Source organism: Ranitomeya imitator, chromosome 2 (assembly GCF_032444005.1).
Source record: "Ranitomeya imitator isolate aRanImi1 chromosome 2, aRanImi1.pri, whole genome shotgun sequence".
Lineage (NCBI taxonomy): Eukaryota > Metazoa > Chordata > Amphibia > Anura > Dendrobatidae > Ranitomeya > Ranitomeya imitator.
The window spans coordinates 54966331-55110509 of NC_091283.1; the positions used below are offsets into that span (position 1 = coordinate 54966331).

Here is a 144179-nt window from a genome sequence, read left to right on the forward strand (position 1 = left end):
ATACCCAATAATTACCGGCAATGTTACAAGAAAATAGGGCCCCTAGGGCTGAGACTTGTACTTTTAGTGTACTTGTGGATAGATTTAGCTCTAGCCCCCTCTGCAGGAATTCTAGAATCTGGTTGATTGGTATACCCTCTTCAATATTAAAATTTGAAGAAGCCAGAAACTTCCTCCAAGTTCTAGAGTAGATCTTAGTTGTTATGAGTTTCCTACTCTTCATAAGGGTATCAATGAGGTTTGGAGAAAATCCTGTTTTTTAACAGTGACCTCTCAAAGACCATGCCGTCAAATGGAGACCCTTCACTTGTGGATGGTTGATCGGACCTTGATGGAGTAAGTCCGGAATGTCCGGCAGTACCCAGGGGTCTTCCACAGACATGGTCCTGAGCCAGGAGAACCAAGCCCTCCGGGGCCAGAACGGAGCGATCAGTATGATTCTCGCTTAATCCTCCCTTATCTTTCTGACCACCAGAGGTATCAGGCTTAGCGGGGGGAATGCATAAGCCAACCGGAAATCCCATCTGATCAGGAAGGCATCCACTGCCAGCGGATATTCCCTGGGATTCAAGGAACAGAATTTTCTTGTTTTTCTGTTGTCCTTGTTGGCAAATAAGTCCACCTCTGGATGACCCCACCTGCGGACAATCTGGTTGAAGATTTTTGTGTTCAGAGACCATTCTCCTTGTCTTAAGGTGTTTCGACTTAGAAAGTCTGCTCTTATATTTTCCTTCCCTTTTATATGTACTGCGGATAAAGATAGAAAATGGTTTTCCGCTATCTGGAGCAGGCGGTCCGCTATTTCCATCAAGGACTCGGAGCGTGTTCCACCTTGGTGATTCACGTAGGCCACTGCCACCTGATTGTCGGAGAGGATTTTGACATGGTGACCCTGTAGATACACGAGGAGTTTCTTAATTGAGAATTCAATTGCCATCAACTCCTTCTGATTGGAAGAGGCTGACGTTTGGGGGTCCCATAGACCCTGAACTACAACGTCACCCATATGTGCCCCCCACCCCGTGGGGCTGGCGTCCGTTGTGATTACCCGAGTCACCTGTGTCACCCAGGGAACTCCTGCTGACAGATTGTTTTCCTCTAGCCACCATCTAAGAGATGCAAGAACCACTGGACTCAATGTCATCTGACCCTGCAAGGAACCCTGTAAGGCTCTATCATAATGCAGTACGTCAAACTGTAAAGGCCTGGAGTGGAACTGGGCCCAATGGACGGCGGGAATACAGGAAGTTAGGGAACCTAACAAAGACATAGCCTGTCTAAGGGTCATGGATGGTTTATTAATTGCTTTTAACACCTGTTGTTGGATATGAAGTAATTTATCAGGTGGAAGACAGCATTGTTGGGACTCGGAATTTAACAGCAGCCCTAGGAATCTCTGGGTTTTTAGGGGTTGTAATCGGGATTTATCATAATTTATGATCCAGCCCAGATTCTCTAGCTTAGATATAGCTGTTTTAACCTGAGCAAGGCAATGGTCTACTGAGTTCCCAACTATTAGGAAATCATCCAGATAAGGGACAATGAGGATATCGGATTCACGTAAGTGCGCCATGACCTCCGCAACTATTTTAGTAAATACCCGGGGAGATGCTGAGAGGCCGAAGGGAAGGGCTCTAAATTGAAAATGGCGAACAATACCTCCCATAGACACCGCCACACGTAGAAACCTCTGGAAGTTTCCGTGGATAGGAACATGATAGTATGCATCCTTTAAGTCCACAACTACCATGAAGCAGTGTTTAAACAACATCTTTATTGCAGAACTGATTGACTCCATCTTAAAGGTAGTATTAACCAGGTATTCATTAAGGGATTTAAGATTAATAATAGTCCTGAATGATTTGTCTGGTTTTTGAATCAGAAAAAGAGGCGAGTAGAACCCTCTCCCTCTCTCTGACTCCGGAACCTCAATCAGTACATTTTTAAGGCATAAAGTCATGACCTCTGACTCTAAGGCCGTCTGCTCAGTAGTGGAGGAACGTAAGGGGGTTAGCATAAACTTATCCCGAGGCCAGTGAATAAATTCCAACTTTAGACCTTCCGATATAATACCTCGGACCCAGACACTATTTGTGATGTTAGTCCATGCGGAAGAGAAGGCTGACAATCTCCCTCCCACAGGGATCGCTAGTCATTGGTCTGGTTTCTTACGTTCTTTTGAGGAACGGCGAAACATGTAACCCGTACCTCTCCTGCGTCTATCCTCCCATCTAAAATTCTCTCTAGAGGGTGAGGATGCGCGCTTTCTTCCACGACCAAATCTCCTCCTGATGAATGGACGCCGGTAAGAAGCTGATGACAAATTAGGGAATTTCTTCTTATCATCCCCAGCCTTTTCGAGCAGCTCATCCAAGGTTGGCCCAAAGAGATATTCCCCTTTACATGGGATAGCGCATAACTTGGATCTTGACTGAATATCCCCCGACCAACACTTCAACCATAAGGCTCTACGAGCCGCGTTGGAGAGTCCTGCTGCTCTGGCCGCCATTCTGACCGAGTCCACCGACGCGTCTGACAGGAAAGCCGCAGCATCCTGAATCACTGGAAGCGCACTTAGAATAGAACTTCTGGAAGCGCCTTCTTTAAGCTGGGATTCCAATTGTTCCAGCCAGACCATTAGGGATCTGGCTGTACAAGTCGCAGCCACTGCTGGCCTCAAGGATCCGGCTGCCATCTCCCACGTACCTTTAAGGAAGATCTCCGCCTTCCTGTCAAGAGGGTCTTTAAGGGACCCCATGTCCTCAAAAGGTAATGCTGCTTTCTTAGATGCCTTTGCCACTGCAGCATCTAATTTAGGGGCCTTGTCCCAGGTGTCCACAGCCGCATCCTCAAAGGGATACCTGCGTTTTAAAGCTGGTGGCAAGGAACCTTTCTTCTCCGTTTTTTTCCATTCCCGGAGGATCAGGTCGTGAATTTTATCATTCACCGGGAAGGATCTGCGTTTCTTGTGTTCCAAGCCGCTGAACATTAGCCCCTGACGGGAAAGCTGAGTCTTAGGCTCTTCCAGGCCCATCGGATTTCTGACCGACTTAACTAGTTTATCCACCCGGTCCAGAGGCAGACAGAATCGGCCAGATTCCTCTTCCGATGACGAGGAAGAGAGAATTGAGCCATAAGAACCTTCGTCCTTATCTTCCTCCGAAGAATCTGAGATCACCGAAGCTCTCTGTTTTGAACTTCCCGCCTGGGACAAAGACCGCAGGGATTCCTTAACTTCCATACGGATCATCTCCTTTAGACTAGCCGTAGAAGCAGATTCTTCCGCTACCTAGGGGAGGACAATAAGGGAGATCCATCTATCTAGCCTGATGTCACTCAACCCCTTCCACTCCTGTAGACCTCACCGTCTGTTGTATACAGGAGGCGCACAATTTTTTAGGGTAAGAATCTGGTAAAGGGACTTCACACAGGGCACACTCCTTATGTTTCGACTTTGCACTTCTCTTCCCCTAGAATGACAAAGTATAAGGGGCCCGCGTCACTGAGTGAACATTCACGTAGATCACTTACCAGTGTACGCCAAAGAAAAAGGTACCGGAACACGAGGGGGCTCCTTGCCAGTCGAAGCTCTAGATCCTTGCCTGGACGAGCTTTTACGGCTGGACTGGTCACTTCTGATCTCCTTCCCCACGGCTTCCTGCCGCACTTTATCCAGAAGCTGAGGCTGCTGCTCACCATCATCTGCCATGATGAAGCTGTGGCCAAAAGCAGGGTTCTATCGCCAACACCTGCTTATATCCCCCTGTATTCCGGTCAGCAGGCCCTCTGGCGTGCTCCCCATTGGCCCCTGATGATCAGGCTGCAGCTGGGAGGTCAGCGGTGGTAATACAGGAAAACCGGCGTCCGGACCATGGGCGCCGCCATTTTGGAATGACCGCGCATGCGCAGTCAACCTGTGAACCGGAAGCACCTGCCGGCTCCACCCCCGGCGCCCCAGCGTTCCGGAAACACTCAGTGAGCGATGCAGGACGCCGGGAATGCCCAGCAGTGCTCCGGACGGCGCTCCACTTCCGACGCCGCAACCACACCACCGCACCCCGCCGCCGCCACCTGACCCGGGGGGGGGGGGGGGAAGAACTCTTACCAACGCCGGCTTCTGGAGACAAGGAATCCTCCGGACCCTGCTCCCTGCTGCCAACGCCACTGACGTGCAGTCCAGCCTGGACCACCGTGGCGTCTCCAGGACTCTCCGCACCGGTCGAGGTAGAAGACCCCCCCGCTACCAGATTCGACCGGCCGGCCTGGGCTCCTTACGAGATGAAATCTGTAGGATCCTGTCCCTCCAGGAACAGGAAACCCAACTGATGCATGGGGAGAGGTACCGCCCTTTTGTATCTGTAGGTTTCCTGTTCCTGAAGGGCGGATCCCCTCTCTCGTAGTGCTGTCATGGGAATCCGAATAAACATTGATCATTTCACACAAAACTCCAAAAATGGGCCAGACAAAAGTATTGGCACCCTCAGCCTAATACTTGGTTGCACAACCTTTAGCCAAAATAACTGCGACCAACCGCTTCCGGTAACCATCAATGAGTTTCTTACAATGCTCTGCTGGAATTTTAGACCATTCTTCTTTGGCAAACTGCTCCAGGTCCCTGATATTTGAAGGGCGCCTTCTCCAAACTGCCATTTTTAGATCTCTTCACAGGTGTTCTATGGGATTCAGGTCTGGACTCATTGCTGGCCACCTTAGAAGTTTCCAGTGCTTTCTCTCAAACCATTTTCTAGTGCTTTTTTAAGTATGTTTTGGGTCATTGTCCTGCTGGAAGACCCATGACCTGAGGGAGACCCAGCTTTCTCACACTGGGCCCTACATTATGCTGCAAAATTTGTTGGTAGTCTTCAGACTTCATAATGCCGTGCACACGGTCAAGCAGTCCAGTGCCAAAGGCAGCAAAGCAACCCCAAAACATCAGGGAACCTCCGCCATGTTTGACTGTAGGGACCGTGTTCTTTTCTTTGAATGCCTCTTTTTTTCTTCGGTAAACTCTATGTTGATGCCTTTGCCCCAAAAGCTCTACTTTTGTCTCATCTGACCAGAGAACATTCTTCCAAAACGCTTTAGGCTTTTTCAGTTAAGTTTTGGCAAAATCCAGCCTGGCTTTTTTATGTCTCGGGGTAAGAAGTGGGGTCTTCCTGGGTCTCCTACCATACAGTCCCTTTTCATTCAGACGCCGACGGATAGTATGGGTTGACACTGTTGTACCCTCGGACTGCAGGGCAGCTTGAACTTGTTTGGATGTTAGTCGAGGTTCTTTATCCAACATCCGCACAATCTTGCGTTGAAATCTCTTGTCAATTTTTCTTTTCCGTCCACATCTAGGGAGGTTAGCCACAGTGCCATGGGCTTTAAACTTCTTGATGACACTGCGCACAGTAGACACAGGAACATTCAGGTCTTTGGAAACGGACTTGTAGCCTTGAGATTGCTCATGCTTCCTCACAATTTGGTTTCTCAAGTCCTCAGACAGTTCTGTGGTCTTCTTTCTTTTCTCCATGCTCAATGTGGTACACACAAGGACACAGGACAGAGGTTGAGTCAACTTTAATCCATGTCAACTGGCTGCAAGTGTGATTTAGTTATTGCCAACACCTGTTAGGTGCCACAGGTAAGTTACAGGTGCTGTTAATTACACAAATTAGAGAGGCATCACATGATTTTTCGAACCGTGCCAATACTTTTGTCCACCCCCTTTTTATGTTTGGTGTGGAATTATATCCAATTTGGCTTTAGGACAATTCTTTTTGCGTTTTTTTCATTTAAGACAAATTAAATGAAGATAATAACAACAAAGAATGTGCTTGCAATCATTTTCAGGAAGAAACTGAGTATTATCTTTTTTCTGACAGAATTGCAGGGGTGTCAATACTTTTAGCCACCACTGTACCTTTCATTAGTCGCCTACTTCCTTCTTATGCTGTACAGATCATAAATCTGCAAGGATCTGCGGACCACGACAGTTGCAGGGACCACTGCTGCCCCCGACAGGATGGCCGCCGTCCAGCAGATTACATGCTCACTTGCACAGTGGCATATGGTATACATAAAATCCCTTCTATCTCGTTAAAGGATGTACCTGTATAACCGGGAGCTGTTTACAGCCCACATATCCTGCCCTAGTGGCCTATTTTTATGTAAGTCTTCCCTTGATAACGTTACAACATCTGCGCACAGCGTTGCACTCGTACGACTTCTAGAATTTTTTTCTTACTGTTAGATCAAATTGTGTTGATAAAAAAAAATCCTTTAGTCAAGACCCTGGCTGGAGAGGCAATAGCAAGACACAGGTATTAGCTTTTAGTTTTACTGTGCGACTGAAGACCCCCATACACATTAGATAAAAGTGGGCCGAGGTCACGGAATTCAATAATCTAATATATAGGGGGCTGGCGGACTTCATCTGTTGAGGGAGATAGAGGATTGAATTTAATCACCTGCTCCTCGAGTCTGGCAACTGCTTTCACCGTGAGCCCCAGAGAGCACATGGACGCTCGAGCCGAGTGTTCATATGTATAGGGGACACAGAGAGATGTTAGCTGATAGTTATCCAGGCTGTTTTGCCACTTTATTAGTAGTAGAAAAAGTGGGAGCACAATCGACTAGTCTCCTAATCAGATTGATTGACAGGTCTCTGCATATAGGATGGGACTTTATTAGTCAAGGTAGCCAGTGATGTAGCCACCCAGTCGTCTTTCTGTGAATTTTTTTCCCCCGAAATGTTGTAGCGTTTCAAAGAAGAAAAAAAAAAGTATTTTTAGTTTGCAAGAAAAAGGCATCAGAATTATTACCTTAACATTAATGCATAATAATAGACAAGAGCATGGTACTCCAATAGGTCTGGGTGAGGGTGAGCGAGTGGAGCAGGATCCCAGTTTTCCTTACAACATCCCAATGTAAACCAGCTCGTCAGAATATGCAAAACACTCCAGGAGGGGAAGGCCGAGATGAGCGGAGATTACACAGGGATCACTTTAACAAGATGCAGAGGATTTACCTTAGGTGATCAGCATATAGGCAGGGTTTCCCTTATTCGGTTCTGAATATTTCATGGGATAAAAAAAAAACCCCAAAAAAACAAAACCCTGACCCAGATGTAAAATGGCAACAAGCAACACATGCACATGTTGTAATAAAATATTTAATTACAAAAAGACAAAATCACCGCAGCCATTACCTCCAAGTAATAAATGGTGGCAGTGAAAGTATACGGCTGTCCTTCAATGCAGCGTAAAACAAGTCCATATATCCAATAAGAATAAACCCCTGAAACGTTTAGCTACGAGATAACAGAACTGTGTATTCCAAATGACAATAGGGTCTCGGACCACCAAACAGGCGTAAAAACGCAACCAAGGGTATTTCATACGGATTTCCTCCCCAGCCGCTTAAAGACACTGATGCTCCCAGTGTTGTCCATCTGAGCGCTGCTGTTGTCGCTGGAGCTGGTTACACCTGCGGTTTTCCCTACAGTCCTCTTGATGGTAAACGGCAGCTTAAATGCCACTTTTGGGGTTTTGCTGCTGCTGACTTTGCTGTCCTGAGCAATGACTTGCTGTTTCCCCAGACGCTGGGCCAAGGCAGCAGATGGCTTCTTTTGCTTCCTTTCCTGCTCTACGCTCACCCGTTGGATGGTTCCCAATCTCTGCGCCAGGGTGATCTTTGATGTGGCTAGTTTAGCGGGCGCACTCGCAGAGATTTTGGGAGCGAGTCTCTTTATGGTGGTGATAGGCGGCTTCTGCTCTGAACTGGTGGCTTTCGCCTTAATGGTTATCCCTGGGATTATTTTCTCTCTGGAGACCGGAGCACTCACTTTTTTGAGAACACCTGCATACTGTAGAACGCTGGTGTCTTCATCACTGTCCGCAGACTTTTCTTCCTCGCAGGGATCTCCTAATCGACTAAACACTCCTGTGGGCTGTAAGGGATGGAAATTATCAAAAAACGCCCGCAAATCAGAAAGGCACTCCAAAGCCAAAATGCCCCTCACTCACCTTTGCCCCTGTTGTTGTGTCGGCTTTACTTTCCGCCCCCAGTCTGTCAAACACGGATGTTCTGCTCGTACCTAGGCGAATTAAAAAGTAAGGGTCATACGGTAATTCTTATATGAACCCCATTATAGTATTGCGCACTACTTGTTCAGTGGGATGCAATACTTCACCCACCTTTTGCAGCTTGTTCCTCCAGGATCTTCTTCGTCCGTTCAGTGGTTCCTTTGGGCATATTAATGATATACTTCCCTTCCATCTCGGCAGTCACCCTGCGTCGTTTCACAGGAACCTCAGGACTAGTGTCCTCCTCTGCTGGGGAAGACAAGGCTGGAACAAGAGGGAGGCCATGAGCATCATGATATACTGCTCCAAAGGGGTTTCAAGCAAAAACTCCCTCGACTGCGACATATTTGCAAAACGCAAGGAGTGCAAACACCAGGCACACAAGACAAATCTTAAATGGCAAAAATCAACAGGGTTTGCACGTTTTTTTTTTTTTTTAAAGGGAAAATACAAGGTGTGCACACATTTTACCCATCTAAACTAGTGATGAGTGAATGTGCTCGGATAAGGCATTAGCTGAAAATGCTCGGGCGTTATCTAAGAATCTTGGCTGTGCTTGAATATTATGTTCGAGTCCCCGCAGTTGCATGATTCGTGGTTGTTAGACAGCCGCAACACGTGTGGAGATCGCCTGTTTGTTAGGGAATCTCCGAATGTGTTACAGCTGTCTAATAGTAGCAAAATATGCAGCTGTGGGGACTCAAACATATTATTCGAGTACACCCAAAATACTCTGATAACATACAACCATGCTCGGCTAACATGTTACCCAAGCATGTTCGCTCATCAGTAACCTAAAACTTTAATTGCAACACCATTCCTATTTCTTCTGGAATGTGTCACATGGATGACAAATACATAAACACGGAAGAGCCGAGGATGGCAGCTAACGTGGTTGACGGACTGGGTCACATTGCCTTCTTCAGCTCCAAAAAAAAAGCCAAAACACAAAAATTCAGATAACAGCAGTAAAAAAGAAAAAACGAAAAAGCACTCAGGACAAAACAAAGAAAAACTAAAAAAAAAAAAAAAACCCCACCACTTCAGGTTTTCAAAACACCAGCAAAAAGGAGCGATTCTGGAAGCGTCTTCACCTTGAAAAACGGTAATGTTTGACTGCCAGAAAAAGACGCAGTGTGAACACACATTAGTTGTGAAGCTCGGCTCCAGTCCTATAAGGGCTCCCCCTTGTCAGGTCCATGGGGGGGGGGTCTCTGTGGTCAGATGCCCATAAATAAGCACATTATTTCCTATTCTATGGATAGGGAATAATTTACAATCTTGGAAAAAGATGTTTAAGTAGATTCTTGCAGTCAAAAGAAGCAGGAAACAGCAAAATATCAGGGGAAAACGAAGGGTAGGAAGCAGACAATACACACGTATAAGGACTACCTGCTAGAGATTTCTTCAGGGCCACTTTATTGGACACGGTCACAGAGATATTGGATGTACTTGTCTCCGGCCTGCGGACAGGTGTGGATGGGGGAGAATCCCGTCTGAGGCTATTGGCAATCATCCTTGTGGCAGCTAAAAAGGAAAAAAAAAAAAATGATAACAGGATTTTTGGTTGCTTACCGTAAAATCTGAAGCCTCCATTCTTGAAGCCTCCATTGGGGGACACAGGAACCATGGGTGTATGCTGCTGCCACTAGGAGGCTGCCACTATGCAAATAAAAAAGTTAGCTCCTCCTCTGCAGTGTACACCCCACCGACTGGCATTATACTCTTCAGTTAGTGAGAAAGCAGTAGGAGAAAAAACAAGGTTGAAAAACCATAATCACAAACTTGAGAACTGTAAATGTGAGAACAGTCATAAAACAGATAACAGAAACATTGGGAGGGAGCTGTGTCCCCCAATGGAGGCTTCAAGAAACAGATTTTACGGTAAGCAACCAAAAATCCTGTTTTCTTTGTCGCCTCTCATTGGGGGACACAGGAACCATGGGACGTCCCAAAGCAGTCCCACGGGTGGGAAAACCAGACTTCCATCAAGTCAGAGGACTCACCACTGCCGCCTGCAAGATCCTTCTGCCTAGGCTGGCGTCCGCCGAAGCGTAGGTATGGACCTTGTAAAATTTGGCGAACGTGTGGATGGAAGACCAAGTTGCCGCTTTGCAAAGCTGTAGGGCGGAAGCCCTGTGGTGCACCGCCCAGAAGGCGCCGACTGCCCGGGTAGAGTGAGCCTTAATCCCAGGAGGGGGCACTCTGTTCTTGACCCGGTAAGCCTCCAAAATTGCCATTCTGATCCAGCGAGCAATAGTCGCTTTAGAAGCCGGTTGGCCTCTGCGCATGCCATCAGGGATGACGAAAAAGGAATCCATCTTCCGGAAAGTGGACGTTCTGTCCAGATAGATCCTCACTGCCCTGACAAGGTCCAGCTTGTTCAACGATCGCTCCAGAGGATGAGTCGGAGCTGGACAAAAGGAAGGTAGAACGATGTCCTTGTTGAGGTGGAAGGTGGAAACCACCTTAGGAAGAAAAGAAGAAGGTGGGGGCCGGAAGACCACCTTGTCCTGGTGCATGACCAAAAACGGAGGACGGCAAGACAGGGCCGCCAGCTCGGAAACGCGGCGAATGGACGTGATGGCCACAAGAAAGGCCACCTTCCAAGATAAAACTGATAGAGGAATCTCCCTAAGAGGTTCAAAGGGAGAAACCCTGAGAACGTCCAGTACCAGGTTTAAGTCCCATGCCTCCACAGGGGCTCTGTACGGCAGGACAGCATAGGCTACCCCTTGAAAGAAGGTCTTAACCTGTGGCCGAGAGGCCAAGGTCTTCTGAAAGAGGATGGAAAGCGCAGAGACTTGACCCTTCAAGGAGCTAAGAGCCAGGCCCGAATCCAGTCCTGCCTGAAGGAAGGCCAAAAGAGAAGGCAGGGAAAAAACCATAGGCGGAACGCGGTTGGACTCGCACCAACGGAAGTAAGCCTTCCAGGTGCGGTAGTAGATCCTGGAAGACGAAGGCTTCCGAGCCTGAATCATGGTGTGAATCACCCGGTCCGAAAGGCCGGACGCTCTTAGAACCGCGGTCTCAACAGCCACGCCGTTAAACTGAGCGACCGAGAATTCGGGTGGCAGATCGGACCCTGGGACAGCAGATCGGGCCTGTCTGGAAGGCGCCAGGGAGCGTTCGCGATAAGGTTGACGAGCTCCGCAAACCAAGCTCTCCTGGGCCAATCCGGGGCGATCAGGATGACCGGCACCCCTTCCGCTTTGATCGGCAAGGGCCAAGGAGCTCCGGGTCCCCCCCTGATGGTTGACATATGCCACAGCCGTGGCGTTGTCCATCTGGATCCGGACTGGAAGGCCCCTGAGGATCCCTTCCCAGTGGCGGAGGGACAGAAAGATGGCCCGAATCTCGAGGACATTGATTGGCAGAGTTGACTCCTGCGACGACCAACGGCCCTGAACCGTCAGGTGGCGAAAAACCGCACCCCAGCCGATCAGGCTGGCGTCCGTTGTCACCACCTGCCAGTGAACTGGAAGGAAGGACCTGCCCTGGGAGATGAGAGGTGACGTCAGCCACCAGTTGAGGGGCCGCTTGACCCGAGAAGAGAGTCTGATCGGCCAATCCAGGGAGAAGACAGACCTGTCCCACTGAGACAGAATGGCTTGCTGAAGGGGTCGCGAATGAAATTGGGCGAAGGGAATCGCTTCCAATGTAGCTACCATCCTCCCCAGAACCTTCATGGCCTAACGGAGGGAGGGAGGCCGAGGACCCTGGAGCAAGCGTATGTCCTGACAAAGAGTGGATCTCTTGTCTTTGGGAAGGAAGACTCTGGTCTGACGAGTGTCGAAAAGCATGCCCAGAAAGATGATGCGCTGAGAAGGAATAAGGCAGGACTTCTTCCGGTTGACCAGCCACCCGAAACGGGCTAAGGTGTCGAGAACAATGGACAGGCTTTCGTGGGCCTGAGCAAAGGACGGAGCCTTGATGAGGATGTCGTCGAGGTATGGAAAAAGGACCAGGCCTCTGACTCTCAAGATGGCCATCAGCGCCGCCATGATCTTCGTGAACACCCTTGGCGCGGTTGCGAGACCGAACGGCAGGGCGACGAACTGAAAATGATCTCGTTGCACTGCGAAGCGCAGGAAATGGTGATGTCCGGGAAATATCGGGACATGTAGGTAGGCGTCCTGGATATCTATAGAGCATAGAAATTCCTGAGCCTCCATGGAAGCAATTACTGAACGAAGGGATTCCATCCTGAAGTGTCTCAGGCGAACTCTCCTGTTCAGCAATTTGAGGTCCAGAATGGGACGAACCTTGCCGTCTTTTTTCGGTACCACAAAAAGGTTCGAGTAAAAACCCGTGTACCGTTCCTTTTCTGGGACGGGAACGATTACCCCGGATTTGAGCAGAGAAGCGATGGCTGCGAAGAAGCCCGGAACTAGAGCGGGATCTCTTGGAGGACGGGATTGGAAGAAACGATCCCGGGGTCTGGAAGCGAACTCTATCTTGTATCCAGAGGATACAACTTCCCTGACCCAAGCGTCCTGTACTGCGGAAAACCAGACGTCCCTGAAAAGGAGAAGACGGCCGCCCAATCTGGGAGTTGGGCTGGAGTCTTGCCAAGAGTCATGCGGAGGTGGATCTTCCAGTCCCGGGCCTGGAGGATCTACCCTGGGAGTAGCGAGGACGCCAGGACGGAGTGGGCCTAAAGGACACCGCCTTCTTCTCCTGACGTGCCTGTGGCCTCTGTTGCTGCTGGGAAAAGGAGTTTGATGCAGCGAAGCGCCGAAAAGGCAGAAAAGAGCGAAACTGTCGTCTAGGAGGAGGGCGACGAGGCTTAGCCTGGGGGAGAAGAGAACTTGTACCCCCGGTGGCGTCCTTAATGATTTGGTCCAACTGGGAACCAAAGAGACGAGAGCCCTGGAAGGGCAGACTAGTGAGGGACTTTTTGGAGGACAAGTCCGCCTGCCAGGCCTTGAGCCAAACGGTCCGGCGGATGGCAACGGCATTGCTGGAAGCCTGAGCCGCACAAGACGCGACATCCAGGGAGGCGGAAACCAGGTATTCACTAGCGTGGGAAATCTGGTTGGCAAGTTCCGCTAATTGCGCGGGAGGCGCCCCGTCCAGGACACCTCGCCGTAGATCCTTGGCCCATTTTGAGATGGATTTTGAAGCCCAAGTGGAAGCAAAAGCTGGACATAGAGCCGCTGAAGCCGCTTCAAAGGCAGATTTCGCGAAGGATTCTATAACTCTATCGTTAGAATCCTTCAGAGATGCTCCGCCGGACAGTGGAAGCACCGTGTTAGTGGACAGCCTGGAAACAGGGGGATCCACTGAGGGGGAGACCGTCCAATTGGCGGTAAGTTCTGGTGAAAAAGGATATAACACCCCCAGGCGTTTTCCCCTCTGAAAACGTCTGGTCGGATTCTCTCTCTCTCTGGACAAGATTTCCTCGAATTCAGGATGAGGAGCGAAAAATTTAGAAGGTGGTTTGGCCCGTCTAAACGAAACCGCCTGATCTGCGGGTTCCGTAGAGGGATCCTTGATGCCACAGGTTTGGTTTATTGCCCCAACGAGGTTCTGGACCGTCTCACTCTTGGTGGCAATTTGGTTAGGATCCAGCTCCAAAAAATCCTCCGAGGGCGCATCAGATAATGCCTCGCCTGACTCAGGGGAGGAGGATCGGTGGGACACCAACCGCGGGGGAGGGTCGTGCGGCGAGATGGAACAAGAAGAGGACTCAGACCGACGTTCCTGTCTGGACCTTTTGTGGCTAATCAAGGAGGGCTCAGGCGGCGTTCCTGCGACCCGCTGGCCACTGCAGAGGTCTGCAGGGGTAACCGATCCAGCGCGGACACCAGGGTTTGAGATACCCGTGTTAAATCGGCCACCGACTGTGACAGAGAGGCGGCCCAGCCTGGGATGGGGGGGATCACTCTCGGGCGGAACAGCCGGGGGATCCTGGGCGGTGGGAACAATCGGGTTGCTGCAGGAGTGACACAGCGGGGAGGACTGACCTGAAGGAAGTTTGCTGTTACAGGACGAACATGCAAAGTACGTGACTAAGGCAGTAGATGAAGAAGAAGTAGGGGGGCGAGAGCGGCCCCCTTTAGAGGTAGACATTTTTGAGGGACCCTGAAGATGCCAGTGGGTTAGGGGACAGTGGGCAGAGGGGGGTGTCAGTCTGCAGTGCAGCTACTCACGGACCCGGTCCTGGAAGATGTCCCACTTGTCCTCGGTGGAGAAATCCCCTGAGGTGCTGTATTCTGCAACGCTGAGCCCACAGAAGATGCGGGCGAAGGAGCGTGGCGCGCTGCGTGAGGCACTGCGAGGGCTGCTGCTGCTGCTGTGGGTGTGAAGCGATGCGCACACCAGACGAGTGTCCCACGAGGAAGGGGGCGGAGCTAGACGCAGAGGCGCCGGTGGGCAGGACATAGTATGTCGGGCGGGAAAAAGCTCGCCCGCAGGAGTGGAAGTGAGGGATCCGAGAACCGGAAGTAGGCCCCGGCCGAAGCCGGGGCCTAAATTAGGAACCGGCGGCTGGGAAAAAAGGGGCCGCGGCGCCGGTACAGAGCGCCGGAGCAATGCGCCGCGACGGGAGGCTGACGGCGCAGGCGCCGCAGCCTGCTAGGCTGCGCCGCTGAAGGGCGCCGCAGATAACCACCTCCTGCGGTGCCAGAGCAATGCGCCGCAGCGAGAAGCGGCGCGATAGTCTGCAGGGCTGCCACGCTGAGGATGTGCCCAGGGAAAAACCGCAGCGCTGGTAGTGTGCCGCGGAAAAGAGTGTACGGCGGCCATAGAACTGTCTTGTAAGAAGGTGCTGGCCACAGGGGATAAGAGCGCGGCGGCCAGAAAGGGGCCCCGCGCTGGAGAGAAGAAGGCCCTTGCAGAAAGGGGAAAATGTGGACTACCAGGACACCGATAAAATACCGGCCGCGCCGCAGGATACAGGCGATGACCGGGTAAGAGAGGGTCACCGTCTGGGCGCCCCTAACAAGAACCCCCCCCCCCAACAAAGATCTGGGATGGGATGGGGGAAATACTCACCTAAAACATCCCACGCCGGTACTAACCTTAAAAGGGGGTGAGAAGTCCAGGGAGCTGATGGACGTCCTCGTCTCCTCCAACCGACAGGCTCTGGTGGGCGAGTGGGTGGGGGACGGAGCCAGGACCGGACTTCTGAGCACGCTTGTGTGCTAGGATCTTGGTCCTGGTGAGGGATCTATGAGGATACGGGGTGGCAGTACATGCCGTACTCATAGTCCGTATTGTGGGAGTACAGCTGTGACTGTTCACCCTGTATCCCTCCGGAAACCTGAAAAAAAACTACGCACATTGAGGTAGATAAGGGTCTAATGAAAGACCCGTGTCCACCTCCTACTGACACTAAGCTAAACTGGAGAGTATAATGCCAGTCGGTGGGGTGTACACTGCAGAGGAGGAGCTAACTTTTTATTTGCATAGTGTCAGCCTCCTAGTGGCAGCAGCATACACCCATGGTACCTGTGTCTCCGAATGAGAGGCGATAAAGAAATATAAATTTTCATATATTTTAATTTTCAGAGGGAGGGCATGTGCATTAAGATTAAAACTGCCTGGGTCAGTGAAGGATTAATAAAGACAAAACCTGAATTATCCAAAACCCATAGATATTGTGAGAGCAGACCCGTGGCACGTAGGTAATTGCACCAACCTCCTAATAGGAGAAGGTGAGAAAAACTGAGCAGACTGAAAATAAATAATAATGTTTTATTACATCAATAATTACCGTTCAATTAAAGTTGGGAAGAAATATGGCTAGGAACATATAAAGGGAAGATGGAATTACCCTTAGATAAGAGCTCCCCCCCCACAATTTATGCTTCAGCACACAATAGTGGCAGGAGATGACCAAAGTCCAGTATATTGGGTCTGATGCTGAACAATTACATGTACAATTATATTCATCATTCACTGCAGTAAATGTTGTATTGTGTGATGTGTCTGATATATTAGTGTAACTTTTGTGCAGCAGTTCCATTGGTTATTTTATCGCCTGTGTTTCACAGGCTTCCACTTTTGTTTTTCTCCATATTAAATACCGCTTTTATACCTCTATGCATAGGTCTAGATCAGTATATGGGCCTTGATGCTGTTTATCTCTATTCTGCATCACACAATAGAGAATTTACAGCAGTGAATGATAAATATAAATAATATAAATGTACATGTAATTGTTCAGCATCAGACCCAATATACTGGTCTTTGGTCATCTACTGCCACTATTAACCCCTTCATGACCTTGGGATTTTTCGTTTTTCCGTGTTCGTTTTTCACTCCCCTCCTTCCCAGAGCCATAACTTTTTTATTTTTCCGTCAATTTGGCCATGTGAGGGCTTATTTTTTTGCGGGACGAGTTGTACTTTTGAACGACATCATTGGTTTTAGCATGTCGTGTACTAGAAAACGGGAAAAAAATTCCAAGTGCGGTGAAATTGCAAAAAAAGTGCAATCCCACACTTGTTTTTTGTTTGGCTTTTTTGCTAGGTTCATTAAATGCTAAAACTGACCTGCCATTATGATTCTCCATGTCAGTACGAGTTCATAGACACCTAACATGACTAGGTTATTTTTTACCTAAGTGGTGAAAAAAAATTCCAAACTTTGCTAAAAAAAAAAAAAATTGCGCCATTTTCCGATACTTGTAGCGTCTCCATTTTTCATGATCTGGGGTTGGTTGAGGGCTTATTTTTTGCGTGCCGAGATGACGTTTTTAATGATAGCATTTTGGTGCAGATACGTTCTTTTGATCGCCCGTTATTGCATTTTAATGCAATGTCGCGGCGACCAAAAAAACGTAATTCTGGCATTTCGCATTTTTTTCTCGCTACGCCGTTTAGTGATCAGGTTAATGCTTTTTTTAATTGATAGATCGGGCGATTCTGAGCGCGGCAATACCAAATATGTGTAGATTTTTTTTTTTTTAATTCATTTATTTTGATTGGGGCGAAAGGGGGGTGATTTAAACTTATATTTTTTTTCACATTTTTTTTACTTTTTTTTTTTACTTTTGCCATGCTTCAATAGCCTCCATGGGAGGCTAGAAGCATCGCCGACCCCCGATCATGTGACGGGGGTCGGCGATGACGTCATTTCCGGCCGCCCGGCCGGAAGCGGTAGTTAAATGCCGCTGTCTGCGTTTGACAGCGGCATTTAACTAGTTAATAGGTGCGGGCAGATCGCGATTCTGCCCGCGCCTATTACGGGCACATGTCAGCTGTTCAAAACAGCTGACATGTCCCGGCTTTGATGCGGGCTCACCGCGGAGCCCTGCATCAAAGCAGGGGATCTGACCTCGGACATACTATCCCGTCCGAGGTCAGAAGGGGGTTAATCTGTTCTGGAGCATAAATTGTGTTTTTTTTTTTTTTTTTGCCCTTTATCTAAGGGTATTTCCATCTTCCTTTTTATGTTCTTAGCCGTATTTCTTCCTCACTTTATTTGTACGGTTATTATTCTTGTAATAAAACTTTATTATTTATTTTCAGTCTTATGCTCAGTTTTTCCTCACTTTTCCCTATTGAGGTTTGAGGCAATTAATTCTCTCATATATCCTCTGAGGTGGTTTTGGAGGAAACGCTTTGGTTTTCATCTGTGGCACATAGTGTCCACGTGAATGACAGTAAACAAAAGTCAAGTATAAGGCCAGGTGGCCTGTGGGAAAATTACAAGAATATTATTATTATTATTTTTTTTATTATGTGAAAAAGTAAATAAATTATATATTTAAAAATAAAAATCTGATATAAAGATCTGTCTTTTTCTGATGACATTCCTTTTCGAATCCACAGCTATACAGATGGCAAGGCTGTACTTACGGCTGTTGGCGGTCCTCCTGAGCTCGCTCTGCATGATCGCTCCGCTTGACAAGTCCGTCAAAGCTTTACATATATCCTGATGGAGACAGAAGCATGGAAAAGTAATCAATTCAGACCACGTCGTTTCACAGGCATAGGTCTACCGTAATTAGACGCTTCTGCGGTGAGAGAAATAAGGGACGACAGCAAAGACTTTCTGCCTGGTACAGCAGACTTTGGATATAGTACGGGCTGGCAGTGCCCTAGTCCACGGATTAATGGTGGCTACGGTGGCAACAGTCTACAGACTCAAATTCAGATAGACCTTTATGTGCGATATACGTTTCTCTCTTATTCCTCCTGGAAATGCAATAAATAGTTACTATTCCCCTACGGTATGTCCTTAGACATGGTCACTGGACCATGGTAGACTCTACAGGGGCAACGCCAACATCTGGTAACACAAGAGGTTGGAAGATTTATATATTTTTTCCTATAGTATAACCTTTGTGACGTTTTATATCCTAAAAAGTGCATATAGGAGTCTTCTTACCTGTCTGTGGACAACTTTGGCATGCTTCAGGATGGCGATGACATCCCCCACTGCTATTATGCCCAGTTCATTAATGATGTCTTTATTCAGATCCATCAGCATGGACTTCTGGATCCTGGAATAAAAAAACAACAACATAAAATTCTGCCTGTCAAAATAATGTCGCTACATTAAAGTTCCTACTGTATTTTTCTTTATACAGAAATGGTGTAAAAAAAAAAAATGGACTTATCGAGCCCCACCTGTCCTCCTCTAACAATCCAAGGTCCCTTATGGTCCCCCCCATACTTCCTTTTCTAGCAGAGGCAGGCATATGACCACCATAGCGGCCAACGCAAAAGTCACTGGCGGGACGAGGGTCGTGGGCAAAAATTAATAGATTTATACATATTTCTTTTAAGTTTCTAGTTTTTGGAAAGGCAAAAACTGAAAGTCTGAGGTTGCCATAATCGTACTGATAATCAGGTTTCAGATCATTTTTCCTGCACATTGAACGCCGAAAACATGAAATCCCAAAAATAATGTAGGATTTTTTTTTCCCACCACAGTTGGATTTTTGCTGTTTTTTTTGGTCTGTTTTATAGCAAAGAGAAATGTCATCTTTTGAAAGAAAGGAAAAAAAGGCACAAAAACATCTTTACGGCATTAATACACCAAGGAAAAGGGCGATTATGTGATCACCGATGCCGGGGATCAAACACAAGAACTCGACACGCGGCTGTGAGTGGACGGGACAAGTAACAGGACTCCGCGTTTGTGGCCGAGGATGACTTCTGTCTTGGCGAGTCACGCTTCAAATAAAATGAATAAATGTCACGTAGCGGTGACCTTGCAGCGAAATGGAATCGTAAATGTCGTACGAGATCACCGTCACTTTGTTCGACATGCAATGTGCAGCTTTACGCGTTTCTAAGCCACTATGGATGACGCACATCAGTCAGTGCGTAGGCGAGCCTCGGTGCACACATGTGCATTGCAAATCCAGATTCATAAGGGTTAATACAACATATGCAGAGATCGTTTCCCAGCTGGACCAATGCTTGTGCATATATCTTTCAGGTTGTAATTGTTAACAAAAAAAATGGCGCTACTTAACCCCTTCAATTTTCGTTTGTACACTTTTCATGTTTTCCTATTTTTCTTCCAACAGCCATTACGTTGACGACAAAAAAAAAAAAAAAGTTGACAGACGAGGGACTAGTTTGATGCTGGACGGGTTGTAGTTTTTAATGACCCTTTTCAATTTATCACACAATGTGCGGGGTGGGGAAAAAAAACCCAAGTGTGATGAAATAGTGAAAAATAAAAAACGCAATTTCATCTTTGTTTGGAGTTTTCTTTTTTTTACACTGTTCATTGGGCAGCACAACTCTCCAGGTCAGCACGATTCCAGGGACAACAATTATGGTAGTTTTTTTTCCTCATCACTTAAAATTGGTTTGTGTCACTTTTTTTCCGAGATCAATAACCTTTTTATTTTATTTTTTTAAGTATTTGTTTCTTGCTAGGCAGTTTTTTTTTTTATCAATACCATTTTGTGGTACAAATAATATGCTGAACACTTTTTATTGCATTTTTTTTTCTTTCTTTAGTAAGGAACAGCAATTAAATAACAGCAACTCTAGAGTTTTATCTTCGTTTTTCCTTTTTATGGTATTTAACTTAAGAGCTAATTGATTTATTTTATTTTGATAGCTTGAACTTTTACAGACATAACGATATAGTAATTTATTTCTTTATAATTACGCTGGGAAAAAAATGGGGTTAGGAGTGAATCAAATGTTGTTTAGATTTTATTTTTAAATCTCTATTTCTAGTCTCTGTAGTGGACTTGATCCTACGAACCTTCAACTGCTTGTTCAGCGTATAATATATATATATTAAAAATTACACTCTTCTATGAAACCCCATTAAAGGTCAGGACCACCGAGATGGCAGTGCTGATATATTCAGTATGTCCCTGGATGCCATGGCACACCAGAATTGTGATGGGAGTCAATGCACACCGGCAGCCAGTGAGATTGATAGTGGAAGGTTAAATAGCAGTGATCGGAGCTAGCTCTGGTCGCTGCTGGTGAATAAAGGCTGTATAAAACAGTCAGCACCTGCCCTCTATGGAAATCGGCTCAGCACCTAGCCCGCTCGACACATCTGCCCCCATCCCCCCAAAGGATAGACTATTACGTCCTATGTTGGGACAGGGTTAAAGAGCATAGTCTAGGGTCTGCTTGCTCTTTCCTCCCTGCGGGCAGCTCCCATCCGCTCACCTGTTGTCCACAAACATCACAGCGTAGTTGACAGCCGGCCCGGCAGGGATCCCGGCTTCTTTGAAGAAGTTGATCCATTCAGATGTGGCTTTAAAAAAAAAGAAAAAGAAGAAGTGGCTTGATTTAAAGGTAACCAAATCTATGCAACAATCAGCTGATCGCACCGGACAGCGTGAGTATAAATGTAAATGTCTTACCCATTGTGACGGACACCATGATGGGAGCCTCAAAGATGATTGACAGCTGCAAAGAAAGCGCATGAGATTATTCTCTGCCTGGGACGGAACATTGTTTCTAGTTTGCCGGCGTCAAATTTGATAAGTTCCAATGTGAAATGCCGGATGATCTGCTAGATCAGGATGGAGAGGACACAGCGGGAGGGATGAGCTGGTCGGCCCTACCCGAGCGTTCCCTGCGAGGCAGCTGGGAGCCAGAAATAGCTGCTGACTACACACCAGGCCGCGGTCTATTTATGGCCAGGACAGACGGCCCCCCGTATAAGACGCAGGTGGGCGCCGTACAATCCGTTGCTGATAACACGTCCATTCGTCTGAAAGTGCGCAGAGATCCCGTACTTTACACTCAGGCTCGTCTGGCATCAGTGATCCTAGAAGTCAACCCATCCCAGCAAAATGCAGCGGTGGCCACGGGGGCTCCCCCACTTTACACCAGTCTCTTTCTCCACTTATGCACTAGTTTTGACAAATCTTCACCACTTGTGTTCTTGAAAAAAAATCAGACATCCTAGCCACAAACATCCATCACCCAGCAAGTAAAGTTGCAACACCCTCCCCCCCAAAATGCTACAAGATTGGGCAAAAATGGGAGCGAGCTCACCACTTAATACATCTAAGGATAATGTGAACAGAATCCTTGGTTTCAAGCCCCAGAGGAAGCAGCCATTTGTAGGGCGAAACCCTGGGTGGTGCTATGCATTCAGCACCTGCATGATGTGAACTGCTCCATGCATTTATTTTTAATGAATTTTGTGACTACAATAAATACTTTTTCCACACTGTATTCCATTTTATCGGTTTACGCACCTTCTCACCTGGATTTATGCACTTTACTTCATGTGAATCGTGACGTTTACAGGGATACCTGCTGTTTCATTACAGATGTTGTACTTGGAAACCAAGGACTCTGTTCACACTATCCTTTATCTATATTAGATGGTGAGCTCTCTCCATATCGGCTCAATGTTGTAAAGTAGTTGGGATTTTTTTCTTCCAATTTTATTCGTTGGGATTGACGGACTCATCAACAAAATAGCATCAGCTCCATTGGGATTGATGCGTCATTCATCACCTATCCATTGGATCAGTGGGGGACCGACTGACTGTATAAATTCATGAAGTTGTGGTCAAATCTGCACCGTCAAAACAAACACGTCTACTAAATGTGCAAAAGAAAAAAAGAAGCTGTGTGCAACAGATAAGGGATATTTCTGGCAGGAATACTACTTTTAAAGGGGTGGTGCAGCGTCTCTAACGTCTGCATTGGTTGGGTGAGACATTAAGGCACATTTAATTACAAGGACGGGTGCACAATTCGTGCCCATCATGCACAAGGCAAAGTCTAATGCAATGCACGGCACGAGATCAGAGCATTGCACTGAACAACGGCCGATCCCGGCATCCACCCCAGCGACATTCCTCATGCAATTTGCCTTCAGCCTTTGTACTACCGACATGCAAGCCGGGCCGTAATGGTATGTTCACACAAGGAGGACACGCTGCCGGGCCGTAATGGTATGTTCACACAAGGAGGACACGCTGCAGATCTCTTTTTGGAACTGGAGATAGGGTATTACAGTAGCAGTAATTAACATTTGGGGCAGATTTTAGATTCGCGGACAGATGTCCCATGTGGTTTGCACACTATGCAATGTATAGGATGAATTCTTTCGCAAATCCACAACAAAATCTGCATAAAAATCCTCAAATATCAAATATCCCGCCTCACGTGGATTATACCCCCAGGATATGTTCAAGTCGGTTTTTTTTAAGTTGATATTTCAGGCTAAAAAAAAAAAATCTGCATAAATATGAACCACTTAAAAAAAAAAAGTGGTTTTTTTTTACACTTTTGTTTTACTCAGTTTTTGTGCATTTAGAGGTTTTATTTCTTTGTTTCAAATGATTCAGCAGCCATATTTGGAGCGGTCGTTCAAGCAGAGACACCCCAAGGATTGACACGTTACCCTTGTGAAGATGTTCGTGTAACGCAGTCCAAGCACGGACAGGCAGAGGGTCTCCAAACCGAAGCATGACAGCCTCATGGAAATATAGACGGCTGTCCCACTCCGAGTGTATGACCCCCGGCCAGTCCGTGTCGAACGCCTGTCTGCATGAGCCCCTAGTGTTTAATCCCATTGAAATCAAAAGGAAGGTTATTCCTAAGAGGAAGTGGATTTTGGGAATAGAATCTGCCCCCCAGAAAACTGTGTGTGAACATATTCTCATTGTAATGAACAGAAGAACCCAGGCTGCACAGAATACAACTGGAAAAGTAGTAAAAATCTACCACAAATGTGGAGAATTTAGGAAGAGTCCGTGGATCCCTAAGGGAAATGCTAGTGCCAAACGCTAACCCAGGCCAAAGACTAGGATCTGGTCATTACACGGGTACAGAACCAGGCATGACAGAGACCAAGTAAAAAGCAAAACACAAGTAACACCTCGTTATTTGCATCAGCACCCGGCAACAGGAACGAAGGACACATCTTTCCTGCCCATACACAATCATATCAGGATCGGCAGCAAATCCTATCAACAGACATAACAGTCTGCTGGTCAAGCTTGTGGCGCTGTGATTATGTAACAAGACTTTATTTTTAATGTGTTTATTGCTAGAATTGATGACAAAATATGCACATCGCCCACGGAAACCTATGACCGTGTCAAGTGCAACCAAAAGCGGTAGTTACATTAAGGCTGTGTGCACACGTTGCGGATTAGCCTTAGGAATTTCTGGTGCGGATTCTGCCTCTCCTGGCAGAAAAGCAGCTGCGGATTTGTTGCGTTTTTTTGCGGCGTTTTTTTTACCCCTGCGGTTTTCTATAATAGAATGGGTACAAAAACGCTGCAGATTCGCAAAAAAGAAGTGACATGCTACTTCTTTTACACCGCAGCGTTTCCGCAAACTGTGAACAGCTTTTTTTTTTTTCTCATTGATTTACATTGTACTGTAAATCAATTGCGGATCTGCAGCATTTCTGCACCGCAAACAACGCTGCGGATCCGCAGAGAATCCGCAACGTGTGCACATACCCTAAGGCGTCCTATCACTTGTCATAAATGCATCATTATTATACCCGGGGTCAATGCCGCGGTTCTCCTGAATCCGGCGTCGTTTCCCTATTGTTCCCAAGATATGGCTCCTTTCATGTGAATCTTGTCATCTAAGGGGCAGTGCTTGTCATATCTTACAGACCACACCCACTTGGCTAAACAAATAATTTTTATATAGGGAAGAACCAAGTCTCAGGCATGGAGAGGCGCAGAAACAAAAGAAAAACGTCACTGAATTCAGGAGAACAGCAGTATTTATATTAGGTAACAAAATAACATTTACGGTAAGTGACAGGCCCGCTTTAAAAGGATCAGCTCAGGTTTCCCATTCCAACACTATCAGGTTACAAAGGACAACTCTTTATAAACGTTCCTATCTCCAGAACGTGGGCGACTTCCAACACCAAGATGACGACGACAGTGAGGCAGACCTCAATTACGCCAGGGTTAGGGTGTGATTACAGGATTGGAGGACGGGCTAGTTTCGGGGGCAAAGAGACATCTTTGAAAATGAAAATGCTAGGTGAAATCCCAAGAAACAATGAAAACCCTATATTAAGGGTCACCAATCTAACCCAAGAAGAGGTGCGAAACCGGCTAAATAAGATTAAAATAGATAAATCTCCGGGTCCGGATGGCATACACCCACGAGTACTAAGAGAACTAAGTAATGTAATAGATAAACCATTATTTCTTATTTTTAGTGACTCTATAGCGACAGGGTCTGTTCCGCAGGACTGGCGCATAGCAAATGTGGTGCCAATATACAAAAAGGGCTCTAAAAGTGAACCTGGAAATTATAGGCCAGTAAGTCTAACCTCTATTGTTGGTAAAATATTTGAAGGGTTTCTGAGGGATGTTATTCTGGATTATCTCAATGAGAATAACTGTTTAACTCCATATCAGCATGGGTTTATGAGAAATCGCTCCTGTCAAACCAATCTAATCAGTTTTTATGAAGAGGTAAGCTATAGACTGGACCACGGTGAGTCATTGGACGTGGTATATCTCGATTTTTCCAAAGCGTTTGATACCGTGCCGCACAAGAGGTTGGTACACAAAATGAGAATGCTTGGTCTGGGGGAAAATGTGTGTAAATGGGTTAGTAACTGGCTTAGTGATAGAAAGCAGAGGGTGGTTATAAATGGTATAGTCTCTAACTGGGTCGCTGTGACCAGTGGGGTACCGCAGGGGTCAGTATTGGGACCTGTTCTCTTCAACATATTCATTAATGATCTGGTAGAAGGTTTACACAGTAAAATATCGATATTTGCAGATGATACAAAACTATGTAAAGCAGTTAATACAAGAGAAGATAGTATTCTGCTACAGATGGATCTGGATAAGTTGGAAACTTGGGCTGAAAGGTGGCAGATGAGGTTTAACAATGATAAATGTAAGGTTATACACATGGGAAGAGGGAATCAATATCACCATTACACACTGAACGGGAAACCACTGGGTAAATCTGACAGGGAGAAGGACTTGGGGATCCTAGTTAATGATAAACTTACCTGGAGCAGCCAGTGCCAGGCAGCAGCTGCCAAGGCAAACAGGATCATGGGGTGCATTAAAAGAGGTCTGGATACACATGATGAGAGCATTATACTGCCTCTGTACAAATCCCTAGTTAGACCGCACATGGAGTACTGTGTCCAGTTTTGGGCACCGGTGCTCAGGAAGGATATAATGGAACTAGAGAGAGTACAAAGGAGGGCAACAAAATTAATAAAGGGGATGGGAGAACTACAATACCCAGATAGATTAGCGAAATTAGGATTATTTAGTCTAGAAAAAAGACGACTGAGGGGCGATCTAATAACCATGTATAAGTATATAAGGGGACAATACAAATATCTCGCTGAGGATCTGTTTATACCAAGGAAGGTGACGGGCACAAGGGGGCATTCTTTGCGTCTGGAGGAGAGAAGGTTTTTCCACCAACATAGAAGAGGATTCTTTACTGTTAGGGCAGTGAGAATCTGGAATTGCTTGCCTGAGGAGGTGGTGATGGCGAACTCAGTCGAGGGGTTCAAGAGAGGCCTGGATGTCTTCCTGGAGCAGAACAATATTGTATCATACAATTATTAGGTTCTGTAGAAGGACGTAGATCTGGGGATTTATTATGATGGAATATAGGCTGAACTGGATGGACAAATGTCTTTTTTCGGCCTTACTAACTATGTTACTATGTTACTATGTTACATCCCACGGGACTAGTCTTGGTTAATTAGCATGTGAAGAGTGACTCCATAAAAGTTGTTTTTGTGGGACATCAAAAACTATGTAAGAATGCAGGAAATGGCCTGTGTGACCTAGTGATGGTGGGATGTGGACCCCCAGTTCTTCCATAAAGGGGCTATTCCAATCTTCACAGATGGATGTTGTTGGATAGATATTGTAAATTGCACTTTTGCAATTTACGGCTTATTAAAATTTTCAGTCGCTTGTGAGATATTAACACTTTTCTTTACTGCTCGTTGCCTAGGAGACCGACCACCGCTGTTATCTACGTCTGTAAGCACCGCTCTGAGGCTGACCAGGATTTAGAGCTTCCTGCGCCCTCCAGCGATCCTCGTCAGCTTCAAAATGGTGCTTACAAGTGCAAAAGAAAAGCGCTTGTAAGCACACGGCACGTTCTACTCTCTAGCAGAGGTGGTCGGTCTCCAAGGCAACGAGCTGAAGGAAAAAGAGGTGGTAATATCTCAAGAACGGCTTAACATTTTAATATGCAGTAAATGGCAAAATTGTTCGTACGTACAAGCACTATCCGACTGCGAAGGAGGGAGCAACCATTTAAAGGGATTGTCCAACTCTCTGCAAATGCAGCTCTGGAGTCTGAGTGCTGCTATCAAATCCAATGCAAGTGGGATCAATGAAATCAGAGTCTAACTAAGTCGGAAATAAGAAGACCCTCTTATAGAGGGCAGCTCACACACAAACAGCAGTACAGACGTCTGGATTAAAAATACTTAATAACGTGTTATGTGACATAACAACATGGACGGCAGCCCATGACAACGAGCCATTTCCACCTCAACAATCCTAACATTACAGGGTGCAGACATAACGAGCACAAACCTCACCCCCGTCCTCTCCACCGAAGCCTCCCGCCTCCGCTGTCCACGGGACCCTCTTCCGTTCTGCCCGCACCCGGATCTACGTCATTCACGCTCAGCCAATCAGCAAGCACCCTGCTAGCATGATCCACGCTGATTGGTGGAGACAGACTCGTGACCGCCAATTGCAACCCGAGGCCTCTTGGGAATTGTAGTTTTGTGTGAGGCGCTGTTTGCGTGCTGACGTCATCCACAGCGTGGTGCGGGATTCCTGGTAAATAAACGCGGGACCAAAACAATTCCTGTGGACTGGAGTGGTGGGATTGTGGGAATTTATCTGCAGGCAAATCCCCTGCAGTATTCACATTGTTCCTAGCTGGCGGCGTGCATGTTAATAACGGAGTCATATACATGATGGGAGTTGAAGATGTCATAGTTTTATTCTCTTAAAGCAGTGGTCCCCAACTCCAGGCCTCGAGGGCCGCCAACAGTGCAGGTTTTCAGGATTTCCTTAGTATTGCATAGGGGTTGGAATCATCACCTGTGCAAATGATCACATTACCACCGATGCAATACTAAAGAAATCCTGAAAACCTGCACTGTTGGCGGCCCTCGAGGCCTGGAGTTGGGGACCCCTGTCTTAAAGGGATTGCCCTTAAAGGGATTGTCCACCACTGGATGTCTCCAAATTTGCGTAATGAAAAAAAGAGAAGGGCTTTAAGAACAGAGACAATATAATTTTTTTTTCTTCTAAGATAACCAACCATAATTTTCTGTCCCCACGTCCGTATGAGGCGTGTATTGTGTGATGAGTGGGTGCAATGGTGAAAAAAATGCAGTAACGACACTTTTTTTTTGGGGGGGGGGGGGGGGGTTAGTTCTCACCTTCTTCATTATGCGGTGTGACCTGACCATCCGATTCTCCAGGACAGTATGATTGCAGCGATTCCACATTTTTGTTGTTTTTTTGTTTGTTTCTTTTTTTTACACCACCGATGTAATTATAAGAAATAAAAAATAACTAATTTGGCGTTTTCATATTTTCTAGAATGAGAAGGTGAGCTGTGACATCACCTTGAATGGTGGATCCTGTGTTATCTACTGTATATAGAGGTGTTATCAGTCATTGTACAGGAGGAGGAGGTGAGCTGTGACATCCTCTATTGTGAATGGTGGATCCTGTGTTATCTACTGTATATAGAGGTGTTATCAGTCATTGTACAGGAGGAGGAGGTGAGCTGTGACATCACCTATTGTGTATGGTGGATCCTGTGTTATCTACTGTATATAGAGGTGTTATCAGTCATTGTACAGGAGGAGGAGGTGAGCTGTGACATCACCTATTGTGTATGGTGGATCCTGTGTTATCTACTGTATATAGAGGTGTTATCGGTCATTGTACAGGAGGAGGAGGTGAGCTGTGATATCTCCTATTGTAAATGGTGAATCCTGTGCTATCTACTGTATATAGAGGTGTTATCAGTCATTGTACAGGAGGAGGAGGTGAGCTGTGACATCACCTATTGTGAATGGTGGATCCTGTGTTATCTACTGTATATAGAGGTGTTATCGGTCATTGTACAGGAGGAGGAGGTGAGCTGTGATATCTCCTATTGTAAATGGTGAATCCTGTGCTATCTACTGTATATAGAGGTGTTATCGGTCATTGTACAGGAGGAGGAGGTGAGCTGTGACATCACCTTGAATGGTGGATCCTGTGTTATCTACTCTATATGGAGGTGTTATAAGTCATTGTACAGGAGGAGGTGATCTGTGACATCACCGATTGTGAATGGTGGATCCTGTGTTATCTACTGTATATAGAGTTATTATCAGTCATTGTTCAGGAGGAGGTGAGCTGTGATATCACCTGTTGTGAATGGTGGATCCTGCGTTATCAGCTATATATAGAGGCTTTATCAGTCATTGTACAGGAGGAGGAAGTGAGCTGTGAAATCACCTGTTGTGTATGGTGGATCCTGCGTTATCAGCTATATATAGAGGCGTTATCAGTCATTGTACAGGAGGAGGAGGAGGTGAGCTGTGACATCAGCTATTGTGAATTGTGGATCCTGCATTATCAGCTGTATATAGAGGTGTTATCTATCATTGTACAGGAAGAGGAGGTGAGCTGTGACATCACCTATTGTGTATTTTGGATCCTGTGTTATCCACTATATACACGTGTTATCAGTCATTGTACATGAGGAGGAGGTGAGCTGTGATATCACCTTGAATGGTGGATCCTGTGTTATCTACTGTATATAGAGGTGTTATTAGTCATTGTACAGGAAGAGCGGGGTGAGCTGTGACATATCTTATTGTTAAAAAAGGTTATAGTTCTTAAAAGGTGCTTATGAAAAAAATTAAAACTTGGGGAAGTTTAAGACATTTACAAATGAAAAGGAAAATCATCATCTGCACCCCTGAATCCATGCACCTCTCTCCCTCTGTTCTACCTGACCTCCTACTCTCCTCCACACATTCATTCCTCGCACAACGGCCTCCAAGACTTCTCCCGAATATCCCCCATCCTCTGGAATTGCACGCCTCAACACGTCCGATTATCCACCATCCTCGGATTCTTCAGACGGAATCTGAAAACCCATCTCTTCAGGAAAGCCTACAGCCTGCAATAACCATTCTGCTGCCTCACCACCACCACCCGAGCTGCCGCCTCACCACCACCCGAGCTGCCGACTCACCACCACCCGAGCTGCCGCCTCACCACCACCCGAGCTGCCGCCTCACCACCACCCGAGCTGTCGCCTCACCACCACCAGAGCAGCCGCCTCACCACCACCCGAGCTGCCGCCTCACCACCACCCGAGCTGCCGCCTCACCACCACCAGAGCTGCCGCCTCACCACCACCAGAACTGCCGCCTCACCACCACCAGAACTGCCGCCTCACCACCACCAGAACTGCCGCCTCTCCACCACCCGAGCTGTCGCCTCACCACCACCAGAGCAGCCGCCTCACCACCACCCGAGCTGCCGCCTCACCACCACCCGAGCTGCCGCCTCACCACCACCAGAGCTGCCGCCTCACCACCACCAGAACTGCCGCCTCACCACCACCAGAACTGCCGCCTCACCACCACCCGAGCTGTCGCCTCACCACCACCAGAGCAGCCGCCTCACCAACCGCCGGAGCTGCCGCCTCACCACCACCCGAGCTGCCGCCTCACCACCACCAGAGCTGCCGCCTCACCACCACCAGAGCTGCTGCTTCACCACCGCCGCACCCCCTGTCCTTCTGTCTCTTCCCCATTATCCCGTAGAATGTAAGTCCGCAAGGACAGGGTCCTCTCCCCTTTGTACCAGTCTGTCATCTTAAATTAGTTTACTGTTAACGATATCTATAACTCTGTATGTAACCCCTTTTCTCATGTACAGCACCTTGGAATTAATGGGGTTTTATAAATAAATAATGATAATAATGAACCCAAGTGACTTCTCTGCTCTCTTCTTTGCAGCCGCAGCCCTGGAATAATAACCACTCCTACATCAGGAAGCCACAGCTGCGAGGCCCCTCCTGGCCGCGTCCTGCCCGGCCCCCAGTACGGCCCACCAGGCCTGTTTGGGCAGCTGCTGCCTTGTATTGCACAGATGACCGTGGAGGAGGACGCTGCCTGCTGAGCTCTCGGTAGGTTTTGTCTCAGTTGTATGGATACAAGGAGGGATCCCTATTGTCTCGCACCCTCCTCTGTGTGACATGCTGCCACTAGTCTCCTATTGCCCTGTTTCACCTCTTTCTGAGCCTCAGTCCTTGTATCCGGACCCTGCGTTCTCTGTGTTCTGTGTGAGATGTAAACCACAGCGATATTATTATTATATCTAACGATGTCCGTCATACAGTGCAGTAACTGCACCGCGACAATCGGTCGCGCAGAGCTCACATGTGCCGTATGGAAAAGTGACACTCGTCAAAAGTTGCTCACTGCGTTATTGCGGCACATTAAGTCGTGGTGAATGTATATTGTAGTATTTATATACAATGAGGTCGAGTTTCTGCTTTCATTGCACTTTTTTTTTCTTTCTTTTAATTAAACTTAATGATTGTTTTTTTTTTTGCTTATTTATGAAAAAAAAGTTGGATTTTCCATAAGGTTAAAAGGTTATTACCACCATCCACCTCTCGTGTCTCCCCTTTTCCTCATAGTCTGTAAGCTTGCGAGCAGGGCCCTCATTCCTCCTGGTATCTGTTTTGAACTGTATTTCTGTTATGCTGTAATGTCTATTGTCTGTACAAGTCCCCTCTATAATTTGTAAAGCGCTGCGGAATATGTTGGCGCTATATAAATAAAAATTATTATTATTATATTATTATTATTACAAAATTTCTTGCAAAGTTCTTGTTAAAACAATGAACTTTGCAGTTCATTCAATATTAAAAATCCTCTCCAATCTTAAAAAACAAAGGTATTTTTAATTGTTTACTGACCCAGGTTACCAGCCACCACTGCAGTCTATCAGCAGCGGCCGGTCTCCTAGGCAACGAGCGCAGCTCTTACAAGCTATTTTCAACAGTTTGCGAGTGCTCCTCTGAAGCTACACTGACCCGGCCAGTTCCAGCGCCTCTTTTCTCCTCCGATGCCGCATGGGAGAGCGCATAGATCAACCGCTCAAACCAGCGGTGTGATCGAGCTACTGATCCAATCATTCAGAAAGCCGAGATGTAGAACAATGCTGCACTTCTGAAAATCAATCATGGAACATTCCTTTAAGGCCTTGGTTCATCCGTTTTTTTGTCTTTTGTTTTTTTCAGCATTTTGTATTTTCCCATGATTATGGTTTCTACAGTATTATTTTTATCAATTTTTTTTTTTAAATTTTATTTAATTTTTTTAATCTTCCTACTGCTTGTCATTTTTGTGTTTGCTCACCCCATACGCAAAAGCACTTGTTCGGACAAACGCTCCTGTGTCCTCTTTCGAAAAGCCGCTGGCGGATCATCTTCAGAGAGAACAAATCGATCAGCGGTCTGAATTCGGACATCTCCAATCGACCTCTTCCTCAATGATCAGTCGGCCGACATCCTTATGAGACAGATGAGAGCGTCTGCTGCACCCGTTAATATCAGCCGTAGTTATTCTAATGTGTATGGGGTCATTTACATGCAACATTTTAAAGCTTTGATATGGTTAAAAAGCCACCGATAGAGTAAAAGAAAAGAAAAAAAAATCATTTAGGCCAAATTATTCCAACATAGCGCTCTATTTTGTCAGTGCAGAAAACCAACCCTGCCCAGTAGTCGCTGCATCGTCTTCAGTTACTTCTCTCCTGTTCTCACCAACCCCCCTGATAATGACAAAGAATGGGAGTTATTAGAAGCCGGGAGGTTTCACAATACAATCTGCGCCCGTCTATGAGCTGGAGGGATTATGACGTGTCAGCGCGTCTTCTACTTCCTTGGTAAACAATGTGAAGTCTACCTTGTTATCTACTTCTGTATGGCCCTTGGGGGGGGGGAGGTGACATGTCCTCGCAACATGCAGGAAAAATAGGGAACAGCTCCCCATAATATCCGATGAGAATAAGAAGACCATGCAGCCATAATAAGAGTACCGTGTTCTGTTAGGACAGCTGCGGTCAGGCTTTCCTTCACCCACCATAAAGGGTTAAATACGTTGCCCTCCCATATATCCAAGTACCCCAGCCCAGGATAATCGTCACGTCTCAGTTGTTCCCTCTGCTGTTAGACTGTATTCAGAAATATGACCTAATTTTCTGAAGTCATAAGTTGGTCCGGTCCGCAGTCCGTACTTGGGCCTTGAATGTTGGAAGTGTGAAATAAGCCTAAAGTATATTTAATATTTCCACAAGTCGTTTTTCCTACCCATTATCCAGTACCGGCGCATGAAGATGGGTGAGTTGCTCTCGGCAGAGTTCAAGGGGTTGGCCGGTTAAAAAAAAAAAAAAAACGGTTAGGTGTTGCCTTACTGATTGGTGGAGATCCAAGCCCTGGAACCTGCCCCAATCAAATAAAAAATAATAGAATTCCCCATGTCAGAGCTCAGTCCGTGATTTATTTAGGGCAGTCCTGCCCATGGCGCTGTATTATCCTTGGCCTACCTGAAACCTGTCGAACACCTCACCCGAATGAATCACAGCTCTGCAATGTAGGTCAGTATCCTGCTGCTCAGCCTCGCATCACGGGAACTACGGACATAGCATGTGATGGGAAATTGGCTGCAATTCCTATCTTGTGACCCGAGTAGATCTGTAGCCTCCAAAGTGATCAAATGCATCAAGTCCTGAGCATTATCTGTACTGGAAGCTATTCACCGGGGTAGTCCATGCCATAACCAAAATATGCAGCCTGCAAATGCATAAATCAAATACTCCTACATCCCCAGTCGTCACCAGTAATATCAGCTTTTAATGTAAATGGTGGGGTGGGACTTTTCCCTGATATTTGGTGAGATGGATTTCAATATGCACTATCCTTTTTTTCTTGGAGAAGATGCCATCAGAGGTGTTTGGTAGCAGGTTATGTCCTTTTCTCTGGACAGAACACATGGTATCTGTTGGTTTGGTGAGCAGATCTGTCCTGTGTGGTCCTCCTACAGGTGCCTATACACTTTCGATAGCTGATGGGTTGTGCCCACGTCTTCTGAACCACCTTCTACTATTTGCATTCCCGCTTGGTCTGGTGGATCCTGTATGTGTTCTCATTGCTGAGAGGGAATGAAGAAGCTGGTGGACATCTCTGGAGCTTGTCTTCAGGGAGGATCACATCACACGTCCATCATTTATATGGTCACCGGTCTCCTAACCTGATCTCCTCGGACTCTTATATACCTCTCCGCCTTGACCAAAGTATTTTGATAATAGTTTAGGGTAGCTGACTGAGTCTTTACCCTTTTGTGATATATATTGTTTTTATATAAATCTTCTTAAATTGAATGCAGCCGGTGTTCTGTGGCACGTGACTGCTGTCATCGTCAAAAAAGTTGCCGAACATTAGAATCCCGATCTAGCTGAATGTTCCTGAATAGTTGGAAGATCAGCAAAAAAAACCCAAACCTTGTGAATCACGGTGGCTAGTCACATGCCGGTCTCTTCTGTCTAAAACTCGATTACACATCCTGACCTTCAGAAACTTCTGCAATCTGCGGGGTTGTACCTAAAGCCCTATGAACACAAGGAGCACATCAACAATGGGAGGAACAATAGTGGTCAGGAGCTGCGGAAGTGAGTGACCACACGTTTGGCTGATATTACGGTAAATATTAGATGACCTATTACTAAGCCAAATTCACATCACTCCGCACGTTCTTGACCGGATCTTTAGCTGGACTGAATGTTTGAATAATGTGAAATTCTGAACACTTCCTGACCAAATAGTAATTTTTGCCTCCTTTTTTCTTGATCAGAACTTTTGTGACTTAACAGAACTGGGTCAACAATGAAACCAAAAGTTGTCTACAAACCAGTGAGTACTTAGTGTAACACACATTTTATTTTCATCAATTGTTACTGACTTCGGCTTCTGAAAAACGTACATGTTTTTTGTTTGTTTTTTTTTGGTTTCCCGTGAGCAAAAGAGAAAATTCAGGAGAACCTCTCCTCTTACTTTGCCGCCACTTTTTAAATGTGGCCTATTATGGGGACAGGTTCAACACAGATGGCAGAGAAAATATGGGAACGTGTGGCTGAAAAAAGCCTTCCATGAAATGAGGTCAACTATCTGCTGACGTGTCGGTCAATGGGAACTGGATGTGGGGAAGCCACCAGCATTGGTCATCAGAGACACATTGTCTTCGGCGGGTTTTTCCTGTGTGTTTTATCTGAATCTTCAACATTACGACATAAGAACTTCACGTCTGCAATGAAGAAGCTCGTGGTTTGGGCATCATGAATCGGATGACAAGTTCCCTTTATAATCTGAACCACGGGGCAGTTTACAGTCACATATCCTTCTGCAGTGGTCGGATGTGATTTAGTAAAACTGTGTAACGTGCTACAGATTTTCCGCGCCCAAATCCAGACAGAAATCTTCCATTATGTGAATGTAGGCTTCATTAGGGAAATGTTCCATCCTTTTACTTCTGCTCAGTTTTCTGACTTACAACATTTATCTATCAAAACAAATGATTAATTGAGACTTTTTTGGATTGCTCTATCTAGATCTAAGGACTATCCCTGTACTCATGTGTGGAGTGTGTGTGTGTGTTTTTTCCCCAGATTTCCTCCCCGGAGGAGGCAGAAGAACATCTGGTATATATGGGCCACTTACAGAACAGTGCCCGCAGGGTATGTCTATCTTCAAATCTCAAACTGTTATAGCAGGGGATTTGGTAATGTAGAAAGCTGTGTGCAAAGAATTGTGTACAGAAGATGTTACATCATTATATGCTTTTTTTTATTAGTAAGTGCTTGTTATAAGTATGGTGTTTGCAGTATACGTTACTGTATGCATCAAGAAAGCTATAGATGCATGTGTTAAAATGGATCCATACACCTTAGGTAGCAATTTTTTTGTTATTTTTCTTTGTGTAGACTTCTTCTTTTTACCGCTTTCTGACACATTACAGTAATATTTGGAATTTCTCTACCGTACTGCATTTTTTGGGGGATTTTCTAGGCATTCTATGTTTGAGTGTGAGTGGTAGAATAACATGTATATTCTTTTCCTTGCAGTACTATCAGTGTGCTTTGGTCATTGCCATTGTAGTCACTGTGCTGTTCTGTCTCATGGCCGCACAGCTTCTGCTATTCCCATTGCTCTGTTCAAGCTCGACTGAGAAGATGGAGATCTTGGTGAAGCAAGACAACAGCTGCAGCGATCCGTGCAAGTGAGCCAACTAATGACAGGGTTTTTCCATTATTTTTTTTTTAAATGTTTTTGTTCTTTTAGCGCTGGTATCAGGTTTATGGGAGTGGGGGGGGGGGATATATAATCACAACTAACTATATATATATATATATATATATATATATATATATATATATATATATATAATTTTTTTTTTCAATTCTTCGTACACTATTTATTTCAATTGAATCTGTACTGCAGCCTCTAGGTGTGCACCAGCTTGCTGTGCACTTCTCAGGGTGGAGGTCTATTGCAAGATTGGTGAGGGTATTAGAACTCAGATCCTCACCAATTTGCAGATATAAAGGTATCAGGACTCAGATTCCCACCAATTTTCAGATATGAAGGTATCAGGACTCAGATCCCCACCAATTTGCAGATATGAGGGTATTAGGACTCAGATCTCCACCAATTTGCAGATATGAAGATATCAGGACTCAGATCCTCACCAATTTGCCAATATGAAGGTATCAGGACTCAGATCCTCACCAATTTGCCGATATGAAGGTATCAGGACTCAGATCCTCACCAATTTGCAGATATGAAGGTATTTGGTGGGGATCTGAGTCCCGATACCTTCATATCTGCAAATTGGTGGGGATCTGAGTCCTGATACCCTCATACCTGCAGATTGGTGGGGATCTGAGTCCTGATACCCTCATACCTGCAGATTGGTGGGGATCTGAGTCCTATCTGCAGGTATGAGGGTATCAGGACTCAGATCCCCACCAATTTGCAGATATGAGGGTATTTGGTGGGGATCTGAGTCCTGATATCTTCATACCTGCAGATAGGACTCAGATCCCCACCAATCTGCAGGTATGAGGGTATCAGGACTCAGATCCCCACCAATCTGCAGGTATGAGGGTATCAGGACTCAGATCCCCACCAATCTGCAGGTATGAGGGTATCAGAACTCAGATCCCCACCAATCTGCAGGTATGAAGGCATCAGGACTCACATCCCCACCAATCTGCAGGTATGAAGGCATCAGGACTCACATCCCCACCAATCTGCAGGTATGAAGGCATCAGGACTCACATCCCCACCAATCTGTAGGTATGAGGGGATCAGATCGGAGGATGTAGACATGTTGTTACTTGCTGCAGAGTTGCTGTGGTTGCATGTACATGACAACTTTTTATATCTTAGTATCGTTCTAGTGGAAAGCATCCCTGAAGGGCTGGAATATTCTCCCAACTCCACCATCAGTCCTTCAGTATTTCAGAGCTGGATGACCCTCCTAAGCCAAGCTAAGTGCAGTGTGGACATCGCATCTTTCTACTGGACCCTGACCAATAATGACACCCACACCAAGCATCCGTCCGCTCAAGAGGTAAAATATGTCTGCTGCTTCTGTAAAGCGCTTATGTCATCCTGTAACTGATTGCTTATATTTGTGGTCTGTCTTATCAGCTATATTGTGGCCACACAGGTTTTCTATCTAATGTTAGAATATTATTATTATTTGTTATAGCGCCATTTATTCCATGGCGCTTTAAATGTGAGGAGGGGTATACATAATAAAAACAAGTACAATAATCTTAAACAATACAAGCCATAACTGGTACAGGAGGAGAGAGGACCCTGCCTGCGAAGGCTCACAATCTAGAATATCAGGGTTTTCAAGTTTTATGAAAAAGCTTTAAGAATTCTGCAATGACAAGTTTGTCTCATTCACTGACAACAAACAGATCTCGATGGAGGAAACAGAATAGAAAATAGTTGAAAATTTTCCCAAACTTTTTTTTTTCTATTGGAGACTGAAATACTCTAGGCAGAGCAGGCACGTCAGAAACATGTATACAGGGATTTTTGTGTACTCACCGTAAAATCCTTTTTCTCCGAGCCACTTTATTTTTTTGGGATGGGGGTTAGGCAGCTCAAGTCAATATAATTGGAAGGGATCTACAAACACTGAGATTTTGTAGCCATGTTTTTGGGCTGTATACATGGGGCAGAAACCTTTTGCACATCAAGTGTAGAAAATGTGCAGCATCAAATCCAAAACAATATCTGCTCAATTTTGCACTGATTTTTTTAATATTTTTTTTTTTTGCAGCAGCTCAGTCCTTGCATGCAAACCCCAACCCCTAGGTAGACTTTTAGTAGGAAACGCCTTATGTTATTCCGAGAATATAGGCGCATAGTAAAAATGCACGCAACGTAGCATTTTTTTCTATTATAAATTATGTGCACTTGATAATTAAAACATGTAACGAAGCAAATCATTTTTGCTTACAGGGGGAACAAATTCTACAAGAAATGATTAAATTAAAGCAGCGAGGTATCAGCCTAAGAGTTGCAGTCAACCCGTCAGGATCTCCAACCAAAGACGCAGATATTAATGCGCTGAGAGCCAGCGGTAAGGGTCTAGCCTTAGTTTGGTAATATAGAGGGGACCTTTTGCGGCTTTACAAGATTGCAATGGAGAAAACTTGTATTCAGCCTCCCAACACCAGAAAACCAAGGGATGTATTTTCTTACTGACTAACAAAAGTGTGCACTACGTTAAAGGGATGTTACTATCTGAGATATTTCTGGCACGTTCATATGATATGACATAAGTGTCCAGTAAGATGATGTTTGCAGCCTTACTCACTGTCAGTAATGGAGTGATCAGCGAATGTGCATGGATAGGGTGTTATCTGAGCATGCTCGGGTGCTAACCGAGTGTCTTCGGCGTGCTCGAAAAATATGTTCTAGGCCCCGCGGCTGTTCAACAGGTGCAACACATGCAGGGATTAACAAACAGGCAATCCCTGCATATGTTGCTGCTGTTGAACAGCCAATAGACATGCAGCCGCAGGGACTTGAACATATTATTCGAGCACGCCGAAGACACTCGGTCAGCACCCGTGCATGCTCAGATAACACCTTATCCGAGCACGTTTGCTCATCACTAATGCTCTGCCCTTTCTCTTTTATGGGATCTCAGAAAATTGCCCCCACACAGAAATGTGTCAGATGTAACCACCCCTTTAATAGCCACATTGCAGCAGATTACACTACTAAGTTTATAACTGTCTAGCTCCAATCTCTCATTGTTGTCTGGACCTAGGAGCTGATGTTCGGGTCGTAGACCTGCCACAATTGACTAATGGCGTGCTGCACACGAAGTTCTGGGTGGTGGATGGCAAACATATATATATTGGCAGTGCCAACATGGACTGGAGATCATTAACGCAGGTAAGTTACTGTTATCAGCTAAATTCGGTTTTGGTTGTTCTCACTGGCAATAAACCAAGGATCAGATCACAGGGTAAAAGAAAGTTCTACTTCCGCACTGCCCTGATAATCTGACCCCAATGTGCACAACAGCAAAAACCACATGCAAAGGGCGTATATGGCTGATAATTTCCTTTTCATTACCAATGGGGTGCTGCATCCAACAAAAACATACAGAGTTCATAAAGGAAAAACGAGGAAAAAGATTGGAGCGCACTTACCCAGGTAAAATAGTCACCACTTTATTAGGACTTTGTACAAAAAAGCAGGGAAGGGAGTGGATAAAGATCGGACGACGGCCGTTTCGTGCAGAGTGGCACTTCAACGGGACCCGTTGAAGTGCCACTCTGCACGAAACGGCCGTCGTCCGATCTTTATCCACTCCCTTCCCTGCTTTTTGTACAAAGTCCTAATAAAGTGGTGACTATTTTACCTGGGTAAGTGCGCTCCAATGATCAGATCACGCCTGATCTTCTCCTTATGACATGCACATAAGATTATCAGCCGATTCTGGGTCAGCCAACTTTTATTCATTGCGCGTGGAGAGATTTTGGCTGACTTTTAATTAATTATACCTTATTAATAACTTTCACTGACAGGTTAAAGAATTGGGGAGCACCGTCTACAACTGCACTTGTCTTGCTCAAGATTTAGAAAAAATCTTTGAGGCTTATTGGGTACTTGGCGAAGCAAACGCTACTATTCCTTCTCCATGGCCAGACACGTTTTCCACTATTTACAACAAGGAGACTCCCATGGAAGTGTCCCTAAACAGCACCGAGTCCCACGTGTACCTGTCTGTAAGTGCAGCATTACTTGTCACTTGCAGTCCACACGACCAAGCGTCCGATAATGGCAGGACGAACTGCGACATTCACTTTTTCTTAACTGTTCACTAGAGCTCACCCCCGCCGCTGTCTGCGAAGGGGAGAACGGACGATATAGACTCCATCCTGAGCATAATAGATGACGCCAAGAAGTTTGTGTATATCTCAGTCATGGATTATACACCCACTGAAGAGTTTTCTAAACCACGGAGGTAATAGAAAAGGATGCATGGAATAAAAGACCTGAAAGAGATGTAAAATTGCCCTGGCTGTGATGTTACTGATCATGGCTACCAATCTGTAGTGTTATATTGAACATTTGTAGGTAGAGCATAGCGCAGTATGCCCAGCTGCCATTCCTAGAGTCTTTGGGAAGTGATCGCATGAAAATCTTATGTATCTGCGGCACAGCCCAGAGACTGAAGAAATGAGGCTGCTGCGGTCACACATGCGTTCACCAATTCTGTTTGTTTGTTCCATTCTAGAAATGGATGGAATAAATGTTTGAAAACGGATCAATTTCATAACTAATGTACGCGTAATCAAGTGGAGAATGGGGCACACCATTGACTATTAGGGGGTCTATCGGGGTTCTGGTATGTGTCCTTTTTTGGAATGGAAGAAAAAGTGCATCATGCAGAACAGTGTTTTCTGCTCATAAAAGCTGACACGTGACAAAACCCAGACGGACCCCCTAATAATCAATGCGTGGTTCTACTTCTGTTGGCATAAGTTATGCTATGGATCCATTTTAGACATAACTTCTTTTGTTTGGTTCCAAAGTGTAAAAGTCAAAAAGAACCCAACCTTGGTCACAGACTCCGATAGGAGAACCGTGGCCAATAAGGGCTAGAGATGATGAAAATAGATGCACACTACCCAGGACCCCCGTTCTTTTCAGTACTCCCAGTGTGAATTGCCTTGGCTGCACTTGAATGTCTGCATCCTGGACAATTTACTAGGGGCCTGAGATGTTATGACGCGAGGCCAGGTCTCAAATGATGCCATGTCATGGCAGGGTACTAACCATTGCAAGAGGCGCTGAGGAGGTCCACACTGCCCTGGTCTGGCTGCCACCGAGTCCCTAAGTGAACGTTGGACCTGGGTCATGTGATTTTTTTTTTTTTTTTTTGCTTTCAAAGTAGGGGGTACAATGGCTTTCCATATAGCTTTGTCAGTATGGGGAAAACTTTTTTATTTCTCTCAATTTCCAACACTATTTGTAAAAAATAAAATAATATATTAAATATAATACTGTATGTGTGTGTGTATAAAAACACTATTATATTCAATATATTATTATTTTTTTTTTTTTTACAAACTGTTGAAACTCAGAGAGAAGTAAAAAAAAAGATATATAGATATTTGTGTAAAAATAACATTTTATATATAATATATATTATTTTTATTACCGTATTTTCCGGCGTATAAGACGACTGGGCGTATAAGACGACCCCCAACTTTTCCAGTTAAAATATAAAATCTTCTCAAAAGTCAGGGGTTGTCTTATATGCCGGGTGTCGTCTTATAGGGTGGGTGCGGAGCAATCTGCGGTCGAAGTATATAGTGGGGGGGAGTGGTCCCGATGACGAGGTGAGGGAGCGCCTCACCAGGAAGGTGTAAGTGAAGCAAACTGTCAGCATCCGCGATGCCAGGGGTATGCAAAAAAGAGAGAGAGCGATGCTGTGCCTAGAAAAACACTCCTCCTTCACTCATCTGGCTCGCCCTTGTATCCTATTATCTCCTTCTCTGCCTCTGCTTCACTTACACCTTCCAGGTGAGGCGCCCCCTCACCTCGTCATTGGGGTCGCTCCCCCCACAATATGCGGCGACCGCAGATTACTCCGCACCTGCCCTATAAGACGACACCTGGCGTATAAGACGATACCCGACTTTTGAGAAGATTTTCAAGAGTTAAAAAGTAGTCTTATATGCCAGAAAATACAGTAGATATCTATTTATGCCTCTGATTTGGGAGGCTGACCACCACAAAGCTGTGGTCTCAGTTTGCAGAAGCGAGACAAGTTTTCTTCATGTATTTCTTGTCAGTGTAAGAAGTGTATTCTTTCTGCTTAGTCCCTTTCACTCTCATGACCTCTTTTCCGTTTGCGTTACTTCGTCTCTTCCTTCCTGATTCTTTAAGGTACTGGCCCGTCATTGATAATCATCTGAGAAAAGCCGTTTACGAGAGACACGTGACCGTCCGTCTGTTAATCAGCTGCTGGGCAAATTCTAAACCAAATATGTTCCCCTTCCTGAACTCGCTTGACGCTCTGCAGAATAACAAGTCCCACTATAACATAGAAGTGGTATGTCTGCTGATCGCCTTCTATTCATGTTTTTTGTTTAAATATTATCCTGCAAAGGGTCCCAGGGTAAGCGGACTTGTCGGCCCGGCAATATGCACACGTAGAATAGTCCTCTGCGGATTTCTTTATCGCCTCTCATTATTATTATTATTATTATTATTATTATTTATTTATATAGCACCATTGATTCCATGGTGCTGTACATGAGAATGGGTTACATACAAGTTACAAATATCACATACAGTAAACAAACTAACAATGACAGACTGATACAGAGGGGCGAGGACCCTGCCCTTGCGGGCTTACATTCTACAGGATTATGGGGAAGGAGACAGTAGGTTGAGGGTTGCAGGAGCTCCGGTGTTGGTGAGGCGGTAGCTCCGGTGTTGGTGAGGCGGTAGCTCCGGTGTTGGTGAGGCGGTAGCTCCGGTGTTGGTGAGGCGGTAGCTCCGGTGTTGGTGAGGCGGTAGCTCCGGTGTTGGTGAGGCGGTAGCTCCGGTGTTGGTGAGGCAGCAGCGGTGTCAGTGCAGGCTGTAGGCTTTCCTGAAGAGATGGGATTTCAGGTTCCGTCTGAAGGATCCGACTGTGGTTGATAGTCGGACGTGTTGGGGCAGAGAGTTCCAGAGGATGGGGGATATTCGGGAGAAGTCTTGGAGGCGATTGGATGAGGAGCGAATAAGTGTGGAGGAGAGAAGGAGGTCTTGGGAGGACCGGAGATTACGTGAGGGAAGATATAGGGAGATTAGTTCAGAGATATATGGAGGAGACAGGTTATGGATGGCTTTGTAGGTCAGTATTAGCAATTTGAACTGGATACGCTGAGGGAATGGGAGCCAGTGAAGAGATTTGCAGAGGGGGGAAGCGGAGGAGTAGCGAGGAGAGAGATGGATTAGTCGGGCAGCAGAGTTAAGGATGGACTGGAGAGGTGCAAGGGTGTTAGCAGGGAGGCCACAGAAAAGGATGATGCAGTAGTCAAGGCGGGAAATGATGAGGGCGTGCACAAGCATTTTAGTAGATTGGGGGTTGAGGAAAGGACGGATCCTGGAGATATTTTTGAGCTGGAGGCGACAGGAGGTGGAAAGAGCTTGGATGTGTGGTTTGAAGGACAGGGCAGAGTCGAAGGTTACTCCGAGGCAGCGGACTTCGGGTACAGGGGAAAGCATGATGTCATTGACTGCGATAGATAGGTCAAGTAAGGAAGATTTCTCTATCGCCTTTCATTGGGGGACACAGGAACCATGGGTGTATGCTGCTGCCACTAGGAGGCTGACACTATGCAAATAAAAAAGTTAGCTCCTCCTCTGCAGTGTACACCCTACCGACAGGAAGTAGGATATTCAGTTTAGCTTAGTGTCAGTAGGAGGTGGACACGGGTCTTTCATTAGACCCTTATCTACCTCAATGTACGTCATTTTCTTTTCAGGTTTTCCGGAGGGATACAGGGTGAACAGTCACACCTGTAGTCCCACAATACGGACTATGAGTACGGCGTGTACTGCCACCCCGTATCCTCATAGATCCCTCTCCAGGACCAAGATCCTAGCACACAAGCGTGCTCAGAAGTCCGGTCCTGGCTCCGTCCCCCACCCACTCGCCCACCAGAGCCTGTCGGTTGCGGAGACGAGGACGTCCATCAGCTCCTGGACGTCTCATTCCTCTTCAGGTTAGTACCGGCGTGGGAGGTTTGAGGTGAGTATTTTCCCCATACCATCCCAGATCATTCAAGGGTAAGTATACAGATGAAGAAAGGTGAGTATTTTCTCCCCTGTCTAGCAATCTAAGAGTGGGGCTCAGGGGTTGTTTTATGGGGAAGTCACTGTGTCCCACAGTTTGGGGTCCAGGGCTCTTAGCTCACCCTGGATCTCTCTTCAGCTTCCCTTGTGCGGCACATGGGTCCACCAGAGAAGGGGTTCATTGCGGCGGTAGCGCCGGGGCCTTGTAAGGTTTCCACGGCGTCTCTCCCCCACAGCGGTCACCAGGCTCTAATCCAGGCCCGGCTTCGGTCGGGGCCTGGACCTTTTCCGCCGGCCACCGGGGGCTAATTTAGGCCCCGGCTTCTGTCGGGGCCTAGTGCGGCGTTTCGGCCCCGCCCCCATCCTCTTTCCGGCGGGTCTTTCTCCCGCGTTTTCCCCCTTCTCTCCGGCGCTTTGCCCCAGCCACTCCCTGGCCTAGGCACAGACCGCGCCGCAGTGACTCTAGCCCCCGCTCTCTCCGTCGGGTGCACTAGCCTTGCGGGGCCTCCACGCCGCGGCTTCCATTCCCGACGGCCACCGGGAGCTAATTTAGGCCCCGGCTTCGGTCGGGGCCTAGTGCGGCGTTATGGCTCCGCCCCCGTCCTCTTTCCGGCGGGCTTTTCTCCCGCGTCTTCCCCTCTCTCCTCTCCGGCGCTTAGCCCCGCCCACTCCTCTTGGCCTCAGCACAGACTGCGGCCGGCGCCATCTTTGTACTCTCAATCATGCAGCTTCAGCGCCGGCTGCTTTCGGCGCTTCTTGGCTCATGCTGCGGACTTCAGAGTGCGGGGCCTTACACCACTCCCGGCGTGTGGACCCAGCGGTGATTTCTTACAGGACCTGCCTTCCCTGCCGACCTCCTCCTACAGCCGAAGCTATCCACAGGACATCTTCCGTGAGTAGCTCTGCACTGCAGACCAATACCCTTCCTCTGCTTTAGTCAGGCTTCTTTTGTGCTCTCCTGTAAGGGCAGGTTCCCCTTAGGTCAGTCCTCTCCCACCTGTCAGGACTGCAGCGATCCCACATCGTTCTGGGCTCCCCCCCCCCCCCTCTGCCCCGAGAGAGTGAGGTCCCTATCCCAGTGTGGGCTTCCGCTCTGTCTCAATCTGTGGCGGATCTCACCAGGGTATCCCAGACCCCGGTGTCCGTTCTGGATAGATTGTCCTGGCAGACCTCCGCAGTAGCCAGCGGGTCACGGTAGCCCCGTCTGAGCCTACCAGGATAGGCCTTAAAGAGGTCCAGACCGGAGCGCCATTGTGACTCCTCTTCCCGTTCCATCTCGCCTCACGGCCCATTTCAGCGGTCAGCTTCTTCCCGATCCTCTCCCGAGTCAGGCGAGGCGTTTTCGGACGCACCTTCAGAGGGACGTTTTGGAGCTGCATTCTGACCAAATCGCTAACATGAGGGATATGGTTCAGAGCCTCACTGGAGCAATCAACCAGACCCGTGGCATCAAAGATCCCTCTACGGAACGCGCGGATCAGGCGGTTTCGTTTAGACGGTCGAAGCCACCTTCCAAGGTCTTCGCTTCTCACCCTGAATTCGAGAAGGCCCTGACGAGAGAAAAAGAGAATCCGACCAGCCGCTTTCAGAGAGGAAAGCGCCTTGGCGTTTTTTATATCCCTTTTCTCTGGAGCTCACCGCTTATTGGACTCTGTCCTCCAACACGGTCCTCCCGCTATCTGGCGGAGCATCTCTGAAAGATTCTAACTATAGAGTCATAGAATCCTTTGCGAGCTCAGCTTTCGAATCGGCTGCGTCTATTTTTGCCCGGCCATTGCTTATACTTGGGCTTCATTATCCATATCCAAAGGTCACACAACTCCGTCGGAGCATTCTGGACGGGGCCCTCCTGGACAGCTGGCGGAGCTTGCCAACCAGTTTTCTCATGCGGGTGAATACTTGGTCTCCGCTTCCCTGGATGCCGCGTCTTTTGCGGCTCAGGTGTCCAGCAATGCCGTTGCCATCCGTCAGTCCTTTTGGCTCAAGGCCTGACAGGCGGATTTGTCTTCAAAAAGTCCCTTACCAGCCTGCCTTTTTCAGTGTTCACGTCGCTTTGGTTCTAAGTTGGGCCAAATCATTAGGACGCTACCGGGGGGCACAAGTCTACACCTCGTCGCCCCCTTCCTAGATGGCAATTTCGGTCCTTTCGGCCTTTACGTCGCTTCGTGGCGTCAAACTCCTTTTCCCCGCAGCAACAGAGGCCACAGGCACGTCAAGAGTAGAAGACTGTTTCCTTTAGACCACACGCCTTCCTGGCGCTCCCGCTGCTCCCAGGGTAGATCCTCCAGGGCTAGGACTGGAGGATCCACCTCGGCATGACTCACAGCAAGACGCCAGCCCACTTCCCAGGATGGGCTGTTTTCCCTTCTTCAGGGATGTCTGGATCCCCTCAGCAGAGGACGCATGGGTCAGGGAAGTTGTATCCTCGGGATACAAAATAGAGTTCGTTTCACAACTCAGGGATCGTTTCTTCGGATCCCGACCCCAAGAGTCCCCGTTCTAGTTCCGGGTCTTCTTCGCAGCCACCGCTTCTCTCCTCAAAGCCGGAGTAATAGTTCCCGTCCCAGAAAAAGAACGGTTCACTGGTTGCTATTCCAATCTTTTGTGGTACTGAAAGAAGAAAAGAATAAGAAGAAAAAAAAAAAAAAAAAAAAAAAAAAAGGGCAAGTTTCGTCCCATTCTGGATCTCAAATTGCTGAACTGGAGAGTTTGTCTGAGACTCTTAAGGATGGATTCCCATCGTTCAGTAATTGCTTCCATGGAGGTTCGAGAACTTTTGTGTTCCATAGAAATTCAGGACGCCTACCTTCATGTCTCGATTTTCCCGGGACATCACAGATTCCTGTGCTTTGTGGTGCTCCAGGACCATTTTCAGTTCTTCACCCTGCCGTTCGTTCTCGCAACCGCTTCCAGGGTTTGCACGAAGACCATGGCGGCGCTGATAGCCATCTTGATGGTCAGAGGCTTATTATTTTTTTCTGTACCTCGGCGACATCCTCTTCTAGGCTCCGTCCCCCTTTTTCTCAGGCTCACCAGAGCCTGTCCATCGTCCTCTACACCCTAGTCCGCTTCGGGTGGCTTGTCAACATGAAGAAATCCTGTCTTGTTGCTTCCCAGCGCCTCGTTTTTCGGGGCATGCTCTTCGACACTCGTCAGACCAAAGTCTTCCTTCCCGAGGACAAGAGATCCATCCTTCATCGGGATGTACCCTTGCTTTAGGGTCCTCGGCTTCCCTTCTTCTGATCGCCCATGAAGTTTCTGGGCAGGATGGTAGTGACGTTCGAAGCAATCCCCTTTGCCCAATTTCACTCTCAACCTCTTTAGCAGGCCATTCTGTCACAGTGGGACAGTGCTGTCTTGTCCCTGGATCGTCCTATCCGACTCTCTTCCCGAGTCAAGGGTCCCTCAGCTGGTGGCTGACGTCACCTCTCATCTCCCAGGGCATGTCCTTCCTTCCAGTTCTTTGGCAAGTGGTGACGACGGACGCCAGCCTGCTTGGCTGGGGCGCTGTGTTTCGCCATCTGACTGCTTGGGGTCGTTGGTCGGCGCAGGAGTCTCTTCCGCAGATCAACATCCTCGAGCTTCGGGCCATCTTTCTCTTCCCTCGTCACTAGGGAAGGATTCTCAGGGGTCTACAATGCCATGGAGGTGGCATATGTCAGTCATAAAGGGGGGACTCGGAGCTCCTTGGCCGAGGTATCCAAGATCCTCCTCTGGGCAGAGGCAATGGTTCTGGTGATATCCACAGTGCATATCCCCGGCACGGACAATTGGGCCGCCGACTTCTGCAGCTGCGAGGGTCTCGCGGCAGGGTTATGGTCCTTGCATCAGGAGGTCTTCCATCAGATTTGTCTTCGATGGGGGACTCCGGACGTGGACCTCTCTGCGTCCCGAAGGAACAGGAAGGTTCCTTTGGTTCGTCTCCAGATCTCGCGACCCTCCCGCGTGGGCGTCTACGCTTTGGCCTCCAGGGTCTGATCTGCCACCCGAATTATCGGTCGCTCAGTTTACGGCATGGCTGTGGACTCCACAGTTATAAGAGCGTCTGGCCTTTCGTCCCGGTCGAGTCACACTACAATCCAGGCTAGGAAGCCTTCGTTGTCTTCCAGGTTCTACTATCGTACCCGGAAGACTTTCGTTCATGCAAGCCCAACCGCTTTTCACCTATGTCCTTTTCCCTGCCTTCCATTTGGTTTTCCTTCAGGCAGGACTGGATTCGGGCTTCACTCTCAATTCCCTAAAGGGCCAGGTTCCTGCGCTCTTCTTCCCTTTAAGAAGACATTATCTTCTCAGCCACAGGTTAAGACCTTCCTTCAAGGAGTAGCCCACGCTGTCCCTCCGTACAGGGCCTCTGTGGATTCATGGGATTTAAAGGTTGTGTTGGTTGTTCTTAGGGGTTTCCCCTTTGAGCCTCTCAGGGAGTTTTTCCCTGTCAGTTCTATCTCGGAAGGTGGCTTTTCTCAGGTCCATCGCTTCGATCCGCCGCGTTTTTGAGTTGGCGGCCATTTCTTGCCGACCTCCTTTCTTGATTTTCCACAAGGACAAGGTGGTCCCAGGCCTCCGCCTTCCTTCATTTCACGAGGTGGTTTTCATCTTTCCACCTCAACGAGGACATCGTTCTACCTTCCTTTGTCCAGCTCCGAATCATCCTCTGGAGCGATAGTGGAACAGGCTGACAGGCTGGACCTCGTCAGGGCAGTGAGTTTCTCCCTGGCTAGCACGGCCGCTTTCCGAAAGATGGATTCTCTGTTCGCCATCCTTGATGGCGTGCGTAGAGGCCTGCCGGCTTCCAAGGCGACTATTGCTCGCTCGATTAGAACGGCAATTTTGGGAGCTTACCGGGTCAAGAACAGAGTGCCCCCTCCTGAGATAAAGGCTCACTCTACCCGGGCAGTCGGCGCTTCCAGTGCGTTACGTCACAGGGCTTTCGCCGACAGCTTTGCAAAGCGGCAACCTGGTCTTCCATCCACATGTTTTCGCTGAACTACGGCAGACTCCAGCCTGGGCAGAAGGATCCTGCAGGCGGCAGTGGTGAGTCCTTGGACCTGATGGAAGTATGTTTTTCCCACCCCAGGGACTGCTTTGGGACGTCCCATGGTTCCTGTGTCCCCCAATGAAAGGCGATAGAGAAAACAGGATTTTTGGTTGCTTACCGTAAAATCTGTTTCTCGGAGCCTTCATTGGGGGACACAGCACCCTCCCAAGTTGAACAGCTCTGTTTACTGTATACTTTTGAGTTGTTTGAACACTCTTTGAGTGTTTGAAACTGTTAATCTATGGAGCGCCGTGGAATTTGTTGGCGCTATGTAGATAAAGTTTATTATTATTATATTATTATTATTCTTTCTCTTTTACACGTTACTTCTCCTACTGCTTTCTCACTAACTGAATATCCTACTTCCTGTCAGTAGGGTGTACACTGCAGAGGAGGAGCTAACTTTTTTATTTGCATAGTGTCAGCCTCCTAGTGGCAGCAGCATACAGCCATGGTTCCTGTGTCCCCCAATGAAGGCTCCGAGAAACAGATTTTACGGTAAGCAACCAAAAATCCTGTTTTGTGGGATGGAGGAAAGATGATGAGATCAGATTTGTCCACATTGAGTTTGAGGAAGCATTGGGGGACACAGGAACCATGGGTGTATGCTGCTGCCACTAGGAGGCTGACACTATGCAAATAAAAAAGTTAGCTCCTCCTCTGCAGTGTACACCCCACCGACTGGCATTATACTCTTCAGTTTTAGCTTAGTGTCAGTAGGAGGTGGACACGGGTCTTTCAAGACCCTTATCTACCTCAATGTGCGTCGTTTCCTTTACAGGTTTCCTCGGAGGGATACAGGGTGAGTAGTCACACCTGTAGTCCCACAAAGCGGACTATGAGTACGGCGTGTACTGCCACCCCGTATCCTCATAGATCCTTCTCCAGGACCAAGATCCTAGCACAGAAGCGTGCTCAGAAGTCCGGTCCTGGTTCCGTCCCCCACCCACTCGCCCACCAGAGCCTGTCGGTCGGCGGAGACGAGGACGTCCATTAGCCCCTGGACGTCTCACCCCCTTTTAAGGTTAGTACCGGCGTGGGATGTTTTTAGGTGAGTATTCTCTCCCTTCCCATCCCAGATCTTTGATAGGGGGGTTCTTGTTAGGGGCTCCCTGTCGACTTTCTTACCCGGTCATCGCCTGTATTTTCCAGTGGCACGGCCGGTATTCCTTCTGTCTCAGCGCGGGGCCCCTTTTAGGCCACCGCGCTCTTATCCCCTGTGGCCAGTATTCTCATCCTCTGGAGCGATCGTTGAACAAGCTAGACCTCGTCAGGGCAGTGAGGATTTATCTGGATAGAACATCCTCTTTCCGGAAGACGGATTCTTTTTTCGTCATTCCTGATGGCACGCGCAGAGGCCAGCCGGCTTCTAAAGCGACTATTGCTCGATGGATCAGAATGGCAATTTTGGAGGCTTACCGGGTCAAGAACAGAGTGCCCCCTCCTGGGATTAAGGCTCACTCTACCCGGGCAGTCGGCGCCTTCTGGGCGGTGCACCACAGGGCTCCCGCCCTACAGCTTTGCAAAGCGGCAACTTGGTCTTCCATCCACACGTTCGCCAAATTTTACAAGGTCCATACCTACGCTTCGGCGGACGCCAGCCTAGGCAGAAGGATCCTGCAGGCGGCAGTGGTGAGTCCTCTGACCTGATGGAAGTCTGTTTTTCCCGCCCTTGGGACTGCTTTGGGACGTCCCATGGTTCCTGTGTCCCCCAATGAGAGGCGATAAAGAAAACAGGATTTTTGGTTGCTTACCGTAAAATCTGTTTCTTGAAGCCTCCATTGGGGGACACAGCTCCCTCCCAATGTTTTCTGTTGTTATCTGTTCTATGACTGTTCTCACGTTACAGTTCTCAAGTTTGTGGTTATGGTTTTTCAACCTTGTTTCATTATCTCCTACTGCTTTCTCACTAACTGAAGAGTATAATGCCAGTCGGTGGGGTGTACACTGCAGAGGAGGAGCTAACTTTTTTGTTTGCATAGTGTCAGCCTCCTAGTAGCAGCAGCATACACCCATGGTTCCTGTGTCCCCCAATGGAGGCTTCAAGAAACAGATTTTACGGTAAGCAACCAAAAATCCTGTTTTTTCCGCAGCGGATTTGATAAATCTGCAGGGCAAAAACGCTGCATTTTTGCTGCAGATTTATTGCGGATTTACCGTGGTTTTTGTGCGGATTTCACTGCAGTTTTACACCTGCTGTTTTCTATTGGAGTAGCTGTGGAATCCGCAGAAAGAAGTGACTTGCTGCGGAATGTAAACCGCTGCGTTTCCGCACGTTTTTTTCCGCAGCTGGGCACAGCATTTTCGGTTTCCCATAGGTTTACATTGTAATGTAAACTCATGGGAAACTGCTGCGGAAATGCTGCGGATGCGCAGCAAAATCCGCATCGTGTGCACATAGCCTTAAACTCCTGAATATTTGTGTCTGAAGAGCATTCACAAGTTTTCAGTAGGGACTGCAGGCTCTCGCCTCTGGCAGCAGCTTATCTCCCAGAGAACTAAAGGGTCCTTTTATTTTGAGCTGCATCTATTGGGGTGAACAGTTGGAAGACCCTCATAAGCATTTGATGTTGGCAGATTAATTTTACTTCCCGTAACCTTCACTACATATGTATGTTATAACTAGAAGTGAGTGATTTACTTATCCTGTGGTTTTTCTTTTTACCATTTTCTGTTCAGAAAATCTTCATCGTTCCAGTATCTCCAGAGCAGAAGTCGATCCCCTTTGCTCGTGTAAACCACAACAAGTATATGGTGACAGACCGAGTGGCCTACATCGGTAAGTCCATGGCCGTGGTGTTTCCACAAGAGAACGGGGATGCTGCAACTTGTAAATCTTCACCACGCTTTTCCTTTGCTGCAGTTTCTACCTATAAATCTGCAGAAACAGGAACACATGGGCTACTTGCACAGTGAACAAGTCTGTATGATCATGTTCACACACCACCAAGAAACCTGAAGACACAAAAGAGAATAGTAAAACCAAAAACACTCAGTTTGAAAAAATGTTGCAGTAATCCGCAAGTGCTAGTAAAAGATGTAAAAAACAGGGTATTTGGTTGATACGTTTTTTGCAAAAAATGTATACTAAGCTGCTCTACCAATCTTCACGGTATACCCTTATCAGAGCAGTCCTAACTAATGTATGCAATCCCTATCTAATGTATTTAAAAACCTGATCATCTGTATATAACCTGTGTGAACAGGGTTCAGAGAGGAAAAATCCATGTGTGCATACAGGGTAGAACAGCTTTTCTTGGTTTCAGGTTTCAGGTTTCTTGGTGGTGTGTGAACATGATCATACAGACTTGTTCACTGTGCAAGTAGCCCATGTGTTCCTGTTTCCATAATTGTTCTCTTGTGTCTACAAGACTGGGGAGTTCCACCACTCCTCTTGGGCTATCTGCACAAAAGCTGTTCTACCCTGTATGCACACATGGATTTTTCCTCTCTGAACCCTGTTCACACAGGTTATATACAGATGATCAGGTTTTTAAATACATCAGATAGGGATTGCATACATTAGTTAGGACTGCTCTGATAAGGGTATACCGTGAAGATTGGTAGAGCAGCTTAGTATACATTTTTTGCAAAAAACGTATCAACCAAATACCCTGTTTTTTACATCTTTTACTAGCACTTGCGGATTACTGCAACATTTTTTCAAACTGAGTGTTTTTGGTTTTACTATTCTCTTTTGTGTCTTCTATAAATCTGCAGGTAGAATGTGCAACAAATCTGCCATGTTTTAATGTGTACTTCTCCAAAGTAAAGCACAGCACACCACTTTCCTATGGAGTCAAAGAAAAAGTGTATGCTGATACTACCGATCCACCATATGCCAAAAGGACATGTTTGACTTCAGTATGTCCAATCCTTTCTTCCTATAGGACAAAAGTTGCTGCCACGTGTGTCTTGCAGCAGCTTTCTACCCTCATTAAAGAAGTGGTCCACTACTCTGAAAACCCCTTCTGAATCCATTTGTTTCCCCTCAGAATATTAACACTTATATTCAAAGTTGTTGTTGGTGTCGGTATGGTCCGCAGGAAGTGAGAGAATGAAGCCAGTGCTGATTAGCCGTAGGGATTGTGTGACATAATAACCATGTCACGCAAGCCCCGGGAGAGCCAGCGCTGGCACCGAGGCGAGTATAAGTGTTATAATTTTACTAATGGGAAACGGATTCAGAAGGAGTTTGGAGTAGTGGACAACCCCTTTAAATTGAGATATACATGCATGCTCACTGATACACACGTGCATGGTTATTGTAATGTTGGCCAAACATCTACCAAATATTTCATGTGTGTTATTGGCTTTAAAAGAGGTTTCCAGTATGGGGCCACTTTCACATTACATTTGCAGAGTCTCCTGTAAGTCCAGCAGACTATCTGTATACTTTTTTTTTTTTTTCTTTTTTTTTCTGCTGTAATAAAATAGCAGAGAGGCCATACGTGCAGCTCATCCTGTATTAAAGGGAATCTGTTATCAGAAAGTGAACTGTTCTATAAATCAGGTTTTTATCTTGAATGTATTTTGTGAAAAAAAAAAAAAAATATTAATTTCCTTTCATTTTGGCTATCTGTCTTTATGGGAAAAAAAAAACACTAAAGAAAATATCTTGCAATTTTCATACTGGCCACAAATAATAGACTCCTACTTCCTGTTCTGTAATGGTGAATTTTCTACAGTCTCATTATCATCAGAGACAGAATTACAATGAAAGCGAACACATCTATATATGTATTAGATAACACAGGATCCAACATTTACAGTAGGCGACGTCCTAGCTCCCCCTCCTCCTGCTCCCTTCACAGTGGCCTTTGTCCAGATTAGAGCATGCCCAGTTTATACTAATAATTATATACAAACAAAAGAAGGATTTTTGGTATTCACCTTAAAATCTTTCTTGGAGCCTACATTGGGGGACACAGGTAACCATGGGGTGTATGCTGCTGTCACTACGCTAGGAGGCTGACACTGTGTGCACGTGTGCGGGACATTTGGCGGGCCATGTGTCCGGGTAAAAACGGACATATCTGTGTTTTGCACACGGACACATGGTCCGTCAAAATACACTGACGTGCATAGACCCATTCATTTTGTGTGTCCGTGTCTCCGGTACGTGAGAAAACTGTCACTACATGTACAGGAGTCACTGACGTGTGAAACAGGCCTAATTCAGATCTGATCTTTTTTTTAATCACTGCAGGAATAGATTACTTTTAGTGATCCATAAGACGTGGATCAGTAATGTTCAGATGTCTTGACCTGTCTGCTTACCCCATTACTGATGGAGGCTTTGTATCTCCCCAGGTACCTCCAACTGGGCTGGAGATTATTTCATCCGCACGGCAGGATCCGCACTCGTAGTAAATCAGACCTGTACTGTGAACGCCACAAACACCATGCAGAAACAGCTGGAAGCCGTGTTCTTGAGAGACTGGGACTCCAATTACAGCCATGTCATTCACTCCCTGACATCCTACAAAGAAAAGTGCATCTTCTGAGGACTGCACCACTGCAGGGACCACTGACCTTGTGGTGAAGAAAAAAAAAAAAGCGATTGGTAGTAAAGCGCTTCCAAACTTTTAGGTCAAAGTGAGAACTCCAGTATTCTGCCCACAGATGAACAAAGATTACGCCTGTCTTCCGTTATCATCCTTGGCATAGAAACTTTGACCACTGAAGCACTTTTCTGAGGAATTTTCCGTGATCTTTTACTGTTACCACTGCAAGCTCAGCACCTTCTTGTGCAAAAAGGGCTATCAAAGTTAAAGGGGGTTATCCACCTTTTAAGTAGGAAATTTTTTTTTTTTTCTTAAATCATATAACTAGGGCTAAAAATCATTTTTGCAATTGACTTTCAATATAAAATTTGCCCTGTTTGCCATCTATAACCTCTGTTGCACTGTCTATTGCTAACTGAGAATCCATCGGTGAGTTCGTTCTGATGGTCTAACTCCTTTAACTCTCTTGTTCTGAGCTCCTCTCAACTGATTTTGTAGCCACCAACCCCAAGAAAGTTGAATATGCAGGGAAACGAAGACCCTGTAAAAGCAAAACAGTATAACATTTTTCATGGAAAATTTTTAATTATTTTTAGCCCCAAATACATGAATTAAATAAAAAATAAAATAGTCTCCAAAAGTGGACATCCCCTTTAAGCAGAAAGCCGTGTGCCGCTAAAGCCAGTATATGTAAGCAGTGCACTGGTGGGAATCGGCACTAGAATGGAATTTGAGTAAATCTTTTTTGTTATTTTAGCATTATTTCTCCAGTTGACCTCTTTCGGCTTGGCTTGGACCATCCCTTTTAAGTGTGACAGTATTATGATGTGCTGCAGCTGCTCTACAAGAACAAATATACCTCCATCCTACTGGAGACATCTGAACTTTATATGGAAATACGGCTTTTTTATGGTGAAGAAAAATAATCAATTTGATGGTATGGGAACAAAGTTAATGTGTGTTATGACCGAGCTGGGTTGTTTGAGTGTCAAATTTACATCAATACAAAAATAAAGTACAGATGACTTTGTAAGATCTTTTATTATTTGTAATATTTGGCCATCTTTAATCATGACGCCCTTAGATGAGTTGGCCTAAAAGTGTATATGGATGTCCGAGAGGAGGGTTACTGCAAACTATGGATGGCTTAGCTCAACTATTCCTATAACTACAGTCCACATGATAGCCAGCACTCACATCTTCTTAAAATAATCACTTTATTGATCCAGTAGTATAAAAACGCATAAAAAAAATGTTTGGGGCAAAAAGAAAAAAAGGCAGAAAAGAAATATCTGCGGCGCTCCCAGGCAACATGTTTCAGACCTACACAAGGCTTGACAAAAGGAGCATGCAGGTCTGAAACATGTTTCCTGGGAGCGCAGCAGATATTTCTTTTCTGCCTTTTTATTTTTTGTGCTGTTGTGTACAACAGTTTTCATACCTTTCTATACTACTGGATGAATAAAGTGATTATTTTCAGAAGATGTGAGTGCCGGCGATTGTTGACTGTTGCTATTAGTGGACTATTTTGCTGTGCACCCGGACATGTGAGCCGATTGCCCCTCTTTCATATATTCATAGAACTGTGTGCCATGTAATAATGCCACCTTCCCCCGTCAGCAGCTGCAGATGATGCCAAAAAAGAGCAACTCATCTCCTTGGAGGTTTCAGCTGCCGACTCTATGGATGGGATATATCCACGGCTGTACGTATCCTGCATACTATGTCCATTCAAACTGCCGAACTGGACGTCTCTCTCTCTCTCTATTTGGAGAAAACTGTAAGTTCCCTCGAAGGCTGTGATATGGGAATAGTGTTTTGTATTTTGGTTTTTTTTTTACATATGTTAGGGCAATTTTATTACCTAAAAGGTAAACACTGAGCTTCTGTCCGCAATCGTCATTCATTTTCACACCTCCTAAAAAAATTCAATTGTTCCCTCCTTCAAGAAATATAAAAGAAGCATATCTGGTATCTTTTGTGTCCAAAAATGCCTGATATACAGTATTAAGATAAAAATTATTTATATCGTATGTTTTAACCACAAAAAAGAAAAATGCCTAAATGGCCATTTTTGGACACATTACATCTCTAAAACAATGCAATAAAAAGCAAAATGGCTTAAGTATCCTAAAATGGCATCCATAAAATCATCAGCTCTATGAGCAAAAAGCAAGCAGTCAAACAGATCTATGGGTGGAAAAATAACATTACAGACTTTTTTTTTTTTCTTTTTTTAAATGCAAGATTCTGAAAGAAAAAAAAATTATATATATATATTATATACGGTATATACGGTAAGTGTGTGTGTATGTATATATGTATATATGTATATATATATATATATATATATATATATATATATATATATATATATATATATATATATATATATATATATATATATACACCCACTACAATAGAAAAGGCCCTTTTTGATGTGCAGCCAGAGAAGACTGACAACCAATATGTCTGCTGTCGGAGAGCACCCTAGAGTTGTCACCCAGCTCATGTACCTTATTCAGTAGCTATAAAAAAAAAAAAACAAGGAGTAAATCACTGCGTAACTCTGTAAGTTGAAATAATAAGGATTTATTTATCTGCAGAGCTCCGGGCTGGGCCCCTGTATAGTCATCTGGTTTGCTCAGTGGCAGATATCTGTAGCACAGGCCCTTCGTGACCTGTAGTGCCATACGCTCTCTTTCCTAGAGAAGTCTCCATACTTTTCTTCGCCAGTCTTCCACTTGCCCTTGTTATCCCATTCTCTGGTAATGAGAGTTGCTGTGCCGTGTTGTTTAGTTTCTCTCTATAAATTAATAGCAAGATCAGGTAAGTATAATTTTGGGAACCATTCATAGCTTTGGTCATACTCCATCCCCTAAAGGCGCCATATAATTCATATAATGAGAAGAAAAATGATGCAGCACTCACCCTTGCGCTTCTTCCAAGTGTGCTCTTTATTCAGCAAAACATACTATGCATAGTATGAACCGGCATACGCAGTGATCTGTGAGGGAGCGGGAGTGAGGAGAGACCGGACGACAGCTGTTTCGCGCTACGGCGCTTCTACAGGTCCATGGACCTGTAGAAGCGCCGTAGCGCGAAACAGCTGTCGTCCGGTCTCTCCTCACTCCCGCTCCCTCACAGATCACTGCGTATGCCGGTTCATACTATGCATAGTATGTTTTGCTGAATAAAGAGCACACTTGGAAGAAGCGCAAGGGTGAGTGCTGCATCATTTTTCTTCTCATTATATGGTCTTGTACAAAACTCTGACAATTGCATAGCACCACCCGCAGCTCACAGCAAGGGAGACCTCATCTGTCCTTCTGAAACAGATCGTTTAAGCGAATCTCCAATTGCGCTATAGTGAAGCTATGTGCCGATCATCTTTCTGTTTCTTGCCATATAATTCAGACCGAGATTGGAGCGCAATGCTCGGACTGGCTGGCGGCTCTCCTCACCCGAGTGTGGCCGCTTCATATATTTCAATGCAGCTGTCTCATTCGGTTCCGATTTTATACGACCGTCTATCTCTGCGCCCAAACACTGATATTCGATGATCACATTTACAGCTTCCACCCTGGAAAATAATGCTAAGCTCTGCATGGATCACTTATCAGCACAAAACGACTGATCAAGCACAGCAGCCTGCTACTCCCTTGGCGTGCCCGAGCAGTTCAGTGCACCTTCCCACCTACTTGTTTTTCATCTGTCTCTGCCCCGCTCTTCCTTGATTGACAGTTGTGGCTTTTTAGCAGCCAGACTAAGGGCAAAGGTGCCCTGAAATCCACGAAAACACCAAGGATGCACCGAGCACCTGTGATTGGTTTGAACTGTCATTTTGTGCTGACACTCGTTGTAATGTCGACCCTTCCTGCTGGTCACGTTCGGCAAACAATCAAAAAAATTGGCAAAAGAATCGATTCGCAGCTATCTAAATCAAAAACCAGATTCTCCTCCTTTGGGAAAATTGTTATTTATTTTTTATTCAAATGCATGTAGTTGGGCTAAAAATCATTTTTACAGTTTTATTGAAAACTTTGAACCATTAGCCTTCTATAGCCATGCTATTGATGGCTGCAGAATGAGTTCACTGAAAATCCAGCAGTGAGCTTGCCATGATGGTCTGATAAGGAGCACTCTTTCTAAGCTTCTCTCAGCTGACTTCTGGCAATAGACCACATAAAACTTGAATGTGAAGACAACCAAAGATCCTGTAAAGGCCAAACTGTGTAAAAATATAATGGAACGTAATGGTAATAATGAGTATCCGCCCCAACTACATGCCCTTAAGACCAATCCCTTTCCCATCATAAAACAGGATTTTTCAAAAAGCGAAGGTAAGATTAGAGACAATATCACTCCTAATGAGCTAATCTACATGTTGCACTCGCCTCTAGTTTCTCTGAGGTTCTTTGTTCTTCTATGTTGGAATTGCTTGGAGATAAATGAAGAGCCTTGAACGTGGTTTTTGGCATGTGATAATTATCTAACTGAGTGACCACAATCTCCTGTCTTGACTCTGGGTGAAGGGGTTTGATATGACATGGTGGATCATGTATGTCATGAGGAAGGTCTGCATGGCCTGCTGCCTCCTTATGGGCTGGAGCTTCTTCAGGAGACTTATCAAAGTGCAGACAATTCATACGCTCAATCATCTTTTCAAGCTCCTCTCCATCAGTAGAGTCTTTTATCTGACTTTGGAAATAATTGGGCAATTGCAAACCTTGGTGGTCTCCTGGAGTTTGCTCTGGTTTTGTGGCCTTATCTTGACACTGCTTTGACATTTGGTAGTATTTTGTGTTCTTATGGTGTATCTTCAAATGTTGGAGAGAAATGAAAGGATGCTTGATGGCGATAGTAGGGTTTATCCTTCTTTTCGAGTCCCAGGACAGCATCCTCTTCATAAGATCCACCATATTCTTATGGTCATAACGTTCGGCCAAGACTTCTAACACTGGGTAATGGAACATAGTCGTATACAAACTCTCAATTTGGTCTAGAGAATTCAAGATGCATTTCCTTCTTTCCAGAGGTTTCACTTTGGTTGCCAGTTGGTATTCTTCTTCAGTTTTGATCCTCCATAGGATTTTTCCTTTGGTGTCTACATTTTGCTTAAAGAAGAAGAGGGCTTTACTTGCTACATTCAATAAATAATCGTCTGGCAACCCTTGCGTCTGGCATATGTATCTGATCTGGTCGTACTCATTATTTCCAGGGTAAAGTGGATAACCAAAGTGGAGCTCCGCAATAATACAGCCGAGAGACCACATATCTAACTTCTCGCAGAAAGGCAGACCAAGAAGAATTTCTGGAGCTCTGTAGAAGCGTGATTGGATGTAAGGTTCCTTCACATGTTTAATCTCACTTAAGATGCTGGCCGAACCAAAATCAATCACTTTAATTCTAAATGGACATCTTACTTGATCAACCAACACTATGTTCTCCGGTTTTAGATCAGCATGGATAATAGAGAGCTCTTTCAACTTGGACAGAGCTTCTAAAACTTGAGTGGTGATGGTTCTTATGTGTCTTAAAGGAATTGCAGCAAACCTGATCTCCTTCTGGTATTCGTAAAGGTTCTTCTGTAGAAGCTCAAAGACCATGTAAAACGTATCTCGGATGTGGAAATGTTCAAAGAAACGTACAAGATGAGCTTCATCTAGAGCAGACTGCCTGATGAAACTAAGCAGCTTGATCTCGTTCTTGATCACGGGGCTTCTTATTTGATCATTGTGGATCATTTTGATGGCCACTAATTGTCCCGTTTCTATTTTTCGAGCCTTCACTACTTTTCCAAACGTCCCTCTACCAAGCTCCTCGATGACTTGATAGTAGTCAGTTGTTGACTGAAGGATAGTCATGACGGATTTCACTTTACTAACTCTCTGTCTCAGGAGGAAATGCCAACTGCGATTCTGAGTCCAATAACTGTCTTTAGAACTCTTCCGTGTCATAATCGGAGGAGTTCCGTAGGTGTAGGCAGATGGCTGGGCTTTATGGTGAACACTGGTAGATACCATGATGGAACTAATGCTTAGTAGCTGATCAGTTTTAGGCTGTAGAGAAAAATGGCAACAAATGTCTAAACTCCCTGCAGTACCACCACAGGAGAAAAGAAGCCTTACACAATTCCCATTGGTCAATGTTGATTCCATGTAATGCACAGACATGTGGAGATACTCATTGTAGCCACTTATTTGATCATTGGCTTAGTTATGTAATTAAGCCCGAGGTTGAAAAAATGCATAAACATGACTGCTTTCCTCCAGCAATAGCACCACCTAGAACCAGAGGTCATGACTAGTATTGCTGAGTGGCTCCATTGACGGGGCTCACCCGGTGAGGCGGATTCACTAAGCTGCAGGTGAAGGTGAACACACGAAATGAAGCCGATGGCACAAGGATATGGAAATGACAGATGGCACATTGAACAGAGAAGATCAGAACACACCAGAAGACAGAGCCAGGGGTGAAGACAAACAAAGGAACTGAAGATCTATAGTCAGTCCAGGAACAACATCAGCGTCTGTAATGTGAGCTAGTCAGAGGCAAGTTTGTAATGCAATCAGCAGACAAAGTGTTAATAAGCAAACAATGGCTATGCGCTTCAACAGAGATGAGCAGGCAAACTTACGGTATGTATGGAGAAGATGCTCTGTTACAGTAGTGATGATAATGTGAACAGTCTCCAGTGAGAGGAGTTTGTTATGCTTACAGCAGATGAAGGGTTAGTTGCAGGTCTGAGCCTGTAAGTACAAACAGATTGTAGAAACCAGAGGAAGTTGCAGAGAAGATTGCCAGCTGAGAAAATTGGCTGTACGCTCCAAAGCACAAGGAAACTTGTGTGTCCAAGTAGGCCTTAAATGAGACCTGTCAGCACCTGAAACCCTCCTAAACCATCACCATAACTTTATATAAGCCTATTACTGGATTATTAAAAGATCATTTATGTGTCATACACTTACAAATTGATTTTTCAGACTTAGAAATAATTCTGGCTTGTGTTATGCAAATTAGCAAGGACTAGTCTGATGGGGCTTTGATTCCACCAGACAAGACTTGCTTCACAACTTGTAATCACACGAATCAGTTCCTCACCACACAGGTGAAGTCACCAACTGTCGTGCATCAGCACAATCTTCTGCCTTCCTGGTCAGGTGCCATGACATCCCGGATTCATTGGTACACAGATCCTGCTTCACTGTGGCTATCTGCAAAGCGGGATCGGTGTCAGTCATGCCTCACTGGGCATGCTCAGAGCACTGATGAAGCCAAGAAGCATATACTCTGCTTCACTTCATATGACCAGGATGGCAGAAGATCGTGGTCAGACACAAGAGTTTCAGAGTCTTGACGGTCACCGTGTGTGATGGGTGTGATTACAAGATCATTCTGGGGGAATAAACGCTCTGCCAGACTAGTACTGGCTAATTTGCTTACCTCAAAGATTTATAACTTGATATTCCAGACTTTGAAATAAGAGGACCTTCTTATTATCCAGACATGGGGTTATATAAAGTAATGTTGGTGGTTTAGGAGGCATTGATGGTCTCACAGGTTCCTTTTAAAAGGTGAAGATGTCACTGGAATTTGCCGGGTAACTTGTGAAATACAACGTGGAGCCGCAGCTGTAAGGGAAGGAAGCAAAGCCCGGCCCTGGAGCTGAGACAGGTGTGTAACGGCTGAAGATGATCTATTTAACTGAGGAAACATTTTTATCTTTAGACACGTCTCCACTGATTTACATTAAGGACATTGAACATATCGATGATCATGGTTTCTTCTACATTGTGGAACGTGGCCCTCCTGGAAGGTCTCCATTTTTTTTTCTATTCTAAATCTAGAGGGCTTTCTTGTTCTAGAGTCTAGAGAACCAAAGTCTAATGAATTGCTCCTGCGGTAGTGCTACAGGAAACAATCACTAACTACCAGCTAGAGCTGGACCATAAGGGAGGAGCCTGGTAAAGGATGGCACATTTATATTAATATTTAAAGAGTTATTCCCACAGTGCCAATTTTTTGTTGTTGCAAAGTATAGTATCTGCATGATTATTGGCAATATACGGTATAAGCCTGACATTGGCAAATTTGATCTATGTAAATCTATGGGTCTGTGAAATAATCAGACGGTACACAGATAGCATCCTGGTTGAGAAGCTTGAGAAACCTTCTTGTACATAAAAGAAAAAAAACGATGAAACGCTGATGGTGAAAACTGACACACTGACCAAACTGTGGTAGATCGGCTCAATTGGCTGCACATAGAGGCAGACACAGAAACACTGTCTCTTTAAATCTTCCACTGGTTTATTAAAAGTACTGCATAAACCAGTGTAACGTTAGCAAAAATAAACCCAGCCTTCCTGGCCTAACAGGAAAACAAAAACATAAAGTATAATACAGTCCTTGTTGCTACGGGAATCTGCCCACTGCAGGAACAAACAAGAAAAGGATAGCTTTTCTTAACATGAAAAAAAAAAAAACATCTCCAGAGCTTGCACCTCCATGCTCTAGAAGGCTGGGTATTTATCCTCTGAACTCCTCCCATTCTACAGCTACTCCATTAGCCTAGCACTAAACATGGCTGATTAACCCCTTTCAGCACTTTGTGTGCTGGAGAAATTTCCTAGGTTGCTATCACTGAAGCTAACAACCTCAGTGAAACATACCTCCCCTGCAGTACTTTGTCACAAACACTGACGTCTGAACAAAGCCTTAGTCTGGCATTTCTTTCCTTCACTGAACTGTAGTGCAAAATTTTCTACATGTATTTTGAGATTTTTTAAGTGATGCTTCAAGCTTTGCAGTCACATGTAAATTAGCCTCGCAGTGCATTTGGGGCGTGTAGATATCATCTGAGAGATCCTAATAAACCTCCAGTGACTGCCGAGCTTGACTTCTCAGCGCTGACACATTGGATTATTACAAGACAGGTATTGTATTTATTGTCTTACTAGGGCCTATGCGGCCAGTACCAGTAGTTCCAGTAGTAAAATTGCCCTGACACTTTAAAGGCGGCGGCGCTTGAGCAGCCACAAAGTCTTAACTCAGACACTGATCCCAGACCCGGGATGAAGGTGGGCGGCCAAGCCTGAAAGTCAGTGGACAGATTCCACATCACATCCCTGCTGACAATGCAGGTACACATCTGTATATACGGCCCGTGATTAGTACAAGTCCATGTGATATATCAGTAATAGGGTCTGTAACTGCTGAAAACGGACATTTTCCAAATGAAAAAGTGACTGAGGCAAAGGAGGAAAAATGAAAAAAGCAAAACAGATTGCTCTTCACAGTCTGATACGTAGAAGGTTGCGCAAAATACTGCACAATAGGCCACTGACTCTATTATACACCTAATAATGATTGGTAATTATTAGCAAAATCAAATCTATCATAGTCTAATAACAGCTTGTGCTCTCTGTTATCAGCAGGAGGAGAGGCCGGGCTCACAATCTTCGTTATGGGTGTTGGACAGGGTTGAGGTCCGGGCTCTGTGTGGGGGTCATGTTCTTCCACCAAACTCCTCCAACCATGTCTGTATGAACCTTGTGCACAGTCATGGGGAACAGAAAAGGGTCTTCCCCCAAACTTCCCACAAAAATGAAGGTTACAATTGTCCACAATATCTTGTGCTGAGGTGTAAGGAGAAGGACCGGCTGCCGTCTTCCCCCTGAAGACATCAATGCTGCTGTGGTATAGAATGTGAATAATGTTTTGTTCCTGATATGTTTCCTTGTGATAACAATTGTTAATTCCCCTGTAGGCTGCAATACTAACTCATGGTCACAAGATGTCCCTGTCTAGAATTAGGTGAAAGGTTAAAGGGGTAATGTCCTTACACTTGGTTAACTCTCACATAACTGTCTCTGTTCTATTGCTGCTGGCAAATCTTAAAGAGGTATTCCATCTCCAAGATCCTATCCCAATATGTAGATAGGATAGAGTCCCAGGACTGCGAGTGCTGACACTACTGGAACGGTATGGGAGGTGATTATAGGCTTTTTTATTTTATGGGGGCCAAACATTTAAATCAGGAAGGGGTTCTCCTAGTAGTGGACAATCCCTTTAAGATTTCCCTTCACTTGAACTATAGAGACTGACTGCTGAAAAACAAGTTATATCCCTCCTCCATGATGTACAATAACAAATTGTATTGTGGTACCTTGTTAGCCAGAAAAATCGATGTGAATACTTTTCTGCCCAATGATGACAGAAGTATTCTGGGAGTGATACCTTTATTGGCTAACCAGAAAATAATATGTTTGCAAGCTTTCAGAGCACAGGGGCTCCTTCTTCAGGCAAGATAATCTTGCCTGAAGAAGGAGCCCCTGTGCTCTGAAAGCTTGCAAACATATTATTTCTTGCCTGAAGAAGGAGCCCCTGTGCTCTGAAAGCTTGCAAACATATTATTTTCTGGTTAGCCAATAAAGGTATGTGTAAGGGTGCATGCTTGCATAACGTTCCTGTCGGGGGCGCAGTGTTTGAGCTGATAATATAAGAGAAGGTCTGGACTTTGCGGTTATGAAGTCAGCAATGTTTGGTCACTTTTCTGCTCTCTGCTCCTCAGCACTCTCCCTCCCCCCCGTCCTGTATTGTTATGGGGTCTCCACTTAGTGGATGAGTTGCTTCTGTTCCTTCCGCTTCTCAATAATATCACTCACAGGTGATGGCTGAAGATTTATGAGGGAAGAAATGTGATGGACGGACTTGTTACCCCGGTGGCTCCTATTACAGGACCGCAATCAGTGAGCTCTGCACCACCGGCCGTTCTGCCACATGTTAATAAAGGCAGACTGCACTTTGGAGGGCCAGATGTAATGCACAACGAGGCTGATTAAAAAACCTCCATTCCCAATACTTTTGTCTATAGTGTAAACAGGAAGGTAGGACAAAAATAAAACGTGCTGTAACCACTAATGCCCAGCAGGTGGCAGAGTTATAATACAGTCCATTTGCAGGAGATGCATTTGTACTACAGGATTTCCCATAGTGTGTGATGTTCTCGAGGATCTTGCTTACAAAACTTCAATTGATTGGAAGACTAAAAGATTTTGGTTGATTTTTAATTTAACATTAGCACAGCAAACACGTGACATAGCCAATATTTTGCTCTGTCCTGGGCAACAGTATAAAATGTATGACACCCCCCCCAACTGTCACAAGGTGTTTATACACTCCTCAACACTGATACTGCAGCGAAATCATGAAAAGTCATGGAATTATGGAAAGTACAGGAAGGATAGACATATTAGTGATCTGCAAATAATGAAAAAATGGAAACAAAATTTAAAGACATCTAATTTTTTTAGTATGGAGTATGAGCGCTACGTGCAGAAATCCCCGAACTTACCGCCTTGACTGCTATCACTGAGCTTATTAATGGTCTTCTTAGGAAGGTTCTGCTCCTCTGAATGCACTTGGACAAATCATGAAGATTGTGATGTCCTCTTCATGACGTTGCCCACGGGTTCTTCTCCAGACCTACTGCATCTCCATCCAAAATCAGGGCTCATTGCTAAAAAAGATAGAGCCCCATTGATTTGGTGGTGGAACCAGTGGTGCAGCCATTTTTCCAAAGAGATTCAGGAAGACAACCCCAAGCCTCGAGTTACTCGTGCCACTGTGAGCAGCCTGCATGGCATAAATGTCCTACCACGGCCTCCAGTGTGTCCGGACTTGTCTCTTATTGAGTATATCTGGGACATCATTGGTCTGAAATTGCACAGGGAGCTGCCAACAGAGGATCTAGATGATTAGCCCAAGTGCATTCGGGGCAGCAGAACATTCCTCAGGTGACTATTAATAACCTCACTAATAGCAGCCAAGCCTATAAGTGCGGTGATTTCTGCACATGGTGCTTATACTTGACAGCCCTCCAAATCAGAAATGCCTCTTGTAGATGTGAACGCAGGGTCGGCCTTAGGGGCAGGCAGACCAGGGAGTTGCCTAGGGCACCCCGCTCCTCCAGGGGCCCCCAGCCAGTGGCGTGCCACTAATAGCAGCACACCACGTGGCTGCTATGGGGCCCATAAGAGGGGTTTCGCGCTGCCACCCCTCCCGCGCATTGTGCATTTAACTTATTGGCATCATAGACAGGGCCGCCATCAGGGCATTACAGCCGTAACTGGCGTATGGGGCCCGGTGAGCAGAGGGGGCCCGCATCTGCCCCCCTCTTACCTGCTCACCGGGCCCCTACCGGCAGCCGCAGGCTGAACCGGGCCCTTAGCAGCGGCCGGCGCTACAGCTGTTTAACGCTATTGACGTGCGGGCCCGCGCCCACAGGTCAATAGTTAACAGCCGCCAGCCACAGCGTGCAGGTCGCCGGCGTCTGACGTCATTGTCAGTCGCCGGCGAGTGCACGATGCAGCTGCGTGGAGAGAGCAGGAGCGCGGCAGGTAAGCAGAACTTTTTTTTTATTTTTTTATTGAGAGCGGCGATCCGGGGGGGTTGGGGGGCCCAGGGCAGTAAAGCTGGACACAGGGGGGGCAGAAAGCTGGACACAGAGAGGGCAGTAAAGCTGGACACAGAGGGGGCAGAAAGCTGGACACAGGGGGGGGGCAGAAAGCTGGACACAGAGGGGGCAGAAAGCTGGACACAGGGGGGCAGAAAACTGGACACAGAGGGGGCAGAAAGCTGGACACAGAGGGGGCAGAAAGCTGGACACGGGGGGCAGAAAGCTGGACACAGGGGGGGCAGAAAGCTGGACACAGGGGGGGGCAGAAAGCTGGACACAGGGGGGGCAGAAAGCTGGACACGGGGGGGGGGGCAGAAAGCTGGACACAGATGGGGCAGAGTGCTGGACACAGATGGGGAAGAATTGGACACAGATGGGGCAGAGTGCTGGACACAGATGGGGCAGAGTGCTGGACACAGACGGGGCAGAGTGCTGGACACAGACGGGGCAGAGTGCTGGACACAGACGGGGCAGAGTGCTGGACACAGACGGGGCAGAGTGCTGGACACAGACTGGGCAGAGTGCTGGACACAGACGGGGCAGAGTGCTGGACAGAGACGGGGCAGAGTGCTGGACAGAGACGGGGCAGAGTGCTGGACAGAGATGGGGCAGAGTGCTGGACACAGATGGGGCAGGATTGGACACAGATGGGGCAGAGTGCTGGACACAGATGGGGCAGGATTGGACACAGATGGGGCAGAGTGCTGGACAGAGATGGGGCAGAGTGCTGGACAGAGATGGGGCAGAGTGCTGTACAGAGATGGGGCAGAGTGCTGGACAGAGATGAGGCAGGATTGGAAACAGATGGGGCAGAGTGCTGGACGCAGATGGGGCAGGATTGGACACAGACGGGGCAGAGTACTGGACACAGATGGGGCAGGATTGGACACAGATGGGGCAGAGTGCTGGACACAGATGGGGCAGGATTGGACACAGATGGGGCAGAGTGCTGGACACAGATGGGGCAGAGTGCTGGACACAGATGGGGCAGAGTGCTGGACACAGATGGGGCAGGATTGGAAACAGATGGGGCAGAATGGAGACAGATGGGGCAAGATTGGAGACAGATGGGGCAGGATGGATACGATGGAGACAGATGGGGCAGGATGGGGAGATCATATGGGGCAGAATGGATACTCATGAGGTCAGGATGGGAGAACATATGGCTGGAGCCTGGAATGAGACAGATGGGGGCTAGGATGGCGAATATTACCATAGGGGCTAATTAAGGGATATTATTATTGCAGTGATGTATTTATTTTTTGAGTATACTGTTTTAAATGGGGGGGCGGTCCTGTTACTGTGTAGAGTGATACTATGTTGCCTTCTTCATGTGGTGTAATGTAGAAGTTGGGAAAATTAAGTAATGTGTTCTACAAGCGGAACTCGAGATAACTGTTTTATTTCCTGCAGAGACAAGTCCTGGCTGGATGAAGTGATGGCGGTCTGTGCTGGATGAAAGATGAAGGACTTCACCTAGAGACGTCACTGGTGAGTCAGTGTTACCTATACACTGACACTATACACTGTATACTATATACAGAGGTCCTGTGTACAATGTCACCAGTGATCACTGTATTACCTATACATTATATACAGAGCTCCTGTGTGTAATGTCACCGGTGATCACTGTATTACCTGTACACAGACACTGCTTACTAATTACAGATCTCCTGTGCATAATGGCACTGATGGTGATAGTATTGTGGGTTTTTTTTTTTATTACTGATCAGTATTGTAGTATTCAGTCATTGGTGGTAATATGCGGTCTGGTCATGGTGTAGCGGTATTTGTTCCTTGTATTTTATATTTTTCGATCACTGTGGTGGTAATATGTCATCTGGTCATAGTGCTGTGGTATTTGTTCCTTGTATGTAGTATTATAGGTAATTTTAAAAATTGAAAAATAAATAAAAATATACCTAAATTGTATTGCATATTTTAACAAATATTTAATAGGTTATAGCAGAGTAGGGCCCGGCCAAAAGTGTCTACCGTGTTATGGTGGCGGCTTAAAAAATCTTTTGGCCAAAACAAAAGCTGCTGGCTATATGTGTGATCTGGTGATGGGAACTGTCAATGTGTGATAGGTGAGAAGTGGAGATTTTCCAAGAGAGAGCGGTGAGACTGTGGACAGTTCGTGGGGTGGAGCCTGGAGGTGGGACTGGGGTGGAGCCTGGGCGGAGTTTCAAGGGGGCCCCGAAAATTTTGCCAGTATGGGGCCCCAAAATTTCTAGTGGCAGCCCTGATCATAGATGCCAATACAGTTGAAAGCAGTGATGGTGGAGAGAGCGTCGGCTGATGCTCCCTCTCCCATCACTCCCACTCTGCTTGTGACTCAGCAGGCAAGCGATGATGTCACATCATCGTGCGCCTTACTGTGCCAGCAGTGGTGCTGATGAGACCGGAGCAGAGCCTGCAGCAGCTTGTGGAATGAGGAGAGGTGAGTATTGTGTATGTGTACTATGTGTGTGTATGTATATGTGTGTGTGCGGGCGCTGCGTTATACTATGTGTGGATGGGCTGCATTATACTATGTGTGTGTGGGGGGCTGCAGTATACTGTGATTGGAGGGGTTGCATTATGTGTGTGGGGGGCTGCATTATACTGTGTATGGGGCTGCAGTATATTATGTGGGAGGGACTGCACTATACTGTGTGTGGGGGTTGCACTATATTGTGTGGGGGGCTGCATTATACTGTGGGGGCTACACTATACTGTGGGGGGCTGCATTATACTGTGTGTGTATGTGTGGGGGGCTGCATTATACTCTGAGGGGGTTGCATTATGCTCTGAGGGGGCTGCAGTATACCCTGAGGGAGCTGCATTATGCTGTGTGTGTGTCTGCATTATACTGCGTGTGTGTGGGGGGCCGCAGTATACTCTATTAGGGGGGCTGCAGTATACTCTATGAGGGTGCTGCAGTACACTCTATGAGGGAAGCTGCATTATACTCTGAGGGGGGCTGCAGTATACTTTGAGGGGCTGCATTAAACTCTGAAGGGGCTGCATTATACCATGAGGAGCCTGCATTATACTCTTAGAGGGCTGCATTATACTGTGTGTGTGGCTGTACTATACTATGTGCGTATATATGGGGCTGCAGTCAGTGTCAGACTGGGATGACAAAGGCCCACCAGTAACATTGACTTTGGGGGGGGCCCACTTTTCACCTGCAGGCAAATATTAAACTACCTTTGTTCACAAATGTACCTATATCTCTATATAATAATAAACTGGGTAATGAATGATGAGATGCTGCTTTTTTCGTTACAGAGTGAATCAAGTGAATTATGCCAAGTACTGCGCATACAGTGGGGTAGGAGGTCCAGATCTACACAGAGGCCCACCGGGGGATTCCCCTGTTACCCTGTGGGCCAGTCCGTGCCTGGCTGCAGTATACTCTGAGGGTGGGCTGCAGTATACTGTGAGGGGGGCTGCAGTATACTCTATCAAGGACCATGGGGAGTGCATTATACTATATGGGAGATGCATTATACTGTATCGAGGTCTATCTGTCCCCATCATTCTTCCTCAGCTGGTGTAAAGGAACTTGGGAACAAGTGTGGAACGAATATTGTCAATCACGCTTGTTTAACGGTCTGAACTCAACGCAGGTAACTACAACCAAAATGTTTCTGTGCGATGGTGCACTATGTGAGCATTTGGGGCCCCACTTTAAACTTTTGCCCAAGGCCCCACTTTGTCTAAAACCGGCCGTGTGAACGTTGGACTCCTCTATTAACCAAGGTGTCTGTAAATCCATTCTAAGAACAGGAGTTCCCCTAGAGAGTAAAACTGAAAAAAGGATGAAAATGACAATGAGTGACTTTATGGAGACAGACTCTATAGGCTCTGATATAAGATGATCCTGCTGGATATGGTGGAGTTATTTCATTTATGACCATATAGTGGGAAAAAAGAATCAGTACACAGCAGATACAAATGATCCTCTCTTGACCCCTAGTAAACCCGCACATCTCCTCTGATTTCTCCAGAGATTTTCATACAAAGGATGAAGAGTCAGGGACCATTTAATAATATGGACCTGGGCAGACAATTTATCTTCTAGGTACCTCTGAGATATCCAGAGATGGAAGCTACTTAAAATAGGCCGTAAACCCCGAGACCTGGCTTTGCCTCTGATTAGTAGCGGGACTTAATAGCAGCTATGTTGCAGTCTATAAGCTCCGTGCCTCTTCATTACTGAGAATCCCCCCCGCCCCTAATGTGTTTAGAAGAGCAGCACATAAGATTATTGCAGAGGCTGCCATATTTCATAGTCTTTGGATCCCCCAACAGAGATCTCAAGTCAGAGTGAGACGTCAGGCTGTTACTTCGCCAAATGGGATAGAACCGAAGTAAATATATTTGTATAGGTGCTACTGACATTAAATTATCACCAGATGTTGGTAACAAACCATACAATCCACACAGGCAAAGAAGCAAAGAAATGAAACCATAGATGACCATAAATTAAGTTTTATGTAATAATGAGAAATGATACAATAAAAGAAGTATTGAACCCACTTACTGAAATATAATTAATACTTCATACAAAAAAGCCTTTGTTGGTGATGACAGCTTCAAGTCACCTCCTGTATGGAAAAACTAGTCGAAGGCATTGCTCAGGTGTGATTTTGGCCCATTCTTCCACACAAACACTCTTCACATACTGAATGTTCCGTGGGCTTCCTCTATGAACTCTGAGATTTAATTTAACAAAAACCGACATTCTAGAAATACATATTGTATATATATAAGTAATAATAGGTGCGTTCGCAACCCGGGGTCCACCGTGCAGGAGAATAACCTGCTGCTAGAATTGGCGGCACTATATGGTGGTATAAGCAAACTCTGTTACTTCACAGAATCGCACAGATAGGGGAACGCTGTGCCCTGTTAAACAGGTTTAACATGCAACCAAAACAGCAGACACCAATCTCTGTAAATAAACCTCCAAGCTCCTAATACCACGCTCCTTCACACTCCAAGTCAGGCAGCAGAACTGATCACTGACAACAGTTGTAGACAAAGCTGAGTCTATATAGGAGCGGAGATTACCAAAACTAAATCAGCTGAGAGACATAGTTCTCAGTAACTTCAGTAACAATATTTAACTCCTGCCCTGCTGGCACAAGACAGCCAGGTCAGAATTCAGGAGAAGAGCTTCTGTTCATCGTGTGTGAACGAGGCCCAGAGCTCTGTGGTTCTCTGGAACCTCTCTGTCGCGGTATCCCCGTGACACCGCGGATGTTGACCGTAATTAAGGAGAAATGGGGTCTGGCCAGTGGAGTTGGCTACGGCATTGTTTAGCGCAATCTCCGCCCACGGTAGCAAGGATACCCAGTCATCCTGCCTGGCAGAAACAAAATGTCGCAGATATGTGACCAAGGTCTGGTTGGCCCTCTCTACCAACTCATTCGTCTCAGGATGATATGCAGAAGAGAGTAGGGTTGAGCGACTTTTACTTTTTTAGGGTCGAGTCGGGTTTCGCAAAACCCGACTATCTCAAAAGTCGATTCGAGTGAAATCGGCCGATTATGGCGAAAAGTCGGGGATCGACCGAAACACGAAACCCAATGCAAAGTCAATGGGAAATCTATCCTTTTTTCTCTCTCTCTCTCTCTCTCTCTCTCCTCCGTCCCTGAACAGAAAATCTGGTGTTACACATTGCAAATCGCTACAGCGCACAAGCGAGAAGATGGCGATAGGTGTCCATGCCCCTAACACCTATGTCATCACTCTGCCCACGCTCCATCATTGGCTGAAAAAATGGCGCCAAACGCGTCATACAAAACGCGACTTTGGCGCGAAGATCGACGACCGCATAGCCGATCCCACACTAGGATCGGGTTTCATGAAACCCGACTTTGCCAAAAGTCGGCGACTTTTGAATTTGTCCAATCCGTTTCGCTCAAGCCTAGAAGAGAGATTCGTAGTGGAAAAAACCGTGTGCACTACTGTGAAGATGTTTTTTTTTTTTTTTGATGCTCAAAGTGAAGGATTTATTGTAGTACCAAATAAACGTTTCGGTCCACCACACGGACCTTCATCAGTGACTACATGTGAAAAATAATAATACAAATAAACAACAAAACCAAAATAAATAAAGTATATACACAACATGAACAGACTTAGAAAAACGGCATCGATATCATAAATACAGGTCTATAAATAGAACGACAAAATTGCCAGAGAGAGCCATGTTGACTATCGAGGCACTATCTTGTTCCATATTCCGGAGTAAAAGACAAAAGGAAAAATATAAGAAAACGTGTGACACGTACCGTACTGAACTTAAGTAGGGTCAAAGAGACCAACGTGTCTGGGCACACGTGTAAAGCAGCGTCTAGAGGGTCACAGTAGATAGTATGAAAATAGTGCCCCTATGGTGGAGTGTAAAGGGAATATAACTGACGGCGTACCTTATACCAGAGCTCCGTAGGGAAATCTATGTAGGACCAACTACTAGGAACAAAAGGAGGAATTAGAAAGGTGAACCTCCCATAGGACTCTGAAAGATGCCATGCTCCGCTGGAGGAAGAAGTTACCTGTTCCGGGTGAATAGAGCTGTGCCATAAGCTAGACGCGGTGTCCACCGCTGGTCTAGTCGGATGAAGGAAAGACCGCTGTTTAAAGGCAGGAGGAGAGGCTCACAAACCAATAGGAAAGCGTGCGGCGAAACCGGAAGTGTGTCACGCTGCCATGACAACGCAGCAGCGCTAGGAAGCAGCGGCGTGTGTGAGCCGCGTTACAGGTCCGGCGGAAATGACGAACTAGTGTTACAGTTCAGCAGAACAACGTCACAGTGAAGGAGGTTCCACCTAATGCAAGTGGATAAAAAAGTTCTCAGAGACAGAGGGAGGCGGTGCTTAAAAGGAGAACCAGTGACGGGTGGAGGATCTCCTTAGTGTCTGCGCTGGGTTCAGCCGAAGATAGAGGAGCAGAGTGAGGAACGTAAACATAGTCCAGTGCGCTAGATGAGTGGCGTGAGCGGACCTCAATACAGACGATTCTGATAATAAAGGAGAGAGAGAAACAGTTAATAACTTGACACATAAGTACATTTAGATAAATATGCATATATACATATGCGCATTACAGCCATGTTTGGCGCGAGTATAGATCCAGGGAGTAAAACACATAGGATGGTGGTATGGCAGAAATTGTATACCCCAGATGGTATAGAGGGGGGAGACCCAAAAGTGGTATCTACCCAACTGAAAATATATGACATATAGGTATACCAAAAGAAAAAACACTGTCCTACAAAAATGATACCAGATCGTACTCTCTATTAAGGCCCAATGGATGAAGGGTCTCCAGTGTATGGATCCAAAAGGCCTCCCTACGTTTTAGACGGGCCACACGGTCGCCACCCCGTCTGTTAGGGGGGATGTGCTCAATGACTTGGAACTGTAGTTGTGAAACACTATGGCCTTGATTACTGAAATGTGACGGGATGGGTAATAGAAGATTCTTGCACCGGACCGTGGATTTGTGCTTTGAGATGCGATCACGTATAGGTTGCGTGGTTTCTCCCACGTAGAGAAGTCCGCAGGGGCATTTGATCAGATATATGACCCATGATGAGGTGCACGTAAAGTACCCTGAGATACGGAATGTTTTGCCAGAGCGAGGATGGTGAAAGGAGGAGCCCTTAAGGACATTGTGGCACTGTGCACAGTTGAGGCATGGGAAAGTCCCTGTACGGGGATTTTGTAAAAATTGTTGGCGAGGTGATATTTTACAGGACCCCACGTCTGCCCTCACCAGAGAATCTTTGAGGTTCGACGGGCGTTTGAAGCTAGGGAGAAATGGATTTTGAAACTCGGGTACCTGAGGATAAGCTTTTGATAGTAGATGCCAGTTTTGACGGATAGACCTGTGCAGGATGTACGCGAATGGATGATAAGTGTGTATAAACGGACTTCTATTGGTGGCTCTATTTGGTCGTGGGGGAGAAGGTGAGGCAGCCTGTTCTAGTACTGATGATGGGTAGCCCCGTTCAGAAAATTTAGTGGTCATTTCTTGAAGACGAAGAGGCCGTAGCTCTCCGTCTGATACAATTTTGGACACCCGCTGAAACTGAGACTTGGGTACCGATTTCTTTGTGGCGGGAGGGTGGAAGCTTGTAAAATGTAACAGGCTGTTCCGATCGGTGCTTTTAGTGTACAAGTCAGTGGAGATGGAGCCGTCTGACTGGAGAATGACCATTGTGTCCAGGAAATTTATCCGTGTGTCATCGTGGGACATTGTAAACGCCAGGCTGTATTGAGCCAACCAAAGAAAGAGGCGAGGGACTCCAACGTGCCCCCCATATGCAGAAAACATCATCGATATAGCGTTTCCATACGATCACATTATTGCTGAATAGAGGATGAGAATATATATGGCTCTCCTCGAAGTCGGCCATATAGCAATTAGCATATGGGGGCGCTACGTTGGAGCCCATCGCGGTACCACGGATCTGTAAGTAGAAGTTGTCCTGGAACATAAAAAAATTTCGGGTTAGGATAATAGTTAGTAATTCAACGCATAGATTGATTTGATCGGGCAAAAAATTGGACTTAGTGAGAAGCTTATGGACCGAATTGATACCCTCTATGTGAGGAATGGACGTATACAGGTCTTTAACATTCATGGTGACTAAGATTGACCCTGGAGGAATGGATCCCAGGTTTTTGAGGATATTAAGGAAAGACCCTGTGTCTAAGATGTAAGATTTAGATGACCGTATAAGAGGAGTTAGGATTTTCTCAAGGTATACTGCCAGTGGGGAGAGAATGGAGTCGGTAGAGGCGACTATCGGTCTTCCCGGTGGTTTTTCCAGGTTCTTGTGAATTTTTGGGATGGTGTAGAATACGGGGGTAATCGGATGTGGATTAGTAAGAAAGTCACATGTTTTGGCGTCAAGCACCCCTAACCCGGTATATTTAAGTAGGGTATCTGAGATAAGTTGTCGAGTGACGGGCGTGGGGTCTCGTGGCAGCTTAGTATAGATGGTAGGATTATCCAATTGCCGTCTAATCTCAAGGAGGTAATCCGACTTATTCATGATGACCAGGGCGCCCCTTTATCTGCTGGTTTGATGATCAGGTTTTTGTCGTTTTGTAGGCCATGTAAGGCCTGACGCTCTATATTAGAGAGATTGGAGGTAAAATGCAGTCTACCTCTTCTAATGTCCTCACGTAATGACTTAAATGAATCTTGTACAAAGCCTATAAAAGACTCCATAGCATGCGAACCGTGTGGGGGCCTAAAGTGGCTCTTGGTATACAGACCCAAACTACGAGAGGAAAGGGTATGATCCAATGTAGTGGGTGTAGGTGGAGTAGGGGCTGGCTCTGGGGAGGTAGCAAAAAAGGCCTTAAGTCTAAGGGATCGGAAAAAACGTTGTAAGTCCATTTCAAGATCGAAAGTGTGACACTGGTATGAGGGGCAAAACGATAGTCCCTTCTGTAAGACCTTATATTCAGCTACCCCAAGTAGTCTGTCCGAAATGTTTATTACCAGTGGGTTAGTACCTGGGATCTCGTTATCCTCGCATGGTCTGGATCTTTTCTTATGTCCCCCGCCTCGTTGTCTTCTTCGAGGATAACGTTGTTGGCCTAAAAAACGTGGCGGAAGGGTGACAGAGGTACCTTGTTCCTGTTCCGAGCCTGACGTGGAGTAGTCCAAGGAAGTACGAGGAGCCTGACGGGTTGGGATGCGTCAAGTGAAGAAGCTGTCTTGCCATCTATACACCTGCTGATGTTCGTAGTCTTCCGTGTCCCTATTGAATTTGATGCGCTTCCTCTCCTCCGTCTCGCGACGATGTTTCTCAATGTTCTTAGATATTTGATCTCTCAATTTCGTGAGTTCCTCAAGGTCGTGAGTAGTGGAAAAAACCGTGTGCACTACTGTGCAAGACTATTTGGTACTACAATAAATCCTTCACTTTGAGCATCAAGTTGAGTGCTAGGTTCTTTTTGTATAGAAGAGAGATTCAACTCGATACTGAGTAGTTGACAAAGCTCTCTCCAGAACCGAGACGCAAACTGGGGACCCCGGTCACTGACAATCTTGTCCGGCATACCGTGTAGGCGGAAAATATGTTTTACAAACAATGCTGCCAGAGCCCGTGCAGAAGGTAGCCGTGGAAGAGGCACCAAGTGCACCATTTTAGAAAAATGGTCGGTGATTACCCAAATGATGGTGCAGCCACGAGACTTGGGTAAGCCCACCACAAAGTTCATCCCAACCATCTCCCAGGGCCTGTCTGCCACCGGTAAAGGATAAAGTAATCCTGCTGGCCGTTGTCGAAGAGACTTATTCTTAGCACAGGAAACACATGCCCGAATATAGTCCCCGACATCACGAGCTATATGCGGCCACCAGTATGTTCTCGCCAGAAGCTCAGACGTCCTCTTGGCCCAAAAAAGGCACCAACCCTAGACGAATGAGCCCAAGAGAGAACCTACGGTCGCAAATGGGATGGCACAAAAGTCTTGCCTGGGGGCACAGACTCTAGCGAGACCGGGGCCACAGTTCTCAGGCTCTCAGTGGGGACAATAGGCTGAGGTTCCTCTTCCTCCTCCACAGAAGACACAACGGAGCGAGAGAGAGAGAGCGTCGGCACGAATGTTCTTCTCCCCGGAAAGAAAATGGAGAGTGAAATGGAACCGGGAGAAGAACAGGGACCATCTGGCCTGGCGAGAATTTAGCCGCTGGGCTGTCTGTAAGTATACCAGATTTTTGTGGTCAGTAAAATCCTGGGAGGGAAAGCGAGCACCCACCAGAAAATGTGTCCACTCAGAGAAAGACAATTTCATGGCTAGCAACTCCCTGTCCCCAATTGAATAATTCCTCTCCGCTGGTGTGAAGGTCTTGGAAAAGAAGAAGCAAGGATGCTTCCGACCTTGAGCATCCTTTTGGAAGAGGACTGCTCCAGCACCAACAGATGAGGAATCCACCTCCTTTATAAACGGCTTATCAACACTGGGGTGATGTAGAATGGGAGTGCTAGCAAAATGAGATTTAATTGAGAGGAAGGCCTTGGAAACCTCTTCTGACCACAATTTGGGATTTGCTCCCTTCTTGATGAGGGCTATCAAGGGAGCTACTAAAGTTGAGAAATGTGGAATGAACTGGCGGTAGTAGTTAATGAACCCCATAAAGCGCTGCACCGCTTTGAGAGAGTGGGGTTCTTGCCAGTCCATCACAGCCTGTAGTTTGGCAGGATCCATAGCCAATCCCTGGGCGGAGACGATATAACCAATGAAAGGCAAGGACTCCTGCTCAAACACACATTTCTCCAACTTTGCGTAGAGGAAGTTTGCCCGTAGGAGGTCGAAGACTTTGCAAACATCTCTCCGGTGAGAGTCAATATCTGGAGAGTAGATGAGTATATCATCCAGATAGACTACGTCCGAGGTGGAGAGCATATCCCGGAAGATGTCATTTACAAAGTCTTGGAAAACGGCTGGGGCATTACAGAGGCCGAAGGGCATCACCAGATATTCATAGTGCCCATCCCTGGTGTTAAATGCCGTCTTCCATTCGTCCCCTTCACAGATGCGAATCAGGTTGTAAGCAACCCGCAGATCTAATTTGGTGAATACACTTGCTCCCCGTAGCCTATGGAAGAGCTCAGCTATCAGGGGCAAAGGGTACTTGTTCTTAATGGTGATGGCATTTAGACCCCTGTAATCTATGCATGGACGAAGTTCTCCATTCTTCTGCACGAAAAATAACCCAGCCCCTGCGCATGACACTGACTTCCTAATGAACCCTCTAGCCAAATTCTCCTGAATATATTGAGTCATAACCTCCGTCTCCGGGAGGGAGAGAGGATAGACCCGACCCCGGGGAGGCTCTGCTGCAGGCATGAGATCAATAGGACAGTCATAGGGACGGTGAGGCGGAAGGGTCTCCGCAACCTTCTTGGAGAACACATCCGCATAGGACCATTAGCACTTGGGGAGAGAAGTAAGATCTGCGGGTACCTCTGTAGTGGCAACCTGAATGCACTCCCTCATACATCTGCCCCTACAGGATTCACTCCAACCCAAAATTCTCCCTGAGGGCCACTGTATATGAGGAGAGTGGAAACGTAACCAGGGCATCCCCAGAAGAATCTCATCCATTCCCTCAGGAATGACAAGCAGGGAGATAATCTCGTGATGGGAAGGAGACATGGATAACTTGAAAGGAATGGTCTGAAGTGTAATTTGTGTGGGCAGTGTTGACCCATTTACCACTCGAACAGTCACTGGCCTGGCGAGCATCACCAGGGGTATAGCGTGGCGTTGGGCGAAGGCAGAGGACATAAAATTCCCCTCCGCCCCAGAGTCCACACAAAGCTCGACTGTGAGATTGGAAGAGCCTAAAGTGATTGTCCCCTTAAAGGACAGCTTGGAGGAAAATAGCGCTGTGTCTAGTGAACCTCCTCCTATGGTTACTAGACGCGATCGTTTCCCGACCGCTGAGGACGTTTATTGGCATAATGTCCCTTCTGCTGGCAGCTATTACAGACCATGGGTACTCGAGTGGCCTGGTACTTAGGTCCCGCTCGAGAAACCTCTATGGCTTCATGGGAGTCGGACGCCTGAATGGGAGATTCCAGAGGACTGGCAAAGGTAGGAGCCAACCGGAACCTCTGCCTCCACTGGATCCGCTCCAACCTCCGCTCGTTAAAATGGAAGTCGATGCAGGTAGATATAGTTATGAGGTCCTCCAGTGTGGCGGGAATCTCCCTGGTGGCCAAGGCGTCCTTTACATGGTCAGCCAGTCCCCTCCAGTACACAAGAATAAGGACTTTATCCGGCCACTCCAGATCTGATGCCAAAGTCCGGAAGTGGACGGCAAATTGGCTGACCATGGATGAACCCTGTGTAAATGCCAGCAGTTGGAGCGCTGTTTCGTGGGTAACACGAGGTCCTAAAAAGACCTGTCTCAGAGAGTTCAGGAAGCAAGGAGCAACAAAGAGCTAGCACTCGACTAATGGGTGAAGATTTGATGGTGCTAGTGAACGGGATCCGGAGACCCCTAATTACATAAGGAAAGTCAAAACACTGCACTCATCTAGTTCAAATTTTGCTGAAGTGAATACATTTATTTGAAGATGCAGGAACGAAACAATAAGGCAACAGTTTTTTAACGTTTCGGCCACTCAGTGGCCTTGTTCACAAATGGTGCTGTAACAAAGAAATAAACAAAACAGTGTATGAACATACTATATACATAGTGTTTCAAATATATATACAAAAATATTTACAAGATATAATACACAGAATGGGACCCATGTCCTGCAACGTAGAGAGCGGAGAAAAAAGGTTCTTGTATCCCTGAAGTTTAAGCTTTGACCCCATAGGACATAAAGAAAAAGAAAAGGGGTTCTAGAGAGTGGTAACTAGACATGGAAAGAGACCCAATGGGAGGTAAGAGTTAGGATAACATACTCTTACAATCTGTTCGTATGTAAACAATGATATATTGGTATAAATAGGTAAATAGGTGAAGGTGGTCCAGAAGTAACCTATATAGGATATATAAAAAAACCGTAGCAAAATAACTGAAAGTGTATCGGGCCACATATAATGTGGAGGAAGTATATTAATGTATAAGAGAAAGTAATTACCCAGATGCCGGATTAATAGTCTTAATTTTCAAAAGGAGTGGATAACGAGTGGTCCAATCATGGTTTAAGGCATCCGTCAAGGATAGAATCAGCTGTAACGTATATAGCATAGCGATGTATATAATGTAGGAGTCATGGGATAGAATAACAGCTAGGGTTAAAAATAATAGAGTTGCTACCTGGGTAGTAAACTGGCTCCTATATGGCCCTGCAACTTCGGGGGTCCCAGCAGGGAAAGGGTGGAGGAGGTGAAAAAGTGTTCAACTTCCTCGGAAACTCAGTATCTGACGCCTATACCCCATAGGTGCCTATCAGAAGGATATGTATAGACAATCTAGTATTAAGTCATGTCCGGAAATAGGGCAAATGTACTTATCTGTAGGCATAGTCCCAGTCTCACAGTAATTGGTGGCGCAGTGGAGATAAGGTGACCGCATTGGTGGCGCAATGGAAGCGCAATCCGGATCAAGGAGTCCGCATAGGTGATTCAGTGGGGGTGCCGACACAGACCGTGTCTGGGCAGAGAAAGCGGCGGTAACATGTCACCAAGGCGCCGGGTTTAAATGGCTACAGCCGGTCATGTGGCCGGAACATAGAGAGGACGCCGGCGCCTGCGTGTTTGGTAAGCGCCTAGCGTGAAGCCGAGGGGGGCCGGCACATGCGCAGAGAGGTTCGGAGCCGTGCTTGCGCAATTGTCTAGTAGCAGGCGTATATGTCGGGCGCTTGCGTGGTTAGAGATGAGCTAGCGCATGCGTGGACTGAGTACTGGGGTTAGCTGGAAGTGCGGCGATGTCAGTACTAATGGCGCTGGTATGGGCAGAAATATTGGGTCGCGCCCGTGGATTAACAAGAGGTGACGATGTGGGATCTAATTGTATGAGTCCGAGAGATGCACAAGGGGTAATATAGGTATGTGTGACAGGTAGCAGGCGGACAGAGGGAATGAAACCAGAAGTATATCAGAGTACATGGAGAGGTAGTAACCCCCACAAGAGAATGTTGGGGCAATGAGAGAAATAATAAACATATGACGACATGCCAACGATATAGTAGGAGTCCAAACTAGCAATGATTATTCAAAGAACCTGAGTTGAATGGGTTAAAAAAGAGATGGAAAAAAAAAAAACAAGAAATAAATAAAAAATAAAAAATAAAATATAAAAAATAAAAAATAAAATAAAAATGAAATAAAAAAATACTACATGTGAAAACAAAATAATAGGTAAATGACCAGGGGGAAAAAAATTATGCCAAACAAAATATAGTAAAAATAAAAATAAATATAAATAAAAATACAGATACAAAAATAGATAAAGGTGGGTTATAAAAAAAGGGGATAAATGAAACTTGGGGGACTCCTAAAGGGTATGGCTCTTACCATCCTCCAGGGTTACGATACGAGTATTACATGTGCAGTGGGTTAGTTTGCCTATGGGAAAAAAAACCGATTAAGTTAGCCAATCCAATTCTCTATTGAGCCCTTTGGGATGAAGTGTGTCAAGCGTGTAAATTCAGAAGGTTTCCCTCTGTTTAAGTAACTGAATATGGTTACCTCCTCTCCTGGGGCGATGGACCTTTTCAATGATCTGAAAACGCAGTTGCGCTACAGTGTGTTGAGCTTCTTTAAAGTGAAGAGGTAGTGGCAACCAGGTCTTACCACATCTGATGGTAGATTTGTGGCTCGATATTCTATGCTTGATGGCCTGGGTGGTCTCACCCACATACAACAAACCACATGGGCACTTAATGATATATACTACAAAGTTTGAGTTACACGTGTGGTATTCTTTGATAGGGAAGGCCTTGCCGGTGCGGGGATGGAGTACCTCGTTACCCTTTATAACATTCGAGCAACACATACAGCTAAGGCATGGGAATGTACCAGTTCTCCTTTGTCCCGAGAGTGTTCCCAGTGGGGGTGTTCTGGATGTGCCTAGATCTGCCCGTACTACTCTGTCTCTTACATTCTGAGGTCGTTTCATGCTCATGAGGGGAGGATCTTTAAAAATGGGAATATGTGGATATGCTTTCGACAATAATGGCCAATGTCCTCGGATCAGATTATGAATTCTGTGCATGGTAGGGTGGTGGTTATGGACGAAGGGGAGTCTGGAGTTCTTGACCCTGGAAGGTACTGTAGCTTCAGTGGTATTGAGGGCTTTAGAAGATTCCAAGTCAAGGAGTTTAGTCGGGTAGTTACGGGCTTTGAACTTATCAGCCATTTCTTGAACTCTGGTGCTTCTAGTCTCAGAATCGGAAACAATTCTAGCTACCCTTTTGAACTGGGACCTAGGAAGGCTATCACGAGTAGGTTTGGGGTGGCAGCTATTATAAAGTAACAGACTGTTACAGTCAGTAGGTTTAACAAATAAGTCCGTACTCAGATTACCAGATGTGTCTTTCAGGATTTTAGTGTCAAGAAATGCAATCTCCTCACTATGTTGTACTAATGTAAATGTCAGTCCTGGTCTAGCCTCGTTTAAGGTGTTAAAAAATCCTTGTAGAGTGTTCTGATCCCCTCTCCATATGCAAAAAATGTCATCTATGTACCTGTACCATGTGAGGGCGTGTTGTTGAAAGATGGGATTAGGGTAGATGTATGTACGTTCAAAATGACATGTTACCGCCGCTTTCTCTGCCCAGACACGGTCTGTGTCGGCACCCCCACTGAATCACCTACGCGGACTCCTTGATCCGGATTGCGCTTCCATTGCGCCACCAATGCGGTCACCTTATCTCCACTGCGCCACCAATTACTGTGAGACTGGGACTATGCCTACAGATAAGTACATTTGCCCTATTTCCGGACATGACTTAATACTAGATTGTCTATACATATCCTTCTGATAGGCACCTATGGGGTATAGGCATCAGATACTGAGTTTCCGAGGAAGTTGAACACTTTTTCACCTCCTCCACCCTTTCCCTGCTGGGACCCCCGAAGTTGCAGGGCCACATAGGAGCCAGTTTACTACCCAGGTAGCAACTCTATTATTTTTAACCCTAGCTGTTATTCTATCCCATGACTCCTACATTATATACATCGCTATGCTATATACGTTACAGCTGATTCTATCCTTGACGGATGCCTTAAACCATGATTGGACCACTCGTTATCCACTCCTTTTGAAAATTAAGACTATTAATCCGGCATCTGGGTAATTACTTTCTCTTATACATTAATATACTTCCTCCACATTATATGTGGCCCGATACACTTTCAGTTATTTTGCTACGGTTTTTTTATATATCCTATATAGGTTACTTCTGGACCACCTTCACCTATTTACCTATTTATACCAATATATCATTGTTTACATACGACGCACCACGAACAGATTGTAAGGGTATGTTATCCTATCTCTTACCTCCCATTGGGTCTCTTTCCATGTCTAGTTACCACTCTCTAGAACCCCTTTTCTTTTTCTTTTTCTTTATGTCCTATGGGGTCAAAGCTTAAACTTCAGGGATACAAGAACCTTTTTTCTCCGCTCTCTACGTTGCAGGACATGGGTCCCATTCTGTGTATTATATCTTGTAAATATTTTTGTATATATATTTGAAACACTATGTATATAGTATGTTCATACACTGTTTTGTTTATTTCTTTGTTACAGCACCATTTGTGAACAAGGCCACTGAGTGGCCGAAACGTTAAAAAACTGTTGCCTTATTGTTTCGTTCCTGCATCTTCAAATAAATGTATTCACTTCAGCAAAATTTGAACTAGATGAGTTCAGGAAGCAAGGCGCACTCTGTACCACAGGATCATCACTCTCCCTCAGCAGCGTTGCCCACTATAACGCCCTGCCCAACAGAAGGGATATGATAAATCCCACTTTAGCCCGTTCTGTAGGAAAACGTGCAGCCAGAAGCTCAAGATGTATGGTGCACTGGCTCACGAATCCCCGACAGAGCTTACTGTCACCAGCAATCTTGTCTGGAAGTAGAAGTCGGGATAAAGTCGGAGCAGGGATGGCAGAGGGAAAACTGGCTGCAGCTACGCTAGCAGCCTGTACAGCGACTGTGGTGACATCCACAGCCGAGGTTGTGTGCTCAAGAGCCGCCAACCTACCCTCCAGCTGCTGGATGTACTGCTGTAGATGCTGATCGCCCACCATTTTCTAGCCAGACCCTGGCGCTAGTATTATGTTAGGGTTGGTGGAACGCACCGAGTATATATATAAGTAATAATAGGTGCGTTCGTAACCCAGGGTCCACCGTGCAGGAGAGGAACCTGCTGCTATAATTGGCAGCACTATATGGCTGTATAAGCGAACTCTGTTACTTCACAGAATCGCATAGATAGGGGAATGCTGTGCCCTGTTAACCTCACAGAGGATCACAGCTACCTAACTGAGCAGAGAGCAACCAGTGGTCACGCAGTCAGCAAAGCACACAAAACTCCTCACCGGAGGAGCCAGTATTCTAGGGGCTTATTTCAGCCAAGCCCTGTATCCAAACACACAAAACTCCTCACCGGAGGTGCTGGTATTCTAGGGGCTTATTTCAGCCAACCCTGACCTCATGCAGACATGACCACAAAGTAGCAAAGCTCATAACAAAGGTTGATACTAGCGCTTGGCCATGCGGCCATGCGAACCTTTTATAGCTGCAGCAGACAAGGACCTTCCTAGTGGTCCAATAGGAACCGCAACAGGACCAAAGCATGTGACCCCCGACATCCAATGGGAGGTCGTCTCGTGGGCATGCTCAGTATGGGAAAACCAGGACTTAGTCCCAGAAAGACCTGGTTGCTGCTGAACACTGCTGGCTACAAAGGTAGAGCCCGGAAGGGCAGCAGTAACCAGTCATCCAGTATCAGCCTGAACAAGATGCTGGGACCGACGTCTTCGCTGAGCAGGCTCCACTGCGGCCGGAGGAGAATGGGAGACCGCAGCAGACATGGCTCGAGATTCCCCCTGTGCAGCGGTGGGAACTCGACATCTAACACATATGTTCAATCCCTATATGGGAAAGGGTGCTAGAAAATAGCAAAGAAGGGGGGCAACTCCCATGATAAATATCCCCTATAGAGAATTTTGGAGTGTGAAGCTTTTGCAAGGAGCACCTGGTCGTTGATGGTTTATGCTGAAATGATGTTTTGTCCACTGTCGGATTAAGGCCCCAAACAGTGTTCACTGGAACCCTCAGTTTAGAAATTTTTCTGTAACCAATGCCATCAGTATGTTTTGCAAAAATAAGGTTGTGAAAGTCTTGAGACAGCTCATTGGCTTTACCCATCATGAGATGATTCTTGTGTGACACCTATTTATAGGCCAACAGTTGAACCAGCTGATATTATTTTTGACTAAGTGGCAGGATTGCTTTCTAATTACCGATAGATTTCAGCTGGTGTCATAGCTTTTCATGGTTTTTTGCTCCTCTCTTCATGTGTCCAATTCTTTTTCCCTGTGTACAGTAATATCTCATTATTACACATTACTTGACATCTGTGGTTTGATTTATTTGCCTCTGTGGATTGGATGGGTTGTTACCTACATCAGGTGAGAATTTAATGTCAATAACATCTATACAAATATACCGACTTAAACAATTGGTGACGTGTTTAATACTTATTTCACCAACTGTATAAGCTACAGCTTAAAGGGAGAAATACCATAAATAAAAGGGGTACTTTTTTCCAGAAGCAGTGCCATTGTTTGTGGGATGTAAACAGGTGCTACAGTTCACATGAATGAGGATAAGCTGCAATATAGTAGAAATAAAGAACAGTGGTGATCTTTCAAAAGAAGGTGTAAAGGCTTTCTTGTTTTATTCCACCATCAATACAAAAAAAAAAAGCATTTTGACTTGCAAGGCAGGTCTTTATCATACAATAAACTGGTTAAAAGGGGTTGTGTGGTACCCAAAAGAAAGGTGTGTAGCCACTCTGAGCGACTGCAGATTGCCGGCCCGTAACATTGTTGCAATACACACACTGTCATGACTCCCCTGTATTTCCCATGCGGAGGATGGTGGACAAAGGCAAACCTAACTAGGTTATTACACAGATCATAAACAGTTTAGAACTTAGATTGTTTGAAGCATGTGAGATCCCAAAATCTCATCTAACTGTGACACTGCTCAGAAAAACGTAGTCGCCTGTAGGCAAAATTGAAATTTTTTAATAAAAATCTGAAAAAAAATTCAATTTTTATTCACAGATGACCTATTGTATGATGACCTAGCTTATATCCAAATAAGAATCTGCATTTCTAAGTGTGCTCCTCACCATGATGGCCAATACTCCATATATATAATCTTGTCTCCAGGGTCCTATATATACGCATCCCATTTTATCTAACAAGGTTACACAGTGCAGCAGGGGGTTTCTGGGGAAGACCCATTCATGGACTTCCATAATTACAGGATACTAAAATATGCAAAGATTTGTAGGGATTTTAGCAGTGGTCATCGAGAAATCATGATTATGCAATAATATTATTATGCAGAATCATTAGATATATAGATAATAGATATATTAATCAAAATCTGTTCCAAATTAAAAGATTATTATTCCTACTACAATAAGTGACATAACACACGCACACTTGTAAGTGAGTGAGCGCTGCACTAAAAGTCAGTGAAAAAGCTCTTAAAACTATGGTAAGGAAGTGCACTAGATAGATAGATGGACCCTATCATATAATCGCCACCTATTTTAATTGGCATAGCTCCTCTACTAAATCCAGACTGGGGGGAACCTCATAATAGAATAACACCGCATCCTTGGTTCCAGGCTATGGATTTACAACTCCTTCAAATTTAATAAGGGTATGTGCACACGTTGCAGATTTCCTGCGGAATTGCAGCGGTTTTTTTCCGCACAGAAACGCTGCAGATCCACAAGTTATTTACAGTACAATGTAAATCAATGGCAAACAAAAGAAAAATGCTGTGCTAATGGTGCGGAAAAATCCGCACAGAAAATGCAGCAGATTCAAAAAAGGACCATGTCAATTCTTTTTGCGGATCTGCTGCATTTCTGCACTCATTCCATAATAGAAATCCGCAGGGGTAAAAAAAGCAAAAAAAGCAGCAAATCCGCCAAAAAAACGCACAAAAACTGCAAAAAAACCCTGCAGATTCTGACCTGCATTTTCTGCCAAGAAATGCGGAATCTGCACAGAAAATTACACAGTCAAATCCACAACGTGGTCACATAGCTTAGAGCAGGGGTCCCCAACTCCAGGCCTCGAGGGCCGCCAACAGTGCAGGTTTTCAGGATTTCTTTAGTATTGCATCGGTGGTAATGTGATCATCTGCACAGGTGAAGATTCCAACCCCTGTGCAATACTAAGGAAATCCTGAAAACCTGCACTGTTGGCGGCCCTCGAGGCCTGGAGTTGGGGACCACTAGCTTAGAGTCTAGGATAGAAAATACAATCCTACCCCTGTAACTGTATCTACTGGGTTAACCTCATTAAAGTGAGAAAAAAACTCAAGTATTGATCAGGAGCTGTGATGAAAGCCCGCTCTATAATGTGGAGCGATACATGGTTAATTGATTTGTAGAGAGAAATATAGTGGGGGCCTATTAATCTAATCACAGTTACCCTATATATCATAGGGAGGGAGCATCATAGACACCACTATCTATCTATTATCTATCTATTATCTATCTATCCTCTATCTATTATCTATCATCTATCTATTATCTATCTATCATCTATCTATTATCTATCTATCATCTATATATCTATCATCTATTATCTATCTATTATCTGTCTATCTATTATCTATCTATCTATTATATATCTATCTATTATCTATCTATGATCTATCTATCTATTATCTATCTATCTATTATCTATCTATCGATTATCTACTGTATCTATTATCTATTTATCTATCTATTATCTATCTATCTATCTATCTATCTATTAATCTATTATCTATCTATTATCTACTGTATCTATTATCTATCTATCTATCTATCTATCTATCTATCTATCTATCTATCTATCATCTATCTATTATCTATCTATCAATCAATCATCTATCTATCTATCTATCTATTATCTATCTACTATCTATCAATCATCAATTATCTATCTATCTATCTATCTATTATCTATCTTCTATCAGATTGTCTAAATATCTACCTGATCTGTACTAATAACTTGGCCTTATGTACATATTCACATTATATTGCTATATGACAAGTAAGATCAGAGTTATTATGTTAATCTTCTAGATTTGGGGACGTTTTTTCAGTTAATTGTGGGAGTTTTTTCCTGTTAGGATTTCTTTCCTCAGCGTGGGGCAGATGACATCTGTCCCTCATGCGTGGTTCTCGGGTCTCACTAGTACATACGTGGTGTATGCGTGTTTGCCGTGTGCTGGTGGTATTTTCGCATTTTGAGGCCCAGTTGAAATTCAGAGCATTGTTCCCAGGAGGCGGTTGCTAGGAAACAAGGTCCCCTCATCACATCCCAGCCAGATGCAATAAGCTGACATGGATGGGGTGGGGGGAGGGAATGCTGTACACGGCCGGGGGGCTTCCAGCGGGATAAGGATATCCCAGTATTTTCTACGCTCTAGCAAGTTAATATTGTAAATCCCTCTATTGACACCCTCATGTTTATGGCCCATCCTAAAACATGTAATGGCAAAGCAATATAACTATTTCATTGCTGAAATTCTTAGCAACACAAGCCGATGCTTCCATGTTCAGTATTGTATAATGGGATACACAAGGATTAAAAAAGGCATCCCATGTCACAAAACAAAAAATCCATAAGTGTCACACATCATGTCTCACATCCATCTATGGGGTCATACGTTCATAGAGATTCCTTTAAAGGATAGAAATATGACTTCTTTAGTTTTCAAGCCCCTTGTATGAATGTACTTAGGGGCAAGCTGGCATAATAATGCTTACTATTTGGCAATATTTTTTTTCAACTCGTAGCTGCGCTATCATTTTTAAACTTTAGACGTTTTTACACCAATTCCATTTTTTTTTAATAGTGGACGGTGATATGGGTCCTAGTTAGTTCTCGGAGGGTGGCAGGATCCTGATAATTGGGGTATGGTTGGAGCAAAGAAGGGGAATTAATAAACTAAATATTCATCTTTTTGCACTGATTAAGGGAAATTTCAGTCCTTCATGTTCTTGCGAAATCTCAATAGGCTGTCTTTGAAGACATCTTGGTCAAAATGTCCATCAAAGGATATGGGGCCAAGTTTGTTCTCCAAGGTTGTTGGGGTTCTAATAAATATGATATGACTGGAATGAAGAAGGGAGACTAATAAACTAGTAATTCATCTATTAATACGGAATAAGGAAACTTTTTGTTCTTGAAGTTCTTGTAAAACCTTAATAACAATTTTTTTTTAGAACATCTTGGTCAATATGTCCATCAACGTATTTGTGGCCGAATTGGTCCCCAACGAATTGCATGATCTAACTGGGGGATGTTGGAGCAAGGAAGGAGAACTATTAAACTGATTATTCATCTTTTTGTACTGATTGAGGAAAATTTCACTCTTAGATGCTCTTGAAAAGTCTCATTATATGCCCGTCAAGGTATTTTGGGCCAACTTGGTTCTTGAAGGTTGTCAGGTTCCGGGTAATCGAGGTATGGTTGGAGTAAGAAAAACTAATAAAGGAGAGTGTGCACATTATGATGAGATGATTGGGTCAAAGAAAATGAGTTATGGGATAAAGAAGGACAGATGAATGGTAAGATCCGTTAACAGTGAAAGTGGTTGGACAAGAGTGGTATCGTTTTAAGGTTGAAAGAAGATGCAGGTTTATTAATTTCAACCTTTTACCTGACATGTTGATCCAAAGAAAGGCAAAAATCCCATGAGGCAGATGCTACGAGCCACATATTGTGTTATATATGTGTATAATGTTAGGATAAATTTAGGATAAATTTGTCTCTTATCACAGAATATGTAAGGATCACAGGTCTGTCATATCACGTAGGTCCTGCACATCGCAAATGATAACGTCACCTTCTGACATGGTAGCAGGGTGTGAATCTGCTCATAAAGAGGGCTTTTGCATGGATGATGAGGGAATTTTAGACCATCATATGAGGAGTAGTAATTGTGGGAAAAAGGGAGAGGTGGGTGGAAGCGACAGAGGAGAAAGGAGAGGGAGGGAGGATATTAAACAGGGAGGGAGGGAGGGGAATCTCACTATCCAGGTTGAGAAGAAGGAGAGAGGTGCAATACTGAAGAGGATGAGAAGGAGGAAGAGGAGATTTGGGGAAAGGGAGAGTGGAGTTGCCAGCATGTGAGTAAGGAGAGGAGAGAGATCTTGGCTGAGGAACCGGGGGGAGATATTGAAGGAGGAGAGTAAGAGGGAGTGGGGTAATTTATAGAAGAAAAATTCACATAGAAGAAGAGAAAATTGGCAGTAATATCAAAGACCTGTCTTGATGGATGGATGGTGAAGATATCAAAGGTGAGATGGACGGACATCAGTGAGAGGAATTACAGAGACTCAGTTGTTGTAAGCTGGGAAGAGACATCTTTGCAGTCGATTGTGAAACGACCACCTGTGCCACTGTGGAGCTGGGAGCTATCGAGCGTACCTCGCTGGTGAAGTACGAAGACTGGATTTACACAAAGAGACACTCCATTTCTTACACTGTATCAATACATAACCCCTGGATCCCTCAAAAGGATTCTCTACCACGCAACAAGGGCAATAATCAGGTGGGAGTGGACTTAAACAGAAATCACCGTCTCAATGGAAGATGCCTTGGACCAGGGAGGAGGGAAGGATGTGAGAAAATAGGTAGGCTGATTTCTATGTGGATTTACACATCGGTACAAGGATTTCAGTGATAGCTTTGTATGCATGCAGTAACCACAATATGGCCTATTGGTGGGAGGAAAAAACAATTTATTTATGTTATACATAAGAACCACTCATTCCTATGTATCTATGTATCTCCTGCCTGTACGTGACGACTCTGCAACTGCATGTACCAGACCTCAATAACTTGCAATATGTGAAGACAATGCGACGCAGTATCTCTAGATATAAGATGTTCATACACATGCATGTTACGTTTCTTAAGTTTTTATGCCCCTGATGTTCAATAAAAGCCAGAAGAATTTCACACGGTGGTCGTACAGGACCTGAGTACACGGGAGAAGAATCCTGCACCCACATCTGTATCTGGTTTGTAAAAGATTAGAGCTATATTCTCCAATTTAACAAGGGATTACCCAGGCTAAATTTCAAATCTGTTTACATTTGCTCAATCTTCCTTGCGTTGCTGTCTCACCAGAGATGTAAGAAGCTTCAGGCCTTGAAACCATGCCATCTACTGCAGCGCATCTGGAGGAGATGATATGAAGAACCCAGTTGTCATATTATACGGACCTTCACGATGGAGATACCTATCCAGATGTTCTGATATCTGGCTCAGTATTAGAAGATTATCTTTGCACTCTTTGAAGAGTTTCTATTAAACAAAAGGACTGGGGAAGTTTTCTTGGCCAGACCTTGTTCGAAAGGGAGGAGGAGGAGGAGGAGACCAGCTGTTCTCCTGGAATCTGTTCCCAGAAAGTGATGCTGTGCTTGGTAGGTAGTCATTCCTGAAACAAGGAACGAACCAGACTGGCAGATATGACCCAGATCCTATTATTAGAGTGTTATGCACCAAGGATTTTAGGGAAGATATATGCAAATTCTTAAGTAATATCTATAGAAGGAACCATGCTAGGGCTGTCATAAAATAATGGTCTTTTCTACCGTTAGGACATTTTCTTGAGTATTAAATCTTTTTAAAACATAATTCTCTACCCTTTTATGCTTTTCAGTTTATTTATATCATCATGGAATAAGAATATTTGAGGTTTCTTGTTATACTGCACTGGTCACACTATTCTTTTTTTTTCTTTTAGCGTGTGGGCCTATAAATGTGGGCACACTTGCCAAAACAGTCTGCAGGCCCCCATGCACACAGTGTCTCAAAAGTCTGTCAGTCAGCATATTTATTTCACTATATAGGAAAAGCTTGATTTAATACACTTTCCAATGCTCATATTTGCCACCCTACATCTATGGCTTACGTCAGAACGAAACATTGGTAAATACTCTGTACTTCTGATGGAGGCATAAAGCAAAATGTGAGGAGACCCTTAAGTAGGAGGTCACACTGGTAGAACTTTTGGTTCATTGACCTACGTCAATGGCCGAAATTAATGGGTCTCATTACTCATTTTTAGCAAAAAGATTCCCACACATTCTCCACCATGTTTCAACTAGAAATAAGAAGCTTCAGAAAATGACCTCTTCTTTAAATCAGCTCGGGTGTAGCTATAGGTTGGTGTCGAGGCAGCAATTACGCCCAGGCTCTGGTGCCATAGTAGGTCCAAAGGTCCCTCTGCCACATAAGACACCAGTATAATAAATGGCATATTCTACGTTGGGCTCTATTACAAATTTGAAATTGAGGACGATACAGGAAAGATATATATCTTGGTACCGTGTTAGCCAGTAGATAGAAAAATATTTAGAATTGAGAGTCCTCAGTGGTTGATACCTTTTAATGGCTAACTGAAAAGATGGTAACAAATTGCAAGCTTTCGAGACTACTCAGGTCTCTTCATCAGGCATAGACTAAAAGAAATTCTGGAGAATCGCATATTTATGCACAACACACCACAGAAAAAAAAACATGGATAAGACAGGAGACATGAAGCAGAGTTACCATGAGTGATAAACAGTTATATAAATAAATATTGGACCAGTTCTTAGATAAGGAATGTTTTATTGTCCTCTGATTGGGGTCTGGTTCTGTTGTGATGACCCCACATGGTCAAGACATAAATCGATGCGACACATTCATTTCTGCACTAAGACTGTCAAAAAGTCATCATCAGCTTATATTCACAGACTCTTCTGTCTCTCTGATATTTGAAGTTACCTTTTAATACAAAGTAATTTTGTGTCCATAATGTTATGATCCGGGAGACAGAAATGTATTGCCACAGGTAGATACATTCTTTTTTTCTCTTATTGTATGGCGATGAGAATTCAATCTTGTTCTCAATTTTTGCCCTGTCTCCCCCACATACAGACCCCCAGTTGGACATCAGATACAATCGTATATGTTCCAACCCAATGGATAGGGATGAACACCATGGTCGCCTCAAAAAGACCTTTTTAAATCATGGTTACCATCCAAGAACAATTGAAAACCAGATTACAAGAACCACCAGAATATCAAGGAATCACCTGCTACATTACAAAGCTAAAGAAGAAAACAATCGGGTGCCTCTAGTGGTCACCTACAATCCAAATCTGGAGGTGCTAAGAGGGCTGCATGGAAATTACAACCTTTACTGCAAAAAGATGCCCACTTACAATCCATTTTTCCAGACCCCCACTACTGTGTTTTAGGCAGCCCTCAAATCTAAGGGTACCGTCATACTATACGATTTACCTACGATCACGACCAGCGATATGACCTGGCCGTGATCGTAGGTAAATCGTAGTGTGGTCGCTGGGGAGCTGTCACACAGACAGCTCTCCAGCAACCAACGATGCCGAGGTCCCTGGGTAACCAGGGTAAACATCGGGTAACTAAGCGCAGGACCGCGCTTAGTAACCCGATGTTTACCCTGGTTACAAGCGTAAAACTAAAAAAAACAAACAGCACATACTTACATTCTGGTGTTCGTCAGGTCCCTTGCCGTCTGCTTCCCGCACTCACTGACTGCCGGCCGTAAAGTGAAAGTGAAAGCACGTCACCGCTGTGCTCTGCTTTCACTTTACGGCCGGCAGTCACAGTGCGGGAAGCAGACGGCAAGGGACCTGACGGACACCAGAATGTAAGTATGTGCTGTTTGGTTTTTTTTAGTTTTACGCTTGTAACCAGGGTAAAAATCGGGTTACTAAGCGCGGCCCTGCGCTTAGTAACCCGATGTTTACCCTGGTTACAAGCGAACGCATCGCTGGATCGCATCGCTAGATTGCTAGATCGGTGTCACACACACTGATCTAGCGATGACAGCGGGAGATCCAGCGATGAAAGAAAGTTCTAAACGATCTGCTACGACGTACGATTCTCAGCAGGATCACTGATCGCTGCTGCGTGTCAGACACAGCGATATCGTAACGATATCGCTGGAACATCACGAATCGTACCGTCGTAGCGATCGAAATGGTATAGTGTGACGGTACCCTAAGAAGCATCATTATCAAAAGCTCCCTGTCCTCTCCAGCAGCTGCAGGTACCTTTCCTTACAATCAGAAAAAATGTAAAACCTGTCCATTTATAATGACCACGGACAAGATAAAGATCCCCAATTCAAATCAGGACTACAAGATACCAGGTAATTTCAGCTGCGTCACTTCTAATGTGGTGTACTTAATTATATGTACTAAATGTCCAACTGGGGGTCTGTATGTGGGGGAGACAGGGCAGAAACTGAGAACAAGGATCAACTCTCATCGCCATACAATAAGGGAAAAAATAATGGATCTACCTGTGGCAATACATTTCTGTCTCCCGGATCATAACATTATGGACATGAAATTACTTGTGTTAAAAGGTAACTTCAAATCTCAGAGAGACAGAAGAGTCTGTGAATATAAACTGATGACGACCTTTGACAGTCTTAATGCAGGAATGAATGTGTCGCATGGATTTATGTCTTTTTACATCAACTAAGGAACTTGCCCCTCAGACCATGTGGGGTCTTCACAACAGAACCAGACCCCAATCAGAGGACAATAAAACATTCCTTATCTAAGAACTGGTCCAATATTTATGGACATAACTGTTTATCACTCACTAGATGGTAGCCCGATTCTAACGCATCGGGTATTCTAGAATATGTATGCGTAGTGTGTAACAGCCCACGTAATATATTGCACACTCCATGTAGTATATTGCACAGCCCACGTAGTATATAGCAATGTGGGCATCATATCCCTGTTAAAAAAAATAATTAAAATAAAAAATAGTTATATACTCACCTTCCGTTGGCCCTTGGATCCAGGAAGCGGTTACCGATGCTCCTTGTGCGCTCCGGTCTCAAGAGTGCATTGCGGTCTCGCGAGATGATGACGTAGCGGTCACCGGAGCATCGAGAGGAGGGGCCAACGGATGGTGAGTATATAACGATTTTTTATTATTTTTAACATTTGATCTTTTTACTATTAATGCCGCATACGCAGCATCAATAGTAAAAAGTTGGTCACACAGGGTTAATAGCAGCGGTTGCGGAGTGCGTTACCACGGCATAACGCGGTCCGTTACCGCCGGCATTAACCCTGTGTGAGCGGTGAGTGGAGGGGAGTATGCAGGAGTGCCCGGACTGCGGGAAGGAAGGAGCGGCCATTTTCTTCCGGACTGTGCCCGTCGCTGATTGGTCGTGGCTGTTTTGCCGCGACCAATCAGCGACTTGGATTTCCATGACAGACAGAGGCCGCGACCAATGAATATCCGTGACAGACAGACAGATAGACAGAAGGACATAAAGACGGAAGTGACCCTTAGACAATTATATAGTAGATGGTAACTCTGCTTCATGTCACCTGTCTTATCCATGGTTTTTTTTTTTTTTTCTGTGATGTGTTGTGCATAAATATGTGATTCTCCAGAATTTCTTTTAGTCTTTGCCTGATGAAGAGACCTGTGTAGTCTCGAAAGCTTGTAATTTGCTACCATCTTTTCAGTTAGCCATTAAAAGGTATCAACCACTGAGGACTCTCAATTCTAAACATTGAGGACGAGTAACTTTAACTTACATGTCTGCAAATGAGCATCAAGATCCTTTTTTTAAGAATTTTGTTTTATTTTTCTGGTGGATAAAAACATGGATCATTGTTCATCAATGTTGTGGATCAGATTTTCTTCACTATTTGGCCAGCTTTTACCATCAGTGATATTCAGGTATGAAAATATAAATAAATTACAAAGCTTTTCCCATACTTTGCTATGTTAATCATGGCAATAATGGCACTCTGATGCCATCTGCGTGCTGCCTGTGATTTTTGCACACCCATGAGTAATTTTAATCCTTGACTCGGATCAAAAAACGGACATGTTTACATTAATCTTTGCGGATCACTCAGCCCTCAAAAAACACATTCATGTGAACAGCCTCTCAGACTATATTGGGTTCGTGTTCTAGCCATGAAAAACACAGTACACATACTTTATTCTTGGACACCTGAATGACGCCTTTCTAGGACATATGGGCACCATAGTGACATGTCCACTACTCAGGTTCCACTTTTATTTTGTCTCTTCCCTCTATGTAGTATCTGATCCCCGTTATGAAATACTACATTTCCCCTGTGTTTCAGCCATATTTGATACCAAAACCTCCACCCGAGGAAACAAACCTGATCACCCTGGCTTTCAGAAGCTTAACTTATGTTGACCACCTGATTGCTGGAGTGATTTTCTGTAACAACTATAAATGATCGAATCATGACGTTACCCTTAGAGTAGGGTAGGGCCACCCGAAAGAATCGGGACAATTATGCTAATTATATTCTGATCAAACACTGATTAAAGTTTGATCAGGGTGTGATCTGATTACCTTGGATCACACTCAGATGTCATCGGATTGCAGTCCGATGGTTTCCACAGACTTACTGACTTGCATCTGAATATTGGATGAATCTTGGGCATGCTGCGAGTTTGGACATGTGCACGACCCCATAGAATAACAGTGGTCCGAGTGCGATCCGATGTTTTGTCACAATGCACTTAGACCAAAAATATGGTCTTCCGTACGAGCCCTAAAGGCCATATATAATGTCAATCACCCAATGGGAACAGGGTTGGACTGGACCACCAGAATACTTCCAGTGGGCCTAGGCTTTAGTAAAATAATGGGCCCTAAAGGCAACCCCATTCAATGGTGACTTTGGAGCCAATCCCTTGCCATCAGGGCCTGTTTCTTATGGGATGATTCACAAATAACCTGTTAGATCTTATTGATGATGTGTCCGTCGTGTGCAATAATACAGTAGACTTGTACATGTCCTGTATGGATTGAGGATGACCCACTGAATCAAGGAGTCTGAGGCCAATACTAATACACTGGCAGTACTGGTTCCATGATGAAAACAAGAAGGCCACCGTTAATGGTGGCAAAAAATGGACAGCGTGGGCATTGTGTTATTACTGATAGCACGCCTGAACAATTAAGATATAGTGTTCCTCTATTTGGACCATAAATGTTATAGGCAGGATGGGCCGTGTCTCGGGTACATGGACTTTACTTCACCTGCAGCAAAGGTCCAGCTTACCGCCAAGCCTATAGCTAAATATCATGACTTAAATGGGTTTCCCAGTTCAGAAAAACCATTGTCCACATCAGCTGTGGATTGTTTGAAAAAAACTGTTGCTAACTTGAAACTAGAAAACCCCTTTAAGGCAGAGTGACTTGTTGGCATCCCCTTGGTCAGGGCGCATGCCATATCAAATATTTCACTTTTTATGCACAGAATGGTGGTTTCTCTAATAGTTGTTATTGTATCTTGTAATATTTACTCGTCCGGGGTAACAATTATGCCTTTTAAAAGGATTTCTAGAATTAGAAAAAAAAAGTGTCTGCTTTTTTTTTTTTCTTTTATAAACTGCGCCAATTTTGTCCATGACCAGTGTCTGCTTTGTGGCTTAGCCCTTTTCAAGTAAATTAGTCTAATCTGCAATACTACTCACAGCCTATAGATAAGCGTGGCACTGTTTCTGAAATAAAAAAAGTCCCTTTTGTATTTCTAATCTAAATGTACACAGTACAATCTGCACAGTAGCATACCTACTTACCTATCGCTCTACTCATATTTGCACTTCACATCATAGTGAATCAAGGGGAAGTGCAAATACCCAAACTCAGCATGTAAAACCCCTTGGCCGTAAACTTCAAATATCCTTTTATTACTATATTTCTTAACATACGCCAAACTCCCTTAGAGGTCCCTTAGGAGCTAAAACACAAAGTAAATGTCTGAACAACCAAATAGTGAAGCGCTAATGCATAGCAGTGATAGAATATGATGCATCTGTAAAAAGAGCCACTTATAAGTGTGAATGTCATGCTTGGGCGACCTTACAAGGGTGGATGATAGCTGTGGAGCACTAGCAGATAAGAGAGTGCAGGCACAGCATTAACATGGATGGTATAGAGGTGTAGGAAGGTCCAATATCTCATTTTATGAGTCTAATAGAACTTTGAGCAGTATTATAGAGAAGGTAACCTTTGGCCAACATCCTATTTATTTGTATCCATAGACGGATGGTAAAAGATGATATTACATACAGCAGGCATCACTTATATCTTAGAAAAAAAAAAACATCAGGTACAGTAAAATCCATCCTCTCTGATCCTTGTTCTCCCCAGGCTGGTTTTATAGAAAGAAGTAGCTCCACCACGTGCATACTTTATTATCGTCATATAGTACAAATTTTATACGACCAACATAATACCATTATATAGTGCCAAGATAATACTATCATATAGAGCCCACAAAACACCAGCACACTGTGCCATAGAAAGCTACGGTGCTTTGCCAGATTCATCATAAAATGGGTGGTGTCACAAGTGTGTCATGTCCTCCTGGGAGATCTGGGGTTAGAAGATCACTACGTATTGTGAATCGCAGATCTTCCATTTAGCCTGTGTGTTTGTGTCCCATATTAAATGGATTTAGTTTCCTTTGGTGCTGAAGAGGTTAACAACCTTTTTTATACTTGTCAGAAACTCGCAGCTCTATTTCAGATGCTTCTGACCTGGTCATTACTTCTCCCTATAAAACCAGACTTTCTCTGCCTTGCCAGTCAAAGCTTTGCTTCCTAGCTCCTTGGAGATCGTCATTGCTACTGGAGATTGATGCGTGCTGTATTTGAGTGTATGCTTTCCTCATTGTCCTATTCCCATTTGGTTGGTACATGCCTATCCTTCCGTATATACCTCTTGGTTAGTGTTCGCATGTTTGTTGCTTTCTGTTATCCCTGTTTTGTCTTTGTGTCTTCTTTACCCTACATTTCTGTCCCATGCTTCATGGCATGGGGATGGGAAAGACCAGCGTTTAACAGGAGCATAGTAAGGTCAGAGACTCAGGCCTCTCTACCTTCAAGAGTACCCCCGGGACAGGGATAGTTAGGGACAGTTTGTGACCACCCTTCCTAACTGAAGACTGTCACTGTGTAGCCGTACAGGGGCCCATGAGGAAAAGGAAACCACTAACACCTCCAAAGCAGGTGGAATTGTGCAAAAAGATGAGCTTTTAGACTGCCAAGGGCCAATATAGTGTTCTTGCATAGGGGCCCTCTTCTGTCTGTGTCTGCTTCCGCATCATACCATATTCCAATGTAGCCAACAGTCCCCATGTATTAAAATTGGGGTCTTTTGGGGTTCCATTGTGATTGTGGTGGCTGTCATTTTGACTAGAAGAGACGTGTTGCATGTAGAGAGGTAAAATGCGTCTGTATTCAGACAAGCAATGGAGAGATTTTTTCATGGGTAAAAAATGCCTAATTATTCAGAGCCATTTTGACAGGATACATTGAGTTTTTCACTGATCCGTTTTTTTTTACCCATTTACTTTGGGAGAGACTTGTCCAAGAATCGGATCAAGGTAGCAAATGATGCAATTGACTCTGCACGGACAAATGGTCAGTCCTGTGTCAGATCCTAAGAAATAATTATGGATAAAGGACAACCGGATGATCACTGACAGACCAACAGAAAGACATGATAAACAGAATTGGGTTCAAAATAGTCATGGGTCTTTCATGAACTGAGAAGGAACCCCATTACAAGTTTTGCTTTTTTGGGGTTCACTATTACTTGTTACATCCATATCGATTTTACAAAGTGACCAAAATGTGACAATTGTTTGGATAAAAAATTGGTATATTTTTTTCTATCAGATTCTTTGTGTTGAAATAAGTATTTTATACAAACTTTATATTTTTCTTCTTTCTCCAGGGAGTGGTTTGGTGACAAAGAGAAAAGGTTTAAGTGAAAATGATTCCAGGGGGCCGACGAGAAGGAATGAATCCTGAGCGGTCAGCTGAATTCAAGGAAGATCGCGAAGAACGTATTTTAGCCATGTTGGGTATCATTGGAACCATCTTAAACCTTCTGGTTATTATCTTTGTGTACATATATACAACAATATAGAACCATAGGATGTAGTGAGTCATATGCTTGACCTAAAGAGTCTTGAAGGAAACCTGCTGTCTACAATATGATGTCTACAAGGTCTTTGGTTGGCCACTATTTTTTTTTTTAGATTAGTATTGGATTATAAAGCACAGTTGAGATTTTTGGAATGGTGCCGGCCATGCTGCTTACTGACCACCGCTACTCAAAGCCTTCAGCATCCAGCTCTTACGACACCGAGCAAACAAATGATGCTATAGGTAATTAAAAAAAAGCACAAATGGAATGAAATATGTGGTGTCCCATTGACTATATGAAAATCCTCGCAACGTCTATACAGAAAAATATAATGATGGAGATTGTCCGCTGTCCACTATTATGTGGTTATAGGATTCATAGACTACATGGACACCATTCCATCACCATGAATAACCAGAGGCAGGAAACTAGAGACAACCTGACAATTGTATTTGATGGATGTGGTCATAAAATAAGAATTTTTCACTCATACGTGAGGTCTATATACAGTACATGAAAAAACCGAGAGGACTCACATCATGCAAAGTCCAAAGTAAAGGCTTTAATTACCAATAAAAAGAGATGTAAATTTATTGTTGGGTAACACATTTACCAAATCTAAGTACTCAATTTAGTGTATTACATATAAAACTATGATTAGTAAAACCTGACTGATGATTGCAGTAAACTTAAAAGGGTTGTTCGCTTTGGATAATCCCATTTTATTAAAAGGGCCACCTTAAAGTAAACTGATTATTGTTAATCCAAATGCTGAGCCCCATAATGACCAGTTGTAGCTTTGTGTAGGAACCAAGCAGCAACTGTTCAATTCCCCTACAGCACCTCCGCAGGTGAAATAAAGTATTACAAGTTGCCCACTAAAATCAGTTGCCTTTCTACGTAATGTACAGACGTGCTGAGACCTCCTCCAACATGAATTTTAGTCGCTCCTTCTCCAGAACTTAGTTTCTAAAAAAAACCTCTTGATTTTAAAAAGGTGAAGAATAAATATTATGAGGGGTATTTTTTCATTTTTTCATCCTGATATCAATAAATTGGTAATATGATTAGTACTAACTTGTATAACTGAGGTCATGGGAATGAATGATGATCATATATAATGCATTGTTGATCATAGAATGTGCACTTTATATCAGTTTTCTCCTAAGAATGTTTTGTAATTTTTTTGCATTTAGAAAAATTCAATCATGTTGTAACCTTTTTTTTCCCATTATTATTCTGACATTAATACTGTTTTGTGCTTTACCCTTTAAAACCATGGCATTTATCTGGGCCACGGTTTAGTCATCCAGCCCCTCCAGGCGCCCACCCTTGTGTTATGTGACTCAATATCTCAAGCACAGAGCAGTGGTCGCGTCTTGTTATTTCCAAATGCTCAGCGTTTAATGCCAGCCGTAGTTCCCTGTAGTTTCACATTCTCCGATAGCTCAGCAGCCTCCTGGGTAGAAGCAAATTTCCAGTTTTAACCAGCTTCCTCTAAGCGCTGAGTGATTTTTCTTTCTTTTTTTTTTATATAGCAAATCCATTTACTTTTTCGATTCAGCAAATTCAACCATTATCTCCACTGAAAGAGAAAGGGGGTCATTTTAGGACTAGGAGCTGCCCTTATGAGTGGCAACACCGTAGCATTATTGGGAAATGGGTCACGTTAGGATTCTTGCGTAGGCTGAAAACAGAATGGATCCCTTATAATAATAAACTTTGAGAAAAGGATGGCCTTCACATGACGTTAGTAGGGTCAACCATGGGTTTAATATTAATGTTGTTGGGTCCACCTTGGACTATATGTTTTGGTTAAAAAGTTTTTGATACAATAAGCTCATTATCTGCTGTTGGTACCCCAATGATGTAATCATGGTAAAATGTTGCAGCAAGTGTTCAATTTCCCTACAGCTCCTCCGCAGGGGAAATTAAGCATTACACAGCTCTTAAATAAAATCAATAGGTTGGGCATTCTATGTATAGACATGCTGGGTTCTCCAAAGCAAGATACTTTCTTTGTAGCCACTCTCAGCTTCAGCTACTAGATGATGGTCATAAATGGACCCAGAATTCCCTAATAGTTATTACTATATCCAATACCGCTAACAGGGGTAAGGAGTAAGTGCCTATCATGAGATAGAACTCTGATAGATGCCAACCATTTCACTATAGTGCCCAAAACTTTGCATTAGTTATATAGGACTGAAATAATAGAAATTCTGAAGTTTACTTGGGTCACCAAAAATGTTATTGAACAGCTTTGGTATTCCGACCATCTTCTTAGCCTTGGTCCTTTTCCTCCTTAGGTTCTGAGGTGCCATTAGTAACCATACCTAGTTACAACTTAGGTTGGCATGTTTCGTAGTGCCATGGACTGATTTTTAGTTTCAATATTTTTCTTCTTCTAATACTGTACGTCAGTGAAGCTCTTGTGCCAAATCGAAAAGGTGTCTCAGGGGAAGTTGGAAAAAAAAATGTCCTTGTTACACTGCTGTAGCCTATATTACTGGTGTGTATCATTGTGTTCCATATTATCAATCTTTCACGGGGGACGGAGGTCTTTGGATAAAGAGAAAATGCCGCTTCCAAATATTTTCTCATATAAGTATATAGAAGAAAGGAACAGAAGATATATACACATACGTATGCTTACAGGTACAGATACAGAGGGGATCTATTGTAAAATGGTTCTTTTATCTTGGCCGGATGATAGGACTTTCCAAAACTAAAGGAAGAGGTTACCAATTTTCTAGATTATACGATATATCTTACATCAGGTTCATCAATATATCAGGTCTATTAAAATCCTTTAAGCCAACAGTATGGCGGAAGATGTGAAATTAAAGCTGCCATATTGTTTTCTTTATAAAGATGTAACTAAGGTACTGTCATCAGTACCTGTTGCAGTTCTCAAAGGTTCTGTTCAGGAACTGTCTAAAGGGCCAGCGTCAGACAATGGGAAAATGATGCTGCATTCTAATATTTATATGTAGTGTGGTATATCAGCTGTTCTGTGTATTTTTGTCCAATATATACTCCAATTTTACCCGGTAGTAGACTTTTTTTTGGAGCTAAAGGGGAAACAAAATCCCACAACACTAAAGCGGGCATCTGCCATTGTGTAAATGCCGTCTTTTGAAGATCTAAGGTGTCAAGCCCCTGGTGAGAGGTTGCTTCTGTCTCCTATGAAGACAATGACTTTGGCATCACGGTACTGAACTGGAAATTCAGGTCAAATCTGTCAACGACAAAATCTTGGAGATACAGTCAGAAATTGGAATAATTTTATATTGTCCTCACAAATGATCTCTTACCTTATGGGGCAATTGTTTACATCAGTGGAAGTTACCGATGCAGGAATGGTCAGGTCACATGTTCTCTCACAAAATTTGCTCAGGATTTTTGAAAGTACATGAGGACAAATCACAGAGGAAAAAAACGTCATCGATATATCTCTTCCTCTGTTTCATCATAAAATAAGTGCTAAAATATTTCTTCTTCTTCGGTATGTGTCTGAGTTCTGGTGGTGGGACAAGATTTATTTTTACGTGTAAAGCAAAAACAAGTCATGATAAGCAAGTAAAAAATTCTTATGTTGGTCTTCCACGGGACTTATGCTTAAATAACAAACGAGGGCAAAACATTGTACTCCATTAGAAGTGGATGAGGCACTTTACTAATCTTGAAGGTTGTCCTCAGACGACGTGTATTTTCTATGTATTTCTTGATAAATAAAAATCTTAATAAATTATTTATTTGGGTGAGTCGGTTTCACTGGTATTGAGTGTATTCTAATGACATTTTATCCCTTGAAATGGTCTTATAGGATCAGCTGACCCTTTAGGACAATTAACCTTTGCTATGGGAGTTTTAGGGTTTGTACACAAAAGGATTATGTAACAAATAGATTAATGAAAGATCACAGAGAATTAAGAAATTACATTTTCAGATACCTTTATACTAGAAATAGCTTTCAACAACACTATAAACACATTGTACTGATAAATTTGTCATACTGAGTTTTTTCCTGGTAGAAATAGCCATTTGATTCCTTTTGCACATTCAACCCCTTCACCCCCAAGGGTGGTTTGCACGTTAATGACCGGGCCAATTTTTACAATTCTGACCACTGTCCCTTTATGAGGTTATAACTCTGGAATGCTTCAACGGATCCTGGTGATTCTGACATTGTTTTCTCGTGACATATTGTACTTCATGATAGTGGTAAAATTTCTTTGATATTACCTGCATTTATTTGTGACAAAAAAAATGGAAATTTGGCGAAAATGTTGAAAATTTCGCAATTTTACAACTTTGAATTTTTATGCAATTAAATCACAGAGATATGTGGAGCGCCCCCAGACACAGGGCCACGGGTTCTCGATACCGGACCCCTCAGTCTCTGTATTGGGGTTGTCACGGTGGCTAGACCCAGTCCGTGACCCTGCTAAGGGGCGCCCAATGAAAGGTGATGGTGCGATGCGTGGTGCGAGGCGCGATGAATAACAAGGACACAAAGTTGCAGTCTCTTTACCTCTTTACTGAAGGCTTTGGGATCCGCAATCCAGAGCACAGTTAACAGGGTTGGTTGAGACCGGCCGGTCTGAAGGCACATCCAGAGTTTCCTTTGCAGGTGGAAATCAGTGCCTACCCACTAGCGCCTGTGTGTTGTAGTCCTTCCCTGCTGAGCACCACGGGATAGTCCTCACAACTGTTGTGTCTGTGTTCGTTGTTCTTTCTCTCTTCGTCCCCCAGATGATATGGTTAGGACGCACCCGTATGACGGGTAGGCCTGGAGTTATTCTGGGACCCTAGAGACGCCCCTCTCCCACCGTTGCCTCACTTGTCTGCTTAGGTGATTTAGGTGAGACAGCCAACCTATAATTAACTGTCCTGCTGTGTTGAAGTAATGCGTAAAGTCTGTTACTTTCTCGGTGCTCCGGCCACCGCTATGCGCCTCAGAATGATGTTGCCTCGGTCTCACGGCACGACTCCTAGTGGCTCTATCTCCTTTACACTGTGATCCCGCTTCTCACTTCTCCACAATCAACTTCGCTTCGTGTCCTTTCTTAGAATACCGCCGCAAGGTAGTGCAGGCGCAGCTCCGTAACGATCTGTTCTCTTTCTAGACCGCTGTCAGGATCCCACCCCTGACAGGTCCTCTCCCGAACTCTCCCGGGCTCTTTCTGTCTAACTTCCCGTCCAACCCCCAGTTTTACCAGAGTGTGAAGAGTGGCCTACTAGATAGAACCACTCCCCCTGGTGGCCGGAGTGTGAAGTGTCATGTGTGTTTGTGATACCTGGTTAGAACTCCTTTAGTGCCATCAGACATACCATCACTCCCCTTAGCGGCAGAGCGTCATACTGCAACGACCAGGTCTCTGGGGCGCTGCACTCCCCCCGGTTAAATCCAGTACTCCTGGACTGGGAAGAAGAACAACAACAATACATATTAACATAAAACATATAAAATTTGTGAAATATTATGAACAAATAAACATAACAGTACTTCCCTTTATGGGAGGTGAAGACGCTTGAACGTTGCAAAAGTTTGGTCACACACAGTTCATGACTCTCAGTTCAGTTGGGTGCCACTTTAAAGCAGCAGGGACCCCGGGTAAACAAAGGGGCCCCTGTGAAGTTTTTGGAGCAATTCACTGTCCATTACTCCGTTGTCCATTTTTAAACTTGTAACAAAGATATTTACACAAACAATAGCACTTATCATTAGTATCTCCAAGCTTTGTAGCGAAGGGGAATCTGATTCTGGGTGCTACGTGTGGACCTCCACAGTGCAGGGGCTCTTATGGGCCTAAGTTTGCTATCGCTGGTGTAGTGCACAGTCTTCTAGCTACACTCCTAGTGAGTCTAGGCAGTACTGGCACGTTGGAATTCTCAAAACCGCTACTACTACCGATGGGCATGGCAGATTCACCATTAGCGGAGGGAAGACTTGCCGGTTCAGCAGTTGGCATGGCATCTTCTGGCGAGGTCTGCAGTGATGGCGGATCTGGATGACCTGGCTCCACATATAGTTCTGGCGGGGTCAGTTGGCGAAACGTCAGGACAGGTAGCACGATGGCCTGATTTATTTGCGTCCAAGACGGGGGAAAGTCACCAAGAACAGTGTGTATCATCTTTTCTCCTTCCGCAGCCGGAGTCGTCCCAGAGTCGGCTTTCCCATCTCTCAGTTTATCAGGGCATATCTTAAGGTGGTCCCTGGATATTGCCGTTGAGGTTTCCCCTCCATCTTTGCTGATGAGACAGACCTTTGTATTGTCGAAATCAGATGCCAGAATAGTATATGGTTCCGCTTCCATTGGTCATCCTGCTTGTGTAGCCTCCTCTTCCGTTTGAGTACTTGCTCTCCAGGGGACAAGGGAGCCGCAGGGGCATGCTGGTTTTAGTCCCTTTCTTGTTTCTGTCTGGCTTGGGCAAGGCTTCTTTCCACACATTCCTGTACTTTGCGGTACTTTTGCTGCCTCTCTGTATCCCAATCCGCATCGGGCGAGATATCTTCGGGGGTCAGGACCCCCATGTCCAGGTCCACAGGTAACTTACTAGACCTCCGTCGCATCAGGTATGCTGGGGTGTAATTGGTGGAATTCACTGGGATGTGGTTGTACATATCCACCAGGTCTGGCAACTTTGTGGGCCACAAGTTCCGTTCCTCCACAGGGAAGGTCTTCAGCAAGTCGATCACTACCTGGTTCATCTTCTCACACATCCCGTTGGTTTGTGGATGGTACGGCGTGGTTCTGATCTTCTTACACCCGTACAGATCGCAGAACTCCTGGAACTCCTCCGCCTCAAATGCTGGCCCCTGATTGATTAGTACCTTCTCCGGGTACCCGTGGGGGTCTACAGACGTACTGCTGGAAGGTTTTGGCAGCTGTCCTAGCCGTTAGATCCTTGACCGGCACGACTACTAGGAATCTGGAGTAGTGGTCCACGATGGTGAGAGCGTAGGTATAGCCTGACCGGCTGGGTGTTAACTTCATGTGGTCTAACGCAACCAACTCGAGCGGTCGTTTGGTGATGATGGGTTGCAAGGGCGCTCGTTGGCTGTCACGATCCTTCCTGCATAGGCTACAGGGGCCACACTTTCTACACCACTTCTCAATGGCCTTCTTCATGCCAATCCAGTAGAACCTCCCACGGAGTAGCCTCTCCAGCTTCTTCCATCCGAAGTGTCCCGTCCCATCGTGGTATGCCCCCAGGACCATGGGCACGTCTTGTCTTGGGACCACGATCTGCCACACCAATTCATGAGTGCGTGGGTCGATGTTCCTCCGGCACAGCCTTCCATCGTGAATAAACAGCTTGCTCCTTTCCTTCCACAGCTGTGATGTCTCCGGTGGATCATCCGGGCCGGGATGCAAACCTGCCTGCGTCAGGAGCTCTTTCACCCGACGGACCGCAGGGTCACCATCCTGGCTCTCTGCCCACCCATGATGGGGCAGGGGGTTCAACGGGGCACCCTGTTTACTCTTGCGCCTATTCTCCACCTGATGAGAACACTGAGTCGCCTTGGGGCGATGGAAAGCGGGCAGTTCCACCTCTTCAAATGCTTCTGGGTCTTCCTCCGTTTCGGGCAAGTGAGGCATGCGTGACAATGCATCGGCATTCGCATTCTTGTCCCCTGCCCGGTATTTGATGGTGAAGTCGTAGTTGGACAACTGGGCCATCCACCGCTGCTCCAGGGCACTGAGTTTTGCTGTGTCCAAGTGCGTTAATGGGTTATTATCCGTGAACACAGTGAATTTCGCGGAGGCCAGGTAGTGCTTGAACCTCTGTCACGGCCCAAATGACGGCGAGGAACTCCAGCTTAAAGGAACTGTAGTTGTCAGGGTTCCTTTCAGTGGGGCGAAGTTTCCTGCTGGCATAAGCGATTACTCTCTCCTTACCCTTCTGGACTTGGGATAGCACGGCTCCCAGTCCCACATTGCTGGCATCCGTATACAATGCAAATGGCTGGTCGTATTCAGGGTAGGCCAGCACCTCTTCTCCCGTCAGCGCCGACTTTAAGCAGGTGAACGATCCTTCCAGTTCATTGCTCTAGTCGAATGGGGCGTTTTTGTCCTTGGGTTTCTTGAACTGGCCCACCAAAAGGTCTTGCAATGGCGCGGCCTTCTTGGTGAAGTCCTTGATAAACCTCCGGTAGTAACCCACCAACCCGAGGAATTGCCGGACTTCATGATGGTTACCGGGCTGCGGCCAGTCCTTGATCACCGTGACTTTGTCAGGGTCTGGGGCCACTCCTTCGGCACTCACCACATGGCCCGGGTACTGCACTTTGGGTTTTAGCAGATGGCATTTGGACGGTTTCACCTTTAAGCCAAAATTCGACATAGCTTCAAACACCTCGACCAGGTGCTTCAAGTGGTCTTCATAGGTATTGGAGAAGACAATGACATCGTCCAGATATAGCAACACGGTTTCTCCCTCTATCCTGGGCAGGGGATATGCATCCTTATGTGTAATGCGGTTTAGTTGCCTATAATCCACACACATGCTCATGGTGCCATCTTTTTTTTAATTCAAATAAATTTTTATTAAGAATAACAAGGCAATTAACATGTTACATTTACATTTTCAATATAGAGTATTTCCCCCCCCCTCCCCCTTCAAACAGCCCCCTTCGATCCCAAAGCCCCCCACCCCCACCCCACAAAGCAGCTCATCTTGTTAATTACTACCATCATAAAAACAATAGAGTATGTAATCCCTCAACCATTCGTATAAGCCACACTTCACATTACTATCCCATAGCAATCCATGGAGACCACATTTTATTGAACGTTTCAGTTTTCCCTTTCTTCTTATAAATCCCTTTTTCTAGTGTCAGGCCCTGTTTCACATACTGGAGGAACTCTCCTCTTGACGGCGGCTCTTCCCTAATCCAGTTTCTAGCTATCACCTTCCTAGCCATATACAACAATCTGGCTATAGCTATCTTTAGGTGTTTATCCACTCCAATCTCATCCACGCATCCCAACAAACAGACAACTGGATCCCTTGGCACCGTGCATCCATACGCACCTTCCATACGACTCAAAACTACCACCCAGAAGGCAGCCAACCTCGGACATGTCCACATCATATGGAAAATGTCTGCATCCATAGACTTACACCTCGGACATTCAGAGTCATTACGCAATCCTGCCTTATATAGCACCATCGGAGACCTATAAACTCTGTGTATCACATAGAGCTGTGACAGTCTATACGGTTCACTCAGCAACAGTCTTGGGATCCATTCCAACACCGACTCCCAAGTCTCGTTATCTATTGGGCCCAAATCCCTTTCCCATTTAGCTCTTGCCATTATTGGAAACCCCAATAGAAAAGTGTGCAACAGATCCCTGTACAGAGTGGATATGACTCCTCCAGTCGTCCCATCATTACACACATACTCCAGTACTATATCCCTTTGAATCCTAATACCTCTGTTCCTACTCTGAGCTCCAAAGGCATGCCTCATCCGCAAATATTGATACTCCCCTGCAGACCCAAGACCAAATTCCGCCTGCAATTGGGAAAATGATTTCAGTTCACCTTGTTCAATTATTTGATACACATACTGAATCCCTTTGCCCAACCACTCTATCAGTACCCCCAATGCCTCAAATTCTTTCAGATTGTTATTATGCCATAGCGGCGAGTATCTAGTCAAGTCCGTGATCCCACGTATGTGCCTCAATCTACTCCACAGCTTGCGTATCAACAGCAAAGTCGGATATAGCTTCCCCAAACTCTCCAAGGATCCATCCTCCAAACATTGCACCACTGGCCTTCTTTTTGTCACCATCTCCATCAACCGCTGTACTGCCCCAGATGACCCTTCATGCGCCCAGCCCCTTAAATGCTGACTCTGGGCTGCAAGAAAGTACAACTCAGGGTTAGGCAATGCCAGACCCCCATCATCCTTGGGTCGCTGAAGTGTCTCCAGTTTGATACGCGGATGCTGCCTCCCCCAAATCAGATTCCTAAACAGAGAGTTGATCTGTCTAAATTTCCCACGTGGTATCCAAACCGGCGCATTGTGAAGAATATACAATATTTTCGGCATCAGAATCATTTTGATAAGATTCACCCTGCCTACCACAGACAAATGTAGCTTAAGCCATGCATCCGCTTTTGCCTTGAGGGCACCCAAGATTGGAGTCAGATTCTCATGTATATAGTCAGTGACCGGCATAGATACCCATATTCCCAGGTACTTAAATTTACTCGTCACCTCCAGTCGCCCGTCCTCCAATGGCTCCCCATCCACATCGTCCACCTTAAACAAGATAGACTTACTCCAATTTATCCTAAGTCCCGACACTGATCCGAATCGTTCAATAATCCCAATGGCTCCCTCCAAGGATGCAACCGGGTCAGCCAGAAACAACAAAATATCATCCGCATACAACGCCACCCTTTCTTCAATCACCCCATATTTAAACCCCGTCATCTCATCAGACTGTCGAAGCGTAGCGGCCAGTGGTTCCACCGCCAGAGCAAACAAAAGGGGGGAAAGCGGACACCCCTGTCTCGTCCCTCTAGCCAATTGTATGGTCCGTGACAACTCCCCGTTTACCCTAACCCTGGCCATCGGCATCGAGTACATTAATTGAATCCATGATATGAACTGCGGTCCAAACCCCATTCTTCACAACACCTGCCAGAGATACCCCCGCTCCACACTATCGAACGCCTTGTGAGCGTCTAAAGATGCAATAACTCTCTGGCCACAGTTATCGGCTTTGAGTTGCAAGTTCATATACAGCCTTCGTAAATTAATCGCAGTTGACCTATCAGGCATAAAGCCAGACTGGTCTGAGTGTATCAGGCCAGAAATAACACTTGTCAACCTCATCGCCAACACCTTAGCCAGGAGTTTAACGTCGATAGTAAGCAAAGAAATTGGCCGATATGAATCCGGCTGTGTCGGGTCTTTCCCCTCCTTTGGAATCACCACTATTGTGGCCTCCCTCCCGCATAGATGCCGGTAGCCTTCCACCATTCGTAGCCTCTTCCAAGACCGCCTTCAATTTAGGGATCAACACTTCCCCCAAGCTTTTATAAATTTCGGCAGGAAATCCGTCTACGCCAGGCGCCTTCCCATTAGCCATCGACTGCAATGCCCGTCCCAGTTCCTCTTCCGTAATGGGAGCCTCCAAATCCTCCCTAGCTGTGTCACTCAGCCTCGGGAGCTCCAACTCCTCAAGGAACGCCACCGTGTCCTCCATTGACCCATCTACCCGAGAGGAGCATAAGTCTGCGTAAAAATCTGCAAAAGTCTCCAAAATCTCTGAAGTCTCAGAAACAGCAACACCACTCCCAGTCACCAAAGAGTGAACAAAGGAAGTATTTCTCTGGGCAGATGCCACCAGCGACAGCAAATGACCCACTGATTCGCCCTCCTGGTAATAGGCCAAATTCATGAATTCCCTCTTCCTTTCAGCCTTACTCAGCAAGACCACCTCTAGCTGGCTTTGAGCTGCCTTTAACCTCCTCCCAGCCTCCAAAGTACCCATTATTACCATCTCATCTTCAGCCACCCTCAGCCCATCTATCGCCAGCCTCTCTGCCTCTCTCGATTTCCGCTTACACCTGCTAATATCCCTAAACAACAGCCCTCTCAAGTACGCTTTCATGGTTTCCCACACAGTAAGCACATCTACGCTACCCTCATTTATCTCAAAAAATTCCACCAATTCCTTCTTAATCTTCTCCAAGTCTATACTGTGTAGCCAATTAGGGTGAATTTTCCACTCCCTTCTGCTCCCGTTCCGTGTCCCCACTGATCGAAATTCCACTTCAACTGGACTATGGTCTGAGAGAGCCCTAGGTAAATATCTCACGTCCCTTACCATCGTATCTAGTAATCGGTTACCCAGTGCCAAATCAATCCTAGACAGCGTACCATGAGCTGGTGAGTAGCATGAATACGCCCTTTCCCCGATATGCCTAACTCTCCATAAATCAACCATGCCCACTTCCCCGACATAAGTCCCAAACGTAGTGATATGTCCCGCCGTCCTATTCTGGGGGTTTTTGTTCTTATCCCAAAAGTCATCACATATATTATTAAGGTCGCCGATAATTAGTAATGGTAACGGTCCCCAGCGCTCTACCCTCTCCAGCACCTCTCTTATCTTCTTGCTTGAGTATGGGGGCGGAATATACATTGCCACTATACATACCAATACTCCATTCATTTTACATTTCACCACCACATACTGACCATCGACATCCTCTTTTACCATTACCTCCTCATACTGCACCCCCGCAGGTATTAACACAGACACACCCCTAGAATACGTTGAGAAAGTAGAATGATACGCCCTCTGTATCCAGCGCCTATTCAATATGTTCACCCTCTCCCGCACTAAATGTGTCTCCAGCAGGCATATCATTGAGACTTTCTGTTCTCGGACATACTGCAGACTTGCCGCCCGCCGTGTTTTATCCGCCAGACCTCTCACATTCCAACTCAATATTTTAATACAATCTCCCATCATGTGGCTCATCATTTCTTAAAGTATCCAATTTCCCAAGTATGAGCTGCCCCAACCCTCCCACCCCCCCTGCCCCCTCCCAACTTACCCCCCTAACCCTCCCAATATAACGCATTCTTCCTCTCATCAAGAGTGGGGCTCCACTGCCCACTGCGAACACTCTCCCTTACTTAACCCTCTCCATTCGCGTCCCGCTGCCATAGCAATCACAATTTCCCCCCCAACTTTCACTTTATTGTATCTTAACATTTCAACTTATATTAACATATAGAAAAAGTACCAAACCAGTTCACAGTACCCAGCATAACCCTCCTCCCCCATACTTAGTAGTTGGTACTGACGAAAAAAGACGACTGAGGGGCGATCTAATAACCATGTATAAGTATATAAGGGGACAATACAAATATCTCGCTGAGGATTTGTTTATACCAAGGAAGGTGACGGGCACAAGGGGGCATTCTTTGCGTCTGGAGGAGAGAAGGTTTTTCCACCAACATAGAAGAGGATTCTTTACTGTTAGGGCAGTGAGAATCTGGAATTGCTTGCCTGAGGAGGTGGTGATGGCGAACTCAGTCGAGGGGTTCAAGAGAGGCCTGGATGTCTTCCTGGAGCAGAACAATATTGTATCATACAATTATTAGGTTCTGTAGAAGGACGTAGATCTGGGTATTTATTATGATGGAATATAGGCTGAACTGGATGGACAAATGTATTTTTTCGGCCTTACTAACTATGTTACTATGTTACTATGTTACTGTCCCCTCCGGCCATTCCTTCAATATGGCCCAGCAAAACCCCCAACAGTTGCTCAACTCTTTAACCATTGCTAACGAGCGCAGAACTCTCCTCCATCGACAGAGAAAACAAATCCCAACTGGATCTCGCCGAAATGTCAGTCGCCCATTCCCTTAAGTTTTTTCTCATGAGTATCAAGCCACTGGGTAGCGTCCTCCGGTGTCAAGAAAAAGTGGGTCTTATTAAAAGCCACCAGTCTCAGCTTGGCGGGAAACATCACTGAGTACTGCACTCCCAGCTCCCTCAGTCGCCGCTTGACTCCAGTAAACTTCATCCTCTGTTTCTGAACCGCAGCGGAATAATCCGGATAAATGGCGATTTTCTGACCTCCAGCCGTCAGATCCTCCATCTCTCTAGCCTTTCTAAGGATAATGTCTCTGTCTCTGTAATTGAGTATTTTAGCAAGCATGGTACGGGGATTTGCTCCTGGGGCAGGGGGCTGCGGCGGGACCCTATGAGCCCGTTCAACAGCAAAGACTTTTGTCAACACTGTGCTCCCAATCTTCTCCAGCAGCCAGTTCTCCACAAACTCAGTGGGATTTCTCCCCTCAGTCTTTTCAGGCAGCCCCACTATACGTATATTATTTCTTCTGGATCTATTTTCCAGATCCTCATTTTTGGCAGCGAGCTCGGCTATTGCTTGGGCAAACTTCTTTTCAGCTTTTTGTAGCTTAACTATGTGATCTTCTGCCGTGCTCACCCTCTCCTCCACCACTCCTATACGTTTGTCCATTTTCTGCAGAGCCGCATTAATCTGTGCCGTGTCCCCTTTAACTTCCTGCATCTGCTGGGCCAAGGAGTTCAGGGATTGCTGACATGAAGAGATCAGTGTGATAACATCTCTAAGAGTCGGCTCCTCTCCCTGTGATATGCCTCCAGGTCCCCCGCTAGCCCCAGCCATGCTGCCTCTCTCCTTCCCCCTCTGTACCTCATGCTGCTCGGCTGTGCTTGCTTCCTCCTCCTCCTGGTCAGCTCCAGCTCCAGATCCTGGTTCTGCCTCCTCAGCAGCCTCCACTCTGGCATACTGCTGCAGCTTTGCGGCCACCTCCATGCGCCGCTGACATGCGGCGTTCTCCTTCTCGGCGTCCTCCCTAGCATCGGAGCCATCTTGGCTGGCTCCTGCATCGCGGGTGCCAGCGTCTTTCTGCCGCCTCCTGGTCATCGCTGCCGACTCCGGACCTGCTGCTCCGCACCGCTGCACTCTCCGGACCTTCAGCCAGCCGGATTTAGGTGAGTTTACCCGAAAATCGGGGTTAAAGCAGGATTTTTGTCCTTATGGCAGCAGGAGCACTCTTCCCTGCTTCCACTCACATGGCCAGCTAGGACACGCCCCCCATGGTGCCATCTTTCTTCTTAACGAGAACTAATGGGGCTGCCCAGGGGCTACAGCTGTCCCTCACTACCCCAGCCTCTTTCATCTCTCGCAACATGTCCTTGGCACACTGATAATGAGCAGGGGGCACAGGACTGTACCTCTCTTTTATGGGCGGGTGATCTCCTGTGGGGATGTGATGTTGAATCCCTTTTACCTGCCCGAAATCTAGAGGATGCTTGCTGAATAGCCGCTCGTACTCATGAACCACCCTGTAGGCCCCCTGTTTCTGGTGAGATGGGGTAGAGTCAATGCCCACGTGCAATTCCCGGCACCAATCTTTCGACTGTCCTGCAGAGCCATTGTTCTCCGCCGGTTCGGACGGAGCCAAGGGCCCAGGTGCCTGTATTACATTATTACTAACAGTGAACAACTTGGGAAGTGTGGCGTATTTGGTCAAGTGGACTTCTTCCTCCCCACAGTTAAGAACGCGTACTGGCACCCTCCCCTGGCGGACGTGGACGACCCCTCTGGCTGTCAGGAGAGTAGGCCTGCTATCTGAATACACCGGCTCTACCAGGGCCTGATAATTTTTACCCCTAAGGCCTATGGTTGCCCGACACCATATTAACATTTCACTCCTGGGGGGTATCGCAGTGGGGTTTGAATCACTCACTGTGACCCGGCCAATTTCACCACCAGTCAACTCCACCTGTTGTCTCTGCATCAGAGCTCTGATCTCTTTCTGCAAGGCACGTTGTTCGCTGTAACCAGCTGTTTCGGCTACCTTCTGCAACAAGACAATAACTTCTGCAAGACAATTTTCTATAACATTAGTACCGATAGTCATCATGGGGTTACGTTCACGTCGATCAATATCAACAATAACAATGCCCTGGGCCTCCAACTCTACCCTCCCCACTTTGATGGTGACCTCCTTATACCCCAGTTGCGGCAGTGGCTGACCATTACTAGCTATGATGGTGAAATCGTCATCGGGGCCATGGGTAATGTCGGTGTGCTCCCAATAGCGTTTATAGAGGACGTAGGGCATAGTCGTCACCTGGGAACCGGTGTCCAACAGAGCGTTCATGGGGATACCGTCGATCACGATGGAGAGGACTGGTCGCCCTCCGACGTATTTGGCTCTCCAATGTTGCGGGCCTGATCGTCCTATTCCTGGGGGTTGGCCCTTTGCCCCAGGGGTTGCTCATTTAAAGGACAGTACCTTGCAAGATGGCCCACTTGGTGGCAGCGGCGGAAAATCGGTCGTCCATCCCGATGGAAGCGATCGTCGTCTCGGCCTCTGGTTGACGGGATCCTCCTCTGTCGCTGCCAGGGGACATCCTCCGGTCTGGAAGCCAGCTGAATCTTCTCCTTGGGGGCCTCCTGTAGGGACTGGATGCTCCGGGCTAGGGCAGCAACACTCTTGGTCAGCTCTTGCATCTGGAGGTGTAGTCCTGCAGGGGAGTCGTCATCCAGAGTCTGGGCATCGGCCTCAGCAGAGACGGGTGTTTCTGGCGCCACCTCCTGGTGGTACGTGAGGGCTTGACGCCTGGGGAGTACAGCACGGCTGGGCTGTCGCTCTGGGAGCGCTTGGATGGCTTTATCTTTGAATTGCGCAAAGGTCAGGTCTGGGTTCTGCATGGCTAAGAAATATAGCTGAGCCCTTTGGTTACTGCACAGGAGCCCCTCGATGAACCGCTCTTTCAGGAGTTTATCTTCATCTTGCATGCTGCTGGGGACACTCTGCTTGATGGCCCGCAGTGCCTCCTGAAGATTGAGGGCATAGTCCCGTAACGGTGCGGGTGTCAAAGGTGGTTTTTAGCTTTGCAAGGACCTGCCTTGCGCAGGCGTGTACTATGGAGGACAGAGAATGAACTTCAATCCAATATTGCAGCCAGCATGCAGCCAGCGGGTAAGGAAAGGGTGAATCAAAAACCCCAAAACCCCGCCTCCATGGCTGAAGATTGTTCCCTCCAAATTCAGGTGACAGTGTCCCTTTAATAAGTAACATTTCCCACATGTCTACTTTACATCAGCACAATCTTGGAACCAAAATTTTTTTTTGTTAGGGAGTTATAAGGGTTAAAAGTTGACCAGCAATTTCTCATTTTTTCAACACCATTTTTTTTAGGGACCACACCTCATTTGAAGTCATTTTGAGGGGTCTATATGATAGAAAATAACCAAGTGTGACACCATTCTAAAAACTGCACCCCTCAAGGTGCTCAAAACCACAGTCAAGAAGTTTATTAACCCTTCAGGTGTTTCACAGGAATTTTTGGAATGTTTAAATAAAAATGAACATTTAACTTTTTTTCACAAAAAATTTACTTCACATCCAATTTGTTTTATTTTACCAAGGGTAACAGGAGAAAATGGACCCGAAAAGTTGTTGAGCCGTAAAAATAAAAAAAATCATATTTTTTCACAAAAATGATCTTTTTGCCCCCAATTATTTATTTTCCCAAGGGTAACAGTTGAAATTGGACCCCAGAAGTTGTTGTCCAATTTTTCCTGCGTACGCCGATACCCCATATGTGGGGGTAAACCACTGTTTGGCCACATGGCTGAGCTCGGAAGCGAAGGAGCGCCATTTGACTTTTCAATGTAAAATTGACTGGAATTGAGATGGGACGCCATGTTGCGTTTGGAGAGCCCCTGATGTGCCTAAAAATTGAAATCCCCCCACAAGTGACACCATTTTGGAAAGTAGACCCCCTAAGGAACTTATCTAGATGCGTAGTGAGCACTTTGACCCATTAAGTGATTCACAGAAGTTTATAATGCAGAGCCGTAAAATTAAAAATCATATTTTTTTCACAAAAATGATCTTTTTGCCCCTAATTTTTTATTTTCCCAAGGGTAAGAGAAGGAATTGGACTCCAAAAGTTGCTGCACAATTTGTCCTGAGTACGCTGATACCCCATATGTTGCGTTTGGAGAGCCACTGATGTGCCTAAACATTGAAACCCCCCACAAGTGACACCATTTTGGAAAGTAGACCCCCTAAGGAACTCATCAAGATGTGTTTTGAGAGCTTTGAACCCCCAAGTGTTTCACTTCATATGTGGGGGGAACCACCTTTTGGGTGCATGGGAGAGCTCGGATGGGAAGGAGCACCATTTGGAATGCAGACTTAGATGGAATGGTCTGCAGGCGTCACATTGCGTTTGCAGAGCCCCTAATGTACTTAAACAGTAGAATCCCCCCACAAGTGACCCCATATTGGAAACTAGACCCCCAAGGAACTTATCTAGATGTGTTGTGAGAACTTTGAACCCCCAAGTGTTTCACTACCTTCTATAACGCAGAGCCATGAAAATAAAAAATCCTTTTTTTCCACAAAAATTATTTTTTAGCTCTCGGTTTTGTATTTTTCCAAGGGTAACAATTGAAATTGGACCCCAAAAGTTGTTGTCCAATTTGTCCTGAGTACGCTGATACCCCATATGTGGGGAGGGGGGGAACCACCATTTGAGCGCATGCGAGAGCTTGGAAGGGAAGGAGCGCCATTTGGAATGCAGACTTAGATGGACTGCTCTGCAGGCATCACGTTGCATTTGCAGAGCCCCTGATGTACCTAAACAGTAGAAATCTGTTATGATTAGGTAATTCAGAACCACAATGGACCTTGAAGTTCAGAGCACACAAAGTGACCTGACAATAACCAAAAGACATAGGACGAGCTCTGAGACGTGGGAACTCTGCTGACCGCAATCCCTAATCCTATCCAACCACACTAGAGGCAGCCGTGGATTGCCCCTAACGCTCCCTATGCAACTCGGCACAGCCTGAGAAACTAGCTAGGCCTAAGATAGAAAAATAAGCCTACCTTGCCTCAGAGAAATACCCCAAAGGAAAAGGCAGCCCCCCACATATAATGACTGTGAGTAGAGATGAAAATACAAACGCAGAGATGAAATAGATTTAGCAAAGTGAGGCCCAACTTACTGAACAGACCGAAGATAGGAAAGATAACTTTGCGGTCAGCACAAAACCCTACAAACAACCACGCAGAGGGGGCAAAAAGACCCTCCGCACCGACTAACGGTATGGATGTGCTCCCTCTGCGTCCCAGAGCTTCCAGCAAGCCAGAAAAACCAATAAAGCAAGCTGGACAGAAAAAATAGCAAACAAAAATAACACAAGCAAAACTTAGCTTATGCAGAGCAGACAGGCCACAGGAACGATCCAGGAGGAAGCAAGACCAATACTAGAACATTGACTGGAGGCCAGGAGCAAAGCACTAGGTGGAGTTAAATAGAGCAGCACCTAACGACTTCACCACATCAACTGAGGAAGGAAACTCAGAAGCCGCAGTACCACTTGTGACCACAGGAGGGAGCTCTGCCACAGAATTCACAACAGAAATCCCCCACAAGTAACCCCATATTGGAAACTAGACCCCCCAAGGAACTTATGTAGATGTGTTGTGAGAACTTTGAACCCCCCAAGTGTTTCACTACAGTCTATAATGCAGAGCCGTGAAAATAAAAAAATCCTTTTTTTTCCACAAAAATTATTTTCTTAGCCCCCAGTTTTGTATTTTTCCAAGGGTAACAGTTGAAATTGAACCCCAAAAGTTGTTGTCCAATTTGTCCTGAGTACGCTGATACCCCATATGTGGAGGGGGGGGACCACCGTTTGAGCGCATGCGAGAGCTCGGAAGGGAAGGAGCGCCATTTGGAATGCAGACTTAGCTGGACTACTCGTCACATTGCATCTGCAGAGCCCCTGATGTAACTAAACAGTAGAAACCCCCACAAGTGACCCCATATTGGAAACTAGACCCCCCAAGGAACTTATCTAGATGTGTTGTGAGAACTTTGAACCCCCAAGTGTTTCACTACAGTTTATAACGCATTGCCGTGAAAACAGAAAATCTTTTTTTTTCCACAAAACTTATTTTGTAGCCCCCAGTTTTGTATTTTCCCAAGGGTAACAGGAGAAATTGAACCCCAAAAGTTGTTGTCCAATGTGTACTGAGTATGCTGATACCCCATATGTTGGGGTAAACCCGTTTGGGCGCACGGGAGAGCTCGGGAGGGAAGGAGCACTGTTTTACTTTTTCAACGCAGAATTGGCTGGAATTGAGATCGGACGCTATGTCGCGTTTGGAGAGCCCCTGATGTGCCTAAACAGTGGAAACCCCCCAATTATAACTGAAACCCTAATCCAAACACACCCCTAACCCTAATCCCAACATTAACCCTAACCACACCCCTAACCCTGACACACCCCTAACCCTAATCCCAACCCTATTCCCAACTGTAAATGTAATCCAAACCCTAACCGTAACTTTAGCCCCAACCATAACCCTAACTTTAGCCCCAACCCTAACCCTAACTGTAGCCCTAACCCTAGCCCCAACCCTAACCCTAGCCCTAACGCTAACCCTAGCCCTAACCCTAGCCATAATCCTTACCCTAACCCTAATGGGAAAATGGAAATAAATCCATTTTTTAAATTTTTTAATGTTTCCCTAACTAAGGGGGTGATGAAGGGGGGTTTGATTTACTTTTATAGCGGGTTTTCTAGCGGATTTTTATGATTGGCAGCCGTCACACACTAAAAGACGCTTTTTATTGCAAAACAAAAAATATTTTTTGCGTTACCTCATTTTGAGAGCTATAATTTTTCCAAATTTTGGTCCACAGAGTCATGTGAGGTTTTGTTTTTTGCGGGCTGAGTTGACGTTTTTATTGGTAATATTTTCGGGCATGTGACATTTTTTGATCGCTTTTTATTCCGATTTTTGTAAGGCAGGATGACCAAAAACCAGCTATTCATGAATTTCTTTTTTTTGGGGAGGGGCGTTTATACCGTTCCGCATTTGGTAAAATGGATAAAGCAGTTTTATTCTTCGGGTCAGTACGATTACAGCGATACCTCATTTATATCTTTTTTTATGTTTTGGCGCTTTTATACGCTAAAAACTATTTTATAGGAAAAATTATTATTTTTGCATCGCTTTATTCTGAGGACTATAACTTTTTTATTTTTTTGCTGATGATGCTGTATGGTGGCTCGTTTTTTTGCGGGACAAGATGATGTTTTCAACGGTACCATGATTGTTTATATCCGTCTTTTTGATCACGTGTTATTCCACTTTTTGTTCGGCAGTATGATAATAAAGCATTGTTTTTTGCCTCGTTTTTTTTTTTTTACGGTGTTCACTGAAGAGGTTTACTAGTGGGACAGTTTTATAGATCGGGTCATTACGGACGCGGCGATACTAAATATGTGTAATTTTATTGTTTTTGTTTTTATTTAGATAAAGAAATGTATTTATGGGAACAATTTTTTTTCTTTTTTAGGAATTTTTTAATTTTTTTTTTACACAGCTGAATATTTTTTTTTTTACACTATAACATTGCCCTGGGGGAAATCATGTTATAGTGTAAGATCGCTGATCTGACAGTTTGCTGTGCACTGTGTCAGATCAGCGATCTGACGTGCACTCCTGGAGGCTTCCCGACGCCTGCTCTGAGCAGGCGCTGGTAAGCCACCTCCCTGCAGGACCCGGATCACATCGCGTTGCTCCGAGGGTCTCAGGGAAGCACGCAGGGAGCCCCCTCCCTGCGCGATGCTTCCCTATCCCGCCGGAACACTGCGATCATGTTTGATCGCAGTGTGCCGGGGGTTAATGTGCCAGAGGCTGTCCGTGACCGCTCCTGGCACATAGTGCCGGATGTCAGCTGCGGATGTCAGCTGACACGCAGCCGATCGCTATGACGTACTATCCCGTCGGTGGGCATACGGGCCCACCGCACCTCGACGGGATAGTACATCTAATGTTAGAAAGGGGTTAATATTCTACAATTATGTCCATTCCTATAAATCATCATACCATAAAGGTCCATTACAATGTATTGGATATGCTGAGATGTAGGTCGCTATAGTTTTATCATGCTGTATTCTGCCCTGCTTTCCTACAGTAGTGCATTAAAGTTTGTGAACCCTACAGAATTTTCCATATTTCTGCATAAATTTGTCCTAAAAGTTATAAAAAGTCCTAAAAGTAGACACAGGAAAGATATATATCTTGGTACCGTGTTAGCCAGTAGATAGAAAAATATTTAGAATTGAGAGTCCTCAGTGGTTGATACCTTTTAATGGCTAACTGAAAAGATGGTAACAAATTGCAAGCTTTCGAGACTACACAGGTCTCTTCATCAGGCAAAGACTAAAACAAATTCTGAAGAATCACATATTGTTGTGCATAAATATGTGATTCTTCAGAATTTGTTTTAGTCTATGCCTGATGAAGAGACCTGTGTAGTCTGGAAAGCTTGCAATTTGTTACCATCTTTTCAGTTAGCCATTAAAAGGTATCAACCACTGAGGAGTCTCAATTCTAAATATTTTTAAAAGTAGACAAGGACAATCAAATCAAAAAGTTGAGTAAAAAATTAGACTGCCATGATTTTTTTTATTGAGGAAAATTATCCAATATCACTCGTCTATGTGTGGCAAAAGTATGTGAACTTTTGATTTCAGTACCAGGTATGACCCCATTATGCAGCAATAAATGCATCTAAACATTTTTGGTGAATTGTTGATTAGTCTGCACATCGGTTTGGAGGAATTTTAGCCCATTCCTCCATACAAAACTACTTCAACTCTGTTATGTTGGTGGGTCTTCTCCCATGAACTGCTCGCTTTAGATACTTATACAACATTTCTATAGGATTAAGTTCAGGACTGCGGATGGCCATTTCCAAACTGTATTCTTCTTTAACCATTCTTTTGTAGAACGACTTGTGTGCTTTAGGTCATTGTTTTGCTGCATGATCCACGTTCTCTTGAGATACAGCGTATGTCCTGACATTTCCTGTCACGAGTTTACCGCGACAGTGAAGAACCAGAAGATCACCGCGTCTGATTGCTCCTACTCCTGCGCTGAATAGAAGCACTTCATCTTCTTTTTAAACTGTGTAAATTTCTTTTGGCAGTACAGGGGTTAATCAGCCATGCTCTGGGAGCCTGGGCTCTCAGCTTAGCATGGATAGACACTCCTATCCCCGATATAATCTTGGTCCTGACTGACACACAGTGTCAGAGCTAGCTTATGCTGCATGGCTGGAGGATAGTGGTTGGTGGTTATAAGAGTAGGTGTTTGGTGGGTTTATCGGTGACTGTTGCTTGGTTTAGTGAGTGTGATAATTCCCTTTCTTCTCCTACTTTGGTTTTACCCCATCCTCCACTCCCCAGTGTATTCCTCTTTTATATGTGAGTGTATATTTGTATGCCTGGTATTTTCGGTTTCCTCTGTTTGTGTTACCTTGTTCATCTGGTTGGTGTACTACGGTGCACTGTTATTCCCCTCATCTCTGGGTGGGGGAAGGGTACAGACGGAGGGTGGATTCAGTAGATAAGGCAAGGTATGTGGCCCTGGCATCTTCACCTTCAGAAGTAACCTGGGGAACAGGTGACCTAGGGTGCCCCCTAGCATTAGGGACAAGGAAAGAGCCCCTGGTCCTGGGTCACCTGACAACAGAGTAGTGACATTTCCCCTTAGAATTTGCTAATAAAATTCAGAATTCATTGTTCCATGATGACAAGCCATACTGGTCCACATGCAGTAAAACAGACTCAAACCATGATAAAACCAATACCGTGTTTGACACATTTATTTTAATGCAGTGTTTTTATTTTTCTAAAATAATGCTTTTCATTTATACCAAAAAATCTCTATTTTGGTCTGCACAAAACATTGTTCCAGTAGCCTACTGGCTTGTCCAAATGATGTTTAGCAAACTGTAGACAACAGCCATGTTCTTTTCAGGGAGCAGTGGTTTTCTCCTTGCAATCCTGCCATGCACACCACAGCTATGTAGTGTACTCCTGATGGTGGACACATGAATATTAAAGGGTTTGCTGGGGAAAACACGTTATCGCCTATCCACAGTGTGGGATCGACCGATGGGACCTGCACTGATCAGCAGAATATGGAGCTTTCATCACCTTTGCAATGAAGCAGCATTGCACCTGGTCAACCTGCCGGTACATTCATTTCCTATGTGGTCACTGAGCAGCAATTGTCTTTTTCCAGCAGCCAACCTCTCCATTCAGATGGGGCATTTCAAAGCTCCATTCTCAGGACCCGAGGAGGTCTGAGTGGTTGCATCTCCATCAATCATCAAGATATCACCTATCCTAAAGATGAGAATAACCCTTTGTATCTCATGTCTTTTCCTTCTTTTCTCGATATTTCAATGATACATCCAATTTGTCAATGTCTTCTACTGTTATGATAAGGTAATTCAGTACCACAATGGACATAGTGGTCAGAGCACATACAGTGACCTGACAATAACCCAAAAACATAGAACGAGCTCTGAGACGTGGGAACTCTGCTGACCGCAATCCCTAATCCTCTCCAACCACACTAGAGGCAGCCGTGGATTGCGCCTAACGCTCCCTATGCAACTCGGCACAGCCTGAGAAACTAGCTAGCCTGAAGATAGAAAATAAGCCTACCTTGCCTCAGAGAAATACCCCAAAGGAAAAGGCAGCCCCCACATATAATGACTGTGAGTTAAGATGAAAAGACAAACGTAGAGATGAAATAGATTTAGCAAAGTGAGGCCCGACTTTCTGAACAGAGCGAGGATAGGAAAGGTAACTTTGCGGTCAACACAAAACCCTACAAAAACCACGCAAAGGGGGCAAAAAGACCCTCGGTACCGAACTAACGGCACGGAGGTACACCCTCTGCGTCCCAGAGCTTCCAGCAAGCAGGAAAAAACAAATAGACAAGCTGGACAGAAAAAAACAGCAAACAAAATAGCAAAGCAGAACTTAGCTATGCAGAGCAGCAGGCCACAGGAACGATCCAGGAGGAAACAGGTCCAATACTAGAACATTGACTGGAGGCCAGGATCAAAAGCACTAGGTGGAGTTAAATAGAGCAGCACGTAACGACTTCACCACATCACCTGAGGAAGGAAACTCAGAAGCCGCAGTACCACTTTCCTCCACTAACGGAAGCTCACAGAGAGAATCAGCCGAAGTACCACTTGTGACCACAGGAGGGAGCTCTGCCACAGAATTCACAACATCTACTCACCCATAATCATCCACAGTAATCGTCTGTACTCATACCCATGAGTAAAGAACAACCCTTTCGAGTCCAATATCAGCTATTATGCTTTATTACAAGTTAAACCTTTGTCTGCAAGAGGGACAGCAATTTTTGCTTCATGACAAATGTATACTATAGTATCCCTACAAGGAAGCCATGCTACATGCACACAGAGTTTTTTAAACAAGTCCGCTCCAGAAAACGTCTGCAAAATTGCTTACCAAATCTTGAAAGACTATTTCAATTCATTTCAATTTTAAAACCACCTTTCTGTTCATATGAGTTCAGTCTTTTAAGTGTATTTTTCTGCTTCAAGTCTTGAAAAACACTTGGTGGGGAAAAAGAAAGAGCATATTGCTTCTTTGAAGCAGCTGTTGATGGAATTTGCTGTAAACTAAGCACTGTCTGTTCAAAAGGCTACTAAATGTTTTAGGAAAAACTCTTTCAAAGTCCCCTGGTTTTTCCCTGAAGCAGTTTTGCCTAGGAAAACCTCTTTGGTTCCTCATATGAATTAAGATGTTGTGTGCACAAGTCTTCAAAACCTCTTCAGGAAACAAAAAGCCCCTCCAAAAAACGTGTGCTTCCTGAAGATTTTTCCAATACATTTTTGACGGACTACAAAAACTGTGCACATAGCCTTACAATTCAGGGACATAAGGGGCATCATTTTCCTTTAGGCTTCCAAAAGCTATATACTGTCATGGTCAAAAGTGTTGGCAACCTTGAAATTGTTCTATTTCTCACAAAAGCCCAAAAATGGGATGCTCATTCAAACTCAACTGTGGCAAGTAACAGGTGTGGGCAATATGAAAATCACACCTGAAACCAGATAAAAAGGGGAAAAGTTGATTGAATCTTTGCATTGTGTGTCTGTATGTGCAACACTAAGCATGGAGAACACAAAGAGGAGAAACGAACTGCCTGAGGACTTGAGAACCAAAGTTGTTGAAAAATATCAACAATCTCAAGGTTAGTGCAGCGCCCCAGAGACCTGGTCGTTGCAGTATGGCACTCTGCCGCTAAGGGGAGTAGCGGTACGTCTGATGGCACTAAGGAGTTCTCCTGACCAGGTATCACCAGAACACATTACACTTCACACTCCGGCCACTAGGGGGAGAAAAAGGCTTTATTTATTGGGCCACTCCTCACACTGGTAAAACTAGGGGCTGGGGAGGAAGTTAGTCAGAAGCTGACTGGGCTGGATTCAGGCAACATCCGTGGCAGGGGGTGTTGCAGGGAGAAGGCACAGGGGGGCCCCTGTCGGGCGTGGGAACCTGGCAGGTGCCTAGCGAACAGAACAGAACGTAACGGAACCACGCCTGCACACCCTGCGGCGGTATCCTAAGAAAGAGACACAAAGGGAAGGATATTGTGGAACCGTGTAAATGAGATCAAGCACAAAGGAGAGCCAGTAAGAGTCATGCCGAGAGAGAGGCAACATCTTACTGAGGCGTGTAGTCGGTGGCCGGAACACCGTAGGAGTAACTGACTTCAGGCCTTACTTCAAACTCCGCTGGACAGTTAGTCATAGGTTGGCTGTCTACCTTACTACACCTACGAAGACATAGGGGGCAACATTAGGAGAGGGGCGTCTCTAGGGTCCCGGAAGACCTCCAAGCCTTCTCGTCATACGGGTGGCGTCCTAGCCATAACATACCTGGGGGATGTTAGAAACTAGTTTGGAAGTGCATTTGGACAGCAAGGTGGATTGCTGTTAAGGGAACTAGAGAAAAAAAAATCTATAAATCTTCAGCAGAGCGAGTGTGAGCGAGCTGAGTGTGATCTGAGTGTAGGTGTGAACGGCAGCAAGTGTGACTTGTGATTCAGTGACTTTGGAGTCAGGGAGTTTCCAAGGGAGGAAGTACTGAATTGCTGTCTGTTTTTTTTGTTTGTTTGTTTGTTTTTAATTAATACTTTGTATTTTTTTTTATTTTTTTTTTTATTTAACTTTTCTGTCTGGTGCAATCCCCATTAGGAAATGTGCTCCACTCTTGTTAATGCCATCCAGTGCACATCTTGCCACATGTATGCAGTCCTTGAGCAGCCGATCGAGGGTGCATACTGCTGTGCGAGATGTGAGCACGTTGAGCATTTGGAAAACCAGATTCTGAATCTAAATGTGCAGCTGGCAACACTGAGATCCATAGACAATATGGAGAGGAGTCTTCTGCTCACGGAGCAGACGCTCAATGGGATAGATGAGGGGGGGGGATGGTGGGATGGAGCTGCAGGACAATGAAGTAGCAAGCTGGGTGACAGTTAGGAAGCGGGGTAGAGGGAAGAGTGCCAGGGAGGCTAGTCCTGATCTGGAACACCCCAATAAGTTTGCTAAGTTGGCAGATGAGGGGGGTGCCAGTACATGGGTAGCACTGCTGCAGCCAGGCATGTCCTCTGAAAGCCGGAGGAGTGACTGCTCCAGTAAGGAGGGAAATAGGAGAGCAGGGCAGGCCAGACAGGTGCAGGTAGTGGGCGACTCAATTATTAGGGGAACAGATAGGGCAATCTGTCACAAAGACAGGGATCGTCGAACGGTGTGCTGCCTTCCTGGCGCTCGAGTCCGACACATCGCTGATTGGGTGGACAGTTTACTGGGAGGGGCTGGTGAGGACCCAGCGGTCATGGTGCACATTGGCACAAATGACAAAGTTAGAGGTAGGTGGAAGGTCCTTAAAGATGATTTCAGGGAATTAGGCCGCAAGCTGAAAGCAAGGACCTCCAACGTGGTATTTTCCGAAATACTGCCTGTACCACGTGCCACGCCAGAAAGGCAACGGGAGATTAGGGAGGTTAATAAGTGGCTCAAGAATTGGTGTAGGAAGGAGGGGTTTGGGTTCCTGCAGAACTGGGACGACTTCTCAGTTGGCTACAGGCTCTACGCTAGGGACGGGCTGCACCTCAATGGGGAGGGTGCAGCTGTGTTGGGGAAGAAAATGGTTAGAAGGTTGGAGGAGTGTTTAACCCCTTAGTGACAGAGCCAATTTGGTACTTAATGACCGAGCCAATTTTTGCAATTCTGACCACTGTCACTTTATGAGGTTATAACTCTGGAACGCTTCAACGGATCCCGCTGATTCTGAGATTGTTTTTTCGTGACATATTGTACTTCATGTTATTGGTAACATTTCTTCGATATTACTTGCGATTATTTATGAAAAAAACGGAAATATGGCGAAAATTTTTAAAATTTTGCAATTTTCAAACTTTGTATTTTTATGCCCTTAAATCAGAGAGATATGTCACGAAAAATAGTTAATAAATAACATTTCCCACATGTCTACTTTACATCAGCACAATTTTGGAAACAAAATTTTTTTTTGTTAGGGAGTTATAAGGGTTAAAAGTTGACCAGCAATTTCTCATTTTTACAACACCATTTTTTTTTAGGGACCACATCACATTTGAAGTCATTTTGAGGGGTCTATATGATAGAAAATAATGAAGTGTGACACCATTCTAAAAACTACACCCCTCAAGGTTCTCAAAACCACATTCAAGAAGTTTATTAACCCTTTACGTGCTTCACAGGAACTGAAACAATGTGGAAGGAAAAAATGAACATTTAACTTTTTTTTGCAAACATCTTAATTCAGAACCATTTTTTTTATTTTCACAAGTGTAAAAACAGAAATGTAACCATAAATTTTGTTATGCAATTTCTCCTGAATACGCCAATACCCCATATGTGGGGGTAAACCACTGTTAGGGCGCACCGCAGAACTTAGAAGTGAAGGAGCGCCGTTTGACTTTTTCAATGCAGAATTGGCTGGAATTGAGATCGGACGCCATGTCACGTTTAGAGAGCCCCTGATGTGCCTAAACAGTGGAAACCCCCCACAAGTGATACCATTTTGGAAACTAGACCCCTTAAGGAACTTATCTAGATGTGTGGCGAGCACTTTGAACCCCCAAGTGCTTCACAGAAGTTTATAACGTAGAGCCGTGAAAATAAAAAAATCGCTTTTGTTTACACAAAAATGATCTTTTTGCCCACAAATTCTTATTTTCACAAGGGTAACAGGAGAAATTAGACCACAAAAGTTGTTGTGCGATTTCTCCTGAATACGTCGATACCCCATATGTGAGGGTAAACCACTGTTTGGGCGCACCGCAGAGCTTGGAAGTGAAGGAGCGCCGTTTTACTTTTTCAATGTAGAATTGGCTGGAATTGAGATTGGACGCCATGTCGCGTTTGGAGAGCCCCTGATGTGCCTAAACAGTGGAAACCCCCCACAAGTGACACCATTTTGGAAACTAGACCCCTTAAGGAACTTATCTAGATGTGTGGCGAGCACTTTGAACCCCCATGTGCTTCACAGAAGTTTATAACGTAGAGCCGTGAAAAAAAAAAAATCGCATTTTTTCTACAAAAATGATCTTTTTGCCCACAAATTTTTATTTTCACAAGGGTAACAGGAGAAATTAGACCACAAAAGTTGTTGTGCGATTTCTCCTGAATACGTCGATACCCCATATGTGAGGGTAAACCACTGTTTGGGCGCACCGCAGAGCTTGGAAGTGAAGGAGCGCCATTTTACTTTTTCAATGTAGAATTGGCTGGAATTGAGATCGGACGCCATGTCGCGTTTGGAGAGCCCCTGATGTGCCTAAACAGTAGAAATCCCCCACAAGTGACCCCATTTTGGAAACTAGACCCCCCATGGAACTTATCTAGATGTGTGGTGAGAACCTTGAATGCCCAAGTGCTTCACAGAAGTTTATAATGCAGAGCCGTGAAAATAAAAAATATTTTTTTTTTCCACAAAAAAGATATCGTAGCCCCCAAGTTTTTATTTTTACAAGGGTAACAAGAGAAATTGGACCCCAAAAGTTGTTGTCCAATTTGTCTTGAGTATGCTGGTACCCCATATGTGGGGGTAAACCACTGTTTGGGCGCACGGCAGAGCTCGGAAGGAAGGAGCGCCGTTTTGGAATGCAGACTTTGATAGAATGGTCTGCGGGTATTATGTTGCATTTGCAGAGCCCCTGATGTACCTAACCAGTAGAAACCCTCCACAAGTGACCCCATTTTGGAAACTAGACCCCCCAAGGAACTTATCTAGATGTGTGGTGAGAACTTTGAATGCCCAAGTGCTTCACAGAAGTTTAGAATGCAGAGTCGTGAAAATAAAAAATATTTTTTTTTTCACAAAAAAGATTTTGTAGCCCCCAAGTTTTTATTTTCACAAGGGTAACAGGAGAAATTGGACTGCAATAGTTGTTGTCCAATTTATCCCGAGTACGCTGATGTGCCATATGTGGGGGTAAACCACTGTTTGGGCGCACGGCAGAGCTCGGAAGGGAAGGAGCGCCTTTTTGGAATGCAGACTTTGATAGAATGGTCTGTGGGCATTATGTTGCGATTGCAGAGCCCCTGATATACCTAAACTGTAGTAACCCCCCACAAGTGACCCCATTTTGGAAACTAGACCCCCCAAGGAACTTATCTAGATGTGTGGTGAGAACTTTGAATGCCCAAGTGCTTCACAGAAGTTTAGAATGCAGAGTCGTGAAAATAAAAAATATTTTTTTTTTTCACAAAAAAGATTTTGTAGCCCCCAAGTTTTTATTTTCACAAGGGTAACAAGAGAAATTGGACCCCAGAAGTTGTTGTCCAATTTATCCCGAGTACGCTGATGCCCCATATGTGGGGGTAACCCACTGTTTGGGCGCACGGCAGAGCTCAGAAGGGAGGGAGCACCATTTGACTTTTTGAGCGCAAAATTGGCTGTCGTGTTTGGAGACCCCCTGATGTACCTAAACAGTGGAAACCCCCCAATTCTAGCTCCAACCCCTAACCCTAATCCCAACCTGATCCATAATCCTAATCACTAACCCTAACCATAATCACAACCCTTACCCCAAAACAACCCTAATGTCAACCCTAACCATAACCCTAATCAAAACCCTAAATCCAACACACCCCTAATCCTAATCTCAACCCTAACCTCAAACCTAACCCTAATCCCAATACACCCCTAATCACAACCCTAACCTTAACCCTAATCCCAAACCTAACCCTAATCCCAAGCGTAACCCTAATGCCAACCCTAACCCTAATGCCAACCCTAATCCAAACCCTAAACCTAATCCCAGCTCTAACCCTAACTTTAGCCCCAACCCTAGCCCTAACTTTAGCCCCAACCCTAACCCTAGCCCTAAGGCTACTTTCACACTTGCGTTGTTTGGCATTCCGTCGCAATCCGTCGTTTTGGACAAGAAACGGATCCTGCAAATGTGCCCGCAGGATGCGTTTTTTGCCCATAGTATTGCCGACGGATCGTGACGGATGGCCACACGTCGCGTCCGTCGTGCACTGGATCAGTTATGTTTTGGCGGAGCGTCGGCACAAAAAAACGTTCAATGAAACGTTTTTTTTGTACGTCGCATCCGCCATTTCTGACCGCGCATGCGTGGCCGTAACTCCGCCCCCTCCTCCCCAGGACATAGATTGGGCAGCGGATGCGTTGAAAAACTACAGCTGCTGCCCACGTTGTGCACAATTTTCACAACGTGCGTCGGTATGTCGGGCCGACGCATTGCGACGGCCCCGTACCGACGTAAGTGTGAAAGAAGCCTAACCCTAAATTTAGCCCCAACCCTAACCCTAAATTTAGCCCCAACCCTAACCCTAAATTTAGCCCCAACCCTACCCCTAACCTAACCCTACCCCTAACCCTAACCTAACCCTACCCCTAACCTAACCCTAGCCGTAACCCTACCCCTAACCCTAACCTAACCCTACCCCTAACCTAACCCTAGCCGTAACCCTACCCCTAACCTAACCCTAGCCCTAACCCTACCCCTACCCTAACCCTACCCCTAACCCTAACCCTACCCCTAACCCTACCCCTACCCCTAACCTAACTCTAGCCCTAACCCTAACCCTACCCCTAACCCTAACCCTAACCCTAACCCTAACCCTACCCTACCCCTACCCCTAACCCTACCCCTAACCCTAACACTAACCCTAATTTTAGCCCTAACCGCTGTTCTCCTGCCGGCCGGCAGATGGAGACAGATGGCGGGCGCACTGGGCATGCGTCCGCCATGTTCTTCTGCCGGCGGCCAGGAGGAGCAGCAAGAGGATCCAGGGACCTAGGTGAGTATGCTAGGGTCCCCGAATCCCCCTATTTCTCTGTCCTCTGATGTGCGATCACATCAGAGGACAGAGAATTACACTTTACTTTTTTTTTTTTGCGGTCGCCGGTAAACAGTTAATTACCGGCGATCGCAAAACAGGGGTCACTAAAACCGACCCCCGATCATGCTCTTTGGGGTCTCGGCTACCCCAGGCAGCCGAGACCCCAAAGATTCTCCCGGTGCCGGCCGGCGGGCGCACTGCGCATGCGCCCGCCATTTTGAAGATGGCGGCGCCCACCGGGAGACACGAGGAGCATCGGGGGAGCTAGGTGAGTATTGGGGGGCCACCTGGGACCCCTTTTCTCTGTCCTCCGATGTGCGATCACATCGGAGGACAGAGAAATTAAAAAGAGATCGCTTTTTTTTTTTTTTTTGCGATCGCCGGTAAACGGTTAATTACCGGCGATCGCAAATGCGGGGAGGGTTAAAAACCCCCCGAATCATGTTCTCTGGGGTCTCGGCTACCCTCGGCAGCCGAGACCCCGGAGAAAATCGGCCTGTGGGGGGCGCTATACACTTTTTCCACAGCGCCGTTAATTAACGGCGCGGTGGTTTAAGTACCCTTAGCGGCCGCCGTTAAAAGGCGTATCGGCGGTCGCTAAGGGGTTAAACTAGGAATTGGGGGGGAGGGTATTCATTTTATAGGAGGGGAAGATAGTGTAGATAGAGACCTGGGCACAAATAAGGAAGTTGGAGGTGGCGGTGGCATGGGGGGTGGGGTTAGAACAGTTAATAATTTAAGAAAGAATAGAGGTGCAGAGAGATACATAAAATGTATGTATACTAATGCCAGAAGCCTCGCCAACAAAATGGATGAATTAGAACTAATGTTGTTGGAGCATAATTATGACATGGTGGGGATATCTGAGACATGGCTGGATGAGAGCCATGACTGGGCTGTTAACTTGCAGGGCTATAGTCTGTTCAGAAATGACTGTACAGATAAGCGAGGGGGTGGGGTGTGTCTATATGTAAAATCGTCCTTAAAACCCATCCTGCGTGATAATATAGGTGAATTTAATGAAAATGTAGAATCCCTGTGGGTGGAGATAAGGGGAGGGGGAAAAAATAATAAATTACTGATAGGGGTTTGTTATAAATCTCCAAACATAATGGAAGCAATGGAGAATATCCTCGTAAAGCAAATAGATGAAGCTGCGACTCAGGGAGAAGTCATTATTATGGGGGACTTCATCTACCCTGAAATATATTGGGGAACAGGAACCTGCAGTTCCAGCAAAGGTAATCGGTTTTTGACAACTATGAGGGACAATTACCTTTCACAACTGGTTCAGGACCCAACAAGAAGGGGGGCACTGCTAGACCTAATATTAACCAACAGGCCAGACCGCATATCAAATATAAGGGTTGGGGGTCACTTGGGTAATAGCGATCACAAAATAATAAGTTTTCATGTATCCTTTAAAAAGATGTGTAATAGAGGGGTTACAAGGACACTAAACTTCAGGAGGGCAAATTTCCAACGGATGAGAGAGGATCTTGGAGCAATTAACTGGGACGATATCCTGAGACACAAAAATACACAAAGAAAATGGGAGACATTTATTAGCATCCTTGATAGGACCTGTGCACAGTATATACCGTATGGGAATAAACATACTAGAAATAGGAGGAAACCAATATGGCTAAATAGAGCTGTAAGGAGCGCAATAAGTGACAAAAAGATAGCATTTAGAGAATTAAAGGAAGTAGGTAGTGATGAGGCATTAAATAAATACAAAAAATTAAATAAATTCTGTAAAAAGCAAATCAAGGCAGCAAAGATTGAGACAGAGACTCATTGCCAGAGAGAGTAAAAATAATCTTGAAATATTATTTAACTACATAAATAGTAAGAAACTAAAACATGATAGTGTTGGCCCCCTTAAAAATAGTCTGGGGGAAATGGTGGATGAGGATGAGGAAAAAGCCAATATGCTAAATGACTTTTTTTCATCAGTATTTACACAAGAAAATCCCATGGCAGACAAAATGACTAGTGATAAAAATTCCCCATTAAATGTCACCTGCTTAACCCAGCAGGAAGTGCGGCGGCGTCTAAAAATCACTAAAATTGACAAATCTCCGGGCCCGGATGGGATACACCCTCGAGTACTGCAGGAATTAAGTACAGTAATCGATAGACCATTATTTTTAATCTTTAAAGACTCCATAATAACAGGGTCTGTACCACAGGACTGGCGTATAGCAAATGTGGTGCCAATATTCAAAAAGGGGACAAAAACTGAACTCGGAAATTATAGGCCAGTAAGCTTAACCTCTACTGTGGGTAAAATCCTGGAGGGCATTCTAAGGGATGCTATACTGGAGTATCTGAAGAGGAATAACCTCATGACCCAGTATCAGCATGGGTTTACTAGGGATCGTTCATGTCAGACTAATTTGATCAGTTTCTATGAAGAGGTAAGTTCCGGATTGGACCAAGGGAACCCAGTGGATGTAGTGTATATGGACTTTTCAAAAGCTTTTGATACGGTGCAACACAAAAGGTTGATACATAAAATGAGAATAATGGGGATAGGGGAAAATATGTGCAAGTGGGTTGAGAGCTGGCTCAGGGATAGGAAACAAAGAGTGTTTATTAATGGAGCACACTCGGACTGGGTAGCGGTTAGCAGTGGGGTACCACAGGGGTCAGTATTGGGCCCTCTTCTTTTTAACATATTTATTAATGACCTTGTAGGGGGCATTCAGAGTAGAATTTCAATATTTGCAGATGACACTAAACTCTGCAGGATAATCAATACAGAGGATTTATCTAAACTAGAAGCTTGGGCTGATAAATGGCAAATGAGCTTTAATGGGGATAAATGTAAGGTAGAAGAAATGGGTAGAAGAAATAAGATGTATAATTATGTGCTTAATTCTAAAACTCTGGGCAAAACCGCCAATGAAAAAGACCTGGGTGTATGGGTGGATGACAAACTCATATTCAGTGGCCAGTGTCAGGCAGCTGCTACAAAGGCAAATAAAATAATGGGATGCATTAAAAGAGGCATAGATGCTCATGAGGAGAAAATAATTTTACCTCTATACAAGTCACTAGTTCGACCACACTTAGAATACTGTGCACAGTTCTGGTCTCCGGTGTATAAGAAAGACATAGCTGAACTAGAGCGGGTGCAGAGAAGAGCGACCAAGGTTATTAGAGGACTGGGGGGTCTGCAATACCAAGATTCTTGGGATTCTTTACTGTAAGAGCAGTGAGACTATGGAACTCTCTGCCGTATGATGTTGTAATGAGTGATCAAGCACAAAGGAGAGCCAGTAAGAGTCATGCCGAGAGAGAGGCAACATCTTACTGAGGCGTGTAGTCGGTGGCCGGAACACCGTAGGAGTAACTGACTTCAGGCCTTACTTCAAACTCCGCTGGACAGTTAGTCATAGGTTGGCTGTCTACCTTACTACACCTACGAAGACATAGGGGGCAACATTAGGAGAGGGGCGTCTCTAGGGTCCCGGAAGACCTCCAAGCCTTCCCGTCATACGGGTGACGTCCTAGCCATAACATACCTGGGGGACGTTAGAAACTAGTTTGGAAGTGCATTTGGACAGCAAGGTGGATTGCTGTTAAGGGAACTAGAGAAAAAAAATCTATAAATCTTCAGCAGAGCGAGTGTGAGCGAGCTGAGTGTGATCTGAGTGTAGGTATGAACGGCAGTAAGTGTGACTTGTGATTCAGTGACTTTGGAGTCAGGGAGTTTCCAAGGGAGGAAGTACTGAATTGCTGTCTGTTTTTTTTGTTTGTTTGTTTTTAATTAATACTTTGTATTTTTTTATTTATTTATTTTTTTATTTAACTTTTCTGTCTGGTGCAATCCCCATTAGGAAATGTGCTCCACTCTTGTTAATGCCATCCAGTGCACATCTTGCCACATGTATGCAGTCCTTGAGCAGCCGATCGAGGGTGCATACTGCTGTGCGAGATGTGAGCACGTTGAGCATTTGGAAAACCAGATTCTGAATCTAAATGTGCAGCTGGCAACACTGAGATCCATAGACAATATGGAGAGGAGTCTTCTGCTCACGGAGCAGACGCTCAATGGGATAGGTGAGGGGGGGGATGGTGGGATGGAGCTGCAGGACAATGAAGTAGCAAGCTGGGTGACAGTTAGGAAGCGGGGTAGAGGGAAGAGTGCCAGGGAGGCTAGTCCTGATCTGGAACACCCAAATAAATGTGCTAAGTTGGCAGATGAGGGGGGTGCCAGTACATGGGTAGCACTGCTGCAGCCAGGCATGTCCTCTGAAAGCCGGAGGAGTGACTGCTCCAGTAAGGAGGGAAATAGGAGAGCAGGGCAGGCCAGACAGGTGCTGGTAGTGGGCGACTCAATTATTAGGGGAACAGATAGGGCAATCTGTCACAAAGACAGGGATCGTCGAACGGTGTGCTGCATTCCTGGCGCTCGAGTCCGACACATCGCTGATCGGGTGGACAGTTTACTGGGAGGGGCTGATGAGGACCCAGCGGTCATGGTGCACATTGGCACAAATGACAAAGTTAGAGGTAGGTGGAAGGTCCTTAAAGATGATTTCAGGGAATTAGGCCGCAAGCTGAAAGCAAGGACCTCCAACGTGGTATTTTCCGAAATACTGCCTGTACCACGTGCCACGCCAGAAAGGCAACGGGAGATTAGGGAGGTTAATAAGTGGCTCAAGAATTGGTGTAGGAATGAGGGGTTTGAGTTCCTGCAGAACTGGGCCGACTTCTCAGTTGGCTACAGGCTCTACGCTAGGGACGGGCTGCACCTCAATGGGGAGGGTGCAGCTGTGTTGGGGGAGAAAATGGTTAGAAGGTTGGAGGAGAGTTTAAACTAGGAATTGGGGGGGAGGGTATTCATTTTATAGGAGGGGAAGATAGTGTAGATAGAGACCTGGGCACAAATAAGGAAGTTGGAGGTGGCGGTGGCATGGGGGGTGGGGTTAGAACAGTTAATAATTTAAGAAAGAATAGAGGTGCAGAGAGATACATAAAATGTATGTATACTAATGCCAGAAGCCTCGCCAACAAAATGGATGAATTAGAACTAATGTTGTTGGAGCATAATTATGACATGGTGGGGATATCTGAGACATGGCTGGATGAGAGCCATGACTGGGCTGTTAACTTGCAGGGCTATAGTCTGTTCAGAAATGACCGCACAGATAAGCGTGGGGGTGGGGTGTGTCTATATGTAAAATCGTCCTTAAAACCCATCCTGCGTGATAATATAGGTGAATTTAATGAAAATGTAGAATCCCTGTGGGTGGAGATAAGGGGAGGGGGAAAAAATAATAAATTACTGATAGGGGTTTGTTATAAATCTCCAAACATAATGGAAGCAATGGAGAATATCCTCGTAAAGCAAATAGATGAAGCTGCGACTCAAGGAGAAGTCATTATTATGGGGGACTTCATCTACCCTGAAATATATTGGGGAACAGGAACCTGCAGTTCCAGCAAAGGTAATCGGTTTTTGACAACTATGAGGGACAATTACCTTTCACAACTGGTTCAGGACCCAACAAGAAGGGGGGCACTGCTAGACCTAATATTAACCAACAGGCCAGACCGCATATCAAATATAAGGGTTGGGGGTCACTTGGGTAATAGCGATCACAAAATAATAAGTTTTCATGTATCCTTTAAAAAGATGTGTAATAGAGGGGTTACAAGGACACTAAACTTCAGGAGGGCAAATTTCCAACGGATGAGAGAGGATCTTGGAGCAATTAACTGGGACGATATCCTGAGACACAAAAATACACAAAGAAAATGGGAGACATTTATTAGCATCCTGGATAGGATCTGTGGACAGTATATACCGTATGGGAATAAACATACTAGAAATAGGAGGAAACCAATATGGCTAAATAGAGCTGTAAGGAGCGCAATAAGTGACAAAAAGAAAGCATTTAGAGAATTAAAGGAAGTAGGTAGTGATGAGGCATTAAATAAATACAAAAAAATAAATAAATTCTGTAAAAAGCAAATCAAGGCAGCAAAGATTGAGACAGAGACTCATTGCCAGAGAGAGTAAAAATAATCTTGAAATATTATTTAACTACATAAATAGTAAGAAACTAAAACATGATAGTGTTGGCCCCCTTAAAAATAGTCTGGGGGAAATGGTGGATGAGGATGAGGAAAAAGCCAATATGCTAAATGACTTTTTTTCATCAGTATTTACACAAGAAAATCCCATGGCAGACAAAATGACTAGTGATAAAAATTCCCCATTAAATGTCACCTGCTTAACCCAGCAGGAAGTGCGGCGGCGTCTAAAAATCACTAAAATTGACAAATCTCCGGGCCCGGATGGGATACACCCTCGAGTACTGCAGGAATTAAGTACAGTAATCGATAGACCATTATTTTTAATCTTTAAAGACTCCATAATAACAGGGTCTGTACCACAGGACTGGCGTATAGCAAATGTGGTGCCAATATTCAAAAAGGGGACAAAAACTGAACTCGGAAATTATAGGCCAGTAAGCTTAACCTCTACTGTGGGTAAAATCCTGGAGGGCATTCTAAGGGATGCTATACTGGAGTATCTGAAGAGGAATAACCTCATGACCCAGTATCAGCATGGGTTTACTAGGGACCGTTCATGTCAGACTAATTTGATCAGTTTCTATGAAGAGGTAAGTTCCGGATTGGACCAAGGGAACCCAGTGGATGTAGTGTATATGGACTTTTCAAAAGCTTTTGATATGGTGCAACACAAAAGGTTGATACATAAAATGAGAATAATGGGGATAGGGGAAAATATGTGCAAGTGGGTTGAGAGCTGGCTCAGGGATAGGAAACAAAGAGTGTTTATTAATGGAGCACACTCGGACTGGGTAGCGGTTAGCAGTGGGGTACCACAGGGGTCAGTATTGGGCCCTCTTCTTTTTAACATATTTATTAATGACCTTGTAGGGGGCATTCAGAGTAGAATTTCAATATTTGCAGATGACACTAAACTCTGCAGGATAATCAATACAGAGGATTTATCTAAACTAGAAGCTTGGGCTGATAAATGGCAAATGAGCTTTAATGGGGATAAATGTAAGGTAGAAGAAATGGGTAGAAGAAATAAGATGTATAATTATTTACTTAATTCTAAAACTCTGGGCAAAACCGCCAATGAAAAAGACCTGGGTGTATGGGTGGATGACAAACTCATATTCAGTGGCCAGTGTCAGGCAGCTGCTACAAAGGCAAATAAAATAATGGGATGCATTAAAAGAGGCATAGATGCTCATGAGGAGAACATAATTTTACCTCTATACAAGTCACTAGTTCGACCACACTTAGAATACTGTGCACAGTTCTGGTCTCCGGTGTATAAGAAAGACATAGCTGAACTAGAGCGGGTGCAGAGAAGAGCGACCAAGGTTATTAGAGGACTGGGGGGTCTGCAATACCAAGATTCTTGGGATTCTTTACTGTAAGAGCAGTGAGACTATGGAACTCTCTGCCGTATGATGTTGTAATGAGTGATCAAGCACAAAGGAGAGCCAGTAAGAGTCATGCCGAGAGAGAGGCAATATCTTACTGAGGCGTGTAGTCGGTGGCCGGAACACCGTAGGAGTAACTGACTTCAGGCCTTACTTCAAACTCCGCTGGACAGTTAGTCATAGGTTGGCTGTCTACCTTACTACACCTACGAAGACATAGGGGGCAACATTAGGAGAGGGGCGTCTCTAGGGTCCCGGAAGACCTCCAAGCCTTCCCGTCATACGGGTGGCGTCCTAGCCATAACATACCTGGGGGACGTTAGAAACTAGTTTGGAAGTGCATTTGGACAACAAGGTGGATTGCTGTTAAGGGAACTAGAGAAAAAAAATCTATAAATCTTCAGCAGAGCGAGTGTGAGCGAGCTGAGTGTGATCTGAGTGTAAGTGTGAACGGCAGTAAGTGTGACTTGTGATTCAGTGACTTTGGAGTCAGGGAGTTTCCAAGGGAGGAAGTACTGAATTGCTGTCTGTTTTTTTTATTTGTTTGTTTTTAATTAATACTTTGTATTTTTTTTTTTTATTTAACCCCTTCCCGACCCATGACGCCACGTAGGCGTCATGAAAGTCGGTGCCATTCCGACCCATGACGCCTATGCGGCGTCATGGAAAGATCGCGTCCCTGCAGATCGGGTGAAAGGGTTAACTCCCATTTCACCCAATCTGCAGGGACAGGGGGAGTGGTAGTTTAGCCCAGGGGGGGTGGCTTCACCCCCTCGTGGCTACGATCGCTCTGATTGGCTGTTGAAAGTGAAACTGCCAATCAGAGCGATTTGTAATATTTCACCTATTATAACGGGTGAAATATTACAATCCAGCCATGGCCGATGCTGAAATATCATCGGCCATGGCTGGAAATACTAGTGTGCCCCCACCCCACCCCACCCCACCGATCGCCCCCCCAGCCCTCCGATCTGGCCGGTACACTGCTCCGGCTCCCCTCCGTCCAGTGCTCCGCTCCCCCCCGTGCTCTTGTCCGCTCCCCCCGTGCTCCAATCACCCCCCCGTGCTTCAATCACCCCCCCTGCACTCCGATCCACCCCCCCCCCGGTGCTCCGTTCCATCCCCCCGTGCTCCATTCCAGCCCCCCCGTGCTCCGTTCCACGCCCCCGTGCTCCGTTCCACCCCTCCCGCACTCCGATTCCCCCCCGTGCTCCGATCCCCCCCCCGTGGTCCCCCCCCACCCCATCATACTTACCGATCCAGCCGGGGTCCCGTCCGTCTTCTCCCTGGGCGCCGCCATCTTCCAAAATGGCGGGCGCATGCGCAGTGCGCCCGCCGAATCTGCCGGCCGGCAGATTCGTTCCAAAGTGCATTTTGATCACTGAGATATAATCTATCTCAGTGATCAAAATAAAAAAAATAATAAATGACCCCCCCCCTTTGTCACCCCCATAGGTAGGGACAATAAAAAAATAAAGAAATTTTTTTTTTTCCACTAATGTTAGAATAGGGTTAGGGTTAGGGGTAGGGTTAGGGTTAGGGTTAGGGCTAGGGGTAGGGGTAGGGGTAGGGTTAGGGGTAGGGTTAGGGTTAGGGCTAGGGGTAGGGTTAGGGTTAGGGCTAGGGTTAGGGTTTCGGTATGTGCACACGTATTCTGGTCCTCTGCGGATTTTTCCGCTGCGGATTTGATAAATCCGCAGTGCTAAACCGCTGCGGATTTATGGCGGATTTACCGCGGTTTTTCTGCGCATTTCACTGCGGTTTTACAACTGCGATTTTCTATTTGAGCAGTTGTAAAACCGCTGCGGAATCCGCACAAAGAAGTGACATGCTGCGGAATGTAAACCGCTGCGTTTCCGTGCAGTTTTTCCGCAGCATGGGCACAGCGATTTTTGTTTCCCGTAGGTTTACATTGAACTGTAAACTCATGGGAAACTGCTGCGGATCCGCAACGTTTTCCGCAGCGTGTGCACATACCTTTAGAATTAGGCTATGTGCACACCGTGCGGATTTGGCTGCGGATCCGCAGCAGTGTTCAATCAGGTTTACAGTACCATGTAAACATATGAAAAACCAAATCCGCTGTGCCCATGTTGCGGAAAATACCGCGCGGAAACGCTGCGTTGTATTTTCCGCAGCATGTCAATTCTTTGTGCGGATTCCGCAGCGTTTTACACCTGTTCCTCAATAGGAATCCGCAGGTGAAATCCGCACAAAAAACACTGGAAATCCGCGGAAAATCCGCAGGTAAAACGCAGTGCCTTTTACCCGCGGATTTTTCAAAAATGGTGCGAAAATATCTCACACGAATCCGCAACGTGGGCACATAGCCTTAGGGTTAGGGTTGGAATTAGGGTTGTGGTTATGGTTAGGGGTGTGTTGGGGTTAGGGTTGTGGTTAGGGGTGTGTTGCGGTTAGGGTTGTGTTTAGGGTTATGGCTACAGTTGGGATTAGGGTTAGGGGTGTGTTGGGGTTAGTGTTGGAGGTAGAATTGAGGGGTTACCACTGTTTAGGCACATCAGGGGTCTCCAAACGCAACATGGCGCCACCATTGATTCCAGCCAATCTCGTATTCAAAAAGTCAAATGGTGCTCCCTCACTTCCGAGCCCTGACGTGTGCCCAAACAGTGGTTTACCCCCACATATGGGGTACCAGCATACTCAGGACAAACTGCGCAACAATTACTGGGGTCCAATTTCTCCTGTTACCCTTGTGAATAAAAAAAAATGCTTGCTAAAACATAATTTTTGAGGAAAGAAAAATGATTTTTTATTTTCACGGCTCTGCGTTGTAAACGTCTGTGAAGCACTTGGGGGTTCAAAGTGCTCACCACACATCTAGATAAGTTCCTTTCGGGGTCTAATTTCCAAAATGCGGTCACTTGTGGGGGGTTTCTACTGTTAAGCCACATCAGGGGCTCTGCAAACGCAACGTGACGCCCACAGAGCATTCCATCAAAGTCTGCATTTCAAAACGTCACTACTTCACTTCCGAGCCTCGGCATGTGCCCAAACAGTGGTTTACCCCCACATATGGGGTATCAGCGTACTCAGGAGAAACTGGACAACAATTTTTGGGGTCCAGTTTCTTCTGTAACCCTTGGGAAAATAAAAAATTCTGGGCTAAATAATTATTTTTGAGGAAAGAAAACGTATTTATTATTTTCACGGCTCTGCATTATAAACTTCAATGAAGCACTTGGGGGTTCAAAGTGCTCACCACACATCTAGATAAGTTCCTTTGGGGGTCTAGTTTCCAAAATGGGGTCACTTGTGGGGGGTTTCTACTCTTAAGCCACATCAGGGGCTCTGCAAACGCAACGTGACGCCCACAGAGCATTCCATCAAAGTCTGCATTTCAAAACGTCACTACTTCACTTCCGAGCCCCGGCATGTGCCCAAACAGTGATTTACCCCCACATATGGGGTATCATCGTACTCAGGAGAAACTGGACAACAACTTTTGGGGTCAAATTTCTCCTGTTACCCTTGGGAAAATAAAAAATTGCAGGCTAAAAGATCATTTTTGAGAAAATAATTTTTTTTTTTTTTCATGGCTCTGCGTTATAAACTTCTGTGAAGCACTTGGGGGTTCAAAGTCCTCACCACACATCTAGATTAGTTCCTTTGGGGGTCTAGTTTCCAAAATGGTGTCATTTCTGGGGGATCTCCAATGTTTAGGCACACAGGCGCTCTCCAAACGTGACATGGTGTCCGCTAATGATTGGAGCTAATTTTCCATTTAAAAAGCCAAATGGCGTGCCATCCCTTCCGAGCCCTGCCGTGCGCCCAAACAGTGGTTTACCCCCACATATTGGGTATCTGCGTACTCAGGACAAACAGGACAACAATATTTGGGGTCCAATTTCTCCTATTATCCTTGGCAAAATAGGAAATTCCAGGCTAAAAAATCATTTTTGAGGAAAGAAAAATTATTTTTTATTTTCATGGCTCTGCGTTATAAACTTCTGTGAAGCACCTGGGGGTTTAAAGTGCTCAATATGCATCTAGATAAGTTCCTTGGGGGGTCTAGTTTCCAAAATGGGGTCACTTGTGGGGGAGCTCCAATGTTTAGGCACACAGGGGCTCTCCAAACGCGACATGGTGTCCGCTAACAATTGGAGCTAATTTTCCATTCAAAAAGTCAAATGGCGCGCCTTCCCTTCCGAGCCCT

General features: G+C 45.4%; 3 protein-coding genes and 1 long non-coding RNA gene across 5 annotated transcripts; 2 read left to right on the top strand and 2 right to left on the bottom strand.

Moving 5' to 3' along the window:
- Positions 1 to 7143: 7143 nt before the first annotated feature.
- Positions 7144 to 27149, bottom strand: C2H19orf47 (chromosome 2 C19orf47 homolog). 2 transcript variants are annotated; one of them, XM_069746766.1, is made up of 9 exons: positions 27055 to 27149; positions 20878 to 20923; positions 20681 to 20768; positions 18414 to 18528; positions 17882 to 17957; positions 9465 to 9599; positions 8184 to 8336; positions 8013 to 8083; positions 7144 to 7936 (listed from the first exon to the last, which is right to left on the bottom strand). In XM_069746766.1, exons 2-9 carry the CDS (start codon positions 20894 to 20896, stop codon positions 7382 to 7384), a joined length of 1212 nt encoding a protein of 403 aa, XP_069602867.1. In that variant the 5' UTR covers positions 20897 to 20923; positions 27055 to 27149; the 3' UTR covers positions 7144 to 7381. The 2 variants fall into 2 exon arrangements, with proteins under 2 accessions (XP_069602867.1, XP_069602866.1); XM_069746765.1 differs by having other exon boundaries at positions 27060 to 27123.
- A 94-nt stretch (positions 27150 to 27243) lies between these two features.
- On the top strand, positions 27244 to 55526 carry PLD3 (phospholipase D family member 3). The gene is made up of 13 exons (XM_069746767.1): positions 27244 to 27306; positions 30510 to 30679; positions 34413 to 34471; positions 35224 to 35292; positions 35680 to 35834; positions 37007 to 37190; positions 38099 to 38219; positions 38916 to 39043; positions 39682 to 39882; positions 39982 to 40121; positions 42053 to 42218; positions 51666 to 51765; positions 54300 to 55526. Exons 3-13 carry the CDS (start codon positions 34445 to 34447, stop codon positions 54491 to 54493), a joined length of 1485 nt encoding a protein of 494 aa, XP_069602868.1. The 5' UTR covers positions 27244 to 27306; positions 30510 to 30679; positions 34413 to 34444; the 3' UTR covers positions 54494 to 55526.
- A 3334-nt stretch (positions 55527 to 58860) lies between these two features.
- Positions 58861 to 60360, bottom strand: HIPK4 (homeodomain interacting protein kinase 4). The gene has a single exon (XM_069754476.1). The coding sequence runs from the start codon at positions 60358 to 60360 to the stop codon at positions 58861 to 58863; it is 1500 nt and encodes a 499-aa protein (XP_069610577.1).
- Positions 60361 to 90753: 30393 nt separating this feature from the next.
- LOC138661830 (uncharacterized) lies at positions 90754 to 104474 on the top strand. The gene is made up of 3 exons (XR_011317966.1): positions 90754 to 91339; positions 91839 to 92134; positions 100513 to 104474. It is a non-coding gene; the product is annotated as an uncharacterized lncRNA (long non-coding RNA).
- The last annotated feature ends 39705 nt before the right edge of the window (positions 104475 to 144179 follow it).

What these genes read in the sequence shown, in the direction of transcription:
- C2H19orf47 (XM_069746766.1), bottom strand. An exon ending in CCTGAAGAAATCTCTAGCAG is followed by an intron (nt 8,337 to 9,464) that starts GTAGTCCTTATA and finishes CTCTTGTTCCAG; the next exon opens with CCTTGTCTTCCCCAGCAGAG. An exon ending in ACACAACAACAGGGGCAAAG is followed by an intron (nt 7,937 to 8,012) that starts GTGAGTGAGGGG and finishes CATCCCTTACAG; the next exon opens with CCCACAGGAGTGTTTAGTCG.
- PLD3 (XM_069746767.1), top strand. Translation starts at nt 34,445, where the DNA reads ATGAAACCAAAAGTTGTCTACAAACCA. An exon ending in AGCTGCAGCGATCCGTGCAA is followed by an intron (nt 35,835 to 37,006) that starts GTGAGCCAACTA and finishes TTTATATCTTAG; the next exon opens with TATCGTTCTAGTGGAAAGCA. An exon ending in TAATGCGCTGAGAGCCAGCG is followed by an intron (nt 38,220 to 38,915) that starts GTAAGGGTCTAG and finishes GTCTGGACCTAG; the next exon opens with GAGCTGATGTTCGGGTCGTA.
- HIPK4 (XM_069754476.1), bottom strand. Translation starts at nt 60,360, where the DNA reads ATGACTATCCTTCAGTCAACAACTGACTACTATCAAGTCATCGAGGAG.